Below are 143,735 nucleotides of genomic sequence, written 5' to 3' on the forward strand. Positions count from 1 at the left end.
ATTTGATTTTAATTTTTATTATGTGGAAGAAATAATTTATTAAAGAGAATTAAAATTAAAATATCTCTCTTGTAAAAGATCTATAAAAGATTAAAGAAAGAGATTAGATCTCTTTCCTTATTTGTAGATTGGTGAGATATTTTATTTTCTCTTTAGAATTATCCACATGTTGATAAAATTAAAATTATAGAATTTTTTTTTATCAACCATGAAGAGATTTTTAAAGAGAAATTTTAATTTTTAAAATTTCCGGAAACAAATTAGGAAGTTTTAATTGTTGATTAAAACTTGTCTAATTTACCTCTTTTGATGTGGCCGGCCATTAGAGATTAATTGGGGAAATTTTATTTTATTTTTCTCAATTAAATCATGTCAAGGGAATTAAGGAAATTTTATTGTAATTAAATTTCCTAATTTGCCTAGGCCAAGGAATATAAAAGAAGGGGTGAGGGTGCCTTCATGAGAGACAACCTCTATTATTTCTCTCCCTCTTTTATTCCTTGGAGTGGCCGGCCATCCTCTTCCTCTCTCCCTCTTTGTGGTGGCCGAAACTCTCAAAGGCTTGGAGCTCTTGTGGCGGCCGGATACTACTTGGAGAAGAAGAAGAAGAAGAAGGAGAGAAAGCTAGCATCTCTTGGAGCTTGGTTAGTATTTTGTTCTTCATCCTTGGTTAAGCTTTTTGTGGCCGAACCTAGCTAGGAGGAGAAGAAGGTGGTTGGTGGTTTCTCATCTCGGAAGATCGTTGCCCACACAACGTCCGAGGTTAGAAGAGGAATACGGTAGAAGATCAAGAGGTCTTTCTAAAAGGTATAACTAGTAATTTTTCTTTCCGCATCATACTAGTTATTTTTGGAAATAATACCAAATACAAGAGGCTTACGATTCTAGAATTTCGAATATGTTTTTCAATGTTGTGTTCTTTTGTTTTTTCTTTTCCTTGTGATTTGATTGTTCTTTTCGGTTAACCTAAAGTTATTTTAGGAAATTAAATATTAGCTTTCTATAAAAGGTTTTGTCTAGTCGGTGGTGGTTGCTCCCATATCCAAGAAGGTCATGTGCCTCGCCACGTCAGTACTGGAACCGATTATGGAAATTAATATTTAATAGAATTAATAACTTAAGGTGATTTGGGTCGAACGTGTTAAGTTCCGTAGGAGACCCAAGTCAAAACCTAAAAGAACGAATAGATTAAGTTTTGGATCAAACGTGTTAAGTTCCGCATGCGATCCAAAATTTAATTTAAAAGAACACATGGTAGCTAGGAAAGGGTTCAGACCTTTGTACAAAATTTTTGTACAGTGGAACCTCTAGGTTTTCTGAGTAGCAACCAACATTTGGTATCAGAGTTAGGGTTTTGCCTCTGTGTATTTGGTATTAGTTTAATTATGCACATGTCATACATAATTTAGGCAGGATAATAGTAGGATGTGCTAACTTTGTGGATGCAGGATCCAACTATTATGGCTTTTAGTTATTATGTGTGTGATTGGACCCTTGGACATGTCAAGGGCATTTATATGTGTGTGCATGATTGTATTATAAAATACAGCAGGAGCTGTATTTAGTTTTATTAGGATTTTATTTTTGATCTAGATACATGTACATTCCTTTTATGGAATATAGGATCAAAAATGTAAAATTCTATTTATGTCGCGGATCGAATCTTGCAAAGCGTGGAACCTTCTAAGGACCAGAGGCGCAGCGGAACTAGGAGCAAGATGGATGCGACAGCTAAACCCGGTGGCGGTGGCCAAATATGGCAGCAGCTTGGGATGACAACACACGGAGGACAACTAGAGATAAAAGCCATAATAGTTGAAAATTAGATTTTCTATTTATTGCTTTTATATTGTGCTGTGCTTAGTAGGCTAGCATAGTTAAAATTCCTCATTTATAAATAACTAAGTGGGAGAGGGATTTTTAATTAAATCCCATGGTCTCCATTACTGGTTTGTAAGTGATGCAAACAAGCTTGCGCGTTGGCTCTGAGTGCCTTCCTCCATAACGGATGAGCTTGTTTGTGGATCACTAGAACAGACTTCCATTTTTTGGATGACTATAGGAAGTTAATTAAGAGCGTGTGATCTTCCCCAACGGAAGGGGCATAATCTTATTAATGGACTTAGTGTCAAGTAATGGTATACACTTAGACACATTTAATAGTATCCTCCCAAACGGAGTCACTACTATCACTTGTGTGACCAAAGGGAAACCAACTATTGATTTGTCATAAAACTAGATTGGCAATATAATAAAATTAATAAACCCCTCTTACAAATGTTTGAATTTGTATACGTCCACACTAACGTGGCATACAAGATTCATGGTGTTTGAGGTAATTTTATTTGTCAAAAGTTATATTGACAAGATAGTCAATGGGTAAAACCCTCCTCTTACAAATGATGAATTTGTATACGTCCACACTAACGTGGCATGCAAAATTCACGGTGTTTGAGGTGTTGGTGAATTTAAATAATATTGTTTGAGGAATCAATGTTATTTTAAATTCAAAGAGTTTTGACCAACTATTTGATCAAAGACAGATCAACTATTAATTTTATTCGTCATAAAGTAAAGTTGACGAGATAATAAAATTAATGAATAAAATCTCCTCTTCGATTTTGTATACACAAAATTCATGGAGATTTTAAGGAGTTGATCTTGACCAAATATTTTTGTGATTCTTAGGATTTAAAATGTTTGTCAATCCCCTAGTAGTCATACTATAAGAAAGACTTAGTAATCCCAATTGTAATGATTGGAAATAAGGCTTGGACATTAAGGTAGACTGTTTTCTTAGAACTAAGAACAATATAGGTGTATTTAATTCATTAGTTGAAACATGTTTAGTGGTGTTATCTACCAGAACCTAGAGTGTAGATACAGATGTCATTAATCATGTCCGCAATTCATTGCAGGGTTCCAGGAAACCCGGCAACTAAATGAAAATTAAAACACCGTCTACATGGGCACTACTGTAAAAATGGTAGCTCTTGCAGTGGGAGATGTTTATCTTTTGATAAGAATAAAATATGGATTTTTGAGTAATTGTCTTTACGCACCAAGTTTAGAAAGAACTAGTTTTCAGTTTCTAAACTATTCAAAGAACTTGATATTCTGCCTCTTTTAAATAACAAAGTTGTTATTAAGGAAAAGAGGGAAGTTATCTGTTCTGGTACGTTGGTTGGCAATTTATAAATCCAATAACTCTCACGATGCAACAAATGAAAATTAGTAACACATCTTCTAACTTTAAGAGAAAGTAACCTTCGAAAATGAACCAATTATATCTTTGGCTTCTAAGGCTAGGTTATATTAACTTGAGTAGGATTCATTGGTAGCTGATGAACTTTTGGGTTCATTAGTAGTGGAAATCTTTCCAACCTACGAGTCTTACTTGGAAGGAAAAATAACCAAGAAGCTTTTAAGTCTAAGGGGTAAGGAATCAAAGATATATTGGAATTGGTTCATTCTAATTTGTGTGGTCCTATGAGCATCCATGCAAGAGGTTGTTTCAAATATTTCATCTATTTTATAGACAACTATTTGAGATACGGATATATTTACTTGATGTGCCGCAAGTCTAAGTGCTTTGATTAGTTCAAAGAATACGAGGCTGATGTGGAGAAACGACAAAGTAAAAGTATCAAGACATTACGGTAAGATCGTAGTGGCAAGTACCTCTTGGGAGAATTTAGGAGTCATTTATCAGAAGTAGGGATTCAATCCCAACTAACTGCACCTGGTACACCCCAACAGAATGATGTAGGAAAAGGAAGGTATAGGACTCTTATGGAAAAAAGTAGATTGATGAGTTATTAAGAATATTATCAAAATCATTTTAAGGATATACTCTGGAAACAGGAGTGAATATAGTACCTTCTAAAGTCAGAACTCTCTACTCATATAGAATTGCTGAATAGGCGTAAGCCTATTTCGAAGCATATTCGGATTCGGGTAGTCCAGCACATATGCAGAAGAGAGACAATGATAAGTTGGACAGGAATTCACTTGTTTGTGGGTTATCCTAGTGAAATGAAAGTAGGTTTATAGTCTTAAAAATCAGAAGGTCATTGTTAGCATCAATGCCCGATTTTTAGAAAAGGACTATGTAATAAACCATGTGCCCATAAGAAAATTTGTTCTTAAGGAAGTAATAAAAGGCATGTCTAATCTAGTACCAACTGTACAAGATGAGATATCACAAGGAAACTGCAACACATATCACAAATGATACACAATTGAAAAAAAATGCCTTGTCATAGTGGGAGGGTTGTTAGGCAACCTAAAAAGATTCATGTTTTGAGAGAGTTTTTGGACTCGATCCCTGGAGGACATTGTAGGTCCCTTTGGAGGCCGGCAAGAGGGGAGGGGTGAATTGCCCTACAAAATAAAACAAAAAACCCTTCTCGGATATTCAACTAACTTAAAAGAACTTGTAATTAAAAAAGGCAGAGACTAAGTAAAGAAAAACAGACACCAGAGTTTTACTTGGTTTGCAATCAGGGGATTGCTAATCCAAGGAATGTAAGCGCACTATCTGATTCTCCTCTGGGCGGAGTAGCCTCTTACAGCGTTGAACGTACAAGAAGAAAAGTAAAGCACACAGAAGTTGATTACAAGTTCGTCGTTCTGATTAATTGATTTGCTTCTGGACCAAGGCTATATTTATAGCCTTGGTCGGGGCGCCTGGAAGGGTTCCGGGCGCCCTGGGGGGATAAAACTTTATCCCCCAACGTTCAGATCGAGTTTGACTCGATCTGGTCAAAATCATTTCGGGTGCCCGGATGGTTCCGGGCGCCCCGGACCCCAAAAGTCAACTCTGGTTGACTTTTTCCGTCTGGTCGCTCCGCTTCGGTTCAGCTCGTCTCGGTCCGGGTCTTCTGTTCCGGCTCCACTAGCTTGGGTGATCTCGGCCATCCGGAATAGGGCTCACCCGAACCCATGTTCCGGCCTTCTCCTCGAGCAGCCTTCCTTCCCGGTTTCTCGTCCCTCGAACGCCGCGCACATTCTTCTCGTCCACCGGTGTACTCTTCCGCGGACACCTCGTCCCTCGGACGCACCGAGCCCATCGGCTCTCTCCCATGCCGTCCTTCTCGCTAGCCGCGTCTTCCGCTCGACTTCCTGTGTTCCTAAGTTCCTGCACACTTAGACAAAAGGGTTAAACAACGCAGGACCTAACTTAACTTGTTTGATCACATCAAAACACCTCGGGGTTCCAACAATCTCCCCCTTTTTGATGTGAGCAACCCAAGTTAAGCTAGGGAAAAACAGATGCAAGAAAAACAATTTATTTGTAATTAAGTCCAAAGATATTTCATAAAAAAAGTTTATATACCTCCCCCTAGACTTAACATACCTCCCCCTAGACTTAACATTCTTCTCCCCCTTTGATCACATTAAAAATAGGGGTTCTTTAAACAAGTCTAAAGTAAAAAAAAATTTAAGTGAATTTTCATAAAAACTTTCTAAGGCAATTAATATTAATTTCTAAGGCAATGTTTCAAAGGAAAATGTCTAAGACAGTATTCATAGAAAAATTCCTAAAAAATATCTAAGTTAATTTAAGTCGATTTCCAAAAAGAATTTCTAAGTCAATTTTCAGAAAATTTCTAAGTCAATAATTTTCAGAAATTTTCTAAGTCAATTAAAAAAATTTAATTTAAAAAAAATTATTATAAATTATATAAATTGAATAACTCTTTTACAGCATTAGGTAAATTAAATTAATGCTTTTTCAGTTAGTCAATTAAACTTTTCATTTCGATACTTGGCTTCCAGGTCGTGGCGAGGCACTAGGCCTTCTTGGTTATTGGAGCAACAACCACTTCCTTAGACAAAGCCTCATAATGAAATTAGTCGTTTAATTTCCTTGCTGAAAATGCTAAGTTAAATTAAACAGGTTTTTGGAACCCAGTAGAGGTTCCTACCTACAGGGTTAACCAAGTATTTCCTAGGTACATAGATTTTTGATATATTTCTAATTTGACTTTGATGAAATCTATAATACCAATTTAAACCTCTATAATTTCTAAAAGTAGAAATATTTGAACTTTTATATTTTTTCAATCTTTCTATTTCTTCTTTTAGTTTTTCATTGTGAATTTTCAATTTATCAAAATCCTCTATTAGACATGATTTTGCTAAAATTCCTTTTGTTTCCAAAATTTCATTTTTTAATTTGGCATTTTCTTTTTCTAATTTATACATGGATTTAGTCATTGCCTTAATGCCGGAGTAAAGTTGATCGGGGTAAGAGGCATACCTCACTTACCATGTCGACTTAAAGCCTGAATCTCCCCCGCTCGCTGCCTTCATCCGAGGTTGCTCCCTCTTCATCGTTGCTCGATTCTGATATACTTTGTCCATCGTAGCTTGCCATCAGTGCTACCCGCGTATTCTTGAGCTTGATTCAGATGAAGAAGTGTCATCCCAAGTTGCTTTTAGGTTGTGTTTCTTGGGAGACTTCCTTTTGTCCTTTTGAGTTCTGGGCCTTCTTATGTGTCCCTCCTTCCGACACTGGTAGCATCGCACCTTTCTTCCTCCTTTTGATTCTTTTATTCTGCATTTTAAATTTATTAGACCTAAAGAATTTTTAAAATTTCTTACCATGTGCGCTTCTTGATCGCCTCTTGAGTCGACTCGAGTTCATCCTTCGAGTTGTGTTCAGCTATAGTCCGGGTTGTATCCTTTGTCGCTCCCACATCTAGTTTCGTGTAATTCAAGAGTAGAAAACATTCCTCTAATGTACTTACCTCCGTGTCCTTTGAGATGTAGTAGGCGTCGATGATTGGCGCCCACTCTGGAGTTCTGGGAAAGGCGTTGAGTGCGTAGCGTAAGGCGTCCCGATTTGTTACCTTTTCACCGAGGTTCTCGAGACCAGTAACTAGTTCTTTTACCTTTGCATGTAGACCGGCTACTTTCTCACCTTTCTCCAAGCGGATGTTCATTAGTTTGTTTCGGAGGATGTCCCTTCTAGCGAGCTTCGCTTCGGATGTGCCTTCGTGGAGTTCTAGAAACTTCTTCCAAAGATCTTTAGCTGATGAGTAGCTTCCAATGCGGTTTACTTCCTGAGGCGGTAATACGCTTAGCAGGTGATGTTCCGCACGGCTGTTTGCTACGAACTCATTCTGCTCTTTTTTTGTCCAATTGCTTTCTTCTTTTTCTTCACCGTTCTGATTTGTTGGAGCTACAAAACCGTATTTCATAATAAAATAAATTTCAATCTCGGTTTTTAGAAATACCTCCATACGACGCTTCCAGTCTGTGAAGTTCCCCTCGAATTTTGGTGGAACGATGCTTGGTCCGGCCATCTTTCTTGCTTCGATCGGCGGTTAGTCCTCCTGAAGCGTCCTCGCTCTGATACCACTTGTAGGTCCCTTTAGAGGCCGGCAAGAGGGGAGGGGTGAATTGCCCTACAAAATAAAACAAAAAACCCTTCTCGGATATTCAACTAACTTAAAAGAACTTGTAATTAAAAAAGGCAGAGACTAAGTAAAGAAAAACAGACACCAGAGTTTTACTTGGTTTGCAATCAGGGGATTGCTAATCCAAGGAATGTAAGCGCACTATCTGATTCTCCTCTGGGCGGAGTAGCCTCTTACAGCGTTGAACGTACAAGAAGAAAAGTAAAGCACACAGAAGTTGATTACAAGTTCTTGTCGATTATTGAGTTTCTCGGACCAAGGCTATATTTATAGCCTTGGTGGGGCGCCTGGAAGGCCCAGGTGGGATAAAACTTTATCCCTCAACGTTCAGATCGAGTTTGACTCGATCTGGTCAAAATCATCCGGGCGCCTTGGGCTGCGGTCCGGGCGCGCCGGACCCCAAAAGTCAACTCGGTTGACTTTTTCGTCTGGGCTCCGCTCGGTTCAGCTCGTCTCGGTCCGGGTCTTCTGTTCCGGCTCCACTAGCTTGGGTGATCTCGGCCATCCGGAATAGGGCTCACCCGAACCCATGTTCCGGCCTTCTCCTCGAGCAGCCTTCCTTCCCGGTTTCTCGTCCCTCGAACGCCGCGCACGTTCTTCTCGTCCACCGGTGTACTCTTCCGCGGACACCTCGTCCCTCGGACGCACCGAGCCCGTCGGCTCTCTCCCGTGTCGTCCTTCTCGCTAGCCGCGTCTTCCGCTCGACTTCCTGTGTTCCTAAGTTCCTGCACACTTAGACATAAGGGTTAAACAACGCATGACCTAACTTAACTTGTTTGATCACATCAAAACACCTCGGGGTTCCAACAGACATGAACCTGATCTCCGGACATATGACGAAACACTCCAAGATAAAGATGCAACATCTTGGCAAAGAGTAATGAATAACAGAATTAGAATATATGTATTCTAATAAAATTTAGAAGCTTGTAGAACCACCAAATGGTGTAAAAGCCTTTGGGTGTAAAAAGGTCAATAATAGGAAAAGAGGGATAGAAAGGAAGGTAATAACTTTCAAAGCAAGGCTTGATGAAAAAGGAAACTTTTTCACTGGTAGCCATGCTTAAGTCTATCCGGATTCTTTTATCTATTTGGCAAGTGGATGTCAAGACAGCATTCTTTAATGGAAGTCTTGATGAAAGCATCCATATAAAGCAACTAGAAGGGTTCATTGCAAAGGGCTAAGAGCATCTTGTGTGCAAGCACAATCAGTCTATGGACTGAGGTAAAGCTTCAAGGTCTTGGAACATCCGGTTTATCAAAGTAATCCAGACCTATGGATTTATTGAGTAAACGGATAAGTCTTGTGTATACAAAAGGTGTGATGGAAACGTGGTGGTATTTCTTGTACTATACGTAGATAACATTTTTGGTAGTTAGAAACAATATCAAAATGTTGTCAGAAGTAAGGGTATGGTTGTCCAAATAATTCGATATAAAGGACTTGGGAGAATGTATATATTTTTGAGATCAAAGTAATAAGGGATCGAAAGAAAAATTATATTTTACTTATCCCAAGCTTGATACATCGGAAAATCCTTGCTCGTTTTAAGCATGCAAAACTCCTCGACAGGTTTCTTACCTTTTAAGCATGGAGTGTCTTTATCTAAAGAGATGTCTTCGATGACATCAAAGGAGATTGAGGACATGTAGGCAGTTCTTTATGCTTCGGCAGTTAGACAACCTAATGTATGTTATGCACGAGATCAGAAATCTGTTTTGCCAAGGGCATAGTTAGCAGATATCAAAGTAACCCTAGACAAGGACATTAGACTGCAGTAAAGCATATAGAGGCGCTAGAGATTATATGCTAGCTTACAAGGCAATTAATTTGGTCCCTGTGGGTTACACGGATTTTGACTTCCAATCGGATAAGGACAATAATAAGTCAACCTCGGGGTTTTGTGTTTACTTTAGGAGGTAAAGTCATAACTATGGAAAAGTGATAAGTATAGGTGTTTTTCTGGACTCCACCATAGAAGCTTAGTATATGGCAAGCCTCTGAGGTAGCCATAAAAGCTGAATGACTCAATAACCTCAAGATAGACTTAGATATGATTTCTGGTTTGTCCAAAGATTATTACAATTTATTGTAATAATGTTGGTGCAGTAGCAAACTCAAAGAAACCTTAAGTCTATAAGGCAAGTAAACACAATAGAGCGCAAGTACCACCCAATACGAGAAATCGTATAAATAAGGAGAAGTTGTTGCCGCCTAGATTGCATCAGGTAATGACCTATAGATCCTTTCACTAAGGTCCTTAAGGCAAGAGCTTTTGATGGGCATGTTGAAGGGTTGAGAATCAGATATATGGCAGCTTAGTCTTTTAGTATAAGTGGGAGATTGTTGGAGTGTATACTGAAAGCCTAAGCTTTGTAAACATTCATTATGAATAAAGAATCACATTTGGTCAAATTGTCTACATTTAGTTGTAGTTGTTCAATTAATTTATACTGTAGATAACATAGTATGTGGTGCCACATGCAGAAGATGATGTTATCAGTACCTTATAAATTATAAACAGTAGCTCACGACCAAAATGGAAAGGAACAAACCATTAGAAGGTCGTAGTGTAATTAGGTATCAGTTTATCTTGACTGTATAATTACACTAGTACACTTAGAGTGTATTGAGTAAGACCATTTGAGGTTGTTTCTTTTATACTGATTTTATAAAGAAACAAAGACCTCGGTTATTATGGAAGTGTGTGCTCTTAATCCTGATATAATAACAAGCACATATATTTGATATTTATTTCTTTAATTTATCAATGGGTGAGATTTAGTTCGATGAATCAATAAGCCCGATAAGTTGGGAAATGGTATCACTTATAGTGTGTGTTGTTGATTATAGAAGAAAACTGTGTCCTAAAGATACTAGGTTGATAATGTCCCCAAGAGGAGCTCATAAGTATTGTCATGTTAAACCCTGCAGGTGGACTTAGTCCGACATGACGATAAGGTTGAGTGGTACTACTCTTGGACTAAGATATTAATTAAATGAGTTGTCAGTAACTCACTTAATTAGTGGACATTCGATATCTTAAACACAGGGAGACTAACACACTCATAATAAGAAGGAGCCCAAAAATATAATTTGGGATTGGTGCGGTAGTTCAATAATAGTTCTCTAGTGGAATGAATTATTATTGATAAAATTAAGTTGTGTGTTGGGGGCGAACACGGGATGCTTAATTTTATCGGGAGACTAAAACCAATTCCTCCTCTCGGTCCCTATCGTAGCCTCTTATTTATAGAGTACTATACCCACCTATACCCACCTTCTATACCCACCAATAGGGGGCCGGCCAAGCTAGCTTGGGAACCAAGCTAGGGCCGGCCTAGGTATAAGATTGGGTGGCCGGCCCTAGCTTGAACCCAAGCTAGTGGGGGCCGGCCAAATTAAATTAAAAAAGAAATTTAATTTTAATTTTTATTATGTGGAAGAAATAATTTATTAAAGAGAATTAAAATTAAAATATCTCTCTTGTAAAAGATCTATAAAAGATTAAAGAAAGAGATTAGATCTCTTTCCTTATTTGTAAATTGGTGAGATATTTTATTTTCTCTTTAGAATTATCCACATGTTGATAAAATTAAAATTATAGAAATTTTTTTTATCAACCATGAAGAGATTTTTAAAGAGAAATTTTAATTTTTAAAATTTCCGGAAACAAATTAGGAAGTTTTAATTGTTGATTAAAACTTGTCTAATTTACCTCTTTTGATGTGGCCGGCCATTAGAGATTAATTGGGGAAATTTTATTTTATTTTTCTCAATTAAATCATGTCAAGGGAATTAAGGAAATTTTATTGTAATTAAATTTCCTAATTTGCCTAGGCCAAGGAATATAAAAGAAGGGGTGAGGGTGCCTTCATGAGAGACAACCTCTATTATTTCTCTCCCTCTTTTATTCCTTGGAGTGGCAGGCCATCCTCTTCCTCTCTCCCTCTTTGTGGTGGCCGAAACTCTCAAAGGCTTGGAGCTCTTGTGGCGGCCGGATACTACTTGGAGAAGAAGAAGAAGAAGAAGAAAGAGAGAAAGCTAGCATCTCTTGGAGCTTGGTTGGTATTTTGTTCTTCATCCTTGGTTAAGCTTTTTGTGGCCGAACCTAGCTAGGAGGAGAAGAAGGTGGTTGGTGGTTTCTCATCTCGGAAGATTGTTGCCCACACAACGTCCGAGGTTAGAATAGGAATACGGTAGAAGATCAAGAGGTCTTTCTAAAAAGTATAACTAGTAATTTTTCTTTCCGCATCATACTAGTTATTTTTGGAAATAATACCAAATACAAGAGGCTTACGATTCTAGAATTTCGAATATGTTTTTCGATGTTGTGTTCTTTTGTTTTTTCTTTTCCTTGTGATTTGATTGTTCTTTTCGGTTAACCTAAAGTTATTTTAGGAAATTAAATATTAGCTTTCTATAAAAGGTTTTGTCTAGTCGGTGGTGGTTGCTCCCATATCCAAGAAGGTCATGTGCCTCGCCACGTCAGTACTGGGAACCGAGTATGGAAATTAATATTTAATGGAATTAATAACTTAAGGTGATTTGGGTCGAACGTGTTAAGTTCCGCAGGAGACCCAAGTCAAAACCTAAAAGAACGAATAGATTAAGTTTTGGATCAAACGTGTTAAGTTCCGCAGGCGATCCAAAATTTAATTTAAAAGAACACATGGTAGCTAGGAAAGGGTTCAGACCTTTGTACAAAATTTTTGTACAGTGGAACCTCTAGGTTTTCTGAGTAGCAACCAACAACAATGCTGATGGAGGAGGCTAGGTCTAGGTTGGTCGGGGCGAGGACGAGTGCTGAGTGAATATACTCGGGAGTTAAATCCTAGGATTAGGATTTTACTGTAGCAATACTGTAGCGTTACTGTAGCAGTCGACTGATATTTTCATCAATCGACTGGTGCGGTCGACTGGGCAATCGACTGGGAGCGAACAGAATGCTTCTGTTCATTCAGTTAGTGTGGAGCAGTCGACTGATGAAAGTATCAGTCGACTGGTATTGAGTCGTTGGATAGTAACGGTCGAATCTCCACAAAGGACAGTCGACTGATGGTTTTGGCAGTCGATTGGTTGGCGGGATTTTTCAACTTGCAGCCTATATAACCATGCATTGGAAGCTTGGTTAAGGTTGACGAAAATAGAGGTGGTTAACCCCTATTAGAGTCTCCAAGTGTCTTTTTGAGTGATCAAGAGTTTGTGCGAGTCTGTGGTGAGGTTTCTCCACCCACAAGGAACTATCGAGCTAGTCGGAGATTTTCCAAGGGGTCATCCACCGGCGGATTGGGATCGCCCACCTTACGGACAACCATGGAGTAGGAGTAAATGATCTCCGAACCACGTTACATAAACATGTTAGAGGTTTGATTGTCTTGATTATTGCCTCTAGGTTTAACTTTCTATTTGTTAGATTTGTTTTGTATTTTCGCTATGCACTAACAAGCGTAGGAAGTGACGATTTGGGTGAGATGCTATTCACCCCCCTCTAGCGGCGTCAAGGCCCCAACACCGGCATCCAATATCTTTCCATTGAATGTTTTACACATATTATTTAATAACATGTCACATTTTGAGTGTGTGCGAAAATGTGATCTACTCCACTCCCTTGGTGGCTTATCATCCAACCATTTAGCTACATAAACATCAATATCTACAATTTGTTGCAATTTTGCTTCAAATTATGAATGAGTTGTTGACTTGGTTCCAGCCCATAACATCTTTCTGACAGTAAAACCCCGAAAACCTGCACTAGACCAATTAGCATGTAAATGCTTCACGTAAAACCTATGTTTTGCACTCGGGAATGTCATGTTACAAGCCGAAATTAATCCATTTTGCTTATCGGACATGATGGTCTAGTTGTGGTCATCCACAATTCTGAGGTCTTGCTTTAAGTGAGATAAAAACTAGCACTATGAATTTGTATTCTCACTCTCTGTCACAGCATATGCTATTGGATATATTCCATTATTTGGATCTATCCCAATAGCTATTAGGAATAACCCTGCATATTGTCCCTTTAAAAAGGTTCCATCCAATCCAAACCATGACCTACAGGCTCTTATATAACCCTCTTTAACCCCACTGAAACATATGTACATTCGTTGAAACCTACCTTGGCCAGTCTTTAGATAGCAAAAGTCATCCTTCAATTTAATAACAACAGTGCTTCTTGGGTTGCTTTTTTGAATTTCAATTACATAATCATGCAATTGACCATACTAACTTGAATTTGACCCTCTTACTATTGCCAATGCTTTCTTTTTTGCCCGGTAGCCTTGGCTTTGGGATAGGACAAATCTATTTTCATGCATCACTTAATTTCTAAAATTTTTAGCATCTAGTTTAGGGTTTATCGTAAATCTTTTTGAATACTTTGAAGCAATCCAACCTGACTTCACAGAGCTATTTCTATAAGCATAAGGGCACTTGTGTCGAAATTTGAACGTTCTAGATATGTACATATCCATCCTCATCATCAATTTTAGACGTGTAGATCTCCCAATCACATGGTTGTTTAGCATTATTGACTTGGGCACATTTGGCCCTAGCCTGTGTTCTATCACTTTTTATGAAACTGAAAGTTTGACTCCTCTTAATGTTCCACACCTGAACTGCTTCTTTGAATTCCTTAATGGAGTTGAAAATCATCTCACTCTCTAATGGTGGATCAGTTGAGTGCAATTGAATGATATATGTGACATGTCTTTATCGTTTCTCATTATCAGACCCTTGGAGACTCTCCAATTCTGATCCACTATCTAAACCCCCATCTTCATCGCAATTGCCATCCATTTGCCCCACTAGAACCTCCTGCCCTCTCTACACCTACTACCTTCCTTCTCTCAATAGTTTTACCTATAGCTGTCTCTTCATCCTCATCATCATCGTAGCCAGAATCACATTCAGACCAATTTTTATCAAAACTATCACTCTCCTTTCCATCTAGCTCATTTGGGTCATATGTTGGATCAAGTGTCTCATCACATAGTTCATTAAACAACTTATCAATGTTTGTGACCTCTACATACAGTTCTAGTTCCCCCCCTAAATTACACACATCCAAATATATTTGTCTCAATTCATTATCACTCCCAACCATATAGAAGTCATGTTTTTCTACTACCATATGATATTTTATCCCTAAATACTCCGACAGTCTCAACTACAAAATCTAACTCACCAATCCTAAGGTTTTTTTATTGATATATCTGTGAAATTACTTACTTGCCCCCCTTTATAATGTGAGATAGGATCATTTTCAAATGTTCCATAATGATGAAACTTGATGCTTACCAAATTATGACCATCAACCTATAAACAATTAAACACATGAAAAAAAACAAACATAAACCACATTAGACTCAAATTATGCAAATTTACAAATCAGTAATTATGAGTTATTAAAATAATAGAGACATAGCAAAATCAATTTTAATTCTTTCATTTCTTATTATGAAAATTTAACCTTCAATACAAAATGTTTGCCCACAACTACTATTTCTAGTCAAACTATATGCAATGTAGGACAAGGATCACATGAGAGCAATCATGGAACCCAATGAATCACACAAATTCATTATACCTCACATAGAAAAAAATAATCAATAGGACCGCATATTATGGTGAGCCACCAATCCTACAATAGTCGAGTTATGTAAAGAAAAAATAAGACCATAGTAGAGTCAACAATAACAATACAACAATATCTTAATAGTTAATATACACTCAAATAGGAAAAAAAAACCTTAAAGTTTGTTTTTTAAACTCGAGAAGACAACCCACAAATAGCAACTAACCGTATATATCACACAAATCAAAATCATTTTTAAAACATCTAGAAATGTGAGCTTACCTTGTTCTTGATGTTCTACTATATTGTCTTTTTTTTTCTTTCGTGTTTCATCCTGCCGACATTCCATCGCGAAGACAGCTTTGATTTCAATATATGTGAGTTTCAAGCTTTGCTTTTGGATTGATTTTCCCCATCTTTGGACTGCTTCAGTGGTGTCCATCGTAAGTTTGTTCTTCTCTTTCGAAAGAGTTTGGATATAAATTTAGTTTTTTTTTATTTAAGGTTATTTCATGCATATATAAAGTTTTATTTATCTCAGAAATTTCACTCATATTTATCTTTTTTTCAACAAAAAAAAACTAAAAAACCGTTGCTTGTCAATCAGTCAATAAACATGGGTTGCTACCGCTGAAAAGGACCAAAAGTGCCAAAAACAACAAACGCGCAGGGCAAAAGTGCCAAACGCAAAAGAAAAAAGGACCAAAAGGTTACAGCCCAAACATAAGGGACCAAAATCGCAATTTTTCCAAAACTCAATCCACCCTAGGTATAACTAAACCTAACGGCGTTCTCGTTCCCCACTTGCGCGAAATCCCCACTCGCGGTGAACCGTAGCAGCGTTCCCCACTCGCGAAGAACCCCAGCGGCGTTCCCCACTCGCGAAGGCGTTCTCGTTCCCCACTCGTCTTCTTCGAAATCCCTGAGCCGGGAGGGATTCTTCTGCTTCGATTCCTTCCTCCGGTAAGTTTCTTCTACTACGTGGCTATGTAATTCCTCGAATCTCGTACCGTTGTTTGTTTCTCCCCTCCTTTCTTGTCTTCGGATCTTGCTTCATCAAGCATGACCTCGTACCTTTCTTCAGTGCTTTTGATTTCTGAATTTAATCGCTCAGTCTGAAACTTATGATCTTCAATTTCAGATTGATGTGACAAAATCTTTTCTTGATTTTCTCTGGATTCAGTAGACATTTCATGCAATGCTGCAGCTAAACCATCCATTGGTTTTGTGATGTTTTCTCTTAGATCTTTGCTGGCATTAAGCTCGTCGACAGTCTCTCAATTTATGAAGTAGAAACATTGTAATTGTCAAGTGCTTGGGACCTCTGTCCTTCAAGTTTTGTAAGCTCAGTTTTTAATAGCTCAACTGTCTTCCCCAAGCTGATTGTTTTTTGCTGTGATAAACCAAGCTTCTTATCTGATTCTTTGAGATCCATTTTGTAGCTTGCCACCTCAATCTCCGTATTCCATCTTTCCTTTAAGAACAGCAATTTCAGTTTCAGCATCTTGCAACAATGTTGTTCCCTCTTCCATTTTTTTCTTTGTGATCACAAGAGGTTCAATTGCATATTTCTCCCCTGCTTTCTTTTCTTTGGAGAATTTTATCAGAAGTGAACCCTCTCATTTTTGTCTTCTTCTAACTAATTTGCAAGTGATAAAATTTTAGTTTCTGTTAATTAATGAGTAATGACTTATTCAAATACATCCGTGTCACATTCCCTATGAAGAATGGTATAACCCAAGTTTCTGTTATGAGTTGATTAGGATTAATTCTTACTAAGCTTGCAAAAGTCACTATGATTCCTTATCACGTTCACCATGATGAATGATATAACCCAAGTTTTTGTTATGAGTTAATTTGGATTTATCTTATCAATGCAAAATGAATTAGATATTTGAATTAGGTTGTTGATACTAATATTTTGATCTACTTTTGGACTGTCATGACATTATTTTGAACAAAACTTATTGGATGAATGCCATTTTGGATTGAGCTTGGATGATATATTATATTATGTTTATCAAAATTGTTAGTTGAATTAATCCAAAAATGTGATTTAGTCTGTCATGTTTTGTCTATTTGCATGAAATATGTATTTTGTCAATAAAAACACATGCTCAAACAAGTATGAGCTGCTCAAACTTTATCAAAATAATAACAAATTCTAAAAATTAAATACATAAATTATATTATAAAGGAAGAATCCGCTAAGGATCTGATCAAATTATATCGATCTCTTTCAAAAAATGACAGGGGAACGGGGCAGAGAGATAAGACGAGAGTAGAGATAGACATTAAAAATTTCACCTTAGTAAGGACGACGAGATCGACGATAGGAGAACCGCCCGAAACTGTACAGATGATAGACCAGGCTGCTTCGCTAACGGGGAGGAGGGTTTCACGCGATCGCTAGCGATGAAAAGCAAGACAGAGTTTAGCCAATATTATCCTAATCTTCAGTTGAATCGAACATATTTAAACTAGTTAGATCCGTTTAAACCAGGCTTAAACCGGATCTAACTAGTTTAAAGCGGTTTGATTCAACTGAAGATTAGGGTTTTTTTTGGCTAATCCCCTTCTTACTTTTCATCGCTAGTGATCGCGTGAAACCCTCCTCCCCGTTAGCGAAGCAGCCCGATCTCTCGTTCTGTATGGTTTCGGATGGTTCTCCTGTCGCCAATCTCATCGTCCTTACAAAGGTGAAATTTTTAATGTTTATCTCTACTTTCGTCCTATCATCTATCCACCCCGTTTCCCGGTCATTTTTTTGAAAGAGATCGATATAGTTCGATCAGATCCTAGCAGTTCTTCCTTTATAATGTAATTTTATATTTCGATCGTTTCATGCTTGTTTGAGCATGTCTCTTTTTATTCCTGTAAATCATCAGAAAAAGAATCTATCTAGGTTTACCAGAAGGTGAATAGTAGCTGATCCGCAGACGATGAGGGTGAAGAAGCAAAAGCGCCATCGCAAAGTGGTGCGCTTCTACTCCGCGTGCTTCGGTTTCCGAGAGCCTTATAAGGTTCTATGTGATGGCACCTTCATCCATCACCTCCTTCTCCACCGCCTCACCCCTATCAATGATGCTCTTGCTCGTCTTCTTGGAACTCGCATTATCCCCTTCACTACTAGGTTCGAGATGAGTTCCCTCTTTTTTATATTTCTTCTTTTTGTCCTTCCTGGCAAAAAAACACAACTTTGTTCATGTACATATATTTTCTCTTGCAGATGCATTATTGGAGAGCTAAGAAGCCTCGGTGAATCCCATTGTGAAGCCCTCGAGGCTGCTCAGAAGCTCATGATAGCTAGGTTTGCCCTTTTGATATTCTTGCAAACATACTACATTAATAGAATAGGTTTCTTGTCTTTTGAGAATTCTACATATCGTTATATCAGGTGCGACCATGAAAAGAGGATTAATGCCATGGACTGTATCGAGTCGGTTGTTGGAGAGGCGAACTCTGAGCATTTCTTTGTTGCCACTCAAGATGCAGATATGAGGAAAAAATTCCAGAAGGTGGTTCTATATCTCTTTTTGCCACTTATTTAAGAACTTGCATAATGATTTTTGGACCTATGAAGTTACATGATGATGATAATTGATAGATTTCTTTGTTCTACGTTGATGCTAAAGAACACACTGATTAATATAAGGGTTGAACACCTGTATAAAAGTTGTCATATCCAGCTTGACTTGTAAATTGTAATTCATATTTTTATGACTAGTTTGCGTTTTGATAAAGCTTAGAAAACTAATTTTGAGGTCCGAAACATGCTTTTAAAAGGTAGCCTGGTGCACGAAGCTTCTGCCAATGCGGGGTCTCACAGAAGGGTTTATTGTATGCAGGATAATTGCAAGAGGCTGTTTTTGAGATTCGAACTTGTGGGTAGCAATTTTACCGTTGCGTTAAAGCTCCCCTTCTTGGAAACATGCTTTTCTATGATTAAACTTTATTTCCATATGAAGGTGCATCCTTCGTATATGAGTTTGTACAAGGTTCTTATATACAATTTCCAGACAAGCTTGACAAGAGAATAAATTTAAGCTTGCTAATATACTCAAAGTTGACCATGCTAACCCAGGCTTGTTAGAAGATCACTTCTATTCACCTCTACGGAGGTACATTCAATTACTTATAATTGTCTGCAATTGTCATATTAGTTCCTTTATACTATGAGAGAGTGTCATTATTTTTTTTTTTAAAAAAATGTTTCTTCAAGTAAGATTTCCAATTATTCTGCTAATTGTTCATTTTAATATCTTTTTGCTTTACTGCTGGCATACAGATTCCTGGAGTTCCTGTGATGTATGGTCTTAGAAACTCTTTGTTCATCGAGCAACCTTCTTCGATGCAAAAACAATTTGTCAAATCTAGTGAGGAAAGGCGTCTGCATTTGCCTGAATCAGAAGATCTGAAACTGCGTGATATGAATCCCAGGGATACAATATCAAACAATCCTGACCATGGTGATGCAGATGAAACACTCCTCAGAACTGCTAGTGATAAAAGAAATTTGCTAGGCGTGTCACGGACTAGTCAATTAAAACGAAAGCGAGCAAAGGTTAGCTTTCTTATCATAAATGTTCTCATGAAACCAGTATCTAGGCAATTTTATCAGATGTTATTTCCATCCAGCAAATGACAATAGTGCAGTTTCTCTTTGTTTGATAAAATTTCAATCAGGTTCCATGAGAACTCCCAATCTAAGAATAAGGTAGATGTTTAACATTATATTAGTAAATGGCCAAGCTACTACAGGTGCCTATTCGTGCATGCTTGGTTACTGCTGTTAATGATAAATAAAGTTGATCGTTTCAAGGAGTGTATTGATGCTAATGTAACTAGATAGATTGAACTGGCTTTGTAGGATTATCATTTACTTGTAACTACAACTAATTTAATGACTGTTTATATGGCAGGATTGGCTATAGGATGAACAAAGTGGCAATTCCATTTTTGTATTCCTTGTATGAATCTACGAGAAATGTTATTCATTAGTTAATATTATGTAACATATTCTAAATGTAAACAATTTGAAGTTGTTAAGATATGCCCTTTCATATGCACTATAGTTCCTTACCTAGAAGAGCTATATATCAAGATAAGAATCTCAATTGCCTTTATTTGCAAATGAGGAGTGTACCCAATCCGAACTTTGACCACAGATGGGATATCAAATAAAATTAATTGCTAATACCAGTAGAACAATCAAATTTATTCAAAAATGATTATTCTAAAGGAAAGATGACTATAAAACATCATATGACACTTAAAATTTTGATTATATGATTTTTTTTGAACTTTTTTCTCAATTTAAATTTATCATATTTAGGCTTCTTTATACAACTAATCATGTGGTTGTACTAATTATTTTCAACAGGGCCCAAATCCACTCTCATGTAAGAAGAAAAAACAAAGCAATGATGCTTCTATTGCGAAGAAGCAGGTGAATATGGAGATACCTTTCTTTCATCTTTGCAACTCTTCAATTTTATCTTCTTTCTTCGCCTTTTCCGACTTATCTTTTTTGGGTAGGTGGGTAAACAGAAGCAATAGCTCTTAGATAGAGAAATGATTTTTTTTTTCCTCTATGCTTGATAGTATACTTGAAGTTGCAAAAACCTAAAATAGTGAAGTGTAAGTTATTCCTTTGTATCTTTCTCGTCTCAACCCAATAAGAACTATGATATCACCCCAAACATGCTTTCGGCGTCCCCATGTATCAAACATAGATTATATTCAATAAGTGCAATGCATTATCTGTCAGCTCTCCAGTTGGACAGTAAGAGTTGGAGAAGCAGTCTCTTCTACAAAAATACTTAGGCTATCAGAATCGGGTAGCTGGAAGTTGCATGGGGTAAACATCATAGTGATAGAAATAATTGGATGATTGCATCACTATATCCTAATTTAACTTATTACCTATAGGGCGTGTTTGGTTCAGAGTTATCGCTGATAACCTTGTTTGGTTTAAGTAATTGGTGACACCTGGTAATGCAACATTCCCGCCACATCAGCAATTAGGGAATAGAACCAGGAATCAGAAAACCTTGGAAATCTTAGGGTGCGTTTGGTTTGCACCGTTTTCTCAAACCAAACACCGTTTTTCAGAAAACGCGCGTTTTCCAGAAAATGAAAATGGAAAACGCGCGTACCAAACGCCCCCTTAGGTTTTCTACGATTCCAGGGTTATTAATATTTTTTTTCAAAAATACCCTTTGAAGAGCAGGAGATAAGCCTATGCCTTCTCTTCCCTCCGAGCTTGAAGAAGGCGTCGGTGCAGTCCATGGCGTCACGGACGAATACCCTTCGAAGAGCAGGATATAAGCCTATGCCTTCTCTTCCCTTCGAGCTTGAAGAAGGCGTCGGTGCAGTCCATGGCGTCACAGACACGCTGCTCCGCGACGCCGTGGTTGGTCACCTGGAAGAAGCCATGGCGCTCGCAGGCGAGCTGGACGAGCTCTGCCACCCGCCGCATGGACGCCTCGTCGTCGTGGAGGAAGCCATGTAGGTCCACCACCGGGGCGTCGAGCTCCTCGATGGCGACCTGTCGGTCGCTCCGAGGCCATACGAAAGCCTTGGGAATCCTGGTCTGCTTCCGGAGGCTGGAGGATTCGAAGTACACGCCACCGCCGGCGACGGCGACGTTCTCATTGTTGATGCCTCCCACCGGAGGACACCGGAAAATCGTGCTCGGTCTTGAATCCATGGAGACAAATCAATTTTATTATATAAAATCAATTTTATTTATTTATTATATATATTATCAACTTATTCATTAATATAATAATAATAATTATTATTATTATTAATTTAATTTAATTTAATTTATTCTACAAAATTAATCATATAATTAAACAAGGGGTAATATAGTAAATGTCAAGTTAGATTATACCATTACCTAGTTGAATCAAACAAGATTAAGATTATGTTTTATTCACTCATAATCTTGGTAATCACATAACCAAGGTTATATACGATAACTTGAACCAAACGCACCCATAAGGTATAATCTGATGTTGAATGATACCTTTTATTTCCTCTTTTTTACTTAGTAAATTAAATGTTCTTCAACTTAGAGTGTCTCAAAGCTAAACATGGGATAAATATGGTGGTTTTATGATTTTACACTATAAAATGATTTGCAAATCAGCTTATCTTGCGAAAAATGACAAAAAAAAATAAAAAAATGCTATAAGTTGATTAGCAACTCAATTTGTTATAAGATTTACAGGTGAAAACATACATTTTAGGATAACTAGAGACATGAAATGATCAATCTATGGTGGCATTAAACATCGAATAATTTTTTTATTTTCACAGTGCAAATTGATTTGCAAATCAACTTGCACTGTGGAAAATGACTGATATTGACACTAAGGTGCAGCAAGGTAACTAGATTTTGGTTAAAAATATTTTTTTGATATTTAAAAGCCTAAAATGTTCAACTTGGGAGCTTTTTCGGGAGGATGGTGGCAGTCGATCCACCATTAAACTGCGACTGTTCTAATTACTATTTGTATGGATGTATTTACATGCACAATTTATAAAGTTGATCCACAGAGTTTAAATTATTTTTTCTGCCATTCCTGCAGAATGGTGGCAATTCTGTTGGTGCTACGAAGAAGAAAAGAATCAGAAAAAGAAAGAGAACTAAAGAGCCAAAAAATGTAGATGCGTCTTGAAGCTAAATTACGGCTGTAACAAAATAGTTTCTGGCCATGAGGAAGAATAACAGAAGCCGAGAGCAACTGGACTTCACACATAGCTGCTACCTAAACTACAGTTTCAAGTCTCCCATCTATCTCACTTGTTTACTAATATATTCGTGGAAGCTCATTAGCTCAATTTTTAAGTTAGTAGAATATTTTGTTGGTCATTTGTTTTCTTGAACTTTTCTCGACTTCATGCTTAGCGTTTTATATTGAATTGGGTTGATATGGCTAATGCTTAAATGAGCGAACTTCTTTCAAGTTTATTTTTATGGTTTGTCGCCATGTCCTGCGTGAGAAGATATTGATTAGCGATATCTGTTGAAACCAAAAGAAAGAGTACATGACTAGAGTATATCGCACGGTGAGAGAGAAAGGGAGAGAGATGTCGGGGGAGATTTAGTGATCTGCAGTCTGTTTGTGGTTGAATGGTTATGGAAGTGGGGTGAAGTTCTTTTGCTTATCATGCAATATGGTCACTATGGTAGGTCAGCATGGTTGGAACAAGTAAAAATAATTAATCAGGTTGGGTAATATGAAAATTTTCTACTAATTATCAGAGTAAATCGGGAAACGTTCGCAGCGGGTAGCCCAGGAGTCCAGCATCCTTTAGTTACGTGCTTCATTTGGAGGAAATTTTTTTATAAATTTGTCATAATTGAAACTCAAACCGTGAATATCTGGATGACAATCTGAATATCTTACTGTTGCATTATAACCCCGGGAGCTATGGTTGGAACAAGTAAGCTGTGTAGGGAGAAAGACATTGAGGTTTCATATCTCATGGAACGGTGTCGATCGCGAGGGAAGGCATTAGAATCACAAAAGAGGTATGAATTTTGAATCTTGCAATATCTTATATGGAGTTTTACATGCTTGTGTATAACTTAAAATTTTAGTTTTTTTACACAATTGTTGTTATTAACTTAACAAGTATAATAAAATTGAAGGTACAAGTAAATTTAATTAATGAATAAAACATAATAAAGAGTCTTTATCAGATTTTTTTATAATGAATAATAGATATTCAATTTTAAAGAAAAGTAGCCCATTGGAAAGTGATTTGTTCAGACATTTGCAGCCTTCTCAATTGATCCTGCATCCGCTTCGGAATTTTCAGCAGCTGCCTTGGCTTTCTTTGCTTGGTAGTCTTCCACAGCCGCTTTGATTGCGTCCTCTGACAACACGCTGCACTGGAACTTCACCGGGGGAAGAAAAAGGTACTCAGCAATTTCTCTATAATGCATCACCGTCAGCAGAAGAATTGTAGAATTGTGAAAATACTAGATGAATAGAAGCAAGGGAACACAAAAAATTAAATGGATGATAACTAATTAAAAAGGCATTCCAGCCCATAAAATTTCTGCCAATCTGAAATCCCAGAGAAGGATCGGACTGTATTGGATCTATTGTATGTAATCTTACTTTGTAATGTGAGAGGTTGCGCTAAGGCCCCCCTTCTTGTTGAAGGGTCATTCTAAAAGGGTACTTGGGAAAATGATGGGGATTTCACAGAAACAGTTGAGGCACTGCGTTACCATAGATTATTGTGATACTATTGAATGAAACACCATGACACTTAGGGTGCGTTTGGTTCGGAGTTATTCTTGATAACCTTGGTTATCCATCCAAGGTTATCAACAAAAACCTTGTTTGGTTTAGGTATTCGATGATTCCCAAGTAATGTTCCATGCCCGACACGTCAGTAAAAGGGTCAGCCCGGAATCGGAAATCTCAGAAAACTAAGGTTTTTGTTGATTCCGGGGTTAACGAATTTTTTTTACCAAAAATATCCTCCGATAAGAAAAAACATGAAAAAAAAGAGAAAAAATGTAAAAAAAAATTTAAAAATGTAAAAAAATAAAAAAAAATTAAAAATTTATTTTTTTTTTAAATAAATAATTTTAAAAAATAAAAATAAAAAATAAAAATTTTAAAAATAAAAAATAAAATTTTTAAAAATGTTAAAAAATTTTAAAAAATTTAAAAAAAAAATTTAAAAAAATTAAAAAAAAATTTAAAAAATTTAAAAATTTTTAAAAAATTATAAAACTTTTAAAAATTTTAAAAAAATAAATAAATAAAATAAATAAATAAAAATTAAAATTTAAAAATGTAAAAAAAAAATAATATAAAAATATAAATAATATAAAAATATAAAAACATTAAAAAATAAAAAAACACATAAAAAAGTAAAAAAATATATAGGAAAAAGAAAAGTAAAAAAATATTAAAAAATAAATAATAATAATAATAATAATAATATTATTATTATTATGTATAGTTGGTTTTGTAACTGAGGGTAATACGGTAAAATATTAAACTAGGGTATTCATTAAAACCTTCAAACAAACAAGTTTTTGTTGCATTACCTAAGTTGAACCAAACAACATTTGGTTATGTTTTATTCCCTATAACCTTGGTTATGTGATTACTTGATAATCACATAACCAAGGTTATACATGATAACTTGAACCAAACACACCCTTATATCTATCTCATCAAGTATCAACATGCTAATTTTAATAAGCAATGCATTATGATCGATCATTTAGTGAATCGACTTCCATATTAAGTCTCGTTGTTCAAAATCCTCTTCGTTCATAGTATCAAATCCACCACAACTATTGAAATCAAGAAAAGACTTATACACAGGTCGCTTAGCTAGCTAAAATTCAATAGGAATGCCAAGTTCAACACAAGGTTCTAAAATTCGCTAGGCGCTAGTCGAGCGGCAGACCAGTGCCTAGCGCCTAGGCCTCCTAGGCGGGGACTAGGCGCCGCTAGGCGGATTCCTCGGTATCCCTTGTTTCATGTGGACTGTGGACAATGCTATATGTAAATCTAAATATTGTCTTAAACAATTTTATAGCAATGAAGATCTAACTATGTATGCTGAAATAAATACATACTTTCCGATACCAAAAAATGAACATGCAGTAAATATCATAATCATATAGTAAACAGTAGAACATTGGAAAATAGTAGCAATAGTTCAATTCAAGATTACAATGCATTGTGAACTAGTAACCACTAAGCAAAATATAATTGTTAAATAACATAAATCATGTCTTAACAAAATGAGTTCAAAATTGGGAAAACTAATAATACCTCATAGACTCATATTTATTCTGCTTCTTCTTCTCCATAATTTTCAATAACTTGTTCTTCATCGGACACAAACTCAATATCATTATTGTGATCCTCGTCTTCTTCTTCGGATTCAAAATCATCTTCATGGAGTTCTCTCACTCTGGAGCTTCTTCGGGGTTGTAGATTTTCATCTGCTCCACTTGCTTCATCAACCATTTGCCAAGTGAGCCCGGAACCTAGTTCAACTTCATCATCTTCCCCACCATCCACAATCCAACCTTGTGCATTTGAAGCATCTTTTGCAAGAAGGACATCAACATTTCTTTCTTTTTCTCTTTTTTGTTTGTTCAACAATCTAGCATTAAATTGGATAAATACTAGATTGTTCAACCTGTTGGCATCCAACCTATTTCTTTTCTTTGTGTGAATCTAAAAAAACAGAGAAAGTAAATACTATAGTTAGTACCTGAATATAGAGTATAGACGTTAAAAATTATAACTAATTTAATTAAAGAGTAGACTGAAAGTTTAAAACTTACTCCTTCAAATGTACTCCAATTTCTTTCACACCCAGATGAACTTGTAGTTAATGAAAGTATCCTCAATGCCACCCTTAGCAAGTTAAGTGTGTGAGCACCGTATGTACTCCACCATGCACATGGATCAAATGTATCATCATTTTTTTCACATGCTTTTGCTGCCAATGTTTTTCCAAATAACCCAGTCTTATTTCTATACTTTGGAAATTCCTTGTTAATAATTGTATCTTGTAAATCTAACTCATTGGCATGCAAAGTTTCCATGCATTCAAAAATCCCCATCGCGACCTCCTCATAAAGAGCAATCGAACTATCTTTGTAGTAAAAATAAGGATTCAACAAAAATGCAGTGGTATGCAATGATGTATCAAGTCTATCCTTCATTTTTGACTCAATAATGACTATGATAGGCTGATAATTTGATTCCACTTATTCAGAGCTACCTTGATATCTTCTTTAGCTTGAAGAAGCTCCCCATATAGAAACCCCATCGATGGCTTTCTATCTCCATCTACCAATCGAAGAACTCTTACCAAAGGAGCAAATATTTTCAAACAAAGTGTTACACCATTCCAAAAACTCATGCTCATCACTGTAGAGTAAGCCATTTTTCCTTTGTTTGTTTTTGACCATTTACATTTCTCTCACATATCACTTGTAAACATGGCCCTTAAACTAGCTTTTTTTTCAATCAAACTTTGCAATGTGAGGAAATTTGATGCAAACCTGATAACTCCTGGTCGAACTATGTCTCTCTTCTTCGTAAAACTTCTCATCAATGATAAAGTCTTATGGTGAGCATAGATGAAAATGGTAAAAGCCTTGGACTGCTGAATCACCTTTTTATATCGTGGAAGTTTGCCAATACTTTCAAGCATGAGATTAATAGTGTGAATTGCACATGAACTCCAAAAGATCGCGGATCGTTTTTCTCTTATCAATTTAGCTGCAGCCATATTGTTGGTGGCATTGTCTGTAACAATCTGAACAATATTCTGAGCTCCTACTTGTTCAACACACTTGTCAACATACTCAAAAATAAGTTCAGCTGTATGTGCCTCCTCTTAAGACTCCTTAGACTCTAAAAATATAGTACCCTCCTTGCAATTAACACACAAATTTAAGATGCTTCTTTTTCTATCACTCCATGCATCTGTCATGATCGAGCATCCATTCTTTGCCCATTCTTCTTCATGTTTCTTCAGCAATTGTTTTGTTCTTTCAACTTCGGCTTTCAATAGTGGCTCCCTAAGTTGATATTGAGTTGGAGGCTTGAATCCTGGTCCAAATTGACCCACTGCCTCCATTAGTTGCTTGAAGCTATCATTATCAACAGCATTGAATGAGATTCCATTTTCATAAACCCATCTCCCAACATATTGTTGAACTTGTTGAGTTCTCTCTTTGAAAAGAGCCTCATTTATATTTTTTTGCCGAAGTACTTTACTTCCACTGGAGCCTGCATTTTCTGGAGCAATTGCCGATGCATATCTATCCATGGGGCCAAGTGGAAGAGGTTTTTTAACTCCATCCATCCCTTCAATTTCAAGACCTTCTTCTTCATCTACGGAAATAATCACCTCTGCTCTACAACTTTGTTCTTCCATTATTTTGTTCTTCTTTCTGTTCCTCCCTTCTAAAATAGCCTGTTTGCACTTATTTTTGTCTTCTTGAGATGCTTTTCGACAACCAGATATATTTCCAGGTATATTTCCAATGTGCTCCTTTATCCTATACACTCCTCCTGACATTGCTTTTCCACATATATAACTTACATTTAATTTTGTCGAGATTCTTAGGATCAATCAATATCCCAAACTCTCATCCGATGTTATTTGACTTTCTTCTAAGAATCCCGGATTCGGGTTGAGTGACAGATGCTGTCGAAGATGGATTGCTTGCCATTGATAACAGATTAACAGTCTAATAGATAATCTGAAAAAATAATATATAACAAGACATAATCACATAACATATTAACATGATAATAAAATTTAATTATACCATACAGACATACAATATAAAATATTTCAATAACATTAAGTCATTAACAAGTTATTTTTTTATATATCTTAATCTAATTAATAAAATTTATTTGATATTTGTTTAAATAAATTAAATTTTAAATATATTTTTTATATTTTTAAATCTATTTTATACTTTTATAAATTAATAATATTTATTGGAATCTTTTAAATTTTAATTTATTTTTCATATTTTTAAAACTGATTTATATAAATTAATAATATTTATTAGAATTTTTAAAATTTTACTTTATTTTTCATATTTTTAAAACTGATTTATATAAATTAATAATATTTATTAGAATTTTTAAAATTTTAATATTTATAAATCCGATTAATATAAATTAATAATATATAAAATTTATAAATATGATTTATATAAAACATAAATTAATAATATGTATTATATTTATTAAATTTAAAATATTTTTTATATTTTTTATTTTTTAAATCTGATAAATGATAATATTTATTATAATTTTTAAATCTGTTAATATATAAATTAATATTTAATATTATTTATTTAAAAAAATTAAGTATATTATTTATATATTTAAATCTGATTATATAAGTTATAAAATTAATAATGGAATCTTAATTTTATATATAATTTTATATATTCAAAATTCTTTTATTAAAATTAATACAATTTATTATAAAAAAATAAATTTAAAATATATTTAATTGGGATGATAATTTTATTAGGTTTTACGAACCAACCTATTATTGAATTTGAAATTATCCCCGTTAGGAATTGTTTTAATTTAATAAATCTAAAAAAAAGAAAAAACAAAAACAAAAAACGCCGTCCCCCTCTCGCGACTCGCACGACAGTGTGGACGCCACCGGCCGCTACCGACGCCTCACGGGAGACCTCCGACGCCGCCGGAAGCTCCGCCGGACATGTCCAGCGCGTCCGGCGAAGTCCGACATTGCTTCCAGCGGCGCCGGAAGCGTCGCGGAAAGCTTCCAGTGCCGCTGGAAGCTTCACGAGATGCTGCCGGACGCGTCCTACGACGCTTCCGGCGGCTGCGGACGCGTCCAGCGTCGCCGAAGACTGCGCGACGATGACTCAACAGTTAACAACTTAACGAAACAAGTCAAACAACTTACCGGAGCCCGGAGCGACGAAGCCTTCGAAGCGGCGCACCGCGAAACAGCGACGATGACGACGCAGCGACGATGAGGACGAAACAACAAATTTGGAAGATGAATCGGCGCACGGCGAAGATGTAAACAGCAAATTTGGAACAAAATATTAAACGTTTAAAACTTAAATAATTCGGTCAAGGCCCGCCGAGGCCTGATGAGTCTCGCCGAGGGCCGCCTAGGGCCGCCGAGAGCTGCCTAGGTGGCCCAGCCTCCTAGGGCACCCGCCTAGGAGGTTTCCGGCGCGGCAGCATGCCGCGCAACGCCTAGGCGGCCGCCTAACCCGAGATTTCGAACACTGGTTCAACATGCTTAAAATGCTAGCAAATTGTTCTTGAACGTTCGACAACTTAACTATATTGTAAAGATCTTATATATTAACAACTGTTTGAATAATACACTTACTTGTTTTTGATGGATATCACTTCCTCTAGATTTTTCCCCTTCACCCATGCTGTAGCTGCAATTGATAATGGAAAATTGTCAAAAAGCGGATGAGATAAAGTAGTTATTACATACAAAATTGATGTTTTAAACATTTTACACCCAAAATGAAAAGTATCATTTGATTGGAGAATAGTATCTATAGTTTTCCTTCTTATTCAATGCCTGCTAAATCCAACTTTCAGAATCCAGCCACAAATGCATTTTTTTACATTATAAATTCAAGCAAGAATCTAAATAGAGTTTGTTTATAAAGATTGTTCACCAATCAGATGATTCAAGAACCCATCACAATCGCAGGTAACAATTTGTTCAAATTAGATTTAAATTGTGACATTGAGCGCTGCAAAGGAGGAAAAGCATATAGAATGAGAATAGAGGAATGAGGATGTGCGGTTATAAACCCTAAATCCTAAAACCGTAGATCCTAAACCCTAATGGTCTGTTTGAGAGGAGGTGAGGGAAGGGGAAGGAAGGAGAAATAAGGGGAAGGGAAATTTTGAACCTTGTTTGGGAATGAGTGAGGGAAGGAAAGGAAAAGTAAGGAAGGGTAAGCTTTAACCTTCGTTACCCATGGAAAGAACCCCGAATTGGGGTGTAAGGAAGGGGAAGGTAAAATAAAAGATTTTTTATTCCAATTTTATCCTTGTTCTTAATAGTTTAAGAAATTTTCTAATTTCTAATTTTGCTATGTCGCCGGAGTCCAATTTCCTCGCCTTCTTCACAGCTCGCCTACTGCCAGATCATAAGAGGAGGGGATTCGACACGTCTTCTAACTGAATTGAAAGGAGAAACCAATTTTGCCATCAAAATTTAAGAGGATATCTACTATTTTTTAATTTTACCATCAAAATTTAATAAATTTTTAAAGAATAGGAATTCTCGTTATCAGCGTTATCTTTTAAATTTTTTTATTTAAGATTTATAAAATCATTATTTTCATTATTTCTCATTTAATTACTTAATTATCGATAATTCATTATTTTGTTATGAATAGTATAAAAATATTAATTTTTTATTAAAAAAATAACTAATCTAAATGATACTATAAAAATTAATTTTATCATTAAAAATATCTAATTTATATTTATAAAATAAATATTAATATTATGAAAAATGTCTAATTTAAAAAATAAAAATATTTTTATAACTTTATCTATTTAATCTTTATTCTCTTTCCTTTACTCCCAAACAACTTCCCTCCCTCCCAAACAAGAAGAGGTTAAATCGTGCCATTGAGAGCTGCAATGGAGGAAAAGCATATAGAATGCGAATATAGGAATGAGGATTAGTGGTCATACCGACAGAAGATGATGCAATGGCGGCGACGCAACCAAAGGTCTGGTAGCGGGCGTCCACGATCTTCCCGGTGGCATCGTCAACCTTGATCTGGAGCTGCATCACATGGCCGCATGCTGGCGAGCCGACGAGCCCCGTCCCAACCGAGGGATCGTTCTTCTCAAACGATCCGAAGTTCCGAGGGTTCTCGAAGTGATCCACCACCCTCTCGTGGTACCTTCGCTCCCCTGCCGCCGCCGGAGCCGGTCGCTCCCATCCGAACCCGAGTGTTCGCCTTCCCGCAGCTCTCAACATGCTGTTCTCGAAGCGATCCGCCATCCTCTCGTGGTACCGTCGCTCCACCCCACCTCCCGCCGCCGCCGCCGCAGCAGCCGCCGCCGCTGCCGCAGCCGCCGCCGCCTCCGCAGCTCCCATCCGAACCCGAGTGTTGACCTTCCTGCAGCTCTCAGGCGTCGGGCAGGATCCTCTGCGTCCTTTCGTCGCCTCTCTTCTTCCCTTCGGTTGCGATATTAGATATTAAATAAGAGATTGAAAAAAAAGGAAACACTAAAATTTACTAAAATAAAATTATTCGGTCTAGATAATAATTAAATAATTACCTTATTTATCTTTATTTTAATAATAACAGACATATTCGACCGAGATAATAATTACCTAATTACATTATCAACCTTAATTTGGTAATAATAAACATCTTTAGTCAAAATTTTACTAAAAAAAATATTACCTTAATATTATTGTATCACTTCAATGAATATCTTATTATTATTATTATTATACATTTAATAATTATTTTTTAAGTTAAAAATTAAATTAGGTTAATATCATTTTTTTATACTGAAAATAATTTTAAAACTTATTAATAATTTTTCATTTTATATAAAAATATGCAATGTAATGATTCTCTTTAGTCTCGAGTCTTAGGATTATCAACACCGAGAAGTTTTTATAAATATCTTGGACCGACAATATTAGAAAGTATACTTTTCTCAATTTTTTGGTTAAAATTAAATTAAATTTTTACGAAAGAAAATTCATTACAGTAGCTTGTTGTTAGGGTTCTTGAGCGTCGCCCTTATGTTACACTGCTGCATAGGTTTAGCATCCTCTTACCAAGTCCAATTTATGAATATTTTGGCTAAGATCAAATATAGTATATGTACTTAAATTAATTTTTGTTATAAGAGATAGTGTGTGACAATAACTTCCTACTTGGGTTCTCGAGCGTCAAGGAAGAACTCAAATAGTTCGGATTCTCATTCTATTATATTACACATGTAATATGTATACACGTTCGCTAATATATAAAAGACAAGGTCTACAATCCGTTAAGGCTTTAGTACAAATGATGACCAATTGATTAAGATTTACCCCATCATGTACCTCATGTCTATGCACGTATATTTACCTCTCTCTATATCCGTAGGATTTTTGGTGTAACATGTAAGGAAATATGTTGTTAAACACGCAGCGGAAAAACATATTTCCTTCAGAAAATCCATGCGAAGGGAAACAAAATTATATATACTAAGTTTATATCTAAGAACATGATATAGTATATCTTTGTTGCATGCTCACGGACTCCCGACAGCTCGGATCTCAGTACGAACATATGCTCGCGCCTCTATGATATCCACACAAACAAGGGTTTGTTTGTCTCACAAACTCACTAAGTGGAGATGCCTACCCCCTAAGGTTGTGCTAGCAACCTATGAAGGAGGATTCGGCCAAGAGGAGAAGAAAGGGAGGAGATGATGAAGTGAGAAAAATGAGAGTAAAATTAGCTTAAGTATTTTCATCTAATGAAAATACTTAATACTCATTAACTCCATTAATGAGGCTTAATGAGTATTCACTCTTCATTAAGGGTCATTTTGAAACTCCTCTCTTTCATATTCAATTTCGAAAAATTGAATCCAATGATTCATTGAATTCAAAATTCAATGAATGTTACCATTTATCATTGAATTCAAAATTCAATGAATATCATCATTAAACTCACTCGAGTCTAACTCAAGTTTAACTCACTCGAGTCTAACTCATGTCTAATTCAATCGACTCTTAATTAATCCTCATGCAATTCAAATTCAATGAATCATTATTTCATTAATTTGAATTGACTTTCTCTAGTCTAGTTTGAGTTGGACTTAATCCAATAATTAGATCCAATTAAGTCTAAGAGGGTGTTTGGCTAAACTTATTAAAAACAGCTTATAAGCTTGTACAACTTATAAGTTGTTTTAGAAGCTTATAAGTTGTTAGGTCTTATTTTAAAAATAAGTTGTTAAAGTGTTTGAATGAACTTATTACAATCAACTTAAAGGTATTGATATGTTTGGTATTATAAGATATTTTTATTAATAAAATTACCAAAAAGGGTATAATACTATTAATAGAGGATTTTGGGCTTTTTATTAATAAAGGATTTTGGACGAATTTCTGCACTGGGGGAGAGAAAATTGGAAAGAGGCGTTGGTGGAGAAGATGACATGCGTTGGAAGAGAAGTCGACGGAGATAGAAAGATATTAGGTTTATAAAAATTTATGGAGGATAAGATGAGGATTTATGAAATTATATAAGGATATTTTAGAGAAAAAAATTATTAAAATAAGATATTTTTTAAAAAAGTAGGGTCTTCCATACTTTTTTAAAAATAACTTATAAGTTCCAAAACAGTTTATTTTGACAGCTTATAAGATGTTTGAAAAAAATTTTACCAAACAAATTTAAAGAGCTTATAAGCTCCAAAACATCTTATAAGCTATTTTAGAGAGCTTATAAGCTTAGCCAAACACTCTCTAACTCAATAAGTCCAATTCGAATTAGACTTAATCCAATTATTCATCATATGAATACATCTCCAAATCTACTTGTTCTTTATGTGTGACCCAATAGGTTCTCGTAACGTTGGCAATGTACCCAAATCAATATTTAGATACATAAGAAATGAGTGGCATCTAGCAATACATCATTGCTACCTAAGTGACGAGAAGGTCAAGATCCGACCTAACCTGTCTATGGTTATTTTCTTGTATGACTTGGTCTCTCTATCCTTGATATTTAGTTGATCAACGAGGCATAGATCGTGTCATCCTCTTATCAACCTTTGTGTTTCTTGATCTCTAAGTAGACACACTCAATCAAATAAGCTCAATATCTCATATTGACTCATTTGCGCATGACCATGCTTTCTTGTGTCCTACTAATCAAGGGGTCCACAGATATCGTTTCCGTCATATGGAAGGGATAGATCCCATCTACATCACTCATATCCCTCCGCATAATTCATTGCATACCTAGTGATTGACTTTATTGCCCACCTTATTACAGGTGACGTTTGTCGATACCAAAGTACACAACTTCTTATGTAGGGAATCGTAGTGACTTCAGGTCAAAGGACTATTCATACCAATAGTCACATGAGAATGTTTATGACACTCATATAACGATCCATGAAACATTCTCATGGCGGATCATTCAATATATATTCTCTAATATATACCCATGTGTCAACCTGATATCTCATATTCATGACTTGTGAGATCAAGTCATCCGTTGACCTATATGCTAGTCTCAACGCATTAATATTGTCCTTGTATATTAATGTTCGACTAGGAACAGTTAAAAGTAGTGTTCTCTATAATATCTCACTATCAATTCTCATGGACATATGATACCCTAAACCCTAAATCTATTACCCAAGGACATTATTATACTTATTCAATTGACACTAAACTGAAATAAATATAATAACCAACTTTGTCTTTTATTAATAATGACATATGATACAAATTGAGTCATTTACAATCATCTCATAATTGGTACTATGACTAATATTAACATAACAATCAGGGGTTGAATCTCGTAGGAATTCACAATCTAGAATTCACCTTACTATGTACCTGCCGCTTGTATACCTGAATTTACTTTCTTCCATATCGATGATACTAACTCTAGGAGTCGTTAAAGTGACGGATCTACCTTTTAGTTCCACAATGAGGTCTCTCCCCCTCTCCAAACCTATAATCACATGCATTTTCTAATTTATTAGGTGGAAAAAATGTGAAGATGGATCTTAATTTATTAGGTGGACAAATAAATTTTATTTCTTTAAAAAATGTGAATAAATCCTTGTGCAGTTTTAAAATCTGTTTAAACTTTTGAAAATATAAAAATATTATTATTTTAGATAAATAAATAAAAATTCTTTTGTATTTTTTTTCTTTTCTAAAAAGGTCTTTTGAATTTCTTGATTTCTATTGCTGCTTAATGATCATGAATTTCTTTATTGGGCCACTTTGAGCCAATGGGCCGCCCATTTATCTATTGATATAAGCCCAATTCGTCAAATACCGTCGCTCTCCTTCTCTGGTCGTTTTCAGTTCTCGAAGGTAGCGTTAGGGCTTCGGTAGATTTCTTCCGTTCGCCTTCCACATGGCCGCCACCGCCGCTGTTCCTCGAGCTTCTTCGAAGACAGAGAGCTACGTGGACACGAAGCGGCGCGACGATGTCCGTCAGGCTAACATCATCGCCGCCCGCGCGGTCGCCGACGCCGTGCGCACTAGCCTGGGTCCCAAGGGAATGGACAAGATGATCGCATCCGCCAACGGCGAGGTAATCATCACCAACGACGGCGCCACCATCCTCAACAAGATGGAGGTTATTCAGCCTGCCGCCAAGATGCTCGTCGATCTATCCCGTTCCCAGGACGCCGCAGCCGGTGACGGCACGACGACCGTGGTCGTACTGGCGGGATCCCTTCTAAAATGCTCCCTTTCTCTCCTCTCCGCCGGCGTCCACCCCACTGCGGTCTCCGATGCCCTTCACCGCTTGTCCATTCGTGCTGTCGACGTCCTCCATGGTATGGCCATTCCACTTGATCTCTCCAATCGTGACGCCCTTGTAAAGTCTGCCGCCACCTCCCTCAACAGCAAGGTCGTCAGTCAGTATTCCTCCCTTCTGGCCCCCTTGGCAGTTGACGCTGTCCTCTCCGTCGTCGACCCTGCACAACCGGACATTGTTGACCTCCGCGATGTGAAGATAGTGAAAAAGCTGGGAGGCACTGTCGATGACACCGAGCTGGTTAAAGGCCTCGTCTTTGATAAGAAGGTCAGCCATTCAGCTGGCGGCCCAACTCGGGTTGAGAATGCTAAGATCGCCGTCATACAGTTTCAAATTTCACCGCCAAAGACCGACATTGAGCAGAGCATCGTGGTCTCCGACTACACCCAGATGGACCGGATCCTACGAGAAGAACGGAATTATATTCTAGGGATGGTCAAGAAGATCAAGGCAACAGGTTGCAATGTGCTTCTTATTCAAAAAAGCATTCTGAGAGATGCTGTGACTGATCTCTCACTGCACTACCTGGCCAAGGTGAAAATTCTGGTGGTAAAGGATGTTGAAAGAGATGAGATTGAATTTATCACAAAAACTTTGAACTGCCTGCCAATTGCCAATATTGAGCACTTCCGAGAGGACAAGCTAGGGTTCGCAAGCTGCGTGGAGGAAGCCTCGGTCGGGGATGGGAAGATTGTGAAGATCACAGGGATCAAAGATATGGGAAGGACAACAACTGTTCTTGTTCGGGGATCAAACCAGCTGGTTCTTGACGAAGCAGAGCGCAGTCTCCATGATGCACTTTGTGTTGTCAGGTCAATCCATCCCTGTGTTATATTTTCTATACCTCTGTGCAAATAGAATTCCATATTTACCTGCAATTTTAGAGTCAAAACCATTTGTAGCTGAAGGAGAATTTTTATTGTCAGATTTTTTTTTTCTGTTTGGTTTTTGTTTTTGGTTATACATGGTGAAAGCATTGTATGTTTGGGTTGGGTAGAAAGGGCCTGAATCTCGATATTGTGTTATAGAACAATTTTTGGGCTGTTAGTGAGTTATCGGGTAGGGATTAACATGGCTTCACTTTTATGTTTGGAACATGTTCAGGTTTTTAATGAGCCCGGTTAGAAAAGTGTGAAGTTTATTGAGGATGTTAGGGGCTGTTGTGATTGTAGTTGGTGCATAATTTGTCAATAGTTCGATCATAGACATTTGATAAGTTATGTATGTCATTTAGAGGGTCTTTGTTAGGGTAAGAAGTCGGAAACGAATGGTAATGATACTAATAAAACGAATGGTAATGATACTAATCAGTGACTTCCATTTTGTTTCGTAGATAATGGTACACTGGTATTGATCATTCTCATTTTAAAGCGGTAATAATTATTTGAAGTCCATTTCTCATCCGTTGGTCAGGAATCAATTTAGAAATGTTGTGAAGTTGTCGGCTTAAAATTTACACATTTTCATAAGATACCACATATTGATTTATGGCTATATTATCAATAAGCACAATAGCACTGCAAATGCTCCTTTCCATTGAATCTGTAGCTTTCCTCAATTCAATAGGAGATTCTATGTAAACACAAAAAAATCAAGTCAGCTTGGATCGAGCATAAATTAAACCGCTCCTAAAAATGGTGATTAGATGACAATACGGGTCTGATTTTGTTTTTTTTGTTGAAGCTAATCGGAAAATTTAGTAGCTTTTTATGTAATGATGCTTAGTTGTTGGTCATTCTTAACAGATGTTTATAACAACTAATGTAATTTACATTTTCTTACAGATGCTTGGTAAATAAGAAGTTTCTAATTGCTGGTGGGGGTGCACCGGAGATCGAAATGTCCAGGCAGCTTGGAGCGTGGGCTAAAGAGCTTCAAGGCATGGACAGCTACTGCATCAAGGAGTTTGCAGAAGCTCTCGAGGTCATTCCCTACACTTTGGCGGAGAACGCCGGTCTAAACTCGATAGTCATTGTCACAGAGCTCAGGAACCGGCATGCCCAGGGCGAGATCAATGCTGGGATCAATGTGAGGAAGGGGCAAATCACAAACATCCTGGAGGAGAATATCGTGCAACCGCTATTGGTTAGCACCAGCGCAATCACATTGGCAGCCGAGTGTGTGAGAATGATTTTGAAGATAGATGACATTGTCACTGTGAGGTAAAGCTCTGGAGGAGGGAAATATGCGTTTTTTGTTTCGAGTTTGGAACTAGTACTAGTTTTCTTCTTGGGGTTTAAGTTGTGGCTTGATGATCGTTTACTATTTTGAGACACTCATGGTTTTTGTCTTGCAAGTTATTGGTTGACTGTTAGTATGATTAAATTGTTGTGCTTTTTTCATGTTTGATATTAATCAGTTTTCGTTGCTATCTTTACTTTGTTAAATTTCTTTAAATATTGCACTTTGATGATCTTTTATTATTGCCAATAAATTACACAAAAACTCTTTATTTAGAGGTTGTTTTAAAAACTTATCACAGTCACTGCTTCCCTAAAACATATAAATATTTACATATATTTACATTAAAAATTATTTTAAAAAATATATTTATATGTACTTACAAATCCTTTAGAATGAGAGCTTCAAGTTTTTATCCTTTTAACCACTCGAAGTTGCAATTTGTATTTGAAACATTACACTGATGCAAAAATACCTCAAGATTTAATGCTTATAGAAATATGATTTACAATATAGATTTGATTTAATATTTTTTATATTGTTTATAAGAATCCTAGTGTTTTTTTTTTCCGGTAAGAAATGGCTCAGAAACTCTTTTGTCGGGAGGCAGGTAAAAATTATTTTTAATAATTTTAAAAATAATTCTTTTTCTTCCAATATCTCATCCTAATAAAATTTAACTTTTGAATTATAAAAGTTAATTTAATTAAAAATACAAACATTAATCTGTAACAATTTACTGTGTATCTTATTTTGTTCCTTGTCTTCTACCATAAATATACGAATCAACAGAAATTTTTCATTCCATAAATATGAAAGCAAAAAAAAAAAAAAAACAGCATGATAATTTTTTTCATTCCATAAATATGATAGGAAAAAAGCATGATAGATTATCTCATATGAATATAATATGTCATGACAAGACAATGAAAATTGAAAAAAAAAAGGTGAAATTTCTTTAAAAATTTGAAAAAACTATAATAGTAACTTTTAATGAATAGAATGCGCATTTATTTTAATTAACTAATATTTTACATCTACGTATGGCAAAGGTTGATTTTTTTAAAAAAATTAAAATATACATTTAAAATACTTTATCTTCAAATTCTTTGAATAATTTATCCCTATTGGTTTACTTGACGGAAAATAATAATGACAAAAAAGAGAAAAAATAATTCAAAGAAATCTGGTCTACTTTTGTTCGACATCAACCATTACTTTGCCGAGCTGGTTGACATAAGAAGAGGACCAACGGCCAAATTGCAAGTTTGCAACAAGTAACATCAAAATCAACACTCAACCTCGTCAAGTGCTCTTCTTAACTCGTCCTGACACCGAATTATTTATCAGGTTTATGTCCTTTCCATACAATGATGACGGTTAATAAGATTAAAAAAAAAAAAATCAATCATCTTAACATCTGGTCGATGCGATTTACCACATAAAATCTTTTATTCAAATCTTAATTTATTCCAACATGTCTTTTTCTATATCTTAGCCGCTTGTATTAATGGTTAGTAGTCATCCGTGATTTACCTTCTCCGTGTTAACTTAAAAATAAATTAATGGGAGTACTGAAAGTAAGTAAATCACCTTTTACCACATGGAATCACTACGATCTTTTGCCACTAAGTGCTCAACAATTAGACATCATTTGGTTAGAAATATAATATGAATGAGAATTAAATTCAAATCGTTGGATGAGGATCGAGAAATCTGGATCTTCGATTTGAATAAGTGCCCTTTGGATGACTCAATCGTAACTATTGATTGACATCCAAATAAAGAGACTTTGTATCTCTTAGGAAGAGATACAATCTAAACCATCCAATTCAAGTTGGATGGTTGAAATTTAATTGAACCACGAGGTTCTTATACCTTTTCACTTAGTATAAATAAGACCTCTCACCTTATAATTTCACTCACTTAATTCATTTTAATTCAAAGCAAACATTGCATTCCATACTTGCATTTGGAGAGTTTGAAAAGCTTTTTTGATTCAAAGGTCTTACAATTTAGTGCTGTCATCATAAATAAAGTTGTTATATCTTGGGAGATGATTATCGTATTCCATGACCACCGTGTGCGAGCCAAATCCGTCTTAAACAGATAAAATCTAACTCTAGTCTCGACTTCGCCAAAGCGATATTATACCGTCATTTTTTACACCACAACCAGAGATAAAGTCTAACTCTGCCCGCGCTTAGATTGCAACACAACCAGATACCAACATATTTTTTGCCCTAAATAACGAACAATGTATCATCTCGAGCAAGGGCATAGTTACATGGGGGGGGGGGATTAATACATTAAAATATTTTAAAAAAAGAATTTAGTTATAACTGTTAGTTAGAGCCCTAGAGCCAATCATTTGATGATTGTTGTATGGACTCATTGTATCATATTCTTGTATATTAATAAAGGCATTTGTTTTGGTTATTATGCTTACTTGTATTGGTGCCAAATAAACTAAGTATAATAACGTCCTTGAGTAGAGGGTTCTTACATATATCAATCGGTTAGTTGAACCGATAGTGAGATGATATAGGGAACACTACTCTTAATCATTCCTAGTCGAGTATTAACATTCAGGGACAATGTTAATGCGACGAGACTAGCATGTAGGTCAACTCGATGACTTGATCTCAAAAGTCATGGATATAGAGATATCAAGTTGACACATGGGTATGCATTGGAGAATGTATACTGAATGACCCGCCATGAGAAAGTATCATAGATCGTTATATGAGTATCATATACTTTCTCATGTGGCTATTAGTATGACTACTAGTCCTTGAACCTGAAGTCACCATGGATCCTTACATAAGGAGTTACGTACTTTGGCTTCATCAAACGTCACCCGTAACTGGGTGAACTATAAAGGTGATTACTGGGTATGTAACGAATTATGCAGAGGGATGTAAGTGATGTAGATGAGATCTATCCCTCCTATATAACGGGAGCAACATCGATATTCTTGATAGAGTGAGACCACGAAGTGCATGGCCATGCCCAAATGAGTCAATATAAGATATTGAGCTCATTTGATTGAGTGAGTCTACTTGGAGTTCAAGATTTAGATTGATTAGAGGATGACACGGTCTATGCCTCACATTGATCAATCTAGATGTCTAGGATAGAAGGACAATGTCATATTTTGTGAGGAGTCACAATTAGTAGTCACAAGGTGATATTGGATCTCAACATTCTTGTAACTTGGGTAGTAATGATGTGTTGCTAGATACCGCTCATTACTTATGCTTTTAAATGAGTTTAGAAGCATTACCAACGTTACAAAAACCTATAGGGTCACACACAAAGGATAATTAGATGGAGATTAGGTTCATATGATGAACCAAGAGTATTAGATTCATGTGATGAATCAAATTGGATTAAGAGTAATCCTAATTAAGCTAATTGAGTTGGACTTAAGTTGATTCATGTGTTCAATGAGTCTAATTTAAATTATGACTCATTGAATCAATTTAATTAAATGAATTAGATTCATTATATTAAGTTGGTTTGAATCAAATGGTTAGATTAGATCAACCATGAGAGAGATTTAGTCAAGTTTGACTTGACTTGAGAAGAAAGATAAAAGGTCAAGTTTGACTTGGCCATTTGCCACCTCATTTGTGAGTTGACATTAGGAGAACAAATGATGATGTGCCACATCATCAAGGCTAGCACATGTGTGTGCCACCTCATGGAGGTTACAAATCCCCTTTCAATTTAATGTGGTCGGCCACATTAAATGAGAAGGAGTTACACATGTGGCCGGCCACTTTTGTGAGTGAATGAGATTGATTTTTCATTTAAGCCAATTGATTCCATCATCTTCCTCCTTGCATCTTCTTGCTCTCCCTCTCCTCCTCCTTGGCCGAAACCCTCTAGGAGTGCTAGCACACTCTAAGGCTCTCCCTCCATTGATTTGTTCGTGTGGATACTTCTAGAGGAGTGTCTACTTTGACACTCTCGAGATCCAGCACCCTTTGGACGAGCAAGATTGCGAAGGGCAACGCATCAAGGGTAAAAGGCTCTTCCTAGTGTAGATCTAGGCTTTAGTAAACTCGTACTCGAATTTTGTTTTATTTTACTTCGCACGTATCCGGTGGCATGGGAATCGGGGTTTCCGCAACGCGAAAAAACGATTTTTGCGGCCCGAAATTCTCAACAATAACTTCTAAAAATATCATAATTTTTTTACAAAATATTCAATTAAAACAAGAAACTAAATCTTTTTTCCTCTCTCCCAAACCATTGTTTCTCTCTCGATATTTTTTCCCTCTCCCCTCCCGTGTTTTCTTCTTCCTCCTAATCCCCTTTCTTTTTTTCTCCTCCGTAGTTTTCTTCCTCTCATAATCCCCTTATTATTCTTTCTCTGATCCTAATTTTACTCTCAAAATCCTCCGCTGCTCATTGATACTGCTGCTGTCCATGTTGCTATTACCACACCCCGCGATCATCAGCATCGTTATTGTTTGCTGCCAGCGCTAACGTCGTCGCTTCACTGATGCTCCATAACAAATGCTTTTTTATTGAGGTAAAGTTTTTTACATTATCTCTTTCAATTACAAATTTAAGTGGTGAAAAAATGTATAGTGTTAATTTGTCGTACATTTATATTTTTGTTTGCAAATATGTCAAATATTTATAGATATTGAAATCTTCCATACATTTGATGTTTGATTTGTTATATGAAGGTGATCAATTTCATTGACGACCGTTCAAAAATTTGATCAATTAAATTATATCATTTATTGCAACGCATCATATAATTCAATATAAGAAAACCCGCAATTAGCGATAAAATTTAATTTCTATCGCTAATTAATGACCGAAATAAATTATTATTGCTAATTTAGCGATAAAATTTTGGGTCAATTCCATCTCTATACTTATTTAACCTATTCAATTAGCTATGAAAACTTAATTCTATCACTATTTTAGTAGCATAATACGTTTTCGTCACTATTTTAGCAACTGGATTAAGTTTCCGTTACTAATTAACTTTCAATTAAGGTTTTCATTCTCGATTTTTTCTTTCCAGCACCCCAAAATCTTTCTCTTTGATCAACCTCCTGCACAGGCATGCATCCTATTAGTATGCTTGATCTTCTCCCCTTCCCTCTCCTCTCTTAGCGATGGCTTGGTGGCGACCTCACGGCGAGGTCTCGCTTTGGCCGCGGCCTCGTGGTGAGGTCTTGCCTTGGTTGAGGCCTTGTAGCGAGGTAGTGAGGTCGGGCGCGACCTCAAGAATGTACCATGGTTAATTTGAATTCACTTCTTGATTGCAAATTTTGACTACACCACTAATCCCGAACCCAATTAACTTCTTTGGCTTTTGATAATTTTGCACTAACCTTCCCCATAGAGTCATGACGGATGACGAGGATAGAATAGAGAATTAATAGCAAAAGTTAAAATCGATACCTGGCGAGGATCCCACTACTTGAAAAGGAGATAAATCACAAGACTTCACCTAACAGTAACGATACATGCCGCACCCACTTAGAATTGACCACATATCTAACAACAACATCCATACATGAACTAACTATGCTAGCTCGTAGGGCAAGACTATAGAATAGAGAATTGATTGCATCGAAAGCTGAAGCCAACTGCTTTTGCCCTATTTCGTGGGAAGGGAAAGTCAAAAATGCTTCTACGAAAGAGATTTGTAGCCCTTTAGATGAGTGATTCTGTCCAAATAAAGAATAAATGAATCTTCACTCGGGACCCTTTACAGAGCCTTAGCAATAATAAAGGTGTATCACCGTTAATACTGCATTATCAATGATCCGGATATGTGAGAGGGTCAAAGGCAATTAAGAGAAAGAAGAAGGGCATTTTTGTAATTGGACATTTAGGGTTTTCTTTTGGTGGTTAAGGCAAGTACGGGGAGAAAAAGAGGGGGGGGGGATCCGCCGCCAGCGACAGAGGAGAAGGGGTTTTTGGTGGTTCTGCCGCCGCCACATAAAGGAGAAAAAAGAGCTTCTTCTTGATCCATCTTCAACGACGTCGGAGGAGGCCGCCGACGATGATCATCTTCGAGGCACCTCCTCCCTTCTCTCTCGACATCGTGGCCTCTCGCCGTTGTTGCCGGCGCATCTCGCGTCTCCGCCGCCACCGAGCCGTGGCTCCATGCCATCGCGCCCTAACCGACAGCATCGTCTGTTCCTTCTTCGCCGGAACCGGTCGCGGGCCGCCATCTCCTCTTCTTTTATTCGCGCAAGCAGCGTTCCGCCGACAAGCATCACAGTGAGTTCTCCATGCCTCCACCCCCAGCGACGGGTGCCGCTGCTGCCGGCTAGCACCGCCTCCTCCAGTTGCAGCCGGCTTCCCCCGCCGTCACTACTACTTCCGGCGACTATCATAGACACCGTCGGCGTCTCCAGTAGCCCCAGACACCTCCTCCACCGCTGCCGGCACTTCTAGTGGCCGTTGCCGACGACTACAGCGGGTACTGCCTCCTGGCAGCAGTCCACCGCCATCATCCGTGCGGTAGTTCGCCGCCACCCTCCGAGCAGCCGTCGTTCAGGTATCGTACTATGTCTGTATGCCGGCCTGCGAGCTTAGAGTGTATTCAGCCTTCGTGCCGCTGTTGTATTCCAGCCTGCGAGCCGAGATTGTAGTCGGACAGTGCGCCATTCTACGGATCCATATCGCATCAGGCTCCAAGCCACTGGAGCCAACTACTCACTGGGCGGACATATATCTACTATTCAGAGCCGTGACGACTCGGTCAGTATCCCAATCAGTTCATCCATCCATCCGAGGGCGCCCCCCTGGGCCAGGGTAAGTTCTCGTACTCGGTATCTGTTCATTTTATTGCTATACTATTATGCGGTTACTTATACGTCTGTGGGATTCGCCTCAAGCACCGAGGTACCAGAGACCGGGGAAACCCGGTCGCTGGATACAGGTACAGTTGACCGGAGGAGGACTTCTGACGATCTGGTCAACGTAGAGGACAGCTCACCACCGGGTCAAGAGGATGCGGTCAACCCTCCAGACACGTCATACCGACAGATTCGTCTTCTCAGCTTTCAGACAGGAACAATCGATATAAAGGATTTAACCATACAAGATGGAATGAAGCAACCACAACCAATTAAGGAATTGTGAGCATAAGTTTAACTAAGAGAGCAACTTCACTAAGGGAAATAAGCAGAATTGTTGGGGAAAAACTAGCTAGTTGCTGATGTTCTCACAAAGGAAGCCTTTAGAAGATATTGCTTTCATGTACTTTTAGAAGACATGCTGAGTTTCAGTTGGAATAGTTTGTAACATCGCTCTTAAGGCGAAAAAAAGATCTGATTTAAATAGAAAATTCCAAAATACTGTTGCATATAAACAACTAGTCAATGTTACTGAAATACTAAAAAATATACATTTTTTCACTGAAGTTAAAGAAGTAAATCCAAGAAAAAGAAGTTTGGCTACAATTACACATAATACTAATTTGACCAATATGAAATTGTAAAGTATGAAAACAAATAATGAAATAAGTTCAAATGATAGGAGAAACATTTGGAAACTAAAATTGCATTTTGTCAATGCTTTTTAATATGTGTAACCCTTCTGGAACATCCCCTTTTTAGCCTCCTCAGTCTCCCCCTCTTCCGAATACCGACCTAGTTGAGCTAGTGAATTTGCATTTGCACGAATCAAGAGAGCCTTTTGAGCAGCTCCGATATTCTCTGGCCGTCCTTGCCAAGTTTTCAAGACAGTATTTTGAAGAGCACGGGCATACGAGAACGAGACATGCCATGGGTTAGGGCCTTGATTCATAGCATTCAAGTTCAAAGTCGCTTCGACCTCGGATTGACCTCCAGAAAGAAACTGATCAAAAAACAGGTTGTCACAATCATTTTAAATCATATCATTGTCTAGACCACTAAACTAGATGGGAAGAGTAGCGAATGATGTAATGATAGATACGTAAGCATACCATGATTCCAGGAACTGCAGGAGGCACCCTCCTATTTAGCATTTTCAGTGTATATTTTGCGATGGTCTCTGGGGATGCTTTCTCCTTATGCTCAGCACCTGGGGTCACCATGCTAGGTTTGAGCAAAATGCCCTCAAACACCACATTGTTCTTGGCCAAATAGAAGAAGACTTCTGCCCAAACTTTCTCGGCAACTTGAAGAGTTCTTTCAATTGAGTGATCTCCATCAAGGAGAATCTCAGGCTCCACGATCGGGACAAGTCCATTGTCCTATAATGTGGTAAGAATTAAAGATAACTCAAATCCGGTAAAACTAAATAATTACCAAAACAATATTAAATTAAGTGATTACCAAAATAAAAAGTAGACCATAGAATAGACTAAGTGGCATTAATTGTGAAAGGCATGGAGAAGAGCATGGTATATTAACTTCATCTGCTCAAATTTTATATGCAAAGGAAACTTCATGCTTGACTTAATGCACTATCACCTTTAAGATTATACACATCAATGATCTACTACAAAGGGTAACATTCCTACAATACTTTTGTCAATTTTAAAAAAATAATAAAGGAAAAAAACTTGAAATTTCAATAAAAAAATAACATAGGTTGTCTCATTTACCTGGGCAATAGCAGCATAACGAGCAAGTCCCCATGCAGCCTCCTTGACAGCCAGAGCGGAAGGTCCAGAAGGAATGCTGACAACTGTTCCCCTGCAAGTTTTTTATAGAGTAATTAAAAGATACATATCGACATATTGGATCGAGTACAATATCGATAAAGCCAACAAGTAAGATGTAAAAAAAACTACACAAACCATTTGGCAAAACGTGCGCCTTGTTTGTAATACTCAGCACATCTCGAGGCCAATCCATCCAACCCTTGGCACCAAGATTCATTGTTTGATCCAGGTAATGGAACCAAACCCTTGACAATGGAACAAAGAAAAACAAACTTCAACATTTCATGCAAGTAAAACCGAAATTTTCATAACTCTGATATATAATAATTACCTTATCAACCTTAATACCGGGCATGATTTTCTCATGGAGTAAGCAATCCACAAACTTCTTTCCATCCGTGCTGGATTGGTATAGCGTTTCCTCAAAAAGAATAGCCCCAGAAACATATGCACCTAGACCCGGAGTGGTCAACAAAAGCTGCCTATAAGCTTGGCGGTTTTCTTCTGTATTCTCCATACCAATTGAAGCAAGCCTCTTTCCACATGTAGCATTTGATTCATCGACAGCAAGAATTCCACGCCCAGGCGAAGCAATAGATTTCTAGAGTAGTAAATGAGCAAGCAATTGGCTAAGCAAAGAAAAAGAGGCAGACAAACACGGACAATGTTTATTTTGCTTCAAAATAAAAGTGATGAATCATTCACCAATCTACATTGCTTGATAATGATCTTCCCTTTCTTTCTTATAGAGATAAATCTACACTGCTTTACAAATGGCTATCCTTCTATAGTATCCTTTTGAGCCATCTTCTTTTTGAATTTTTTGTACAAAAATTGTCATATGGTCATCTCACAAATAAATAATAAAGAAAAGGATCCAAATAATGATATATCATCGAACTGTATATCGACAATACTAGTGAAAAAGTATCAGATCCAACGTCCAATTACATGTTTAGTGAGAACTACAACATTGATACAGCTTTACCTAGGCGGATCAAGCATATTATCTACTATAAGAGCTTTGAGTTCCTATGTCCATGTACGGACACATTCCCATAAATCCCATCAATGCCTTCAGGGCGAGTCAGAAGGATAAACCTAGAAATCAGGAAGGTAAAGAAGTTTAGGTCGACTCACAGCAGTCTGTACGAGCTCGTCGGTGTACGATCCGGCCCTGATCGGGCGCACGGCGACGCGTCGGGGCACCGCCGTCCGAGGGGAGTTTCTCCAGGCGAAAGGCCCCTTTCCGGCGATCCATTGGCTCGACGAAGCGGTCAGTTGCAACGACGCCATCGCTCTTTCTTCGTTGCGAAAATCAAACTGCTTTGATGAATCGATTAATTGCATATGTCTATTTATAGAGACTTTAATATGCCTTTCCAAATTAATAATAAATTTAATAATCTATTTTTTAAATAAATTAATAATAAGTCTAATAGAAAAAGAAAAAGTCTTTTCGACAGAAAATTAATAATAAATTTAATAATCTATTCTAACAGATAAAAGAAAAAAAAATCAATAATGTTTTTTAAATAAATTAATAATAAATCTAATAGAAGAAGAAAAAGCCTTTTCAACAGAAAATTAATAATAAATTTAATAATATATTCTAATATACAAAAGAATATGTCTAATAACTGTTTTTTTAATAACTAATAAGTCTAATAATTTGTTTAAAAAATATATATAATACGTCACCTTCCAAAAATTATATTTCATATGTTTATTTATTTATTATTTAATTTCTATTCATTCATCTTTATTCATTATACTTGTCTTGACTGAATTAGCCATCATATAACATGATAGATTGTCAAAGCAAAGCAAAATAAAGTCGACCAAACCTAAAGAAATAACTCATAGGGTGATTTATTTTTTTTTATCAGAAATGGCCGATTGTCCGAGATCAGCCTATAACTTTTTATCAAATATTATACTGAAAATTTATGTTTTATTTTTTTTATATATAATATACTCGTGTTTAACAATTAAATCAATACTCATCCATATGCACTGTAACATCATTTACACAATAACATCAAGCTAGCCGCCATCGCCGTCGTCTATGGAAGCAGACATATAAAATGAATTGTCAAATACCTTGATAAATTGATATAGACGCGAACTCTCATGCGCTTTAATTGGGCTGGGCCTCGGTTGGACAAGTCTACGATAAGAAAACTGACCGATCGGACCTAGACCCACATGGCTCATATTAGATTAAAAAAAATACCTTGATAAATTATATATTTGCAGTGGAATATTATTAAATTTATTATTTTAATTCGGCCATAATTTCAAATAAACATCAATAATTTTAACAAAAGCCCAATTTTTATTGGGTTGTCAGTTTCAGCCTACTGAGTTTAGATAAGATTTGCGTTGAATTTAAATTTTAAATATAGAGTGTAATTTTGATTTTGTTAGTGAATATTTAAAGGGGAAGTTGTCTTTAAATCTCCATTGACAATTTCAACTTCCTTGTTAGTCACCGAGTAAGAATTTATTTTATTACCTTCGGTTTTAATTAAACTCTCTAATATCTTTTCCCTCATGATTCTCAATATCTGCTTTTACCCTAAATCATCGACAACCATGCTCATCAATTGGAGTCGGTGGTTAAAATCAGAGAGACGACAGGACCTTTGAAGTGAAGCAGCACCTTCCTTTATTCAAACTAAGGGAAAAATCAATGAACAAGAGAAAAATGTAAGATTTTTTACTAGACGTTATAATTTTTTTCATTGAAATTGTAGCTTTATGAATGGATTTGTGTTTGATCATTTTCAATTAAATGATTCTATGAGGGGTTAGTTTTCTGATTAGGTTAACGTAATTTACTGTCAATTAAAGAGAAGCAACGTCTTATTTTTTGTTTATCTATTTCATGCCCAATATTAGTGTTTAGTTTTTTTTATTATATTTATATTTCATCTATATCCATTGTGGAGTGATTATCTGGAAATTCTTTAGAGTACTTAATTTTATGCTTAAATTTTTATTGTTTAAGTCTTAAATTGAAATATTGTTCAATTTTTAGAAATTCTCTAGAAAAATTAGTTTTTGTCTTGAATTTTATATGAATGAAGTTTTGATTTATAGTTTTTACATTATGAATTGAATGTTATGTTTTTGTAGATTAGGTCGAAAATAGATTCTGGAAATGGGCCTTACAACCTTACGTTTTTTGGGTAGTTGTAAGTGCAAGAAATAATTATTTGTGATTTCAATTTTCAGTGGTTATAGTTGATATATTTGTGGGTCTTGCCAAAAAATATGGAGAAATTACTCCCGAATTATGATTTACAATACGTAGCTCTGCAATATAAGATGTACGTGACTTTGAATGATGATTATGATGTCTTTAATATGATGCATCTTCATATGTGTATGAAACTCAACATGATCCATTTGAAGGTAGAGAGTATAAATGAATGTGTCGGCAACCTACATTTTGTGAGGTAAATTATTATATCCTTTTTCTTATTGTCGTTGTGATAATATTTTATATTACATTTGGCATAAGTGTATATGATATCGTTTATTTGACACTACTAATCGTATTTACATTCAATACTTTCATTATATATGTATAATATATATCTATTTTATACTTGTTTGTATATGATGCATCTTAATAATTTTGTATCAAACTGGTAAGGGTTGAGGAGGAACACACACAATCAAGGAGTGATGAGGAGATCAAACATGCTCCATTGTCGAATACTCTAGATGCTTGGATTAATTGCATCCATGGCGAAGAGAAAAAATTCGGAGATGTTGTTGATTTTAGAAGATGAATTAAAAACTATGTTGTTGCTACATGACGTTCATTTTTATGCTATTTGTAGTGAAAGGAGTTATGGATGGAGAATTTATGCTTCAAAATATAAAAAAATAGTATATTTGGAATCTAAAAATGCAACTTGCATCATACATGTGGTGAGAATAATCTACATAGTAGAAGACATCCTAAAGCAAATGCAACTTGGATCGCTAATGTAGTGAAAGATAAATTAAGAGCAGAACCCTCGTATCACCCTTTTACAGTTCAGAAAGACCTGCAAAGAGATTATGGGATAGAGTTAAACTACCACAAAGTGTGGAAAGGTAAGGAATTAGCGATGCATGATATTCATGGTACATAAAAGGTATGCTATGACAAGCTAAGATGGTATTGTCATGTTATTTGAAAAACAAATTCTATCAGTATTGCTGAGAGTTAGATTGATCCTGTAACTAATAAATTTAAATAGTTATTCATTTGTTTCCATGCATATGCAGTTGGTTTTATTATTGGTTGTAGGCCGTTGATTTTTTTGGATGAGATTCATATAAATAATAAGTATAAAGGTAGTATCGTAGTTACTATGTCGAAGGACGCCAACAATGATCTTTTTACAATTGCTTATTCTGTAGTGGATGCGGAGAATGATACTAATTGGGAATGATTTTGTTATCAGTTGAGAAGTATCATACTTTCATTTTAAAGCTTTTCGTTCAATGAGTTCATATTTTTCTTTGACAAATGCCCTGGGATTATGAAGGCAGTTAAGCAACTATTTGTGGATAGTCACCATTCGTATTGTTTGAAGCATTTAGTGGATAATTTTGTCAAGTAAGTAAGTTAATTACTTACTTTCGTTTAGAAAAATTTTACTTTAATTTTTATATTAATACATATTTTGAGGGCAATTTACGAATGTTTTGAATTTGAAATGTTTTTTGTTTTTGTTATTCTAAGTGTTGTAAAGTTATCCAAAACATAACAAAACGCACTGGTTTTCAGTATTCAATAAAGCTGAGTATGTTACATCTTTACAACAGCATAAACAACATATAAACAATATCATATACTCTATATCACTTACCATAGGGTTTATTGCACATTCCCAACCACAAAGTTGGACAAATGTTTTATTTTTTGGTGATAGATGGAGTATTATGAATAATAACATAGCCAAATGTTAGAATAATTGGGTTAAACTAGCTCATTATCTCCCTATTGTGACTATGGTGGACACATACACATGCAAATCATGAACATGATGCACTTGCGACATGAATCGACCTTGACAATGGTTAAGGAATTAAGTCCAAGAAAGAAGAAGATTGTTGCTAGTGTTTATCTTTAATCCCAAAATTTAAGAGTGCATTGGTCATGTAATTGAAAGTTTGAGATAGTTGATGGTGAAAAATCCTTTGCTGTTGATTTAATGGATAAGAGTTGTTCATGCAGAGCTTGGCAGAACAATAAGCTTCCATACAAGCATGCTTGCACTGCTATTAAGTTGAAGTCATTTTCGTTATATGATTTTTGTGACAAATATTTCAAGACTAGAATGTAACATCAAATATACAAAGAAATTATTAATCTAATCCTAACTTTTGGCATTAACAAATCAAATCTTGATAAGGAAATGTAATCAATGCTCTAATGTGCGCAGTCAGACAGGTCGTAGTAGGACTAAGAGAATATCATCGCAAGTTGAAACACGTGTATCAAAGTGTAATCGTTGCCATATAAAAGACCACAATAGACGTAGCTTCAAAGAAGCTATAAACTAGCTGTATTTATTTGTTTCATTAAAATGTTGTTTCAATGTTTCAACATGCTTATTTGTTAATGCATGTTGTAAAAAGTAACTTTAATTTCCAAAATTAGCTTCCAGGACTGCATGGCGAGGCACATGACCTTCTTGGATATGGGAGCATCCACCACCGCCTAGACAAAGTCTTTTAAGGAAAGCTAATATTTAATTTCCTTATATAACTCTAGGTTTAACCAAAAAGAACAATCGAATTACAAATTCGATAAACTAGCTGTATTTATTTGTTTCATTAAAATGTTGTTTCAATGTTTCAACATGCTTATTTGTTAATGCATATATCACACTTAGTTTTATGCAATTTTACTATGTATTTTTTGTGGGTAGCCTAATAATTCTTTTTACACTTCCACAGGAAAAAGAGATTACTAGAAAGGGAATCAAGCATGGTCTTACGTTCAAGATGGCATACACGTTCAAGTGGCAACATTGGTGATTTACATATTGTTTGATGATTTTTTTTCTGGAAATGTTGTGCAAAACTTGGTTTGTCTCAATATGTAGTCATTGTAGTATACTATGATTATTTTGTTTTTATATGTGGTTGTATGGTGGGAACTTATGGTTGTGTTTAGGGTTTATGTTAACTTTGTATCATGCATGTATGGTGGGAACTTATGGTTGTGTTTGGGGTTTAGGTTAACTTTGTATCATGTATTAGTTATTGTTGTGTTTGTGGATGATGTTAGACACTTGAATAATATGTGTTTCTGTTTTGATATTTGATATGTGCTTTAGTTGAAGTAGAGGGTTTATGGATGACCAATTTGTATCCAATTTCGATCAGAAATTTGAGTACAAATTTTGATAAATTGGGTATATGAAATGCAAGGATGAGCATTTAATTAACTGAAATATGGTACCATGAGCATGTTAATAATCACTAATTAACCCTTCCTCATATATGATATATAATGATATTTTCTCAATAAGCATGTGTTATACAATGTATCATCCATTTTGTCATAAAGTTTAGATCTTGGTATCATTTTCAATTTTAGGTACCATTTAATGAAACATGATGCCATCTTAATGTAAGATGGGATCATTTGTTAACATTTATGTATAAATTATGCAAATTCTTCAACCACAAATCCAACTCTCTCGTCGGTCCTTGAGTCAAAAAACATAAGTTTCCTATTAATATGGTACAATTTGTTAACATTTAGGTATAAATTATGCAAATTCTCCATACGTAAATGTTGTTCAATTATACCCAATTAAATTATATACATACTTGAATTTGAATATAGTGTATGGAATCAGTTAGTGTTGTTTAGTGGGGACCACAACATTCTAATTAGTTCCTAATTTGCATTCAAATGTACTTGATAATTTACAAATAGTATTGTAATTATGTACATATATACCTGAATTGGAGTCAATTATACTTGATTTCTTGAGGCAACGTGACCTATAGAGAGAGTCTTACTTGGATACTCAAATTTTGTACAATTATACTTAATTAAATTATACACAAACTTGAGTTTGAATATTTAGTACCTAATAAAGTAGATTATGTACTTTGATTAAGAGTGTGAAGCAATAAATCGAGCAATAGTATCATTGACCTTAATCCCCCTAGAAATAATCATCCATAGTGGTTCTATTGACAACAACATTATATTGATTAGTGGGGACCACAATATTTCAATTAGCGTCTAAGTTACATCCAAATGTACTCGATAATTTATAAATAATACTGCATTTGTGTATATATATACCTGAATTGGAGTCAATTGTATCCGATTTCTTGAGACAATGAGACCTATCGATGAGTCTCATACCTGGATACTCAAATTTTCTACAATTATACTCAATTAAATTACATACATGAATTTGAATATTTAGTACCTAATAAAGTGAATTTTATATCTTGATTAGGGCTGTAAACAAGCCGAGCTGAGCCGAGCCGAGCTTTGGGATATTCAAGCTTGTTTAGGGGTGTCAATTCGGATGGGTCGAGTCGGGTTGGGTTGGGTTGGGTTGAGTTTTTTTTTAACCCAATCCGAACCCGACCCGAACCCGAGTTCAACCCAAAACACCTCAACCCAAACCCGAACCCGACCAACCCGATCAACTCGAACCCGACCCACATAACCCGAAAATCCGATTAAAATGACTTTTTTTTAGCTATTTTCCCTGTAATTCTTCACTTTTATCTCAATACTCCATCATTATCATACAAACATGATATTAATATACATAAAAATATCTAAATTTTTAAAATAAAATTTGATTTAACCCCAAAAAACCCTATATTTAAGTCACCCCGGGTCAACCCGGGTCAACCCGAACCCGACCCGATCCAACCTGAAATTTTTTTACCCTCCAACCTGAACCCGACCCGAACCCGAAAATGCCCAACCCGAACCTGATTTTTTTCGGGTCGATTCGGGTTGGGTCGTCAGGTCGGGTTCATTTTTGACACCCCTAAGCTTGTTTGATAAGCTAACCAAACCGAGCCGAGCTTAAAATGAACCAACCTTTTGAAATGAGTGTTCAAGCTTGACTTGGTTTATTTTTTATGAGTTTGAGCTTGTTTGAAACTTGGCTTGAGTTTGATTCATTTAGATGTTATCAAGCTCTTAATTCAAGCTTGGCTTGAGCTTGGCTCGAGCTTGACTTGAGCTTGTTTCGAGCTTTGTTCGTTTAGATGTTATCAAACTCTCTTAATTCAAGCTTGTTTGAAACTTTTAGTTGTTTGATTGATTGTTAAGTTTGATAATTTAAATTTATTTATTTATTTATCATATTGAAAAGAGTATTATTAATGAATATAGTTCGTGGACATTATTCATGAACGTTGTTCACGAATGTTAACGAGCTGAACACATATGTGTTCAAGCTTGTTTGTTTATCTTAACAGGCTGTTCAAGCTTGTTTGTTTAATTAATCTTATGTATATTGAACGAACACAAACAAGGTCTTACTAAACTAAACACCAAGCTTGTTCACGAACGTTTAGTTCATTTACAGCCCTATTCATGATCAAGAATGTGAAACAATAAGTCAAGTAATAGTATCATTGACCTTAATCCACGTTATATGATCAATGAAACTAGGTCATATGACCAAAAAACTCACCAACATTAATCGCTTCTAGGATTTGGTTATGGGTGTATATCATATCATGTGATGCCAAACATATATGATATACATTTTCCTCTTTTACTTATGAAGTATTGAATCTCATATTGATTCACCTATATTGATGTTATTGTGTCAATGCTTTCTCGATGGAAATAATCAATCATAGCAGTTCTATTGACAACAACATTATGTTGAATAGTGTGAACCACAACATTTCAATTAGCATCTAAATGTACCTGATAATTTACAAATCATACTGCATTTGTGTACATATATACCTGAATTGTAGTCAATTGTATCCAATTTTTTGAGGCAATAAGACCTATAGAGGGAGTCTCGTACCTAGATACTTAAATTTTCTACAATTATACTCAATTAAATTACATACATACTTGAATTTGGATATTTAGTACCTAATAAAGTGAATTATCGTGGCAAAAGGTGAATACGCTCGTCCCCAGCACCCCCGCCAACCCGTCCCAATGCCAACACGGAGGAGGTAAATCACGGGCGACTACTAGCCTTTGGAATAGTGACTAGCACATAAGGGAGACATTTATCTCGGCTTTGCCGAGATTCGAACCTCATACCTCATTGTGGCAACACCTCATGTGCTAGTCATTAGACCCATCCGAGGGGACCCTAATAAAGTGAATTATGTACCTTGATCAGGAATATGAAATAATAAGTTGATTGTACCTGATTGTAACGGATTTCTTGAGGCAACTAGACCTATCGAGGAAGTCTCGTCCATAGTGGTTTTATTGACTATAACATTCTCAATTAATGTCTAACTTGTGTCCAAATATACCTCATAATTTATAAATTATATTGATATTGCGTACATATATCTTAATTAGAGTCAAGTATGCTCTAATTTTTTAGGCATTAAGACTAATTGAACTACATATATACTCAAATTAAACTACATATATACTCAAACTTTATATAATTATACCCAATTAAACTACATATATACCTGGTTTTAGATATTTTGTACCTAATTTTACCAACAAAATAAAAAATCAAAAAAAATTTCTATAACAATTTCTTGATCACTAAGTCATATGTCTGTCATCAGTACTACATCTGTTGACATCAATAACATCTGTTTTACCATAAAAATCAACAGCACAAAACTTCATACAAAAGCAAAATTTAAACTCTTATCATACTATACTGTTTTACCATAAGAAGCAAAAGGTGAGATAAATTAGTCAAATATTTTTTTTTTCAACAATCCAATATCATCTAATAATATAATATAGTTGATGCAACACGGGCTCGATAAGTGCTTATCTTCATATCATTTGCAAACCTCCATTTATCATTTGTGTCACTAGATAGACACTCCACCCACATACATGCATATATAACACAATCCAGAGTTGCACCTTGATAACGCCACTATTCTCTCAATACCTCATGACTGCCTATGTCTAATCCTGAAAGATGAAGTATGCAACTAACAAAAAAATGTGCCTACAAAAAAGGGTTTTGTTTAATACTACTATCTTAAAACTTGTTGGAATAGAATATCGTCAAACTTATGTAAACTTTAGTCATCCCAACTGTAAATGAATCATGATTTGAATTCCACACTATGAAATTACCTTTGGATGTTTTAAAAACCAACAAATACTAATACCACCTACCATTAATTAGGAAAATGATATATCTGCACCTTCTAAATAGATCTTCATTCAGTTCCTACAATTGACCCTTTGTCGTGGATGTCAACTTCGCAAGAAAAGTTCTGTAATCCATGCTATGTATTTGCCTGCGTTTACCGTATAGCTCCAAGTGCTAAACACTTCTTGCTACACATTCAAAACAAGATATAATAATGTATCTTAATCTAATAAGAAGTAAAATTAAATATCAAAGGTCGAATATTTAAATTGGCTACGAACCTACATGGTTGTATCCATACAATAAATCTCAAATCCATAAGTTGCATTATGTTTTTGCATAATCCTCATGAAAACATTTATGATTTGTCTTCCAACATACTCACAAAAAAAAACACAGAATATAGGTCCAATTAAAGCTTAGGAACTCATCTAACCAAATGACAACACTATAGGAAGAGAAAAAAAATCATTATAAAATTTGAGAAAGAAGTGTTACAAAAAAAAAATTAAAATAAAAAAAATAAACGTACTCCAATTCCTCGCTAGAGAGAAAGTCTGTCAACAACTTTCTCTCTTCTTAAGATGCTTCTTCATGCGCACAAAATCAATTCTCCCTTTATATCATTTTAGCCTTGGCATATTGTCGTCCTCCTCAACATCTACCATAAAATTTACCTATATGGCGACATGATTAGCAACAATATAAAACCATTAGACTTCAAAATATTGAATCAGAAATTTATGCTCCATCTAACTTTTTCCCCCTCCTCTTGCATCTTGGTGTTGAACTAGGCGGAGTTACAAACATGGTCGCCTTTCTTTTTGACACATGATCAACCCTAGTCCTTATAGTATCCACAATAGAAAATTGAAAATGTTTGAAGTAGCAATGCCACTATGTGCTTTTCTTCCAATCCATTTTTAAAAATAAAATATCAATAATTTTTAAAAATAAATTAATAATAAGTCTAAAAGAAAAAGAAGGAGTCTTTTCAATAGAAAATTAATAATAAATTTAGTAATCTATTGTAACAGATAAAAGAAAATGTGTACTAAGTTTTTTTTAAAAAATAGTAATAAGTCTAATAATTTACTCTAATAAAGAGAAAGAAATAAATTTAACTATTTATTATAAAAGATAATGCAAAAGGATTATTTGAATATATCAATTAAGGAATCTTGTGACGACTCTTATGCACTTTAATTGGGCCTTGGTTGGGCCGGTCTTCGCCTTAAGAAAACAAGCCGAATGGACCTATGCCACATGGTCCGTGTTAGAAAAAAAATACTTTAATAAATTATATTATATTTGCAGTGAAATATTATGTCCGTGTTAGAAAAAAAAATACTTTAATAAATTATATTATATTTGCAGTGAAATATTATTAAATTTGTTGTTTAAATTGGGCCTTGCAGTGATTTTAACAAAAGCCCAATTTTTACGGGCCTTCCATACTCGGTTTATGTCTAATAATGTTAAGAGTTAAGATAAGATTTGAAAACTATAATTATAATTTATTAGTGAATATTTAAATGACAAAAAGTAATAGATCGTTGTTTATTTAGTTACCATTTTAGTTTATAATGATAGTTTGTACATCCGTTAGATGTACATTTTCAGGTGACTCTTATAATTTTGGACATCTGATTCGGATCCGAATATAGACGTCAGATTCAAAGTACTCGAGATGTGCCTAGTCGTCCGAAGTTGTGATTCGAAAATATACATGAACCGATATACAAACTAACATTCCTCTCGTTTTAGTTATCCTTTATATATAGCACACTTTAATTTAAAAAATATATCAAAATGATATCTTATTCTATTTTTTATTTTAAAAAATAATTTTTCTAGCTTTATTAGGATGGTTAAATTAAATAATTGATCAAACTAAAATAATTTAAAATTTTCATTCGGTTAATTTGAAAGTTTTTTAAATATTGATTATTTCAATTAAATCCATTATATTTCTATCATAAATTTTTAAAATTAGTTAAATTGATTAAGTTTTTTTTATTGAAAATAATTATTAGGTCATATCACCACCAAATTGGACATAGTCGACAATTACACCATCAACAAATCCATTTTGTCGATGAAGCTCTCAACTATAGCAGAGATATATGATTTAATAATTATTTTCAATAAAAAACTTAATCAATTTAATTAATTTTAAAATTTTACAATAGAAATATAATGGATTTAATTGAAATAATCAATATTAAAAAACCTTTGACTTATGTTTAAAATTGCTAAGATGCTATAAATCTAAAGCATTACAATATTTTTTAATTAAATGATTCAGTTTCATATCAAATTTATTAAAATAATACCATAATAAGATTATTTTATTAGGGTAAAAAATCAGATATGGTCATGTTTTATTATTATTATTTTTTAAAAGAGGATAATTTTATTGATTAAATGAATTATAGTACCAACTCCACGATAGAGATCATTTTTAAATTTTTTATTAATGTTAAAATATTTTTTAATATCTGCATTTGTTGTAAAAACATCTATGTAATAAATGAATTATATTGGAGATAATTAATATGAAAATTAAATAAATAGACTAGTCAATTTGAATTGAATTTGGACCGACCCAATGGCGAGCCTAAGTGGATTCGAGCAGGTCCAAGCGGCTGGTCCTTAGTGGCCTCGAATTGATTTATGGGAGATTTTTTTTTAAATTTAAAACTCAATGGAAAAGTCAACTCGTGAGTTTGACTCATCAAATTCAAAATCCAAATTTAAAAATTTCAATATCTTTTATATATTATTTATTTAATTTATTTTTTTAATATATATATATATATATATATATATTGATTTTATATTATTTAATACCATTTCATTTATTTTTTTTCCAATCTCGTGTCGTTTCTTACTCAAATCCATTTCCGTACTCCAACAAGCAATCGCCGCCTGCTGCACGCTGATGCAGACCATCGCCATGCGAATCGAAGCTGTCGCCCTCACCGTCGCTGCTGCCCATGCACAAGGCCGTGGCATTAATTGGACGTGCTGGCTCAGGGGTGAGTGTTGAGCGACAGCGTGGGGTTTTGCGAGGGACGGACCATGGATTCGGGTCGGCCATGGACACCATCCGGACAACTGTGAAGTCGCTCGACTCCACGGCAACCCACACGCTTGGATTGATGCAGCAGCTGGAGTGGACCTCGCGGTGGCGACGGTGGTGGGGTTGATGAAGCCGACGCTGGCGGAGAAGGAAGCTTCAAGTGAGGTATAACTGTATACTGTGAGTTGTGGTAGTTTATGACATTAATTCAGGTTGAACTGCATTAACATTTTGGACGCACGTAAGGTGTTCGATGTAATTAGTCTACCACGCATATAATGACCTGTGGTGGTCTATGGTGTTAGATTTAACTTGAACTTAAGGTTTTCGGTGTAGTGCTTCTACCATGGAAAGGCAAAGATTTCGCTGTTGATTTTACGGTGGAGGTAATTGCAGTGTTTTGAATGACTTTTTCCAGTGTCTATCTTATTGGAGACTTTTGATATATAGTGTTGATGTTATAGTGGCCTTCAATCTCAATATACAGTATTAGTTCGAGGTCTTATGATCCTAAAAATGGGAGCTGAGAGGTGGTTTGTGGAGGGGTTTTGAAAGGATCTGAAAGAAGATCCTTGGTGTTAATTCACTTCTATAGCTCTTGTTAACTCAATAAGGAGTAATCTTCTCTTGAGCAACGACATTGTCAATTTTATTGTATTTACTTGTTATTGTGTGCACATCTGAATCACATTATTTTGTCTTTATCAAATTTTTTTATGTGTTTGTATTTTTCAACTTAGTGCGTTGGCGGAGTTGCTCTTGAGTGTACATATGATCCATATAATGTTAAGTATAGTGTTTCTTCCATGGGAGACGAGGATTCCATTGTTCAGCTTCACTCCCAGTGCATGAAGGTGAATCCATAGAAAGTGGTTTGATCAAAGGATTCAAATATCACTTGTTACTGTTATGGATCTTATTGGTAAACTTTTGATAGTTTTGATATCCATGAGTGATACTAGGGCAGCCTTCGATGTATCTCAATACATAGTCAGAGAGTAACTGTGATATGTAAAAAGTAAGAGTTTGATCTACAATAATTGCAGTTCTCATATTAAATGTGAAAGCACCAAATTGCATTACTTGTCATCAATAATATTAATGAGGTCTACACCATACCGATAACAGTTGACTTTTCAAAATACAAGAAATGGAATGTCAGATTTGGGTAAGACAATTTCCTAATTTGAGAGTTTTCTTGTCAATTTCTCAAGTGTTTCATATTGAATTGTTCAAATCATAGCTCTAAATTTCAGATCAGCATCAGCCCTGGCTTTTAATAGCTGAAAATAATGCATAATGAATTGTGACCTTGTGAAGTTGGAAGCATTTCATGATTACAACATGACATTTAAGGGCTTGTTGCTCCCTTGCTTTAAGCATTCACATTTTACTCCATCAATTGTCATTTTAAACCACACCACCATTGATATTTTTATGTTACCATTTTTACATTATTCTCACAAATCACAACTCCCATTGCCATGTACAAGGTGGACAAGACTTTGATGTCGAAGAGCTTGTTAATTAATTAAGCTTAAACAGGATTTTGGAATCTCATGGAATACCAGAGACTGCACCAATTTCTTTATATGAAGTCTCTCGGTCAAGGAGATGCCTTCTTAGATCCTTTTCCTCTACAACTTGTGCTGCTTTCTCTTCACTCTTCCCCCAGAGAACAAAGTAGAGTCCAAGAACAATAAGGATGGATCCAATTATCCTATAGAAAATAAAAAAGTGAATCCATCAAATTAATTAGTATGTTATATATGAAATTGAAAATTTTGCCTTACCCTCCTAAGTATAACTCATCACCAAGTATCGCAGTTGCCATGATGGCCACCACCACAGTCTGCACTGGTTGGAAGACTGCAACAAATAGAGGACCTCCTCTATCGATGCACCAAATCTGGAGGGAGAAAGAAATTCCTGATGCCACAAGACCCTGTAAAAAAATATATCAATCACAAGAACCATATTTAAGCAATTTGATCACTAAAAATAATATATCATCTACATCAACTTTTTGAATTATGAAAACCGTCACAAAAGCATAATAATGATTATGGTCATCTGCGATGGCTTCTCATTGCAGCAGAAGGTCTTCTACGACAGGTTATGCCATCTCAGAAGCCATATTTTTTTTCTTTCGTTTTGCAATGAGGTCAATTTGTTTTGATCATGTGATGGATGAATGGTGAATTTACAGCATAGAGGATTGTGAGCAGCTCTCCTCCTGAGTGGACTTTCCACCTCTCAATGTCCTTCTCTGCAAAGGCTGCTATGATGAGGAACTGGATTAGACCGAAGAAGCAGGTGATTGTGGTGACTGAGAGCCTTGCAGGGTACTTCTTGAGCACTGGAACCTGTGTATAATTGAGGTAGGGTTTACTCCATGATGGATTGTGATTCTTAATAGAAAATAGTCAAATATATAATGAGAGAGATGAGAACCTGAAGCACCATCCACCCAGACCATGCAATGCAATTGCCAAGGATGTAGACACAACCAAGGGTCCAGTTCAGGATTGTGTTGGCAGAGGAAACGAGGAGAAGCTTGCCATCCAGCAAGGGAGGACCCTTGTAGAGGGTAATAACCGTGGCACCTCCGATGCTGGCTATTGTTCCTACCACCTTTGCCACACCATACCTGCACTTGATATTGATCTGTTCAAGCCCGAGAGCTGCTGCCATGGCAAATGTTATGGCCGGGACAGAGTTTTGAATTGCTGAAGCATAGGTTGGAGATAGGTAGTACAAGCCCAAGAGGTAAAACCCTTGGTTAGCAGTTATTCTGGTAATTAGAGAACAAAATAAAATTTTACTTGCAGTTCTTGCACCAAAATCAGTGAAATATATTAATACTTACCCACATAATGCTAGAAGAAAGAGTTGAAAGAGGAAGGATAAGGTAAGAGGTGGTCTATCTTTTCTGAAACAGGAACAAAAAAAAATTAAGAAGAGTTTCATCAAGCTAATGAAATGCACTATTGTATCATACTTCTCTAGAAAATATGCAAAGGGAGCCAGCAAAGCCAAAGCAATGATGTTCCTGTAAACCGGGAAGACAATTTTGCTGATACCCATGTTGAGTGCAGTCCTAGAAACTATGTGAAATCCTGCATAGCAGACTTGGAGTGCAAGCACAGCTACAAGAAGCTTCACTTTCTCAGATACCTGTGAACCCATTTTCTTGTTACTTAAGCTGGTGCTTGCATCAAGAGGGGATGAGGCATTATATAGAGTTTTTGGCTTATCTGGTAGCTGATGTGTGTCGAGTGGAACTAAAATTAGTATTGATTGAGGGTGGTGTTTTGTCAGTAATAATCTTGGTGGGCTCTCTGTGTCTTTTTTTGAATTGACACTAGGAAGACCTCTCTCCTTCATAGTTTTTCTGATCAATGAGTAGTCCTGTTGTCAATACTTTTAATAGGTTGTTGGTTTCTGTAACATGGTTCTTGAAATTGGTCAAGGAGACAACAAGAAGTTACAGCATGTTAGCCAGGCTGCTAAATTATAGAATGAATTGTGGAAAAGGGCATTGTCATTTTCTTATCTATTAGTCCATACTACCTCCACTAAATTGTTCTCGGTTATCACTGGTTAGCATGCCTAGTTTATGTTATTCTTGGATGATCTTTAGCTCATTTTTGTTATTGTGTATACACATCTTCTCATATTTATCCAACCTCAGGTCATCTCCCCAAATATGATAAGTAATTATTCTTTCTTCTTGCTACACAGCTCTTAGAAGGTATCAAGCAAACATGGATATTAGTATTTAAGAGTTAGAAAAAGAATAAAAAATGAATTAATTATTGGTTTACCACTTTGATTAGACCTTGTTTATGTAGTCATATAGATATAAGCAAATTCTTCTTAGTGTCACATAAAAGTCATCTTCTTCTTCTATATTTCTTCTCGATTTACAAAGGAAAAAACTGAATTTCAGGTTCTAACTTTTGAGAATTCACAGTGTAGTATTTTTTTCAGTTCCTATGATACAATTCATTTTTTCACCGTCATACATGCATCGGAGAGTAATTAGCGCCTGTAGTAAACTATAGCAACCCCTAATATTATTCATGTAGTACAAAAAATAGCTTTTATTTCCAAAGTATAATGATGAATGAATAAATAACCATATCAGTGGTGTTCTATAGTCAACAATAGTCCTTAGATGGAGGGGTCATATGTAGCAGCATTAAACTAACAAGTGCATTAATTATCAAGCTAATGACAGAGTGTGATTGGTTTGCAAGAGAAGGTTAAAGGAATCAAATATCATGTGGAACTTTCAGTAGATGTTTAACAAAGTGTGTCACATGAAGTGGTTGATTGCATAATCTCCAAAAAGTATTCAAACTCTTTTCATGGCCTTGAGAACTCAAGATTTGGTTATCTTACTTGCAATCAGATATTTTTTTCTTAAAAGTCAAAATGGGGCCAGCGCATGCTTGATTAGGTTAACATTCTTATTGTTACCTGATTTATACTAACGAAAGAAGGATGCTTAATAATATTTCCAAGGAAGAATCTTTCTCTCTTTGTTGATTCTCCTGAAGAACTCTCTCTTTAGCAATTATTTAGCTGAAAGCTTTCTACAGAATTGAACCAAGTAATTACAGATGAATTGCTATGCAGGCAAGTAGGAAAAGTGTAAGATCAAGTTACTGAAACAAGAACCATCCTCTTCTGCTGGAAACTGTAAGATCTATCTGCTCTTCTCATTGATGACAAATGCAACTTGCACAGATTAAATAATGAAATTTCTGATCAACTCAGAGATATGCCTTCAGTAAGATGACTATGAAATCTGTGGTTATATTGCTTGTCTAGATGTGCCCAGAAACACAAACAAGGTGAGCAGGTGACAGTGGCTAGCCTGCGACAAGGTCCATGAGTGGAAGGTTGATGGAAGAGCCCCACTCGGTTCATGTGGTTAGTAGGTCTGCAAGAACAAGTTGAGAGTAAGCAGATTTTTAAACAGTGCTTCAGAAGTGTTTTTATAAATTATATTTTAAATAAACATTTATTTTTTCTTCTATAGATTGAGGCCATGATATGTGATTTTCACTTTTCAGACAAGTCTCTTCACAATTATTAGGAGTTGCTGCACGTGTTGATCAATTATTGGCTCTGCCATTTGTGTTTTCTGCAAACTGAGAGAAAAAAATGTTTTTGTATTGGAGAATAAATTTAAAAAATATTTATTTGATTTTTGGTGCCTAATGCGAGACAAAGGCCCATTGGGCCCATTGATATGGACTGTGCTTATTAACAAGCCTTTACTTTAATTGTCCTAAAGTGTATTTAGTTATTTAATTTTAATTTTCCCGTGTATTTTCAAATAATAATATCCTTAATGGCAATAGAAACTAGAAAGACCAAGGGTGTGTTTTTAATTCATGAAGCAAATAAAAAAATAATAAAAATAAAAAATAGAAGAAAAATAATATATACAATTTCTTTGCAATGTTAAAATGTCCATCTGCCTTTTTAATATGCCTAACTAGTTCGACTTTTACCATACATGTGTGGGCTCAAACGCTTTACTATCCAAAATAGTTTAACTCTCTCAACTCCCTATTTTTACTTGGCTAGCCTAATCCACTTTATTTTGATGCTAATTAAACTCTTTTAACTCATTATATCCATCTCACGTACCTAATGTGGCTTTTTTATATTATTTTTAATGATTTTTTCAAACAATTTATTGGCACTTTTAACCATAAATTATGTTTTAGAATAGTTAGGTTGCATGTAGATTAACCAAGGTGATTATTAAATTGCTAAAGCATTAAATAAATATGAGGTGCTTATTTGTTAACTATGTTTTTTTATCATACATCTTACAAATTTTAACTTATGGTTAAGAATTATTACATATTGAAAAATATTTATTTTCTATTATTTTTTAGTTTCAAAATTTACAATTAATATTAATTTGGTCAATAATATAAATTATACATTTATGTATTATCTAAATATCAAAAAAATTAAACTTTCCATCCCTAATATGAAATCATAAATAAAATAAATAAGAAGTCTCTATTTTTAACTCTTGAAAAACTATTTTGGACGGAAGTAAAAAAAAATCTGATTTTTCCAAATCATTATTACGATGTTTTAAGTTTTTTTTTTTATAAAAGAGAGCTCATCCCAAGTGTAATTATCTAATTATTATTTACTATACCGTAGTAGTTTATTTTCATTAGTATATCTTTTATTTTTTTCCGATTTAAATCAGATATGTTGTAGTAATTATAATTTTATAATTATTACCGTATGAATTTTTTTAAGACAAATTATTTGGAGTCTCTAAAAATATTTTAAATTATATTTTTAAATTAAAAAACCAGTGTATTACGGGTTTAATCTAGTAATCAATTGTAAATATTTAAAAAAGATTCGATTTGATATGTTGAATATTAAATCTTAAATCTTAAATTTTAAAAAATTATAACTTCTGACCTGGATTAAATTACGGAAGGTATAATATAAGAAATCAAATTTATATTACGGTTTTATAATGAAAGATATACGTGAGATAATAAGGAACCGTAGTCATTTTAGCGAAACGTTTTTATAAAAAAAAATTAAAAATAGGGTGCCTTTTGACAATTAAAAAAAACGCTCTTGTAATGGTTGCCCAACTATTTTTCTGTTTTAAGAAACGTACCAACCAAAAGCAATTCTGAACCATTGTCTCACACTATTGTCTTCGGAATCCAGACTCCCATTCATCACGTCGCTGCTGAATCACCCATGAAATATTTTCGAGAAATCTTCCCTATGGGGAAACAACAGGATCCATGGTCGTACACGAATGAAATTTGCACACGTCATCCGGATCCTTTCACGGCTGAGGCGGCCAGGATCGCAGTTTACTCGTTTAGTCGCGTAGAAGCACAAGCGAGTTGACAAACGTCACCTTGTCTGCCCACTGGGGCGACCCACCTCCCCCTTCTCTCACTCTCTCGTTCTCTCTCTCAGCGTCCGCGCGATTTCGAGGGTTTTCTCGAAGGGAAGAGAAAAAATCTCTCGGGGTTCGCCGTCATCTCGCTCCGATTCCGCCCCCGGCGCCTCCGTCGAGGAGAATCTCGCTTGCAGGAGCCAACGGTACGGTCTTCCCCCCTGTTTCCGCGTTTCATATTCGCCTACCTAACCCCGCTGCCTCATTTAGGGTTTCCTCTGCAGATCGAGGCTCCTCTTGTACTTCCAGGTTCTGGGAGCTCGATCTCGGATCTTTTTTACTCGGTCGGCTCCCGTGCGTTCTTTTCTCTCTGCTGTTTTTTTTGGAAAATTTTCCTTGTTAAATTGTCGACTTCCGGTCATTTCGGAGCCATTGTTCTGGAAAATTTCGGATCTCGAGAAGGATCGAAATGGGGAAAGTGTTGTATTTGCCTCTTCTATGTAGCTCTGTCGGATTAGGGTCCTTTTCTTGCATTTGCATGATTCTATTTGGTTAATTTCGACGCGGATATTGAATTGTTAGTTTTCTTTTGCTATAGGTAGCTACTCCTGTTTCCATGGTTTGACTGGAAACTGGGCGGCGGGAGAAGAAGGCATGGAGGGAGATGAGCAGCATCAGGTTGCTCTTGTATGCGCTATCTGCGGTGCTTTCTTCTGTGTCTTAAGTCCGCTTAGTTTTTGGATTCTCTGGGCTGTAAATTGGAGGCCGTGGCGGATATACAGGTTCAGTTTAAATTATTTCTGCGGTGCTTATCAGTAGGACTTAGCTTCCATGTTGTGTTTGGACTTATTTCTGCGGTGCTTGTATTTTTCTGATTTCTAGACATTGATTGTGGATAATTATTGCTATTCTGCAATAATATTTCTCAGTTCCTTGATTCAGTTATAACCTGTCCGTTTAACAGTTGTAGTCAGTCTAGTTCATCTCACACCATAGTCTGAAGTTGTATTTTCATGTGGTTAATAGTCAATTGTGATGTGACTAGCACATTTGCTAGTCATTAATTCACATGGTTTATCTTTTGTTTAATATTGTCCTAGTTAGTTTCCATTCAGTATTTTGTGTTGCTATTTACAATGTTGCCTCTCTCTCATTTGATGATGAATCTGAATATTATTGTTTAAAGCTCAAGTGCGACAAAGATAATTAATGGATCACAAAAATGGCAATGTATTATTCTCTTGCTTACTTGATTTGAAGACAAATTTTTAAAAATAGGTTTAATGCGGTGCCAATTGCCAATTCATCATACTCATCAAATATTACCTTGACCCCCTTTTAAATCTAGACTTATTCTTGGCTAGCATAGTTATTGAATCATTTTCTTTTGTGTGCCTATATAAATTTAAATTCTCTGTTGCAAGACTGACTTATTTTCGTTCACCCTGGTAGGCATTTTAAAATGAACAAGGGGGTACTATTTATTCTATTACTTCTTACCATTATCTTTTTGTTTGTTGTTAGAATTTAAATTGTAGTTACACATAAACGTGTCAACCAAAGAGCTTATTCTGTTAGATATACTTCAGCGTATTCAAAGCTCTCAGTTCTTGCCTTGGGATATCCGTACGCCTTAACTCTTTGTGGAGTAGGGATAGATATGTTCAATTTGTTTAAGTAGATTGGCTATCTTGTTTTGAGATGTTTCTAGGAATTACAGTGTGCATCAGTAACATGAGATTGTATTGTGTGACAGTAGCATGTGTAGGTGAGATTTCCGAAAGCAAGAGAAACAGAGAAACTGCTTCTAAACCTAGTTTGGAGATGTGGTCGTCTGACTTGACTAGTTAATTTTGAGCCATCAAACCTAGCAATAAGTTTTTGGATGATGAATTGCTAGCATATGACTGCTAACTTTTAATAAAATATTTATTTTTTAAATCTTGTTGAATGAATGAATACTCTTTTTTTGTTCTTGTTGATTAGTTTACTTAATATTTCTGACTTAAACATATGTGGCTTTTGTAATAATTTGTTCGGAACCTTTTTTTTCTAATCTTAATAAGTCTATCATACTTTTTGTATTGTCATGGTTTTCCTACCTCGCGACGTGTAGTTTCTTACACTGCCATCTTATTCTGCTATATTGTATTATCCACAGCTGTTTGATGTTTATCAATTGTTAAACACCATTTCTACTTTCATTGAATAATTTTTTCCTTCTGAATTGGAAATGTCAGTTGGATATATGCAAGAAAATGGCCTGATATTATACAAGGACCTCACTTAGGTGTGGTTGCTGGTGCTCTATCACTAATTGCATGGGTTATTGTTCTTTCCCCCATTGTTCTGCTAATAACATGGGGAGCCATAATTATTGGACTTCTGAGACGCAATATAATTGGTTTAGCTTTAATAATTGCTGGCACGGCTCTTTTACTGGCATTCTATTCTATAATGCTTTGGTGGCGGACACAATGGCAAAGCTCAAGTATGTACTCTCTCGTGTCAGCATACTATGATTTGTCAATCTCCGGTACTTGTATATGTTATCTGTGATCATCAGCATTGCTTGAATGTGTAAAATTATATGTTGAGATTGCTCTTTGGATTGCTAATTTTTTAGATTGGATTACCCCTTATATATAGTTTTTGTAAAGATCAATTATGGTATAAAATTTAAATATCTTGCCTGCTTTATGTTGTTTTCTTTTCGTTTTAGTTTGTTTGATTGTTCATATATTTTTTTATTACTGTGTTTGGATTAGTCAAATTTGATTATTTAGTTCATGTAGTTGATTAATTTTTAATTGTAATCAGTACAAGCACTCATGAATTTGTGATAGTCATATAAAATATATCACATATGGTATTGTAGCAAAGAGAATGATGGATGTGCTGGAAAAACTATTAATGCTACAAGAGCAATTAGGTATAGCTTTAATAGATGATAAAACAAGAAAAAATAGTTTGAGATGCGATGGATATGTTCAAAGGTGTTTCTATAGTTAGAAGAGTAGAATCTATTAGATTGGAAGGATTAAGGGGAAGAGACAAAAGAAAATATTAAAACACTGTAATGAAATATGATATAGTTGATTTGAATGTTACAAATGATAAAGCATTACATAGAGCTCACTTTTTTGATTCATGCACTAATCCTATATAGTTTGGACAAGCAGGAGTCACAGAGGATGAAGATGAGAGGATGAGGACAAATTGCCCATATTATTTTTGATTAAATTCCTCGTCTGGTTATTCAATATTATGCGCTATATATGTTGCCTATACTAATGCTAATGATCACTGAGACATTAATGATTTTACTTGATAAAAAAGGATGGATGGGCTTGATAATAAGTGTGTTCAACTGTCAATGGTACCCAATGGCAAACATTTTTGTAAGCTGTGATGTTTGATCCCATATATGCTAATATTTTAAGATAACTCTATTTCACTCCATAAATGATGGTTGATAGATGGTCTCTGTTTGGTTCGCTACCCCTGAATTCTTCCTTGCAGGGGGAGTTGCTTATCTTCTTCTCCTGGCTGTGGCATTACTTTGTGCCTATGAGTTCTGCGCTGTCTATGTAACTGCTGGTGCGAGTGCTTCTGAGCAATATTCACCATCTGGATTCTTCTTTGGTGTATCTGTAATTGCACTAGCCATCAATGTTCTTTTCATTTGCAGAATTGTCTTTAATGGTAATATTTGCTGCTTCCCTTCTATTTTGGTCTCTCTTGGTTATACTGAATAATATTAACTTTATTTTCCTATATTTATCTAATTGCTTTATGTGCTTTAAGCCTGTGATCACAATTGATCTCATGCATTCTAACAAATACATCTTCTGTTAAGGAAATGGATTTGATGTTGATGAATATGTACGGAGATCATACAAATTTGCATATTCTGATTGTGTTGAAGTTGGAGCTGTTGCTTGCTTAACTGAACCACCAGATCCAAATGAGTTGTACATGCGTAAATCTAGCAGGCAAGTTTTATTCGTTTTTTGTTGAAATTCATTTGTTAGCATATAATTGACCTGTCGGATATGTACCTTGATTTTCACATTCTATTCTTTTCATTGAATGTTTTTGTGCAGGGCTTTACACCTAGGACTTCTGTATCTTGGTTCTGTGACTGTTCTTGTAGTGTATGCAGTTTTGTATTGGCTGACAGCAAAAGAAGCTCGTTGGCTGGGGGCAGTAACTTCAGTTGCTGTTCTTGTTCTCGGTAAATGTTTGTTAGTGTTTGTCTTTGTCGTCATGGTCTCTTTCCCTTTGTTTTCTTAACATAATAATTGAGGTTCACAATTTATCTCTTTCTGTGGTAGATTGGAATATGGGTGTTTGTTTGTTTGCATTCGAGATAGTCAGAAGTCGCATAGTAGCACTATCTGTTGCTGGAATATCCAGAATATTCCTCATCTGCTTTGGAGTGCATTACTGGTATTTTTTGTTTCCACGGTTTCTTTTTCCTGATATACAATGGTATTTTTTTCCATCCTGTTTATGGGCAATCCATCCTGCAGGTATCTGGGTCATTGCATAAGTTATGCTTTTGTAGCATCTGTCCTTTTAGGTGCAATTGTTTCTCGTCGATTATTTGTCTCCAACCCATTGTTTGAAAGGAGAGTTGCTTTAAGAAGTACTGTATTACGTCTTAGAGAAGGATTCCGGCGCAATGGGCAAAATAGTTCCTCAAGTTCTTCTGAAGGTTGTGGATCGAGTGTGAAACGTAGTAGTAGTAGTGTTGAAGCAGGTCATCAAGCAAGTTCTGTGGATGATATTTATGGAAATAACCATATTTCTATGAGTGCCAATAACAGGAAAAATATGCTTTTTGGTCGTTCTCGCAGTTGTCAAGAAGATGCTAATTGTGACAAGAATGTAGATAGCGGAAGGGAAAGTTTAGCATTACGAAGCAATTCATGCCGCTCTGTTCATGATTCTGAAGTGGTCAGAACTACTGATAGACATCTTGATCACAATACTTCCCTTGTTACTTGTTCTAGCAGTGGTCTAGAAAGCCAAGGCTGTGAGTCGAGTGGATCCGGCGCACCATCCATAAATCATTCTGGTTTAGACATGAATATTGCTCTAATTTTACAGGACAGGCTGAATGATCCAAGGATTACATCTATTTTGAAAAGAAAAACTGGGCTTTCAGACCATGAATTAGCTAGTCTTCTTCAAGATAAGGGCCTTGATCCAAATTTCACTTTCATGTTGAAGGAGAGAGGGCTTGATCCTAGACTTTTATCTTTGCTGCAGAGAAGTAGTTTAGATGCAGACAGAGAGCATCAAGATGCTACAGATGCTCCTGTCCCTGATTCTGGTAGATTGGACAGTACTGTCCCGAATCAAATATCTTTATCGGAAGAACTTAGACAGAGGGGACTGGAAAAGTGGCTCAGGTTTTCTAGGCTTATGCTACATCAAATAGCTGGTACTGCTGAACGTGCTTGGATCTTTCTTACTTTGGTTTTCATAGCAGAGACAGTGCTTGTGTCAATTTTCAGACCTAAGCCTGTTAAAGTAATTAATGCTACTCATGAACAGGTGATTTTGTGTATGCCAAGCCTAGAATTGTGGCTTAAATATGTGATTGTTAATTCATATTTTGTTGTTTTTAAAATTATTCATTTTCCTTTATCTGCAGTTTGAATTTGGTTTCTCTGTTCTGCTTCTCTCACCAGCTGTCTGTTCAATCATGGCATTCCTATGGTCTCTGCACGCAGAAGGAATGTCAATGACGTCTAGGCCTCGCAAGGTATGATGGAAAATGATTCTTGGGAGAATATCTGGTGTAACTTTTTTTTCTATGTAATATATATTTTAGTGGCTATTGATTAATATAATTGGCTCCATATTTTTGGTTAGGGCTATTAGCATTACAAATAACAAGACTCTGGAATATATCTGAAGGCATTATATGTTTTACTTTTTTTTCTTTTCACTTTACTGGTCTTGATTCTTATGTTTTTTATAATTTTCTCTTGTACGACATGTTATTTGTCCATTCATTATCTATTGCTACTTTAATTTGTAAGTCGCAATTGATGCAATTGATCCTCTTAAACATGCTTCTCTGAACTTATAGTGCAAAAAATTATGCTGTTTATTCACTCTAAGGTAGTGCACCTTTTATTTTCCTAATTATGAAGTAAGCAAGCAAGTTTGACAAGGTTATTTTCCTTCTAGTTTTTTATTGTTTTGTTAGCTCCTCGCTGACATATTCTTTCCCTTCTTCAGTATGGTTTCATCGCGTGGCTCTTGACTACATGTGTAGGTTTACTTCTCTCATTCCTAAGGTATCTAAGTTTATTTTTGCAATGAATTCTTACATTTGTTAGCCTTGCCATTTTCTGCTAGTTATTTGAATCTTTTAATCCATGTGTAAGTGATAGTTGTATTTGAAATATGAAACCTCTGCTAGGCGTGGTGTCTAACTATTATCCATGCTGGGCTTTTGTAGATTTTCTACTTTTTGTTTAGTGGATAACATTTGGAAAGTAAATTTATGGCGAAGGTGGTGATAAGGGAAGGCTAGATTAGTTGTGCAATAAAGGTTTATGCATATAACCACTTGTATGACGATGCCAACCAATTTTATGCCAACATACCTAGTGAGGTTTTGGACAAACCAGGGATCAAAATTTAAAATTGCGCTGGAGTTCAATTTTGATCGAACAAAACTGCTTCGATAGTGTTGGAAATACAACCGAAGTCCTAAGACATGGAAAAGATCATGAGTTTAAAAGGGATGAAGATATCTCCATTGGTATGAGGCATTTTGGATAGAGCCCAAAACAAAACCATGAGGGTTTAGGTTTAAAGTGGACAATATCATATAATTGTGGAGATGTGAATTCTTTTGGATCCAATAAATAGTATCAGAGCCATATGCCATGTGGGATAGCCTTGAACGAAGTTGAGGTAGACCCGGAGTAAATCATGAGTGATCGGATGCTTGTGGGGAGGCCTGGAGCAAGTCAAGAGTGACCTGATGCTTGCGGGGAGACTCAAACTATGAGAGTAATGGTGGTCCTTCGTTTGAAGGGAGGATTGTTGGAAATACGATCAAAATCTCACATTGAAAATACATGAAAAAGATCATGGGTTTAACAAGGATGAAGATATCTCCATTTGTATGAGACATTTTGGGTAGAGTTCAAAAATAAAACTATGAGAGTTTAGGTCGAAAGTGGACAATATCATACCATTGTGGAAATATGTGAATTCTTTTGAACACAACAAAAAACATGCTTGTGTACTGACGGTGGCAAATTGGAGGGGGGAAAAATGAAGGAGATGATGAAAATAATTAAGAGAACGCAACTATATAGCTAAATTTGGACTTTGCGCCCCCATGTAGAATGATACACTTTTGACGTGTGTTATACAAACACAAGCTGAAATTTTTTAATAACCATGTTCAATTTGTAGCATGTTAAGTGGCGTCGAACGTCGACATGATATGAAATTCATCGACATGATTGACACAATGACACATGATAGAGTAGTATCAAGTTTCATGAATTTATTGAAACGATATGTTTTGACTATATTGCTCAGCACATACGAGATTTTTAACTATGGGACAAACAATGTCCAAATTCTTTTGTACACAATTTCCAAATTCTTCATGATATACATCAAAGTATTTTTATAAAAAAATTGGAATGAAATAATGTTTGACTAGACAAACTATCCAAACTGTTTTTTTTCTCGGAAATATTGTGCTTGTGTCGTGCCAAATAGAGCTTCCACTTTGATCACTTTCTTTTTTGCACAGAAGTGTTTGTATGAAACAACTTTTTCCTGACTATTATTAATGGTTCTGTTATGGACAATATACTTGAATTTAGAGCAATAATCATTGTATTTTGTATGTCCTAGTCTTGTTGATTTGGATTACTATTCTAAGTTGCTTATTATTGTTTTCATTTCTACTTTTCTTTGAAAATTTCTTTTCCTTGCTTTTTCTTTAACTTATTGCTTTTACATGTATGCATTTATGTGCTTTACTTTTCTGAAATGAATGTCATCCTTGTCTTGCTTATTGCTGATTTTATATCCACTTTTCCTAATTTTTGTACAACATTGCAGCAAATCATCTCTAATATTGGGATTAGCTCTGACATTTCCACTTATGGTGGCAAGTCTTTCGGTTGCCCTCCCAATTTGGATGCACAATGGTTACTGTTTCTGGATATCAGGAGGGCTTGAAAGTCATGGAAACAGACATCAGTCCTCTAGGAAGGAGGTCAGAATTGTTCCTTGTACTTGAACTTTGAATCTATCATGTACCATTGGCACTATGCGTCATCAGTTTTTATAATGGCACATGAGTGTGAGGTTATCCTTACAATCTCCTTTTATCCTCAATTAATTGATTAACATGAATCAAATTTAGGTATAACACTTGTTTGGTTTAGCGTCTTGATGACTGATCCATCTGATTCCAACTTGATTCCTCAATGCAATTAAATACTAAGATTTCATGGATTAAGATCCGCTGATAGTGTTCTTTGCAGACCAACCTTAGCTGTTTTGTGATGCTGTGATATCTGTCCATAGTGGTGTATTTTCTGCATCATCTCACTTCCATTTTTAACTCCACTCCTGGTGCTTCACAATCCTAAACTCTGCAGGCATACTTATTTAGTCTTTTCACCAGTTAAGGTTGCTTGCAATGTGTTTAAACTGATTATTTTGCATGTAAAGGGAAATGTGCACTTCGAATGTGCCAATGTAAGACAGAGCAAAAAATCTTAAATTACTATGCGATACATGTGAACACTGCACACTGTTTAGTGTACTAGTATTAAATAATATGGTAAGTTGGTTGTTCAAAAGCTCTCGTATAGATCTATTTTAGAAGTTAACTGAACCACTGGTGGTTCTCATAATAAATAAATGTGGTTACAATTATGCAAATACATAAGTGTCAATCTGATTTTGGCTAATACCTCGGATACATTCTCCGGCATCGTTGAGAATATGAAGATACTATTGAAATTTACACAGATGCAGTTGTATATCAATTGAATTGGATGAGATTTGAGAGTAATCAGTGTTCTGATTCAATGCCTTGAGAAATTTGAAAAATAGGAGAACCTAAGGTGAGGAACAAGTTTCCAGTCAGTTTCAGTCGACAGGATTCACTACTAGGACATCCTCTCCTGATCTTGTCACAGCCACTAGACTGTTGATAGAAGCTGCTGTTGGATTGCATCTCAGAGGAGGATGAGGAGATCCAGATTATCAAATGAAGCTATTTGATTGTTCTGATTTGCGAAAAGGGAGCAATGAGGTCAATAAGGAAGATATTCTGCTTCTTTCAGTAATTAGGATTTTGGTAGGCTTTGAGAAAACTTCAATGATAAATTAATAATTTCTTATGGCAATGTCTCCTTTTGTTTCATCTCTTCCTCCTTCAACCTCTTATTTGCCATTGACATTATGCATTGGAACGTCGAAACGATACTAATAGTGTTGTTCCAATCAAAGGAAGAAACTCCTGCAGAGTTCAAGATTTTGAATCTTGGTTCATGCTAATAATTAATAGTATGTTGCAGTAATTTATTTGGTAATATGGTACAGAAGGTAAATTATATTAGCTATCACATATTAGTTTCAAGATTAGTGGCTAACAATGTGTGCCTATGTAGTGAGCTTTCATTAATCATATTAGGTCGTAAATAGTATGTATTAACGATTAATTAATATTTAATAAATTATCACTTCTGTTATATTACTAAACAAATTCATTACTAGTAGGGGCAAACTTGAACAGTTAGGGAATAAAATATTCCATTGATACTACTGATAATTAATCAATGTTAATGTTATTATTATTATTATTCATATTTGATGATTATTCCAAGTAATAATCAACATAATGATATTGAAATAATTATAAATAATAATAAAATTAATTTAATATTAATTGTAAAAATATATAATTGATCATTACTTCTATTCTTGATTAATGTTGCAAGTCATAACATCATCAATTATTTATAAACTAATATTTGATAATGATTAATAAAAAACAATAAAAATTATAAATTATTTATTGTCGGAAGTAATGATGTCATTAATTATCATATTTTTTTCATAATTTAACTTATCATTAGTATATTAGAACTATTTTATTTATACTGATACAGCCTATATTTAAATTTTTAGAAATCTCGCTGATTTCGACAACTATGATGCTGACTGTATCAGAAGGATTAGTAAAAATTCAAACCAACCTTTTCTTAGTTAGACAACCATAATGTTTATCTTTCAGTTATTGACACCAAGTATCACTCCTTGTCACTGTCAAATTATTCTTTACAGTTCAGGTATATGAAAGTTAATTTTTTTATTAAGACCATAAGCTTGGCTCTTGTCTTATGTCTGTTTTGTTTTTAGGCCATTATGCTTGCAGGCAGTCTATGCATATTTATGGGATCGGTTGCAGCTCTTGGTGCAATCATATCTGCAAAGCCCTTAGATGATTTAGGTTACAAAGGTTGGAACACAAACCAAAACAGCATCTACTCTCCTTACACAACATCTATGTACTTGGGTTGGGCTCTAGCTTCAGCAATTGCTTTAGTATTTACTGCTGGAATGCCCATTGTGGCATGGTTTGCAACATATCGTTTCTCATTCTCATCTGCTATATGTCTTGGTTTTTTCACTGGTGAGTTTTGATCACATGACGCTTGTATACTTCTGTGGAATATCTAGTATGCTATAGACAATGAAAATTGCATCATTTTTAGTGAAATTTTGCAATTAAAATTGCTGCTTTTCTTGTAGTTGTTCTTGTTGCTTTTTGTGGCACATCATATTGGGGCGTGTTGAGTTCTCGAGATGATAGAATTCCAATGAAGGCTGATTTTCTTGCTGCCCTACTTCCATTGGTTTGCATCCCTGCCTTTTTGTGTCTGTTCACGGGTTTGTATAAATGGTAAGAAAAATATCAACTGTAATTTTGTAGCTCAGCCTTCAGATGTACTGGAGACTGAAATTTTGAACACCTGTTTGCAGGAAAGATGATGATTGGAAACTCTCTCGAGGAGTTTATGCCTTCATTGGCATTGGCTTTACATTATTGCTTGGTGCTTTATCAGCTCTGACAGTTATGGTAGCACCTTGGACGGTGAGTGTTGTTTCATTGTTTCCTGTATAGAGATTTTACTTTGTTTTGGGGTGGCATTACCGTTGAATATTCTTATGCACTTCTTTATTCATTTGACAGGTTGGAGTAGCTTTCCTTTTAGTTATACTTCTTATCCTTCTAGCGATTGGTGTGATTCACTATTGGGCCTCAAATAATTTCTATCTTACAAGGACTCAAATGTTATTTGTTTGTTTTCTTGCTTTTCTTCTGGCTCTTTCTGCATTTCTTTTGGGGCTTTTCGAAGGTGTGTCCCATCAGTATTACTATCCTTTTTTCTTAATTTTTTATTTCGAATCAATTTCTTCATTTTGTCTAACAATTTGAAAAACTTCATTTAGGCAAACCTTTTGTTGGTGCATCTGTTGGCTACTTTTCTTTTCTATTTCTGCTTGGAGGGAGGGCATTGACTGTAAGTGTATCCTCTTAAACTGCAATTTTTTTTGTTGAAGTTTGTTTTGTCAAATATCTTCTGCTGAGTTCCTGTTTTAGTTTCTTTAAGGTGATTTAGTTCTTATGATTAATGACACTAATTGTTCCTTTTTCATTTTTTTTTCAGGTACTTCTTTCACCACCAATTGTCGTGTATTCACCTAGGGTTTTACCTGTTTATGTTTATGATGCTCATGCTGATTGTGCTAAAAATGTTAGGTTGGTCCAGAACCCTTCTTAATGTTAATCATTTTCATTCTGTGGAAACTGTTTTTTGTTTTGGAGGTTTTCTCCTTTTCTGCCCTTATGGAATTAGTTTATATTGTTCATGGTTGACTTACTAATTCCTGTATTGCTTTTCAAATTCATTATGCTCCAGTCATGCCATTCTTGTTCTGTATGGTATTGTTTTGGCAATCGAGGGATGGGGTGTTATTGCTAGCCTGAAAGTATATCCTCCTTTCGCTGGTGCTGCCACATCAGCTATTACTCTTGTCATTGCCTTTGCTTTTGCTGTATCTCGCTCTTGCCTGACATGTAAGGTTGGTATACTTCCGCTCCAGGCAACATTAACATGAACATCTGCCCAAGAATTTCTTGTCTTTTTTACTATTTGTCTTAATTTAAATGCCCTGAGTTTGTCTTGCTAATGATTGCATTTGTGCCCAGATGATGGAAGATGCTGTGCATTGTCTTAGCAAAGACACTATTGTGCAAGCAATAGCACGTGCTTCCACCAAGGTAGGCTTATAATCTTAACTTATAAACTGTTTTGCAATGCCTTGTAGTTTCTTGAATTACCAAATTTCTCTCTCTCATTTTTTTTAAAATTTTTTTGGCTTCATTCAGTTTTTTTATGTGCTTGTGTGTTTTTATTCAATCCCTTATTCATCCATGGCTGTTTTTCTGGTATTTTTAGCCATAAATCATGAAATTGGGCCTATATCTAACCAATTGTCTTTTGTGGCATAATATTACTATCATATCTTTAAGAGAAGTCATATCAAGAAGGGTCTTTGGGATTTGGTTTGTCTGTTTTAAGTATATGTAAGCATCTTTGCTTACTTTTTGGGCTAAAACCAGTTTTTTTTTTCTTATCCTGATTTGCATTATAAAATTTACCGATAATGCACTTTAACTCGTGTACACAAAAGTCCAAACCCCACTGTAAATGTATGTAACAATGGCTGCACGGTTAGACAGTTAAGTTTCCTATGTTCCACTGCATTTATAGCTCTTTGCATGAAAGTAAGTGCTTAGATACCTCCATTTTCTGTATTGTACCTGTCATTTAGTAATTTCCTATGGATTTCTTTTGTTCCTAGACTAGTTTTGCATATTGTAGTATGTCGAATGTGTTGTCAAGTTAATCTATTTTGATATTATTATCCACATCTAACCATGACTGCTAAAGTAGTTAAAAACTTTGGGCATATATTCTGTGGGATCTTTTTTCCCTCGATATATGCAATTTGATTCACATTCTCTCTTAGCATTCTGTAGGAAATGCTTAACACTCGGTACATTATCTCTGCTTGATTAATGCTAATTAAAAAAATATATTAAAAGCTATGTGCACAGCTTGGCTTCCTACTTTGTTGCCAAGTATGCATTTCTGCTTCCAAATCAATGGCCAACTGAAAACATCCATGTGTTGAAATTATCTAATTAATTCACCCCGTGTCTTACCATTCAATTAACAAATGTCACGTGCACAGATGATGGCCAGTTATTGAATGGGTAAAATTCTTTCGTAACCTATAGCAATTTTTTTTTCACCTTCAGTTATTCATGTAACTCTATCCTTTTATTTGTTTAATTCTGCTATTTATCCATGTGTAAATATGTTCAGACCATACATTTAATATTTTTTAATTTTATTTCAATTAAAATATATTTATATTTATGTTATTGTGATTTAATTGCACATGTGTTTATTTTTTATTTACATTTTGAATTTATTACAAATAAGTCAATTGCTATCAATATTAAAAATAACATCGTTTATAGAGAAAATCTTATTTTTGAACTTTTTAAAGTCTTTAGTGAAATTTTCTAGAATGTTAATATAATTAACTAACTTTATATACTTATATTTTAGTCATTATATTTATAAAAAACGATTTCTCAGAATTAGTAATCTTACTTAATTTTTCACATTAATGATTTTTGGGAGTGGAAGAATACAACAACAATATCCAAGCCTTTTCCCACTAGGTGGGTCGGCTGTATGAATCTTTTTACGCCATTGAATTCTATCTCCGACTATATCATCATTTATATTTAAATAAATTTTATTTTGTTTTATTATTGTTAACCAAGCCTTTTTTGATCTTCCTCTTCCTCGTTTGATATGCATGTTTATCATAGTTTCATATAGCTATTCTATAAATGTCTCTTTCCCCTTCTTTTGTATCCAATTTTTGATATAATCATTCAAAAGTTTTATTTTTTTTGCTTCACTCACTACTTTCTTAGCTTCTTTCTTAGCTATTGTATAATTTTTTAAGTTTTCCTCGTTTTTACAAATATATAATTCCTTATAAGCTATTCGTAAACATAGGGTAGTTTATATAAATTCAATGTTCTTTTTGATAATATTAGAATTATATAAATAATTCAAATCTCAAATGCTGCCTTTTCATTTAATCTGGTTGGTATACAGACTCGAAATGCATTAGCTGGCACGTATTCAGCACCACAAAGATCTGCTAGTTCAGCTGCTCTTTTAATCGGTGACCCGACAGTTATGCGAGACAGAGCTGGAAACTTCGTGCTCCCACGAGCTGATGTCATGAAGCTGAGAGATCGTCTCAGAAATGAAGAAGTTGCTGCTGGTTTATTTCTTTGTGGAGCAAAAAATGGTTTAGCATATCGTCGTGAATCTCTGAGTGATGCAGACTATAAGAGAAAAATGTGTGCACATGCACGCATTTTAGCACTGGAAGAAGCAATTGATACTGAGTGGGTGTATATGTGGGACAAATTTGGTGGTTATTTGATTCTCTTGATGGGTTTGACTGCCAAGGCTGAACAAGTACAAGTAAGTAAAAATCTCAATGTAATTTTCTAGTGATGTCATTTAAAATTTACCTTATATTTTGAATCTTGTGCCAGGATGAAGTACGTCTTAGGCTGTTCCTTGATAGCATAGGCTTATCGGATTTGAGTGCCAAAGAGATCAAGAAATGGATGCCTGAAGACCGTAGGCAATTTGAAAACCTTCAGGAGAGGTAAGACTCTGTTTCTTTAATTATTATTTCAAGTTTCAGTTGAATAGCCCCAACTGTTGTGCTTATGAAATGGATAACGATTTTACAGTTACATAAAGGAAAAAGAGATGGAAGAGGAAATCTTGATGCAGAGAAGGGAAGAAGAGGGGAAGGGAAAAGAAAGGAGGAAAGCATTGTTGGAGAGGGAAGAACGAAAGTGGAAAGAAATTGAAGCCTCTCTTTTGGCTTCTATGCCTAATGTTGGAAACAGGGAGGCTGCAGCTATGGCTGCTGCTGTACGAGCTGTTGGAGGAGATTCTGTTCTGGAAGACTCCTTTGCTAGGGAGCGAATCTCGAGTGTTGCTTGTCACATTCGGACAGCAGAGTTGGCTCGCCGAGCAGAACAGGTTTCTTTTTAATTTTTAATTTTTTTTTTACTTTTGATGTGAAATAAAACTACAACCTCTTAGTCTCACATCTCCAGATGAGAACTCTATGTTCATATGCCAAGAGTCCCACATCTAAGTGTCTTGGCAATTTGGGTTCGATTGGGCTCCTTAAACTTTAGCATGGCATTTGAGTCAGTCCTTACCTTTATGAATTATGGGTCTGAGGAGGCATGTGAAGATAGTAGTAAGTGAGAAGGAGAGGATAAAATTCCACCTCTTAGACCCACATCAAATGGGGATCTTTAAAGTATGCATAAATGTCTAAAGGTCTCTACCAAAGTGCCTTGGCATTTTTTATTGGATTTGGGTCCTCTAGGGCTTTAATGGCTTGGAAAGTGAAAGTCAAGGATCTAGTTTTGGCCATTTATTCATATGTTTAGTGTCAATGTGCTCCTACAAACAAATTTTCTTGGCTAGTATAATTTGTATATAAGGGTCATGAAGCACACCATAAATTCGTTCTCTAACAGTAGCTGAGAAACTTACTGGATTTGTATCACAGGGTCTTGAAGCAATCATGTGCAATCCCATCGTTGAGGAAAAGTGTGTGTTTAATGATCAATGTATATACACATTATGTTGGTTAGTGGTCATATCTGATTGCCACATTATGTTGGTTAGTGAATGCTTACTTGACACATTTCTACTTAGAACTATAATGTTAAAATATACCACAAAGGATAAATTCATGGAATTTCTGTGAACCTCTTAGAAGGAACAATGGTCTTGTTACCTATACAGGTTCAGAACATGAAAAAAAGGAGAAAAAAAAAACTGATAAGCTTTTCAAGGGCATAGTAATTCGTTTTACATTATACAATAATCTTAATTCTTATCCTTCTCAATTCCTAGAAAATTTCAACTCCTACAGATTGGTTAGGTCCTCATGCATTTATGATTTGATTATGAGTTCTTTTAGATGTTTTACCATTTTTTGACAACCATGTTAACCTATTGGCAAAAACTCTTACATGAAAGTGGCTAGTAATTTTAATCCACACGGATTGTTTAGTGCATACAAGCTACTACAAACCATGCTAATGAGGAAGTTCCGTTGACAGATTCTTCCCCTTTCTATTAACTTCTAATGTTCAAGACTTAGACTACTGTAATTCTTGCTTCTCGACGACCTAGTAGCAATATGAGGAAATTATAGTAACATAATTCTATTGAGCATGCTTAGTAACTCTTTGGCCTCTACTAAACTATGTTCTTAACCTAGCAGACCTTGTTTGATGCAATATAGGCAGTTTCCTATATGCTAAGTGCATTCTGTGGGATTTGGAAATATCTACTAAAATTTCATTGTTATTATGTTCTAACTGTGCTATTACAATTCTGTAAACATGATTTTCTCAGACTGGGATCTCTGGTGCTGTATGCATTCTCGATGATGAGCCTAGAAGTTCAGGTAGACATTGTGGAATGATCCATCCAAGCCTTCATAACAGTCAAAAAGTTACCTTTTCTATAACAGTCATGATTCAGCCTGAGTCTGGTCCAGTCTGTCTACTGGGGACTGAATTTGAAAAGAAGTACTGTTGGGAAATTCTTGTTGCTGGTTCTGAGCAAGGTATTGAGGCTGGACAGGTTGGTCTTAGATTGGTTAGCAAGGGTGATAGGTTGACAATTGTTGCCAAAGAATGGAGTATAGGTTCTGCCTGCATCACAGATGGAAGGTATACACTATCAGTAAAGAAGGGCAGTACATTTTTGAATCTTAATTCTTGATATTATGATAAATTAACCTTTGATGCATCTGTAACTTTAATTCTTTGTTATTGATTATTGACATACAATCAAATACATGGTCAGATGCTAACTTATAATTTTCTACAGGTGGCATATTGTGACAGTGACTTTAGATGCTGAGTTAGGCGAGGCTACCTGCTATATTGATGGTGGTTATGATGGATATCAAAGTGGCTTACCACTCCATGGGACTAATTGCATATGGGAAGAGGGAACAAGTGTTTGGGCTGGCATTAGGCCACCTATAGATTTGGATGCTTTTGGAAGGTCTGATAGTGAAGGTGGAGATTCTAAGATGCAAATAATGGATGCTTTCTTATGGGGAAGGTGCTTGACTGAAGATGAGATTGCAGCACTTCACTCTGCCACAAGTACTGCTGCATATGATTTGATCAATCTCCCTGAGGATGGCTGGAATTTGGGTGATTCACCTTCAAGGGTATGTGAAGATTTTAATTCTTTAACTGAACTTTCTACGAATTTCAAATACATGTTGTTTGGTAATGTTAAAACAATATCATGTATCTAATAAACTTTATAATTGGCTTCTTATGGGTCGTGTTTTCATGATTGATCTGGGCTCCGCTTATCATTTGAGCCTTTTCTAGACACAATGGGTTATGGGATGATTTCTTCTTTCCCATCCCTGCCCTATCCTGCTTTTTCCAAGGAGCAGGTTGGTGGAGCAATAAAATACATAAAATAACTCATAAAATATACGTAACTTATATTAAAATGCAGGACCAAACAGAGTGGGCATAATAATCTTGCTCCATCCCTGCCCCATTTGCATATTACAATTTTTGCATCCCATCCCTGCCCCATCTTCATTATACGGTGGGCTTAATGTGGGTTTTGACTGGGATATGTTAAATTGCCTTTCTGAAATTTATTTTTGAGGCTTAACATGGCCTGGAGTGTAAATAGAGGTTCATTGATGTAATTCTTCAAAGGTTTCTGGTTATTTTTTATCAGTGAAGGGTCATGCATCTTTAGAGTATAATTTCTATATCTATTTTGAAGACTGGATCTGATTTTTTCCTGCTTGAATGGAAAGTGGCAGACAATCCTATCCTTTCATCACCACTAATATATTTTTGTAACCTGGTAAAATAAATGCTTTTTGTCAAGGATTTATGACTCTTTCACATTCTGTATCATAGTCTTGCTGTTCAGCATTTTTTGTAACCTCAGATTGCTAGCCATGCTTTTACATGCGAATTTGTCATATGATTGAAGGCACTTGATAGAGTGACACCAATTTGATTGCATGTATAATGGACTTTTACTTGCAACTCATCTTACATTAAGAGAATTAATTACCCTTTATTCTCTCCACTTGTTTTTTTTTTGTTTCTCTTTTTTTTTTTTTTTTCTCTTTCCATTTTCACTCATTCATCTTACATATCTTGAGATTTATATTGCCTTAGGCACCAGCTGCTTCTAAGGATTTATGTGAAATGGTATTTTAAATTTAGGAGATGCATTCTGTCAAAAGTTTGCTACATATATAAGTAACAAATTAATTGGAAATATATATCTCATATGAAGCCATGGTAATTATAAATCATGTAAGAGTTGACTCAACTTTATAGCGTCCAATTGGTGGATACTGCAGTCTGGTTTATGATGCTGGCTGTGAGTGGATGGCTTTTTATTTTTCTGGAATTGGGAGTAACCTGATGTTGCTAGCCATGAAGAGATGGAGAATGTGATGAGTTGTATTATCCCAGTCTGGAGCATATCCAAAGATCATCAGCATTTTATGAATGGAGAGTATCTGAAGCATGATACTGAATTTTCTATTTGATGTATCAAAATTAAATTTGTGCGACAGGCAAAAACTTAGAGTTGGAGGGGCAAGTGTATACTTTTACCTAAATTATTAATGAAAGCAATAATACCTCAACATTTAATGCTTGTTTGAATATAATTTATGAAATTTTAGTTGGAACTACAATCTGAATTTCTTATACTTTTCGTCCATGTATCTAGGTAGATGATTGGGAAAGTGAAGAAGCAGAAGTAGAACTATATGATAGGGAAGATGTAGATTGGGATGGCCAATATTCAAGTGGTAGGAGAAGAAGGTCAGGATATGAAGCTGTGACAATTGATATGGACATTCTTATGAGAAAACTGAGGAAACCTCGGTTTGAAACCCAAGAGGAAATAAATCAACGTATGCTATCTGTTGAAATGGCTGTGAAGGAGGCTCTTCTGGCTAAAGGGGAGAAACATTTTACTGATCAGGATTTTCCTCCTGATGATCGCTCTTTGTATGTTGATCCAGTAAATCCTCCTCCGAAGTTGCAGGCAAGTATACACAGTTGGTTTTTTTTATTTTTTATTTTTTAATTTTTGAATCAATTTAGGATATTTGAACAAATAAAATATGCTCTTGATCTCAGGTTGTTTCTGAATGGATGAGACCGATTGATATTGTGGAATTAAGCTGTGTTAGTTCTCGGCCCTGTTTATTTTCTGGTTCTGTGAATTCCTCAGATGTTTGTCAGGTATTGGCCATCAGCTGTTATTATTAACTTTGGTTTTGACTATTACTTATTTTTCTTCATAAATTGCAAAACGAATGTCATGTGATCTATTTTAGAAAATAATCTATTTGAGAAACTATTTTAAAATTTTTGGAAATTGCTCTTGCAGGGTAGATTAGGTGACTGCTGGTTTTTAAGTGCTGTTGCTGTTCTGACAGAGACATCACGTTTATCTGAAGTAATAATTACACCAGAGTATAATGAGGCGGGGATTTATACAGTTCGGTTTTGTATTCAGGTACATGCCCTGGACCTTCGCTCAACTATAATGCAGAATGCAGAAACCAACTTCCGATACTATGTCCTCATGAACAGTCACAATGATACATCCCGCACTCGTTCTGTTGATTAAAAATGTTCTTAATGTTTAGCCTTCCACTGTTTGTAGTATCAGTTGTCAACAACTAATCTTTTCATATAGATACAAGTTAACCATTAAATTTTAATTACACCTAAGTTCTCTTATTTTTTTTTTATTTGCTCGAATGGCATTTTAAATTTTGATTTTTAGTTATCATTTCTTTTTAATTCAAGATGATGTTGCCACAACCATAGTCACATGAGTATAAATTATCAAGCTCCACTGACATTCTGAATTGGTTGTATTTCAAAGTTTAGTAAGTTAATCCATTATTTTTTTAAAAAAAATGTTTTTTAATATTAACTTATAGGATGACTGTAAAACTAGTTAAGATTCTATCAAGGATGTCTTTAGTCAATGAAATCTAGCTATATTGTACCAAATTATTGATCTTCCTAGGTTAAAGCCAAATTGATTTTTAGAAATAGTTGTCCAGTTGTCCTATTAGTTTTTGTTTGAGTATTGTCTTCCAATTTCTGTCTTATGTCTCTGATTAACTAAGTTCCCTTGAGCAAATCTCAGTTAATAGTGAAATAAGTTTCCCTTTAGATAATTAATGACTTCTGAATTATGCGAGAGTTGCACATCAATTCTATGTTTTACTGTATTTTTTATTATTTTCTTAGAGGATCAAGTGGAATTAGTTTGTGGCTTATGGTGTACTATTTTTCTATATTATTATAACAATATATCCAATCTTCACAAGGATAGGTTCAGACTTTAGCATACATGTTAAGTGGGTAATCTTTTTGGGTTTGATCATTGTTAAACATCCAAATCTGTACTACCTCCTGTAGGGTGAGTGGGTCCCTGTTGTGGTGGATGATTGGATTCCATGTGAGTCTCCTGGGAAGCCTGCATTTGCAACCAGTAGGAAACGGAATGAACTATGGGTTTCTGTTTTGGAGAAAGCGTATGCTAAGCTTCATGGTTCTTATGAGGCATTAGAAGGTGGGCTAGTCCAAGATGCTCTGGTTGATCTCACAGGAGGGGCTGGTGAAGAGATAGACATGAGAAGTTCTCAGGCGCATATTGATCTTGCAAGTGGACGTCTATGGTCTCAGTTGTTACATTTTAAAAGGGAAGGTTTTCTACTGGGTGCTGGTAGCCCATCAGGGTCAGACGTACATGTTTCATCAAGTGGAATTGTCCAGGGTCATGCTTACTCAATATTGCAGGTATGCTGATTGATCAACATTACCTCCTTTTTGTGTGTTAGACTTGCTGTAATCGTACACTTTCCTACAATGGAAATGCAGGTGAAAGAAGTGGATGGTCATAAGCTTGTTCAGGTTCGGAATCCATGGGCCAATGAAGTTGAGTGGAATGGTCCTTGGTCTGACACATCACCTGAGTGGACAGAGCGGATGAAACATAAGCTCAAGCATGTGCCGCAGGTGCTTATCTGTCGATTGCTTTACTTTATGCTTCTGTTATCAGTTTATAACCCTGTGCTGCATGATGATTTGTTTCTTTAAGGTTGTCCATAAGTGGCTAGATTATGTTGATAGGACAATGCTTATGGTACAAAAGTAATTTCCTACTTTTTCCTTGCTCGACAGTCAAAGAATGGGATATTTTGGATGTCTTGGCAAGACTTTCAGATTCATTTTCGGTCTATATATGTTTGCCGAATATATCCAATAGAGATGCGCTACTCTGTGCATGGCCAGTGGCGTGGTTATAGTGCAGGGGGCTGCCAAGATTACGAATCATGGCATCAGAACCCTCAATTCAGGCTTAAAGCAACTGGACCAGAGGCGTCTTTTCCAATTCATGTGTTTATCACCCTCACCCAGGTATTCAATTAACCCAATTGAGTGTGAACCTTAAATAGAATGCAGGCCTGTTCTTATCATTATGGTCACATTTATGTTAGGGTGTCAGCTTCTCCAGAAAGAGCAATGCTTTCAGGAACTTTCAGTCTAGTCATGATTCGTCATTGTTTTATATTGGACTGAGGATTCTCAAGACTCGCGGACGTCGTGCTGCATACAATATCTACTTGCACGAGTCAGTTGGTGGTACTGATTATGTCAACTCGAGAGAAGTTTCATGTGAATTGGTCTTGGAACCTTATTCTAAAGGATATACCATTGTTCCCACAACTATACAACCTGGAGAAGAAGCACCATTCATACTATCTGTCTTTACTAAAGCAGCAATAACCCTAGAAGCTCTATCTTACAAGGACTCAAATGTTATTTGTTTGTTTTCTTGCTTTTCTTCTGGCTCTTTCTGCATTTCTTTTGGGGCTTTTCGAAGGTGTGTCCCATCAGTATTACTATCCTTTTTTCTTAATTTTTCATTTTGAATCAATTTCTTCATTTTGTCTAACAATTTGGAGTAACTTCATTTAGGCAAACCTTTTGTTGGTGCATCTGTTGGCTACTTTTCTTTTCTATTTCTGCTTGGAGGGAGGGCATTGACTGTAAGTGTATCCTCTTAAACTGCAATTTTTTTTTGTTGAAGTTTGTTTTGTCAAATATCTTCTGCTGAGTTCCTGTTTTAGTTTCTTTAAGGTGATTTAGTTCTTATGATTAATGACACTAATTGTTCCTTTTTTATTTTTTTTTCAGGTACTTCTTTCACCACCAATTGTCGTGTATTCACCTAGGGTTTTACCTGTTTATGTTTATGATGCTCATGCTGATTGTGCTAAAAATGTTAGGTTGGTCCAGAACCCTTCTTAATGTTAATCATTTTCATTCTGTGGAAACTGTTTTTTGTTTTGGAGGTTTTCTCCTTTTCTTCCCTTATGGAATTAGTTTATATTGTTCATGGTTGACTTACTAATTCCTGTATTGCTTTTCAAATTCATTATGCTCCAGTCATGCCATTCTTGTTCTGTATGGTATTGTTTTGGCAATTGAGGGATGGGGTGTTATTGCAAGCCTGAAAGTATATCCTCCTTTCGCTGGTGCGGCCACATCAGCTATTACTCTTGTCATTGCCTTTGCTTTTGCTGTATCTCGCTCTTGCCTGACATGTAAGGTTGGTATACTTCCGCTCCAGGCAACATTAACATGAACATCTGCCCAAGAATTATTGTCTTTTTTACTATTTGTCTTAATTTAAATGCCCTGAGTTTGTCTTGCTAATGATTGCATTTGTGCCCAGATGATGGAAGATGCTGTGCATTGTCTTAGCAAAGACACTATTGTGCAAGCAATAGCACGTGCTTCCACCAAGGTAGGCTTATAATCTTAACTTGTAAACTGTTTTGCAATGCCTTGTAGTTTCTTGAATTACCAAATTTCTCTCTCTCTTTTTTTTAAATTTTTTTGGCTTCATTCAGTTTTTTTATGTGCTTGTGTGTTTTTATTCAATCCCTTATTCATCTACGGTTGTTTTTCAGGGATTTTTAGCCATAAATCATGAAATTGGGCCTATATCTAACCAATTGTCTTTTGTGGCATAATATTACTATCATATCTTTAAGAGAAGTCATATCAAGAAGGGTCTTTGGGATTTGGTTTGTCTGTTTTAAGTATATGTAAGCATCTTTGCTTACTTTTTGGGCTAAAACCAGTTTTTTTTTTCTTATCCTGATTTGCATTATAAAATTTACCGATAATGCACTTTAACTCGTGTACACAAAAGTCCAAACCCCACTGTAAATGTATGTAACAATGGCTGCACGGTTAGACAGTTAAGTTTCCTATGTTCCACTGCATTTATAGCTCTTTGCATGAAAGTAAGTGCTTAAATACCTCCATTTTCTTTATTGTACCTGTCATTTAGTAATTTCCTATGGATTTCTTTTGTTCCTAGACTAGTTTTGCATATTGTAGTACGTCGAATGCGTTGTCAAGTTAATCTATTTTGATATTATTATCCACATCTAACCATGACTGCTAAAGTAGTTAAAAACTTTGGGCATATATTCTGTGGGATCTTTTTTCCCTCGATATATGCAATTTGATTCACATTCTCTCTTAGCATTCTGTAGGAAATGCTTAACACTCGGTACATTATCTCTGCTTGATTAATGCTAATTAAAAAAATATATTAAAAGCTATGTGCACAGCTTGGCTTCCTACTTTGTTGCCAAGTATGCATTTCTGCTTCCAAATCAATGGCCAACTGAAAACATCCATGTGTTGAAATTATCTAATTAATTCACCCCGTGTCTTACCATTCAATTAACAAATGTCACGTGCCAAGATGATGGCCAGTTATTGAATGGGTAAAATACTTTCGTAACCTATAGCAATTTTTTTTTCACCTTCAGTTATTCATGTAACTCTATCCTTTTGTTTGTTTAATTCTGCTATTTATCCATGTGTAAATATGTTCAGACCATACATTTCATATTTTTTAATTTTATTTCAATTAAAATATATTTATATTTATGTTATTGTGATTTAATTGCACATGTGTTTATTTTTTATTTACATTTTGAATTTATTACAAATAAGTCAATTGCTATTAATATTAAAAATAACATCGTTTATAGAGAAAATCTTATTTTTGAACTTTTTAAAGTCTTTAGTGAAATTTTCTAGAATGTTAATATAATTAACTAACTCTATATACTTATATTTTAGTCATTATATTTATAAAAAACGATTTCTCAGAATTAGTAATCTTACTTAATTTTCCACATTAATGATTTTTGGGAGTGGAAGAATACAACAACAACAACCAAGCCTTTTCTCACTAGGTGGGGTCGGCTGTATGAATCTTTTTACGCCATTGAGTTCTATCTCCGACTATATCATCATTTATATTTAAATAAATTTTATTTTATTTTATTATTGTTAACCAAATCTTTTTTGATCTTCCTCGTTTGATATGCATGTTTATCATAGTTTCATATAGCTATTCTATAAATGTCTCTTTCCCCTTCTTTTGTATCCAATTTTTGATATAATCATTCAAAAGTTTTATTTTTTTTGTTTCACTCACTACTTTCTTAACTTCTTTCTTGGCTATTGTATATTTTTTTAAGTTTTCCTCGTTTTTACAAATATATAATTCCTTATAAGCTATTCGTAAACATAGGGTAGTTTATATAAATTCAATGTTCTTTTTGATAATATTAGAATTATATAAATAATTCAAATCTCAAATGCTGCCTCTTCATTTAATCTGGTTGGTATACAGACTCGAAATGCATTAGCTGGCACGTATTCAGCACCACAAAGATCTGCTAGTTCAGCTGCTCTTTTAATTGGTGACCCGACAGTTATGCGAGACAGAGCTGGAAACTTCGTGCTCCCACGAGCTGATGTCATGAAGCTGAGAGATCGTCTCAGAAATGAAGAAGTTGCTGCTGGTTTATTTCTTTGTGGAGCAAAAAATGGTTTAGCATATCGCCGTGAATCTTTGAGTGATGCAGACTATAAGAGAAAAATGTGTGCACATGCACGCATTTTAGCACTGGAAGAAGCAATTGATACTGAGTGGGTGTATATGTGGGACAAATTTGGTGGTTATTTGATTCTCTTGATGGGTTTGACTGCCAAGGCTGAACAAGTACAAGTAAGTAAAAATCTCAATGTAATTTTCTAGTGATGTCATTTAAAATTTACCTTATATTTTGAATCTTGTGCCAGGATGAAGTACGTCTTAGGCTGTTCCTTGATAGCATAGGCTTATCGGATTTGAGTGCCAAAGAGATCAAGAAATGGATGCCTGAAGACCGTAGGCAGTTTGAAAACCTTCAGGAGAGGTAAGACTCTGTTTCTTTAATTATTATTTCAAGTTTCAGTTGAATAGCCGCAACTGTTGTGCTTATGAAATGGATAACGATTTTACAGTTATATAAAGGAAAAAGAGATGGAAGAGGAAATCTTGATGCAGAGAAGGGAAGAAGAGGGGAAGGGAAAAGAAAGGAGGAAAGCATTGTTGGAGAGGGAAGAACGAAAGTGGAAAGAAATTGAAGCCTCTCTTTTGGCTTCTATGCCTAATGTTGGAAACAGGGAGGCTGCAGCTATGGCTGCTGCTGTACGAGCTGTTGGAGGAGATTCTGTTCTGGAAGACTCCTTTGCTAGGGAGCGAATCTCGAGTGTTGCTTGCCACATTCGGACAGCAGAGTTGGCTCGCCGAGCAGAACAGGTTTCTTTTTAATTTTTCATTTTTTTTTTTACTTTTGATGTGAAATAAAACTACAACCTCTTAGTCTCACATCTCCAGATGAGAACTCTATGTTCATTTGCCAAGAGTCCCACATCTAAGTGTCTTGGCAATTTGGGTTGGATTGGGCTCCTTAAACTTTAGCATGGCATTTGAGTCAGTCCTTACCTTTATGAATTATGGGTCTGAGGAGGCATGTGAAGATAGTAGTAAGTGAGAAGGAGAGGATAAAATTCCACCTCTTAGACCCACATCAAATGGGGATCTTTAAAGTATGCATAAATGTCTAAAGGTCTCTACCAAAGTGCCTTGGCATTTTTTATTGGATTTGGGTCCTCTAGGGCTTTATGGGTTGGAAAGTGAAAGTCAAGGATCTAGTTTTGGCCATTTATTCATATGATTTCTGTTTAGTGTCAATGTGCTCCTACAAACAAATTTTCTTGGATAGTATAATTTGTATATAAGGGTCATGAAGCACACCATAAATTCGTTCTCTAACAGTAGCTGAGAAACTTACTGGATTTGTATCACAGGGTCTTGAAGCAATAATGTGCAATCCCATCGTTGAGGAAAAGTGTGTGTTTAATGATCAATGCATATACACATTATGTTGGTTAGTGGTCATATCTGATTGCCACATTATGTTGGTTAGTGAATGCTTACTTGACACATTTCTACTTAGAACTATAATGTTAAAATATACCACAAAGGATAAATTCATGGAATTTCTGTGAACCTCTTAGAAGGAACATGGTCTTGTTACCTTTACAGGTTCAGAACATGAAAAAAAGGAAAAAAAGAAAAACTGATAAGCTTTTCAAGGGCATAGTAATTCGTTTTACATTATACAATAATCTTAATTCTTATCCTTCTCAATTCCTAGAAATTTTCAACTCCTACAGATTGGTTAGGTCCTCATGCATTTATGATTTGATTATGAGTTCTTTTAGATGTTTTACCATTTTTTGACAACCATGTTAACGTATTGGCAAAAACTCTTACATGAAAGTGGCTAGTAATTTTAATCCACACGGATTGTTTAGTGCATACAAGCTACTACAAACCATGCTAATGAGGAAGTTCCATTGACAGATTCTTCCCCTTTCTATTAACTTCTAGTGTTCAAGACTTAGACTACTGTAATTCTTGCTTCTCGACGACCTAGTAGCAATATGAGGAAATTATAGTAACATAATTCTATTGAGCATGCTTAGTAACTCTTTGGCCTCTACTAAACTATGTTCTTAACCTAGCAGACCTTGTTTGATGCAATATAGGCAGTTTCCTATATGCCAAGTGCATTCTGTGGGATTTGGAAATATCTGCTAAAATTTCATTGTTATTATGTTTTAACTGTGCTATTACAATTCTGTAAACATGATTTTCTCAGACTGGCATCTCTGGTGCTGTATGCATTCTCGATGATGAGCCTAGAAGTTCAGGTAGACATTGTGGAATGATCCATCCAAGCCTTCATAACAGTCAAAAAGTTACCTTTTCTATAACAGTCATGATTCAGCCTGAGTCTGGTCCAGTCTGTCTACTGGGGACTGAATTTGAAAAGAAGTACTGTTGGGAAATTCTTGTTGCTGGTTCTGAGCAAGGTATTGAGGCTGGACAGGTTGGTCTTAGATTGGTTAGCAAGGGTGATAGGTTGACAATTGTTGCCAAAGAATGGAGTATAGGTTCTGCCTGCATCACAGATGGAAGGTATACACTATCAGTAAAGAAGGGCAGTACATTTTTGAATCTTAATTCTTGATATTATGATAAATTAACCTTTGATGCATCTGTAACTTTAATTCTTTGTTATTGATTATGGACATACAATCAAATACATGGTCAGATGCTAACTTATAATTTTCTACAGGTGGCATATTGTGACAGTGACTTTAGATGCTGAGTTAGGCGAGGCTACCTGCTATATTGATGGTGGTTATGATGGATATCAAAGTGGCTTACCACTCCATGGGACTAATTGCATATGGGAAGAGGGAACAAGTGTTTGGGCTGGCATTAGGCCACCTATAGATTTGGATGCTTTTGGAAGGTCTGATAGTGAAGGCGGAGATTCTAAGATGCAAATAATGGATGCTTTCTTATGGGGAAGGTGCTTGACTGAAGATGAGATTGCAGCACTTCACTCTGCCACAAGTACTGCTGCATATGATTTGATCAATCTCCCTGAGGATGGCTGGAATTTGGGTGATTCACCTTCAAGGGTATGTGAAGATTTTAATTCTTTAACTGAACTTTCTACGAATTTCAAATACATGTTGTTTGGTAATGTTAAAACAATATCATGTATCTAATAAACTTTATAATTGGCTTCTTATGGGTCGTGTTTTCATGATTGATCTGGGCTCCGCTTATCATTTGAGCCTTTTCTAGACACAATGGGTTATGGGATGATTTCTTCTTTCCCATCCCTGCCCTATCCTGCTTTTTCCAAGGAGCAGGTTGGTGGAGCAATAATATACATAAAATAACTCATAAAATATACGTAACTTATATTAAAATGCAGGACCAAACAGAGTGGGCATAATAATCTTGCTCCATCCCTGCCCCACTTGCATATTACAATTTTTGCATCCCATCCCTGCCCCATCTTCATTATACGGTGGGGTTAATGTGGGTTTTGACTGGGATATGTTAAATTGCCTTTCTGAAATTTATTTTTGAGGCTTAACATGGCCTGGAGTGTAAATAGAGGTTCATTGATGTAATTCTTCAAAGGTTTCTGGTTATTTTTTATCAGTGAAGGGTCATGCATCTTTAGAGTATAATTTCTATATCTATTTTGAAGACTGGATCTGATTTTTTCCTGCTTGAATGGAAAGTGGCAGACAATCCTATCCTTTCATCACCACTAATATATTTTTGTAACCTGGTAAAATAAATGCTTTTTGTCAAGGATTTATGACTCTTTCACATTCTGTATCATAGTCTTGCTGTTCAGCATTTTTTGTAACTTCAGATTGCTAGCCATGCTTTTACATGCGAATTTGTCATATGATTGAAGGCACTTGATAGAGTGACACCAATTTGATTGCATGTATAATGGACTTTTGCTTGCAACTCATCTTACATTAAGAGAATTAGTTACCCTTTATTCTCTCCACTTGTTTTTTTTTGGCTTCTCTTTTTTTATTTTCTCTTTCCATTTTCACTCATTCATCTTACATATCTTGAGATTTATATTGCCTTAGGCACCAGCTGCTTCTAAGGATTTATGTGAAATGGTATTTTAAATTTAGGAGATGCATTCTGTCAAAAGTTTGCTACATATATAAGTAACAAATTAATTGGAAATATATATCTCATATGAAGCCATGGTAATTATAAATCATGTAAGAGTTGACTCAACTTTATAGCGTCCAATTGGTGGATACTGCAGTCTGGTTTATGATGCTGGCTGTGAGTGGATGGCTTTTTATTTTTCTGGAATTGGGAGTAACCTGATATTGCTAGCCATGAAGAGATGGAGAATGTGATGAGTTGTATTATCCCAGTCTGGAGCATATCCAAAGATCATCAGCATTTTATGAATGGAGAGTATCTGAAACATGATACTGAGTTTTCTATTTGATGTATCAAAATTAAATTTGTGCGACAGGCAAAAACTAAGAGTTGGAGGGGCAAGTGTATACTTTTACCTAAATTATTAATGAAAGCAATAATACCTCAACATTTAATGCTTGTTTGAATATAATTTATGAAATTTTAGTTGGAACTACAATCTGAATTTCTTATACTTTTCGTCCATGTATCTAGGTAGATGATTGGGAAAGTGAAGAAGCAGAAGTAGAACTATATGATAGGGAAGATGTAGATTGGGATGGCCAATATTCAAGTGGTAGGAGAAGAAGGTCAGGATATGAAGCTGTGACAATTGATATGGACATCCTTATGAGAAAACTGAGGAAACCTCGGTTTGAAACCCAAGAGGAAATAAATCAACGTATGCTATCTGTTGAAATGGCTGTGAAGGAGGCTCTTCTGGCTAAAGGGGAGAAACATTTTACTGATCAGGATTTTCCTCCTGATGATCGCTCTTTGTATGTTGATCCAGTAAATCCTCCTCCGAAGTTGCAGGCAAGTATACACAGTTGGTTTTTTTTTTTTAATTTTTTTTTTTTATTTTTGAATCAATTTAGGATATTTGAACAAATAAAATATGCTCTTGATCTCAGGTTGTTTCTGAATGGATGAGACCGATTGATATTGTGGAATTAAGCTGTGTTAGTTCTCGGCCCTGTTTATTTTCTGGTTCTGTAAATTCCTCAGATGTTTGTCAGGTATTGGCCATCAGCTGTTATTATTAACTTTGGTTTTGACTATTACTTATTTTTCTTCATAAATTGCAAAACGAATGCCATGTGATCTATTTTAGAAAATAATCTACTTGAGAAACTATTTTAAAATTTTTGGAAATTGCTCTTGCAGGGTAGATTAGGTGACTGCTGGTTTTTAAGTGCTGTTGCTGTTCTGACAGAGACATCACGTTTATCTGAAGTAATAATTACACCAGAGTATAATGAGGCGGGGATTTATACAGTTCGGTTTTGTATTCAGGTACATGCCCTGGACCTTCGCTCAACTATAATGCAGAATGCAGAAACCAACTTCCGATACTATGTCCTCATGAACAGTCACAATGATACATCCCGCACTCGTTCTGTTGATTAAAAATGTTCTTAATGTTTAGCCTTCCACTGTTTGTAGTATCAGTTGTCAACAACTAATCTTTTCATATAGAAACAACTTAACCATTAAATTTTAATTACACCTAAGTTCTCTTATTCTTTTTTATTTGCTCGAATGGCATTTTAAATTTTGATTTTTAGTTATCATTTCTTTTTAATTCAAGATGATGTTGCCACAACCATAGTCACATGAGTATAAATTATCAAGCTCCACTGACATTCTGAATTGGTTGTATTTCAAAGGTTAGTAAGTTAATCCATTATTTTTTTTAAAAAAAAATGTTTTTTAATATTAACTTATAGGATGACTGTCAAACTAGTTAAGATTCTATCAAGGATGTCTTTAGTCAATGAAATCTAGCTATATTGTACCAAATTATTGATCTTCCTAGGTTAAAACCAAATTGATTTTTAGAAATAGTTGTCGAGTTGTCCTATTAGTTTTTGTTTGAGTATTGTCTTCCAATTTCTGTCTTATGTCTCTGATTAACTAAGTTCCCTTGAGCAAATCTCAGTTAATAGTGAAATAAGTTACCCTTTAGATAATTAATGACTTCTGAATTATGCGAGAGTTGCACATCAATTCTATGTTTTACTGTATTTTTTATTATTTCTTAGAGGATCAAGTGGAATTAGTTTGTGGCTTATGGTGTACTATTTTTCTATATTGTTTTGTCCAATCTTCACAAGGATAGGTTCAGACTTTAGCATACATGTTAAGTGGGTAATCTTTTTTGGTTTGATCATTGTTAAACATCCAAATCTGTACTACCTCCTGTAGGGTGAGTGGGTCCCTGTTGTGGTGGATGATTGGATTCCATGTGAGTCTCCTGGGAAGCCTGCATTTGCAACCAGTAGGAAACGGAATGAACTATGGGTTTCTGTTTTGGAGAAAGCGTATGCTAAGCTTCATGGTTCTTATGAGGCATTAGAAGGTGGGCTAGTCCAAGATGCTCTGGTTGATCTCACAGGAGGGGCTGGTGAAGAGATAGACATGAGAAGTTCTCAGGCGCATATTGATCTTGCAAGTGGACGTCTATGGTCTCAGTTGTTACATTTTAAAAGGGAAGGTTTTCTACTGGGTGCTGGTAGCCCATCAGGGTCAGACGTACATGTTTCATCGAGTGGAATTGTCCAGGGTCATGCTTACTCAATATTGCAGGTATGCTGATTGATCAACATTACCTCCTTTTTGTGTGTTAGACTTGCTGTAATCGTACACTTTCCTACAATGGAAATGCAGGTGAAAGAAGTGGATGGTCATAAGCTTGTTCAGGTTCGGAATCCATGGGCCAATGAAGTTGAGTGGAATGGTCCTTGGTCTGACACATCACCTGAGTGGACAGAGCGGATGAAACATAAGCTCAAGCATGTGCCGCAGGTGCTTATCTGTCGATTGCTTTACTTTATGCTTCTGTTATCAGTTTATAACCCTGTGCTGCATGATGATTTGTTTCTTTAAGGTTGTCCATAAGTGGCTAGATTATGTTGATAGGACAATGCTTATGGTACAAAAGTAATTTCCTACTTTTTCCTTGCTCGACAGTCAAAGAATGGGATATTTTGGATGTCTTGGCAAGACTTTCAGATTCATTTTCGGTCTATATATGTTTGCCGAATATATCCAATAGAGATGCGCTACTCTGTGCATGGCCAGTGGCGTGGTTATAGTGCAGGGGGCTGCCAAGATTACGAATCATGGCATCAGAACCCTCAATTCAGGCTTAAAGCAACTGGACCAGAGGCATCTTTTCCAATTCATGTGTTTATCACCCTCACCCAGGTATTCATTTAACCCAATTGAGTGTGAACCTTATATCGAATGCAGGCCTGTTCTTATCATTATGGTCACATTTATGTTAGGGTGTCAGCTTCTCCAGAAAGAGCAATGCTTTCAGGAACTTTCAGTCTAGTCATGATTCGTCATTGTTTTATATTGGACTGAGGATTCTCAAGACTCGCGGGCGTCGTGCTGCATACAATATCTACTTGCACGAGTCAGTTGGTGGTACTGATTATGTCAACTCGAGAGAAGTTTCATGTGAATTGGTCTTGGAACCTTATTCTAAAGGATATACCATTGTGCCCACAACTATACAACCTGGAGAAGAAGCACCATTCATACTATCTGTCTTTACTAAAGCAGCAATAACCCTAGAAGCTCTATGATGCTTAATTTTAGCACTTTCCGGCAGTTACTTTCGTGGATAGAGGGTCAGGGCTTCAGTATGGCTTGACTAGCTTTGATGCCATTCGGACTCAAGCTTACCAGAAGGTCAAGTGTGCCGCAAAGTAGCTCGGATGTGGATCAATGGTAAGAGTTTCTTTCTACGTGTTTTTTCTATGCTCGTTTTGTTTGATTTACTTGACAAACAGCAATTGCTATTTTTTGTGAAGGCAGGTTTAAACCTTTGTTTTTTTTTTTTGATATCTGTCTCAACAGGTTGAATCACGATCGAAACTATTTTCTCAAAACCACATCTGTATCCAAATTTAGAACATGCAAAATGGAAGCACAAAGTGGAAGCACAAGAAATTGCTTGTTTTGATCGAGAGACTTCTCGTTAAGCTTGTTGCTTCCTGCAGCTCCATTGGCACCCCTCGACCTAGCTTGGACTCCTGAGTCTGTATATAGCACGGCGGCCTGGTTTGAAGAAACAATGCCTGATTGGTTAGGTATGTCGATGAAGTATAGGAAATAGGAAACACTAATGGACAATAGCGAAAAACGTGGACATTGTGTCAATAGAAGGGATGCAGCTGAAACTCTTTAAGAGGATTGCGTTGCAGCTGCAGTTTTGTAGTTACCCCCGTAATTTTTTTCTTCATTATCATAGGCTTAGCATTATTTTTTTTTACGATGTAATCTATTCTCATCTCTTTGTAATGTTCGATTAAGCTTTGTATTCTTGCCCCAGTCTCAACTCACAACTCATGGAATATAGTTTCTATTTCTTCCGATATATCTACCAACGGACCCGCGGCCACCTTGTGCTCATTACCAATGATACGAAATTGGACCGAATTGATCGGTTAATCCTTGTTCTTTCTCAAAATGCCCTTCAAAGCTTTGAATCTGTAAAAATGGCTTGTTAATATTACAATTTTGTTTATTTCGTGTCTAAATTTAATAATCAAATTATTGTGTTTTTTGAAATTGGATGAACTCCAGGAAAAAATGGCACTGAGAAAGGAGACAAGTGCTCTCTATTTTAATTATTTCTTGGAATCCAATGCGGTGCAAAGTGCTGGGCCCAAAGCACGATGAGCAAAAACTTCAACGCTCCCCTTTTTTTAATTCCCATCACGCGTGTCAAGTGACACTTGCATTTATTTCCCAATTAATTCACATTTTTCTCCAAAGGAAATCCAAATATTTTCATTAAAAAAATCTATAATTATTTATCTTTCTCATTTGAAAAAAGATAAATAAAAAAGAAATACAACCTAAATGGTTTACTGAGAGTAGAGGGAGCTTTTAATTGATGCCCCCTCACTAAAGTTCTCCTTGTCTTTTGCTTCCCTTCTTTTCAGGTAGTAGAGTAAAACACCGGTCTTATAATAAAGTTGGATAGCACTAGTGACATAATTTAATGACATTTTATAAATATAAATACTGCCTTAAAATTATACACAAATTCACTTTAGATTAATATAATTATAAGAGGTTATTTTTGTGAACAATATGCTGGTGGCAATTAGGTGAGGAAAATAGATGAGTTAAAAAATAAAATGAAGGAAAGAATGGACAAAGTATAAGAATGAAGATGAAAAAAGGACATGGAAAAGTCCAATTGACCCTGATTTTATTGTCTCTCTCCCCTCGGTCCTTATCATGATGACAATCCTTCCCTTGCCTTTTCACCTTAATAAAAGTTGATATAGCCCATTTACACAACATAGATGTAACATAAGGTTTGATCATAAATCGATGGATCCATTTATGACCCACAATTAATGAGTTCGGTCAACTTATAAATAAATGAATTCACTTAAGATAATCATATGAATTTGTATATATATGCGGAAAGAAAGTAGGGCTTAATATTTAGGTTAAAGAAAGGTGATTTTTTTTTTTAAAAAAATTAACACCAAGTGCCTATAATTGTCCATATATATATATATAAAAGTTTTTTTTTATTTTATATATTTTTTTTAAACTTTCAGCTATGCCACTTATATTTTGCCTTTAAAATTTGGGGATTGAGTTATCATTATGCGCGTATAGTCGCGCTGTGTGACGAGCTAAATATTAGATTTATATATACAGACATATAGAAAAATGATACCATAAGGACTTTACTATACACACTCCATGGTTACCTATTTTTTTTATTTGATAATTTTTGTATGCTTAATATTATAACCTAACTCCTAAATCCTAAAGTCAAAATCCTAAATGACATACCCGCAAGCTAAAAAAATAATTAAAAAAATTACACAAGACAGTTCACAGGGATAATCTTACAATTTGATTAATACTGAGGTGATGATCACATTCCACCCATCAAGTAAATTCAAAAAATACGTTGACTCCTGATATAAGAAATGCACTCGGACCACTACACCAAGTCCGAGGGGGCAAATTAATTTGTATAATTGAAAATAGTGGGTGTGTTATTTGCATTTGAATTTATTTGAGTTTGTTAAGTTGTGCCATCAAATATTTAGTGTGTTACATTTCAGTTATTCATCTCTATTCAATAATGGAGCTAAGTATGGATGTCCTGAAGTCTCTCTCAATAAATTCTTTGCTACTTTGGAAGGTACCACAAATATCAACCATTCAAAATTATCTAGAATAGCAACTATCTACAACTACAAGCATTTTGCTCCCTATTTTCCTCATTTTTATCCATCACCATTCTAGTTATCAAGTATCTTAGAATGTGTATAAATGTGTATATTCTATTGTAATGATAATATACAAGCCATCAACTTCTCCAATCATGCATACCATCAAACCCCATCGATCTACTCTTACCATACCAAATTTGTCTCTTCCTCTTCTTTTACCTTTCTCTTTATTTTTTTCCTATAAAAATATTTTTTCCGGACAATTTACACTAACCAAACATCAAAAAACAAATAGTAAAAAATAATAATAATCATAATAAAAGCAACACGAGACACGAGTAAATAAAGCAAAAGCATTGCTCCACAATTATTCCCTCAAAACCAAGCAACAAGACCATCATCACCTCCATCCACTCTCACCTCTCTCTCTGTTTCTTTCCACAGAAAAGAAAAGGAAAGGAAGAAGAGAGTGGAACGGCGACAATGGCGAACCTCCTCTTTCTCCTCTTCTTGTTCTTCCTTCAAGTTTCTAACCTCTCCGCGGAGACTTTCTTCACCGACCCTGAGCCTGCCTCCATCCAGATCATCCCCTCCACCGCCGCCGCCGTCGCCGCCGCATCTTCTCCTCCGGCCACCATTCCTGCGTTCCCAGAGCAGTCGGACGTTTCGGCCACCGGTTGCCCGCTCGACCCGCCCGCGGACCTACTTCCCGTCGTGTCCGCCTCGTGCTCGGTCTCCGAAGATGACGGCGGCGGCGGCCCCTCGCGTTCCCGGTGCTGTCCCGTGCTAGAGGCCTGGTTCCTCGCGGCCTACTCTGCGTCCGCGCTCGCCGCCCGCGCGCCGCTCCCTGCCGCCGCCGCCGCCGGTCTCGACATGCCCGCGCTGCCCGACGACTCCGAGTCCTGCATCGGCGGCGTCGAGCGCGCGCTCCGCGACCGCGGGGTCGACCTCCCGCGCGCCAACGAGACCTGCGACGCCGCCTACTGCTTCTGCGGCGTCCGCCTCCGGCGGATGGCCTGCCCGGGGGCGTTCGTGGCCGAGGCCGGGCGGTGGGTCCCCGCCGGCGGCGCCGCGCGGCGGCTGGAGAAGGACTGCGCCCGCCCAGGCTTCGCCGCCTGCAACCGCTGCCTCCGCTCTCTCAACCAGGTGAGCCAACCTCCCCATCCGATTTCTTCTCAAAACCCCCAAATCCCTCATCAAAATCTCATTTTGACCAAGAAAACCCCCCAACTCCCTGCTCATTCCGGCAGCTGAAGGCCAAATCGAAGCGATCCGGGAGGAGCAACGCCCCCAAATCCGCCGCCAAGCCAGCGCCGGCGCCGACTCACGGTCGGGAATGCCAACTGATGGGAGTGACGTGGCTGCTCTCCAAGAACCGGACCCACTTCCTCCCCGCCGCCACCTCCGTCCTCCGTGTCCTCATGGCGGCGGACGCCGCCAGCGCTTCCGACCCCGCCTCGTGCTCTCTCTCCCTCGACGACATGCCGCTCGCCGTCGGATCCCACCAGATCAGCAACCACGGTGGCTCCTCCGCCGTCCGATCCCTGCCCTTCCTCCTCCTGTGGCTCCTCCCACTGGCGGCGTTTTACGGCTAGTTAATCCCCCCTACTATGTCCTTTCCTATATATGTGATAGCAAAAATGATAGATATTCGTTAAATTATGGGTTAGATTTAGGCATGTAATGAGGTTATTTTTGGCCAATTATGAATTCCGTCGTGTGCTTCCAAGATTGCAATCTGTCATGGTGGGCCTCTCCTAACATGGCCTGTAGGGTTTACCTCCCTCTTTGATGTTGATGCCATTTGTTCTATTAGTCATATGCCCATGATTATCGCATAGCTTATATCGATTAACACTTAGCTGCTACAATTGTATATTTTAAAATGCTCATATTTCTGATGGGCCATATAAATGTCTTCATTCACCACCATTTTATATGGCACCAAATATTGAAAAAAAATCTAAAAGAAAAAATATACATGTATATTTTTCACTCCAAGTAAAGAGATCCTATAGTCTATATAACAAAGATCATCCTATTCGACAATAGATTAAGAACCAAACAATGATGATGACAAGATGAAGTAGGAGTCCTGAAAAACCTTTCATAATTCTGATTGATTGCTCAAACTTGACTGGCTGTAATCAGGACTGGAAACTTGGGTACCGAATGCCATTCGCTGAAATAATCGAATATCGCCGGACTCTAAGGCATTGAAGATTCCGCTTTGGCCAGGTTTGACACCGTTGTTCAAATCCAAATCGGCCAACGCATCGAGAACTCGTACAACCTGAATCGAAAATTTTCGTCTGTCAATGTTCAATGTGATCAAAATCGGCTAGGTGATGAATCAGTATGTTTACCTTTCCCATTGAAGGCCTCATTGTCGCTGAGTGTCGAATGCATGCTGCCGCTGCTTCAATCAAACGAAACATTTCGGTTTCGTTATAGTTGTTTCCGAGTTTTGTATCAGCTATTACTCCAAAGTCTCTAGTTTCAAGCGCTTCGGTTAGCCGTGGGCGTGCCTACCAAATTCAAAGCTTAAACTGATTAGCCTTTTTTTCTTCTTCTGAGAAGAACAGCTCAATCAACTACCATTTCAAGAATGAGAAGCTTTTTTAGATCGAGGCGAGGTTAGAAGTTCCTTAATATCGTCTCGAAGATTAGATTGTTAACTTATAGAAGATGATGAAACATGTAGCAGAAATGTGTTGGGTATAAGTTGTAGAAAATGACTAGGGACTTGGATTCAAACATCATTTCAATCTCGTTCAATGTTTGCAAGACATGTTGTTCCAAGGCAGGACTAGGACACAGAACAAGAGGGCATAGTGGTGGAAGCTCTTTTGGGTATGCTTGGTGTGCAGAAACCACGGATGAGGCACATGAGCAAATCTTCACTAATCGTATCACACTTGACTCGTGCCGACCTGTGCTGCTTATCAGCACATGTTGGAACCAATTAGATCCAACTCAATTAGCAATGATAGCGATATTTTAAACCTTGATCGAGACTGCTAAATTGACAAGGCTCTGAACATTAGCTAGCACCTTTAACCCAACTATTTCTTGTCAAAACCTATTCTTCGGATAATTTGGTTGAAATGCAGCTACCTCAGGGGAACTCTAGACCAATATTTGAACTAAACCTAAGTCCAGTTGATAATAAAAATAAAAGCTATGTTTTATAACATCGCAAGACGATCTATGCATGTGGATTGAAAAGATATGTAAAGAAAGAAATGCTAAATCTTACCCACTCGACAAGGCTCTCCTCGCCCATAGGTTGAGTGTCGTCCACTGGCTTTCGTCCAGTAATAAGTTCCAAAAGAACAACCCCAAAAGAATAAACATCAGATCGCTCGGTCAATTTGCCACTTGACGCATATTCTGGTGCCATATATCTAAATGGAAGAGACCAACATCGTCGTCAAGCTCAAGTAACATCGCATATCAAGTAAGAAATGCACAACTAATTCGTTCACTTACCCGAAAGTTCCTATCACACGGGTTGTGACATGCGTCTTAGCATCCATAGCTAACCTTGCCAGCCCAAAATCCGAAACCTATACCGTGTATAAACATTAGCAAGTGAGGCAAAGGAATCTGAAAAATAGTAACTTCAGAAATCATGTTCAAAGTATTTGTATATAGATGATAACCTGAGCTTCAAAGTTGTTATCCAACAATATATTGGAGGACTTGATATCTCTGTGAATTATCCTTGGATGGCCTATCAAAAACCCCAAGGTCAGTCAGTAGTAATCGAAAAATACCAACCAGTAGAGTTTCAAAACAGATCACTAGTAACTAGTCGAGGCATTACAATCCTCATGTAGGTAGGCTATGCCTCGAGCTGCCCCAGCTGCAATCTTAACCCTGGTTGGCCAATCAAGTACCGTCGTTTCGTTCCCTGAGCAAGACAGCTGATGAACAGTCAATCAATAATAATCTGAGTTTCGTCACCAATACATGAATGAACAAGTCAGCCATACCATGAAGATGAGAGTCAAGTGTACCATTGGGCACGAAGTCGTAAACGAGCAATCTTTGGTTATCAGAAATGCAGTACCCTACGAGGGAAACTAAATGCCGATGGTGGACACGGCTGATAATCTCAACTTCAGCTTTGAATTCCCTCTCGCCCTGTCCACTGCCGACTTTCAGTTGTTTTGCGGCGATCTCTTTACCGTCGGGTAACTGCCCTTTGTAGACGCAACCGAAGCCTCCTTCGCCTAAAATGTTCTGCGGCGAGAAGCCATTTGTCATGTTGTATAGTTCATTGTAAGAGAAGCTTATCGGAGTATTGCCAATCCCTGCCTCTGATGCAAAACTTCCAGACTTATGGTGGTACATAAGGGGAGCTGTTGGGGACCTCAACTGTGGTGATTCTGGTGAGGAAAGAAGCAAATGGTGAGTCTGATAAATTGAAAGAAGCAACTGTTGCATAGTATATCGAAAGGGTGTGCCGAGAATTTAAAGCGCAGGCATCTCCAGTTATCAAGATAGATAGACTGCCGCATTACCTGACATTGCCGACGAGGTATATGGAGAATGCATAAGAAACCCTGCAACATATCCATCGCCGGACTTCCTCCGCCGTCTTACAAACCACACGGCTAACACCAGAGAACACAGTACAAAGAGCACCACCACCACAGCAACGGGCACTATGGTGTTTGTTTTAGAGGTGCCGGCGCCGCTGCCACCTTGAGAATTGCTGTTTCGTGCATCTGAAGGAGGAACTAAGGCAGTGCTGGAGATAGGGCCGGTTGGGTTCATCGAATTGCCGGGTGGAATGACGGGAGGGGGCAAGGAAGGGGAAACTCGATCGAGGGAAGGAGTTGAAGGAGTTGTGGGAGCGGGTGGTGATGCAGATGGAAGAGAAGGAGAGCTGGGAGGCCTCGGCACATGTGGAGGAGAAGGTGAAGCCTTTGGTGGCCGAACGACTGGTGATGGTGGAGCAATGTTGGTCGGCGGTGGAGGTGGAGTCGGAGTTTGGCGGGTGGAGGGTACCGATGGCGGCGGAAGAGAATCTGCAACGGGAGGAGGAGGAGGAATCGGAGGAGGAGGAGAGGCCGGAATCGGAGGAGGAGGAGAATGACTTGTCGGCGTGGGAGGGGGGATGGAGATCGAGACCGGTGGCGGAGGAGAAGGTGTTACAGGCGGCGGAGGAAAGGCTACAGAAGTGGGTGGAGGAGACAATAGCGTAGGCGGGGGAGTAGCCGAGGGTGGATTTGCAACTGGCGGCGGTGCTGATGGTGGTGACGGCGGCGGAGAATCCGGAAGAGGCGGAGAGACCGGCGGTGGCGAAGAGGAAGGAGGGGAGGTTGGTGTAGGGGGAGGGGAACTGGGCACCGGTGGAGGAGGAGAAGGTGGCGGTGGGTTAGAGATTGGAGGCGGCGAAAGCAAATCCGGTGGCGGAGGTGAAGCAGATGCAGAAGAAGAAGGCGACGGCGGAGTCAAGGAAGAAGAAGAAGAAGGCGGAGGGGAGGTCGACATACTCGTCTCCTTCCTCTCTCGCAACTACAGAATATCTCAAAAGGTCGATGAACAAAACTGCGGAGCCCAAATCACCATGAATCCACAAGCTTCTTCCTCTCTCGACGAACGATCTCGGCATCAATCTTCAGCAACACCATTTCAGATCGTTCAATCCAAACTCGCACAGCTCTGGGGAACAACAAATCTACCTGTTCCTATCACAATCTCCTGAACAAAAACTCCCCAATGAATCGTCAATGGCGGAACTCGATTCCTCATCGCCACATACAACAAGAAGACCAACCCCCAGTGAATCACACCTCTTCTGACGGGAAGGAACCCGTACCCTACCAAATCCGAGCAACCGCCGCCACGGACCGAATGGTGGCCCAAAATCTCAACTTCAGCAAAGAAAACACCGCAAGATCCAAAATTTTCCCGAGATTGAGCAAATGGCGACCAAATCCAAGGAAGAAAGCCGATCGCAGAAATCTAGAAGAAGGTTAGGGCAGAAGCAGATCCTCTCACCCTCTCCTCCCCTCCATCTGCACCAAGCAAGACACCAGCCGGCGACGACTCAAACTTCTTCCCATGTTACTGAGAAGCGACCACTGAGCAGGAAGTGGAATGGAGTGGACAATCGATTCCATTGGAAATAAATAAATAAACTAAAATTATTACTCTAAAGTTTTAGATCGAACATAATGAATAATTTGACAGCTTTTGAGGTTCGTTGACTTTAGAATTTCCGCTATTAATTTCATTAATTATTTTCCCATTTGACTGAAGAAGTATGGTTGACCTGATAGGCTGGCCAAGCAATTAATTTGGGATAATTTAGTTAATTTTGGGCAATAATTCTTATTTTATTAGATTAATGACGTCATTAATGGATGATGAAGATGACAAGCAATACTAGTGAGGAGATGTGTATGGCTTTAGGGGAATCCTATCAAGTTATATACTTACAAGTAGATGGAATTTTGAGCCTCTACTTTATTCCCCTTTAACCGTCTATTTGCGGCTATACGAACAATAAAGGGGTGTATTATACTTCGAGATAGAAGGGAAAGGGAGCGGGAAAGGGAAAGAAAAAGAAGATTATTTAAATATACTTATCTTATTTAGGAAGCTAAAGAAAGAAAAGGATTGAGAATAAATTGTATTTTTGTGTTCTTTATCTTTCTTTGACGCATCTAGTTGTACATGGAGTGCAATGGCAAGCCATCAGGGTTGGTTGGTCAAGGGACGGGGCTCTAATCCAATCATATTTAAGATGCTCAATTATACTTCAATTAAAGAAATATAATTATTTATATATATATTTTTTATTTAATCGACTAAGGTCCATCCGTTACACACCCAATATCAAGTAAAACGGATAAGCCTTTCCTATTCTACTGTAAAACATTATGATTGTATTTGGTAGGGTGTAATTTGTCTTGTAATTTAATTCACATTACAAAGTTGATTATTTTATTTCGTTTCATTTTTAACTTGTAATGTAATGTAATCTGGATTACAAAATGTAATGAAGTTTTATAATCTGAATTACAAAACAAATACATTGTAATCCGATTACATTACAAGGTCATCTTTTAACAAAAATTTAAATGTCAAATATACCCCTAGTCTGTCGTCTCCCATCTTCGCTCGTCGCCACTGCCACCGCCCACCACCGCCCCTCGGCGGTTGACGATGGCCGGCGACCGATGGCCAGCGACCGACAGCAGCCGTCATCGTAAGCTCCGACATAGATGTAGCGCCCGCCGGTAGAAGTCGTAAGATATTTTTATCATTTTATAATAATATGAATTATATTCCTTATAAAAATAATAGACATCAAACAAAAGAATATAATCATCTTTGTAATCAAAGATTATATACATTTTATTATCAAACGTAGTAATATAATCAAAATTACATTACATTACATTACAAATTTAATTATATTATAAGCTAAATTACATTACGCTCAACTAAACGTAGCCACATAAATATTCTGTTAGTTTAGAAAAATAAAATAAATTTATTAATAATAGAGAAAACAAATCACTTCTTCAATGGCAAAACTAACATAATTAAACCTTAATATACTTTCTTTTTCTTTAATTTTGGAAATTGCCACGTAGCAATGTTCACCATGTATAAATTTACATTTTTATCTTATAATATTATTTGATTCAAAAATTGAAAATTTCCCTCTAATTACTGTATTTTCCCGTCATTAAATTTTAATTAATTTTTTTTTTCAAAAAATAAATTTACAGCCGAATAAATATCTAGTTGTCGCGATTACCTTTTCACTATTCACTAAATAAATGTTTTTTCCCCTTTTTATTTGAAATCATCTTTTTATATTGCTATAATTACTCGGCACAGTTTGTTAACCGATCGGGCAGCCCGGCCCATTTTCACCTTTTAAATAAGAATGTCAATATCGTAAATAATTGGAACTCAAGGGTGGAGTTATTTATTTCTGCAAATTGCTGCAATGACCTATAAAAGGCGGTAGAGATAGAAGAGTAGCGAAGGGGAAGGAGACGCACGAAGTGACGCATCGTTGTTCTCTTCTGCTTCTTCTTCTTCAAGAATTAGGTATGTGCGCCTTAGATGTGATCGATTTGTATTTTTTGTTTTCTTATGATCTATTATTGTTTCGATGATTCGCTCGTCGATGGTGTGTTTGTTTAATCTCTGTTTGATCTAATCTCGTTTCCTTGTCGTTTTCAAGGGTTTGAGTTAGCGAGTGGGAAATATCATGGTGAATAAGAATACCTTCCGCAACATCGTCAGAATGACAGGTATGGGTTCATTGCGTTTGATCTTAAATAATCGAGTCTATCGGTTTTACTAATTCCTAAGCCTTCCATCTATAGTTCTTCGAAGAAGAACTCAGTGACTGGGTTCGCTTGCCTAAATTGTTAGCTAATTTTCTTATTTGACATAAAAAAAGGGATTTTAAGGAATATATTTAAATTTTGAGAAATTTAAGGAACATAAAAAAAGGGATTTTAAGGAATATATTTAAATTTTGAGAAATTTAAGGAACATAAAAAAAGGGATTTTAGTCTCATCAATGCTTCCGTTTTGATTCAGAAACAAAATATTAAAGTATAAATATTTGGGGAAAAAGAAAAAGAAAAAGAAAAACCGGAAATGAGATTGAAATGTTTCTAAAGGGATGTGTCCATTGCACTTAATGTTAATTTATAGGCTGTATCAGCTTTATCTAATTCTTGTATCTTCCATACGTAGAGTTGAAAGATACGGCTTGCTTGTTTAAATTTCTAACTAATTTCCAATGTTTACCACAATTAACCTTGTGTTGATTCCAATATTTGGTACTAATTTTTCTTATCTGTTTGGGCTAATTTGTCTTGATTATTTTCTCTCCTTTTTGAAAGATTCTGCAAAACACAGTGTTGCAGACTCAGAAGATGATGAGAGTGATCATTTTTCTGACATTGATGATGCTGAGGTATGTCATCCTTGATAGTAATTTTGGGTGTTAATTGCTTAAATTTTGCTTAAAAGATCTCCATGTTGTGCCCATTCATCTTCTGTGCGAAGAATATTTATATTATCTACATGCCAAGAACTTTTGTTCCTTCTGAAAGAAAAATGTTTTCCCTAGGTAAATAGATGCCTACATACTGAGAAAGAGAAGGACCTTAAAAAGATTATATGGGAAGCAATGAACAGAGAGTACCTTGAGGTGATAAAAGTAAATTTCATGAATGTTCATGTAATATTTCATTTGGATATTAGATTTGATTTCAAAAAGTAAATGTTGAGCAGGAACAAGCAGCAAAGGAAGCTGTTGTTGCAGATGCCAAGGAGGCATATGAAGCTAAGTGCACAAATATTTCAGAAGATTTGTTAGCTGCAAAGGAGCTTGCGAATGCAACTGCTGCAGCTCTAGCAAAATCCAGAAAGGTGCTAATTAATATGATTTGACTTTCTCACTGTTTGTGAACCTTTTTAATTGATGCAAAACTAGGATTTGTTAATTTCACAGTATATAATACATGCTTGTGACATTTGTTCCACTTTGTTACTTTGTGCATATCGTGCAATTATCTATCTAAATTTAGAATATTGGTTTGGGGTTTTGGGGATGTTCATTCTTAACTCCAACCTTTACTAAAAGATTTAAATGACAATCCTTCCACAGTTCCATTTCTTGCCCTGACTATGGCATGGTCTCGGTGCTAAGCCATGCAGATACACAGTATAGGTCAGCACCCAATGCAATTTGGTCATATGAACAAGGACCTAAAATGTATTGAGCTGCTTTGTGCTCTCACTGCAAATTTCTTTTCCCTACCCATACTTTTCCACCATGCACTTTTCAATCTACCTAACCTTATACCTTCTTCGTTCAAAAGCATGTTGTTCATATTCATTTGTATGGTGTGTATTTCGGAAATACTTAAACAATAAAAAATCCTGAAAATACTTTACCTAATTTACTTTCAGAATATATTTAATGTCGTATTGTTGTTTTTCTCTTTGTGAAATATATTTGTCCTGCTACCATACTATATCAATTGCAGGAAAAGAAACAAAGGCGTGCAAAAGAAGCTAAAAATAGGACTCCTCTTTCAGCAGCAGGTCAAATGCTTAAGAGAAAGGTATGGATAATTTTGCTATTTCATGCACTACCATAATTAATGTCCATTGAGAGACAAATTAATCATTCATGTTAATATTTTCCATATTTTGATTATCAATATGGTTTTATTACAGACTTTCAGCTCAGAAGTCATCAGCTCAAAAGTTAACTACGAAGCATTGGAAGCTCTCTTCAATGTACTTCCTACCTGTTATTTCTTTATATTCTAATGCAAATCATACTTTTATCCATATACCACAATCAGTAAAGCAACTCAACCAATAAACCTTTTCAATAGAAATTTCTTTCATGCTATGTTTTTTGTTCAATCTAGGCATTGAAGTTATTTTGCATATTCTTAACCGCTTCTGTTATACTTTGATCTTGTTTTGCATATTTTAAGTATTTGTTCCTAAAAATGCATATTGCCAAGTGTTTCATTTTCATGCCAAGTTCTACATGGTGAATATGTTACTTTTATGCGGCTAGGTTCTACAAAAATTCAAGAGAATATGATTGACTCTGGTCAACAATCATAGTGCACATACATTTAGCTAAATCTGGTTGTTGTGTAGGTGAGTTTATTCCCACAGCCAGTAGTTCATCTATAGAGATCTTGCCAACTTGATCTTTCTAGAATTCGAGTGAGAACTTCAGGACTTCTATAGATAATTTCGTATTAGCAGTGAAAGTAATATATAAAAACTCTCTCCTTTAAACATTGTTGTTAAATAAGCTCTACATCTTCATTTTCTTTTAGTTTTGTATTCAAATCATATTGATCATGCCTTTTAACAGTCTGGACAGGACAACGCAAAGAAGAGAAAAGTCGAATCAGATGCTGGTGATCCTTGTGATCCCCCCAGCAAGACTGATCATTATGCAGATGATCTAGATGTCGAGGATGGTGATGAGCAAAGAGCATCCGAAGATAACAATTATGATGCAAGTTACGATGATTACAGGGGAGATGAAGATAAAGGCTATGACTATGGAGATAAAGACTATGGCTATGAGGATGATTTTGATTTTGCATGATGGAAGCCTAGGAATCATTATTTTTGCACACTGTGAAAATTACAATCAATGAACAAAATCATTGATTTTGATTTCAATTTTTTAAAAAATAGTTTATAAATAGGTTGAAGGGAGTCTTGACACACTAAAATTGTTGTAGTGTGATTTTGATTAACGCCCCCTATGCCGACCCACTTAAATTATAGAAACAATCTCTTATAATGTACGGTAAAATTGTGTTCTTCGGATTCCTGAGAGCTTCGCATTTGTTTTTTTTTTTTTAAACAAGTGTTTTTATTTTACATCATATTGTGAAGATATTTATGTCATTATAAAAATGTTTAAATAATATAAAATTTAGTGTAGATTTTAAAGAGAATATATTTTAGATTTTAATCAAACCTTTTAATAATATATTTTTTAAAAAATGTTTAAAATTAATTGAAGTTTCAATTTTAGATGTCTTCGTAATTTTATAAATAGTAGTATATTAATAAAATTTAATTCATACGAATTTACACTGATTAGAAAATATATCAGACAAATAAAATTTAAAAATAAATTTGCTAGCACATATCTACCAAATTAAAAATAAAATTTATTTTTAAAATATGTGTCATTGGAGTAGATAACAAAACGAAAACGTTATTTTTCATTTTAAATTTAATTATTTAAAATTTCGAAGTATTTTTGACATTTTAATCATCATTCAACTGATTTTCTAAAAAATCATTAAATCAATTTAGCATACCAGTCCAATCATTTTATAGAAGCATATTTTATCCCTATACCAAATTAACCATATTTTATCGATAATATAAACTATTTATCCGTCTTAATTTTTTATAAATAATCATTACTATAAATACAACATCAAATAATTTTGAAAGCAAAATTGTACATAATGATGTGACAGCTACTTGCTCGATATGTTTTAACTGAAAAAAAAGAATTGTTTTCATTTCTTAATAAATATAGTTGAAAAACAAAAATAAAGTAAATACATAAAAAGAAAAATAATATAAATACTCAATTAGCTTTCCTACCCCTTCAGCTCTAAGTCCCTATCTTTTTATATTAATTATGGACGGACTCACTATACATATTCAAGACACAGTATCGTGGTACATATTGTTTGCAGATAATATTATTTTGGTAGATGAAACACGTGAAAGAGTAAATCCTAAACTAGAATTTTGGGGGAAAACATTAGAAGATAAAGGTTTTAAGCTTAGTAGATTAAAGACATAATATATGAAATTTATGTTTAGCAATATTAAAAGTAATGAAACAATTGTTAAGATAGAAGAGAATGAGTTGTCTGGAACTGAGAGATTTAAATATTTAGGATCATTTTTGCAAAATGATGGAGGGATTGAGAGAGATGTCTTACAAAGAATACAAGCAGGATGAGTGAAATGGAGGGGAGCATCGAATGTTTTGTATGACCGTAAAATACTTCTTAAACTTAAAAATAAGTTCTATAAAATCGTAGTAAGACCTACTATGTTATATAGAGTTGAATGTTGGGCTATGACTCGAGCACATGAGCAGAAGTTGAGAGTTGCAGAGATGAGGATGTTAAGGTGGATGTGTGGACATACGAGGATGGATAAATAAAAAATGAGAGCATTAGAGAGAAAGTCGAGTTGCATCTATTGAGGAAAAACTCCGAGAGACACATTTAAGATGGTACGGACATGTAACTTAGACGACTAATAAATGCTCCAGTTAGCCGATGTGAAACTATGATAAACATACATATCAAACGAGGAAAAGAAGATAAAAAAAAGACTTGGTTAGCAACAATAAAATAATTTATTTAAATATAGATGATAATATAATAGGAGATAGAGCTCAATGACGTAAAAAGATTCATACAACTGACCCCATCTAATAGGAAAAGATTTGATTGTTGTTGTTGTTGTATTATTTTTTTTTTACGAAGACTGTCGCTTAATTGTAATAGTAGGATATTTTATTATGATTGAAGGATAAAAACGCAAACATTATACAGCCTACAAGTAAATCTTATTAAGGAACAAAATAAATATAATTGTTAAAAAGATATTATCAGAAAATTTTAATACTGAATAATAAAATACCACCAAAATTCAAATTAAAAAAAAATAAACATCAGGGATGTATATGACATCAATGGAAAATGATTTGTTCGAGCATTTGCAACCTCAGTTGATTCCGATTTAGAATTTCCAACAGTTCAACCTCAGATGATAGGAATTCATAAATACATTAATTAGATATGGTTACAAAAGTTAGAATATATATGTGAAAGTGAAAGTAGTTGAATGTATCATCACTTGTTAATCCACATTTTCTAGAGTCTATTGAAACGTGGTTAGCTAAAAAAAAACAGATAAATCAAAATTATTCCATGTCAAACCATTCTGAAAAAGATAAAGTGAGAAAAATCCTTTTCCTACTAAAAAGCCTTTACCAAAATTATAATTTCCAACCACAACAATTGAAAGCATGATAGACAAATAAATGTATGGTGTTTTTGACCTAGTTTAAACACATATAGAAAAGTTTTAGCCAAAAAGTAATCCACAAGAGAAGACATACACAAGTCATTTAGCTAAAAAATTCAATAGGAATCCCATGTTCAAGGTGCTTAAAATATTAGTGAAGTGTTCTTGACTGTTCAAGATCTTAATTGTGATCGAAAGATATTGTATATTAACAACTATTTGAATGATAATAAATATTTCCTCTATATGTTTCCCCTTCATCCATCACTACAGGAAAATTTGTAGTTAGCGACCCAATTAGCAACGAAATATTATTCTGAGTTGCTTAGGAGTCTCGGACTGTTATAGAGGGAGTTATAAACTCCATCCGATGATGTACTATAAAATATATATTATGATATTATTGGTGGGAGGAAAAAGAACTCTTTCTACGACCTTGACTCCTAGATAAAAGTTATATATGATCGTGTGATGACTCCTAGAGGATCACCCCAATTCTTTTTCATCTACTCGAGTGAAAGCATTAGAACAAAAAAATAAAAAATTAAGGGATTGGGTCATAGCAATAGAGTAGTCGATAAAAGATCGAGTCAAGACATTAGTAGAGCAGTGATGCAGAAGGATCCAAACAACTTTTTACTATTTTTCTTAATCTTTAGATTTTTGAGTATTTAGGGTATTTTTGCTATTGAGGGTGTTTTTGATAATTTTTATTTTTTTAGTATTTTTTGGTATTAAGGTATTTTTGATAATTTCTATCTTTTTTTTTTTGTTTTGAGTAAGTTTAGAGATTTTAGGATTATGAGTTTTTTTTTTTTTTTGGTTAAGATTCCCTTCTTTTCTTTATAAGATAATTGTTAATAATTTTTTCTTTGTTTAAGAATGTATTTTTGTTCTTTACAAGATTGGAATTAAGGTCTATATATTAAGATTTTTTTTTAGTTTTTTTTTAAATCTTAAGTTTTGAGTCTATATAATAGCCTTGTTTAGTTGTTTAAAATTAATTCTATGTTATTATATAAAAATTTCTTTTCTTTGGAAAAACCTAGAGGTCTTCTCGTTAGTGTTGTTCCCCGGGTAGCTTCTGGAGTATGCAAACTGATCGTCGAGGCTAGTGTTCGATACTATCTCCGTAAACGATATTGCTCCGCTACGGTGCTTAACGGATTGTTGTAATTCGTTCTCAAGATACAACGACGACGAACGTCTCGGAATCGTAGCACTCCGACTTCCGAGACCAGCGAACCTTCTAGTAGACTTCTTGGACTCTTGAATGCACAAGATGAGATGAATGCTTGAGGAAGAGAAGAGAGGATTGAGTGAATTAAGTGAATTTTCCATTATCTGGAGGGTTCTATTTATACTGAAAGAAGAGGTTGATTGTCCTTTGGGTGAGTGGATGTGTTCCTTGGGCTGGATCGATCTAGATCATCCATTCTGAAGGGTTGTAACCCTTCACCAAGCCCACTTCAATCTCATCCATCGGATCTAAGGAGTTGTGACCCTCAGATCCCGCCTACGTGCGAAGTGCAAAGTGCGCCTACAAAGCGCCCATTGCACACGTGCGCACGTGGCGGGTGGCGGGCTCACAGGTGCGAGCACCTGCTCGCCCTGGGCTAAGGGGTAACCTATCCTTTTATTTTTGTGTTAACTCCATTAACACATCTTCATTAATAAGTAGAGAATACACATCGAGAATTTCCGATGTGGGACTATTCTTCCATGCACTTTATTAATGAATAATAAATGTTATTTTGGGCTGACTTTAAACATTAATTTCTCATTCACCCTTAATCGGTTTTGAGCAAATTAATAGTCTAAATCTATCTACGCGAATCGTAGATTTCAATTTTGAAGTCAATTACGACTTTCAACAATTGATGGCTTCCTTCCTCTAAATCATTTTGGTCCATTTAAGGCCCCAATATTCAACAATCCCCCACATGAATGGAAATTAATACAATGCGTGTATACATGCTGACATTTTACAAGAGTCCAATCGATAAGTCACTGCATCGGGAGAGGTAGCTTGTGGCTTTGAACCTTCCGTAGTGAAATGCTATCGAGTATACTAGGCTGCGCAGTGAACGTGATGTCTTGAACTGCTCAGCTGTTGGTGTATACTGAGACAATAACACCCACACAGAGATCTATCTCACCTACTTTAGGTTCTCATGGTTGGTTCCGTTTCGGCCATGGATACCATCTTGGATTCATGAGTGTTTCATTGAAGCGGCCTGTCTTCACACTCACATAGGTGACACTTCTATCAAGAGTATCCTACCATACTCCACCTTATCAGGTATAGAAGTCACTAAAAGCATAAGCTTAACCTCACTACATGAGGTAGGACAGCACAAATTCATCCTAGGATTGGGATAGAGATAAACTATCTAAAGTGCTGGACCACAACTTCTGTAACTTCGTTGTCCCATTGAACCAAGATCTTGGGATCTCCAGTCAACAAGGTTGGGTTACCGCTACAGTCATTTAGTTGTAGATTTTTAATCCCATTCCTCTTGATGAGCAGTATACTTGATCTCGACTCAACCCCTTCGTTAGAGGATCTGCCAAATTATCTTTGGACTTAACATAGTTGATTGCAATCACTCCATTCGAGATCAACTGCCTAATGGTATTATGTCTACGACGTATATGTCGTGACTTCCCATTATACATATTACTTTGTGCCATTCCAATCGCCGATTGACTATCATAGTGGATTAGTACGGCAGGCACAGGTTTCACCCAGCTAGGAATATCTTCCAAGAAATTCCGCAGCCATTCAGCTTCCTCAGCTGCTTTGTCTAGTGCTATAAACTCGGATTCCATAGTTGACCGAGCAATGCAAGTCTGCTTAGTGGATTTCCAAGATACTGCTCCCCCACCGATCGTGAATACATATCCACTAGTGGATTTGGAGTCTTTTGTATCTGATATCCAATTAGCATCACAATATCCTTCCAACACAGCGGGATATTTTTCATAATGTAATCCATAGCTCATAGTATATTTCAAATATCTGAGAACTCGCATCAATGCTTTCCAATGGGTGTCGTTTGGATTACTCGTAAAACGACTCAGTTTGTTGATCGTACAGGCAATATCTGGACGTGTGCAGTTTGTGAGATACATCAAACTGCCTATTATCCGAGAATATTCCAACTGCGATATGGTCTCACCATGATTTTTCGCTAAGTGTTGACTTAGATCCATAGGTGTTTTCACTGTAGAGAGATCGTACGCATTGAATTTTTTCAATACAGATTCTACATAATGGGATTGTGTTAAAACTATCCCTTTTGATGTCCTGAGAATTTTAATTCCCAATATAACATCTGCTTGACCCATATCTTTCATATCAAAATTTCTGGTCAACATTTTCTTTGTAGTCATGATTACATCATGATTACTGCCCATTATTAGCATGTCGTCTACGTATAGACAGACAATTACATAGCCTTCAGGTGTGTTTTTGACATAAATGCATTTGTCACATTCATTTATTCTGAATTCGTTTGACAGCATTACTTTGTCAAATTTTTCGTGCCATTGTTCAGGCGCTTGCTTAAGTCCGTACAACGACTTAACAAGTCGACACACATTTTTCTCATTTCCAGGAGCCATGAACCCTTCGGGTTGCTCCATATAAATTTCTTCTTCCAACTTACCATTTAAGAACGCAGTCTTAACATCCATTTGATGTATTTCAAGGTCATACAGTGCTGCAATGGCTATTAGCACTCGTATGGACGTAATCCTTGTCACCGGTGAGTATGTATCGAAGTAATTAAGGCTTTCCTCTTGCTTGTACCCCTTGGCTACAAGTCTGGCCTTATACTTGTCAATTGATCCATCAGCTTTATACTTACGTTTTAGTATCCACTTACAACCTAATGGTTTATTACCAGAAGGAAGGTCTACTAATTCCCAAGTATGATTATTCATGATAGACTCAATTTCACTATTGACAGCTTCTTTCCACATTGGAGCATCGGGTCTAGAGAGAGCTTCACTTAATGTTCTTGGTTCCATTTCTGACATGAAAGTCATGAAATCTGGCCCGAACGATTTCTCAACTCTAGCCCGTTTGCTACGACGTGGCTCTTCACTTTGATCGTCAATAGTCTTTTTATAACAGCTAAGTTCGGTAACGTCATTTTTGTTTGAACTTCCGTTGTTATCACTTTCAACGTTTCCCTTTTTATTTGGGAATACGTTTTCAAAGAATATCACATTCCGAGATTCTATGGTTGTTCCCACATGTATATCAGGAATGTCTGATTTGTGAACTAGGAAGCGATATGCACTACTATTATGGGCATATCCGACAAATACCGCATCGAACGTTTTAGGTCCGATCTTTACTTGCTTTGGTTTAGGTACTTCGACCTTTGCCAAGCACCCCCACACTTTCAGGTATTTGTACGATGGCTCGCGGCCTTTCCATAGTTCATATGGAGTTTTATCATTTTTCTTATGAGGGATTCTGTTGAGAATGTGATTTGCCGATAATATTGCTTCCCCCCACAAGTTTTGAGGTAAGCCTGAATTTATCAACAAGGCATTCATCATTTCTTTTAGTGTCCGATTTTTACGTTCGGCAACACCGTTTGATTGAGGTGAGTAAGGCGTCGTTGTTTGATGGATAATGCCAGATTCTGTACAAAATTCATCAAACGGTGCACCATATTCTCCACCTCTATCGCTTCGAATTATTTTAATTCGTTTGTCAAGTTGGTTTTCAACTTCTGTTTTATAGGTTCTGAACGCCTCTAGGGCTTCGTCTTTACTTCTTAAAAGAAAGACATAACAGAACTTTGTGCAATCATCAATAAAAGTAATAAAATATTTTTTACCTCCTCTAGTTTGCACAAATTTCAAGTCACATAGATCACTATGTATTAACTCTAGAGGAGTTGTTGTCCTTTCCACCGAATGAAAAGGTAGTTTCGTCATTTTCGCTTCCACGCACACTTCACATTTGTGTGTTCCGTCAACATTGACGTTTGGTAATAAATTTAATTTGACGAGACGTTTGAGAGTATTATTATTCACATGTCCGAGTCGATCATGCCATAAATTAAAACACTCAACAACATAGCTGGAAGCATTTATTTTATTACCATCAAAATTTCGGAGTACAGGCATTACAACCATTTTGAATAGACCCTTTTCTAGGTACCCCTTTCCTACGAAGACACCATTCTTCGCAAGTACAAAGTTGTCTGACTGGAACACTAGCCTAAATTCGGCCTTGACCAATGCCGCTCCAGAAACTAGGTTCTTACTGATGTCGGGAACATGGAGTACATCAATGAGTGTTAGCTCCTTTCCGGACGTCATCTTCAGAACAACCTTTTTGAGTCCAACAATTGGCGACGTCGTGGAATTACCCATATAGAGCTTCCTGCCATTTATTGGAGTATACCTGGAGAACATCGCTTTATCGGAACAGATATGACGAGTTGCTCCAGTATCAATGAACCACTGCTTCGGGTTGGTATCCACCAAGTTGGCTTCAAATACAACCGCAGTGAGATCCAAGTCCTCAAGAGAGGTTGCGACATGATTTGCAACATCCTTTGGCCCCTTGGTTGACTTCTTTGGGCGTTTGCAGTCCTTGGATAGGTGTCCTGCCTTTCCACAGTTGTAGCAGGAGCCTTTGAACTTCTTTGCTTGAGCCTTCTTTTTGAACTGCTTCGGCTTTTTGGCGTTCGGCTCAACCAGGTTGGACATTTCGTCTATAGTCCGCTTGGTTCCTCTGGAGTCGGATAACTTTCGATTATCCTCCTCTATTCGTAGCCTCAGGATCAGGTTTTGCAGCCCTATTTCCTTTTGCTTGTGCTTTAGGTAATTCTTGAAATCCTTCCATGACGGAGGGAGCTTCTCAATTACCGCAGCAACTGCGAATGTCTCGTTTAGCTTCATGCCTTCGACGTCCAGATCATGCAGTATTAATTGCATACCTTGGGCTTGAGATGAGACGCTTTTTGAGTCCACCATCTTGAAATCCAGAAACCGACCGACGATGAATTTCTTCAATCCAGTATTTTCGGTCTTGTATTTCTTCTCAAGGGATTCCCACAAAGATTTTGCCGTCTCTAGAGAACAGTATACGTTATATAACGTGTTGTCCAAGGCGTTGAGTATATAATTGCGGCACAGAAAATCTCCATGAGACCACGCATCGCTAGCAGCCTTACTTCCTTCCGTAGTGGCTGGCGTGTCTTCGTGCAAAAACCGTACAAGGTTTAGCGTTGTTAGATAAAACAACATCTTCTGCTGCCATCTTTTGAAGTCGGTTCCGGTGAATTTCTCCGGCTTTTCTCCGTACGGAATGGTTGCCGGAATGGCGGTCGAAACTGTTAGGATCCTTCGTACGGCTAGAGAGGGGGGGGGGGGTGTGAATAGCCGACCCCAATCTTTCTCGTTTCTTCCTACGATTAGGTTAGCGCAGCGGAAATACAAAGTAGAAAGAAAACAGGAGAAGAAAATCAAACCTTAACACAGCGATGTACGAGGTTCGGAGATGATACTCCTACTCCTCGGCGTGTCCGTAAGGTGGACGAGCCCTATCAATCCGTCGGTGGATGAGTCCCCGGAGAACCGGCTAATATCAACTCCTTGTGGGTGGAGAAACCTCGCCACAATCACTTGCAACAGCAAGCTAAGAGTACAAGAGAATAGCAAGAACAAAATGAATGTAAAACAAACAAGCTTGCCTTCTCGTCGACTGAGGTCCCGGATGAAGTAGCAACTCCACGGACAGATGCAACAGCAAGCCAGTCGAGAAAACGCCGGAAGCTCACGAAGCTTCAGTTGAGCTCAGAAAGCTCGGAGCACCGAAGCGAAGCTTGTGAAGAGAACTTCCGGAGGAAGAAGGAGCGCGCACGCAGATGCCCCGATCCTTTATACTGCGAAGAAGAAAGCGGTGAAGAAACTAGCCGTTGCGTCACAGCTGCTCCCGATCGGTCCACGACCGATCGAAGATGATCGGTTCCACGACCGATCCCTTCCTTCCTTCTCGCGATGCTCGTCTCGATCGGTCCACGACCGATCAGACATCTTTGATCGATGCGTGGACCGATCGCCTCTGTTTTCTTCGATCGGTCACCGATCGACAAGAAAACAGAGCTTGATCGATCGGTCACCGGACCGATCGAGAAAAAAAGGCATTGGATCGGTCTGGTGACCGATCCAGAGCTTGGTTTTTGCCCAAACCAAGTCCCAAGACTTCCAAACCAATATCCGGTCAACCTTGACCTATTGGTACTTCATCCCTAGCATCTGGTCACTCCCTTGACCTGCTAGAACTCCCTGCCAAGTGTCCGGTCAATCCCTTTGACCTACTTGGACTTTCCAACACCAGAAGTCCGATCATCCCTGATCCATCTGGATTTTCCCTTGCCTGGATTCACTCACCAGGACTTTCCACACTGCCTAACATCCCAGTTAGGACTTTCTCATTGCCTAACATCCCAGTTAGGACTTTTCCACTGCCTGGCTTCACTCACCAGGACTTTCCAACTGCCTAACATCCCAGTTAGGACTTTCCCACTGCCTGGCTTCACTCACCAGGACTTTCCAACTGCCTAACATCCCAGTTAGGACTTTCTCACTGCCCGGCTTCACTCACCAGGATTTTTCCCGTGCCAAGTCTCCATACTTGGACTTTTCGCGTGCCAAGCTCCCTGCTTGGACTTTTCCAGAATCAGGTCAACCAGGTCAACCTTGACCTAAGGTTGCACCTACAATCTCCCGAACACCTATTCTTGTCAAACATCAAGAATACAACTCTCTTCTCGTCAAACATCGTCAAACATCAAAACACAACTCGAGTCAGGTCAACTCGAGTCAGGTCAACCAAGTCAACCTTGACCTAAGGTTGCACCAACAATCTCCCCCTTTTTGATGTTTGACAAAATTCAAAATCAAGTTAGGTTAACCCGATAACCTAACTTAGGTTTTCCAACCATCTTCCAATGTCCAATGTTCTTTTCTTGAACATTCTCCGGACATTCTCCCCTTAGGTTAACCCGATAACCTAACTTGGGTTTTCCAACCATCTTCCAATGTCCAATGTTCTTTTCTTGAACATTCTCCGGACATTCTCCCCTTAGGTTAACCCGATAACCTAACTTGGGTTCTCCAATAATTCTCCCCCTTTTTGACACACATCAAAAAGTATTCCAATGTTCTTCCTCGAACATTCCTTGACATTCTTCCCCTAGCTTAGGTTAACCCGATAACCTAACTTGGGTTCTCCAATAATTCTCCAATGAACGCTCTCCCCTTTGACAATTAGGTAAAACTTCCCCTAAAGGTCAACTCCCCCTTGACCATTGCACCAACAATGTCTCGGCGAGTTTCAAACCTTTAGAAATCCACAAAACCCAACTTCCAGCTGAAATTTCAGACCAACAGCTGAAAATCAGAAACTGGCACGCACTGATCGGTCCCCAGACCGATCAGAATCCCCCTGGATCGGTCCCCAGACCGATCCACGCTTCACTGATCGGTCACCAGACCGATCAGAACTTCCCTGGATCGGTCCGGTGACCGATCCACACTCTGAAATCAGAGATTTCTGATTTCCCTTCCCGGAAATTCAGAAACTCCTAATAAATTCCAAAAAATTCCAAAAATCGTAAAATTTTGAGGATACACTCCTCATACCATATACTATCACGGAAAAATAATTTTCTATGAAAATAGTTTCCATTTTTCAATCTTGATACAAAGTTCAAAAACTTTGAAATAGTTCAAATTTAAGTCATCTTTGTATCATCTTGCTCAATGAAGAATGCTATCACTAGGAAAGCTTCATCAAGGTTTTTCAAATCAATTTTAAAATGTTTTTTAAAACTATTTGAATTTAGGACCATAATCTTAGGGCTAGATGTACATGACTTGTACACAAGCTTTCCCTATGATCCTTAATTTCTTGAATTAGGGTCATCTAGGTACAATGACTATGCACCTTGATCCTAACTCATGATCCTAATATCTCACACACATCTAAGGTGCATCAAACCACATTCAAGTCAATTTGATGTGAGATATGGGTTAAGGTCAACTTAGGCTAAGTTCTCATGCATTTTCTAAACATCAATTTGATCTCAATATCAAATTATATGTTTGTCCTTAAATCAATTTTATTGATTATAATGCAAGAGATGATGACATGGCATATATGATATCATAAATGGAAAACATGTGCCAATGTCATGATGTCATGGCATAAAGTATGAAAACTTAAATAGAGCATGACATATAAACTAGCCTAAGCACTATCATGACATTTCAAATGATGATAAAACTAAATATGATGTCATGGCATGACATATGACAACCAATCATGGGAAGTTAGCACAAATAAAATACCTAAATTCCCTATCTAAGTATCCTTAGCCTTAGCTAACTTAGAATCTAACCCTAGATTGCCCATATATCCCTAAGAGACAACCAAAATCCCAATTATGGTATTTCTCTAGGTTTTCTTAAATTGTGCCAAATGAGATTAAAATCGATATTTTTCAAATATGGCACAATTTACTCTTTAAGGAGTAAATAATAATCCTTTTTCATTTTCAAGGGTTATCAAGACCTTGAAAATGCTCCTTGAGTGTCAATTTCCTCAAAGTTGGGTTAACTACCCTTCTAATTGGAGTTGACACTCTCTAACCCATCTATGGGATAGAGAAGATGCTCCTAGGAACCCAATACCTATTAGAGCTCATTGGGTTCACTAAATATTCACTAGGGATAACTTCCCTAGCAACCCTCCTAATGACCCTCTTAGGCTTTGAAGCCTTGGTCATTTGGGTCTCATCAAGGTCAACTATAGGGGTGACTCCCCTTGTAACCTTGGTAATGGTCTTCCTAGCCCTAGGTTTTGTTCCATAATCAAATGGAACATTGTGGTAAGTGGGCTTGACCATTTGGGACTTAGGTTTGTGACCCAAACCTTTCTTGTCCTTGGACTTGGGTTTTTGACTCTTAAACCCTAGAGATGACTTCTCCAAGTTCTTAAGAGCCTTTTCCAAAGTATCAAGTCTTGACCTCAAGACTTGATTCTCCTTCTCTAATACCTCAATTTTTGATTTGTCATTTTTCTTTGAGGCATTCCTAGGCATGTGTCTAGTTGATTTGGGATTCCTACCTAGGTTCTCCTTAACCTTAGATGAGGTAATTCTAGGGTTGGCTTTCCTAGTGTTATCCTTATCTAGGCTCACATGTTTGGCACCTAAGCATGTGTATCGATTTCTAATGTTATCATGCTTATCATTATTGACTAGTGCAATAAAATTTCTAGCATGCATCTTACTAGTATTGCACGAATGAGACTTAAATGATACCTTAGGGTTTGCCTTAGCTCCCCCTATAGAAGTGCTCGGTCTCTTGCCCTTGTGAGGTTGCCTCCCCCTCGGACAATGACTCCGATAATGTCCCCTTCGCTTGCATTGGAAGCACACCACGTGCTCCTTGCCTTTGCGTATCGGAACTCCGGCTTCCTTGACCTTTGGCGCCGGTGGAGTCTTTCTTACCCTCTTTGGACACTTACTCTTGTAATGTCCATGTTCCCTACACTCAAAGCACATAATGTGTAATTTAATTGAACTTAAATTGCTTGAGTTACCTAGGGTTGAGGGTGGATGCGAGCTCTCTTCTTCATCCCTTTCGGAGGTAGAAGCTTCTTCTTCTTGCTCCGAACTTGAAGAAGAACTCTCCTCCTCTTTGTCCTTAGATGTTGAGTAACCCTCAACTTCTAATTCGCTCCCTCCATGATGTGAGCTACTTGGCTCACTAGGCTCCTCTTCATGGCTTGAAGTGGAGCTCTCCTCATGGTACTTGGCCAAGTTATCCCACAACTCCTTGGCATTGTTGTATTTACCTATCTTACACAAAATATTAGTAGGTAATGAAAATTCAATTGTTTTAGTTACCTCATTGTTGATCGTGGATTGGTGGACTTGTTCCTTCGTCCACTTGTTCTTCTCTAGAGGCTCTCCTTCTTTATCCATTGGAGGAGTAAACCCTTCTTGTACACAAAACCAGTTCCACATATTAGTCCTAAGAAAATACATCATCCTTACCTTCCAATATGCGAAGTTGTCGTTGTAGAAGGGTGGAATGGTGATGTCTTCTCCGAATTGATCCATCTCTAGCTTTTGCTCCCACGGGTGTGAATCCGATGAAGAGCAACCTCGCTCTGATACCACTTGTTAGGATCCTTCGTACGGCTAGAGAGGGGGGGTGTGAATAGCCGACCCCAATCTTTCTCGTTTCTTCCTACGATTAGGTTAGCGCAGCGGAAATACAAAGTAGAAAGAAAACAGGAGAAGAAAATCAAACCTTAACACAGCGATGTACGAGGTTCGGAGATGATACTCCTACTCCTCGGCGTGTCCGTAAGGTGGACGAGCCCTATCAATCCGTCGGTGGATGAGTCCCCGGAGAACCGGCTAATATCAACTCCTTGTGGGTGGAGAAACCTCGCCACAATCACTTGCAACAGCAAGCTAAGAGTACAAGAGAATAGCAAGAACAAAATGAATGTAAAACAAACAAGCTTGCCTTCTCGTCGACTGAGGTCCCTGATGAAGTAGCAACTCCACGGACAGATGCAACAGCAAGCCAGTCGAGAAAACTGTCGGGGAAGCTCACGCGAAGCTTCAGCAGCGGTTGAGCTCAGCAAAGCTCGGAGCACCAGAAGAAGCAGAAGCTTCAGGCAGAAGAGAACTTCCAGGAGGAAGAAGGAGAGCGACGCACAGCAGATGCCCCCGATCCTTTATACCTGCGAAGAAGAAACAGTGAAGAAACTAGCCGTTGCGTCGCAACGGCTAGGACCCTGATCGGTCCACAGACCGATCAGGGAAGAGGTGGATCGGTCCACAGACCGATCCCCTTCCTTTCCTTCTCGCGATGCTCGTCTCTGATCGGTCCACAGACCGATCAGGACATGGCCTGATCGGTCTGTGGACCGATCAGGCTGCCTTTCTTTTCGCCTCTGTTTTCTTACTGATCGGTCACCAGACCGAAGAGCTTTGATTCGATGGCCACGAGGATCTCAAACATTAATTTGAACCGTTCGATCGGTGACCGATCCAGAGCTTGGTTTTTGCCCAAACCAAGTCCCAAGACTTCCAAACCAATATCCGGTCAACCTTGACCTATTGGTACTTCATCCCTAGCATCTGGTCACTCCCTTGACCTGCTAGAACTCCCTGCCAAGTGTCCGGTCAATCCCTTTGACCTACTTGGACTTTCCAACACCAGAAGTCCGATCATCCCTGATCCATCTGGATTTTTCCTTGCCTGGATTCACTCACCAGGACTTTCCACACTGCCTAACATCCCAGTTAGGACTTTCTCATTGCCTAACATCCCAGTTAGGACTTTTCCACTGCCTGGCTTCACTCACCAGGACTTTCCAACTGCCTAACATCCCAGTTAGGACTTTCCCACTGCCTGGCTTCACTCACCAGGACTTTCCAACTGCCTAACATCCCAGTTAGGACTTTCTCATTGCCCGGCTTCACTCACCAGGACTTTTCCCGTGCCAAGTCTCCATACTTGGACTTTTCGCGTGCCAAGCTCCCTGCTTGGACTTTTCCAGAATCAGGTCAACCAGGTCAACCTTGACCTAAGGTTGCACCTACAATCTCCCGAACACCTATTCTTGTCAAACATCAAGAATACAACTCTCTTCTCGTCAAACATCGTCAAACATCAAAACACAACTCGAGTCAGGTCAACTCGAGTCAGGTCAACCAAGTCAACCTTGACCTAAGGTTGCACCAACAGAAACGACCGTCGGAATGTCGTTGGTAGCCATATCAGTTTGCAGGAAATATCGTTTACGACTGTTGTTCCCCAGGTAGCTTCTGGAGTATGCAAACTGATCGTCGAGGCTAGTGTTCGACACTATCTCCGTAAATGATATTGCTCCGCTACGGTGCTTAACGGATTGTTGCAATTCGTTTCCAAGATACAACGACGACGAACGTCTCGGAATCGTAGCACTTCGACTTCCGAGACCAGCGAACCTTCTAGTAGACTTCTTGGACTCTTGAATGCATGCCGCATAGACTTCTCCGACGATGCGTACGTGCGAAGTGCAAAGTGCGCCTACAAAGCGCCCATTGCGCACGTGGCGGGTGGCGGGCTCACAGGTGCGAGCACCTGCTCGCTCTGGGCTAAGGGGTAACCTATCCTTTTATTTTTGTGTTAGCTCCATTAACACATCTTCATTAATAAGTAGAGAATACACATCGAGAATTTCCGATGTGGCACTATTCTCCCATGCACTTTATTAATGAATAATAAATGTTATTTTGGGCTGACTTTAAACATTAATTTCTCATTCACCCTTAATTGGTTTTGAGCAAATTAATAGTCTAAATCTATCTACGCGAATCGTAGATTTCAATTTTGAAGTCAATTACGACTTTCAACAATTGATGGCTTCCTTCCTTTAAATCGTTTTGGTCTATTTAAAGCCCCAATATTCAACAGTTAGTCCGTAGGATAATTGCTATCATATCTGACGTTAAGCGGCAAATACAAGAATTCATAGATAGATGAACTTTAAATTTTCAAACGTCATATCGTTTTGATTTATAAGAGACTCAAGACTCCAACTCTTCTGATAAGTAGCTTTCGAGGTGTGTTGACCATCAACTTAGCATTTTTGTTAATCACTCGTATAAAAAATAAAATAGTTTGTTAATTTTAATATTATATATATCTCTAATTATATTAGATCTTTTCACGAACAATATAATAAAAGATCAACAATCGAAGAACTGAATTTGATACTATATTCTAGAATTAAAGAGCACGTTAAACTTGTGTTGATCCGTTTTTGTATTTTCTGATAAATAGTTTAAATTTTAGATTCACATATGAATAGAATTGTTTTAAAATAGAAAGTATAATATAATTTGAATAATGTGTTTATTTTTTTTAAATAACCAATCGTATTAAACTTGAGATGATGGATATATTAGTTTGTGAGATTTGAGTTGAGATGTAATGGATTTGAATTATATTATTTTTGAATCATGTATAATGTTTTAAATCATGTAGTTTGAATGTTGCTTTAATAGTACTGTGATATGTAATGGATTTGTTGATAGTGTTTTGTGATGGCATGTTGCTTTTTTGTTAACATGAATGTAAATGTTGTATCGTTGAATGTGAATGTTGTCAATATTGAATGTATAGTTGTTGAATTTGAATGTTGTTGTTATTGAAATATTAGTTGTTGTTTAGTGTGAATGTATTAGTTGTTGAAAGTAAATGTATCCTTGTTGTAAATGTATCATTGAATACAAACAAAATGAAATCTCTTATATAGAGGAGTAAATATTAAAATTTTACGAGGAAATAGTGATGGAATTTAATTTTATCACAAAATTATCATAAATTAGTGATAGAATATTTTTTCTATCGCTTATTTCGTTTACTATAGAAAACAAAAAATTATTACTAATTTAGTGAAAGATTTTTATTTCTATCGTTAATATTCATAACAGAGTTAGAATTCCGTAACAGAGATTGGTAATAACATTTATTATGACAACTCACTATGCAAAACAACTTTCTATTTTTGTTTTATATTTTATTTTTACTATAGTGGTACTTGAGTGATTATAAAGAAAGAGGCTGAGATTAAGTAATTATTGCATATAAAATTACTGTTTTAATAAGGGATTTGTCTATGCAGGTGAAAAGTTTTCCTTGTTATTCAATGCTAAATCTAACTTTACAGAATCGAGTAGCAAATACATTTTTCCTTGGCGTTTTAATGCAAGCAATTGATTTCATACATTCACAGTTAAAGCAAGAAATCTAAGTAGATTTGGTTTAATCAATGTTTTTCAATAGCACCTACCTTCTCCATAACCCGCCTCTCTTCTATTCTCTTAGTTCTAAAGCTTGGTTATATATGGTTGGATCTTTTTGGGATGATGTAGTGGTTAGCTCATGAAATATTGTTAACTTGAGTTTTGAGATTTAAATCTCGACATAATCGAGATAAATACCTCTCTCATATATCAATCACTGTTCTAAAACTAATAGTATTTAAAGAATGTCTAAATTACTTGATAAACATATTAAATAATAAGATATTAACAAAAGGGGGAAAAAAATGAAATATTTCTTGGCAGCCCCTTGGCGGTCCCTTGGGCGGCCCAATTGGCGGTTCAACTGACGACCTCTTATGTCGTCGACCGACGACCCTCGGTCGTGTTGTTACTCACTAGGTCTTCCCACCCCTAGCCAGTGGATTTTTGCCTTTCCCAGGATTCGAACTCTAGACCTCCAGGTTAAGTACTAAAGTTTATGAATCCTGGCCGCCCAAGGGGCAAAGAGGCCGGGTCGTTACAATAAAAAGGCGCCTTTTTATTGTAATGTCACGGCCCCTCGACCCCTTGGGAGGCTACACTAGCGACCCCTGATGGTCCCTTGGGCGGCCACAATGGCGGCCCAACTGGCGACCCATTATGTCGTCAACCGACGACCCTCGGCCGTGCCGTTACTCATAAGGTCTTTCCACCCCTGGCTAGTGAATTTTTGTCTTCTCCAGGATTCGAACTCTAAATTTTCAGGTTAAATACTAGAGTTTATGAATCTTGGTAGCCAAGTGAGGCGCTCACTTGGCTACCAAGATTCATAAACTCTAGTATTTAACCTGGAAATTTAGAGTTCGAATCCTGGAGAAGACAAAAATTCACTAGCCAGGGGTGGAAAGACCTTATGTGGGCCGCCATTGTGGCCGCCCAAGGGACCATCAGGGGCGCTAGTGTGGCCGCCCAAGGGGCCGAGGGGTCGTGACGTTACAGAAAGGTGAAATACTTAACTAAAAGAACTACTAGAAAAATTTACAACTAGATTTAAGTACCTTAATATGATACTTGGATCACAAATAGTTGTGTACAACAAATCTGGACTCGGGTATAAGTCCAACTCGTCTAACAAAATGTTTATATCACAAATAAGTCAAAATAAGAAACTAATTAAAGTCTGGATTCTGAAAGCATGCTTAACCATGCAAGTAGGACTCAATCATTTTTATGTACCTAAAATTAAAATTTATTATTTAAAATCAAATCCAAATAAACCTTCCAAACTAAAGAATAAAATAAAATCAAACAATGCAAGCTCAAATAAAATTAAATCAAATAATCACAAGGCTCATCTAAATTATCATCAAGTTTATTATAACTATAAAAAAATCGACATAGACTTAAAACCTAAATAACAAAGGAGTCAATAATTCAGGGGGAGACTCCAAATTAATTGACACCTCCAAAATCAATAAACTTATCTAGATGGGTAATTAGGACTAGTCTAAAAAAGGATAAAAGTTTAACTTGATCAACGATACTGGTGAAGTTTTGGATGATAGTAGGTTAGGGAAACTCTATCTATGCATGTTAATACGGTGTATAAAGGTGGGGCTCGATAAGGCCAAGTAGCTAGAAATTAAGGGGATATGACAATCAGAAGTCAAGGGGACGTGACAGTCAGAAGTCAAGGGGACGTGACAGTCAGAAGTCAAGGGAATATGACAGTCAAAAGTCAAGGGAAGAGGGTGGTTAGACCGCCCTGCCTCACTTGCTGCATAACTCTCGATTGGTCACAGGCAGGTCAGGTACCTAGATCTGAGACATAAGACCAAGTAGTTCCTGGTCTGCCTCCGATCGATCAGTTCTTACCCTCTCGGGCTTTACATGGCTCAACTCACATTGTTTAGCTTATCTTCCTTGTCAAATGCCCCAACACAGTAGCTCAGCTGAGTAGTCTCTTGGGTGGTCCACAACTGAACCTGAGCAAGTACAGATAGCGCTAGATGACAATAGTGTCTGAGAATCGTAACGTCTATCAGAGAATAACTGTCATCAGCTAGGGAATATTCCAGTGGTCGGCCATTCCCTGAGAATGAAATCTTCTATTAGCCAATAAGAGGGCACCACGCGTCCTCTATCACTTAACATGTCCTGACACCTAACATTCTCTGACATCGATCAGGCTCCAAAGGTACGCATTGTCATATAAAAGGGAGGTCCTCTCCCTTGAACAGGTACGCGCACATTCACACTCATCTTCCACAGTTCTTTTTCCTTCGTACACTGTTCTTCTGGGGAAAAAGTACCTGACTTGAGCGTCGGAGGGCCTGCGCTGGGAACTTTTTCCCTGGTTTCTAGTTTCTAATGTTCCGTGTGCTTGTGTTGGTTTCGTCACCATCGTCCCGATGCTCCACGTGGGGGTCTATTTTCCTGTACACATACACAAGGTGTGTCCAAGTGCCTTTGCGTCAACACCGACGACATCTCAGCCGACCTCCGTCTGACCCAGATTTCGGACAGGATCACATGTCTAGGAAGATATGACATCGACCTGGTGCATTTGGCTTAGTGGAACTAACTGAAGTTACCTCTTACGAATCCTAACTGGTTAGACCAGAGTTTTGTTATTAAGTTCAGTAGATCTATTTGGAAAATTTTGAAGGCATAGTTACTTTAATGATGTCTAGGTGACTCACCATAGCTCATAAGTTTATCCAAAAAATGTCTATTCGTTGAACCCAAAGCTAAACTTGAATCTAACACAAAATTAAATCCAACCCTAAAATTCAACCTAATTCATCTTACAACATTAGAGGATTCTCTGATTAAAAATATAGATTGGGTGAAATGCTTAAGAATTTAATTCAAATTCAAATTATAAAATAAAATAAAATAAATTAAAATTAACCTAAAATTAAATTAGATTAAATTAAAATAAATACCAATATTAATTTAATTTAACCCTAAAATCAAAATTGAATTAACCATATTAATCAACATATTACATTACTTTAAAAATATTTTTAAAAATTTATTTTAAAAATCCTTTAAAAATTATTTTAAAAATCTTTTAAAAATCCTTTAAAAATTACTCTTAAAAAAATCTTTTAAAAATTGTTTTAAAAATTATTAAAAAAATTACTTTTAAAAATTCTTTTAAAAATCATTTTAAAATTACTTTTTTTTTTAAATATCTTTTAAAAATTGTTTTAAAAAAAACTTTGAAAAATCATTTTAAAAATCTTTAAAAATTATTTTTAAAATTTATTTTAAAAAAACTTTAATGAAATCATAAACTTAAAGTTTAATTAATTTAATTAACTTAAACATAAATCTTGGTTCAACAAATAATCAAGTAAAACTGAATCAACTTAAAATTAAAACTTAAAAGTTAAAACTTAATTCTTAAACTTAATTTAATAAAACATAAATTAAATTTGAACTTCAATAAGTGTTTATCATAATTAATTATTTCAAATATTATCAACTTATCTAAATTTAAGTAACAATCAATTAACTCAAATTTTAATTAGTTAATCCTAATTTAATAATTAATTTAATAATATGAATTTTAATTATTCTGATCAATTAATCAAACCAATACTAATATAAATTAATCAATTAAATAAAATTAATTACATTCAATAACTAATTCAATATTTACTATTAATTCAAAAATAATTGTAACTTATTTGTTAATTCAAATTAAGATTAAATTATAGTTAATCCTATTTAATAAATTAATTAGAAATAATACATTAACATATGATCTATTCATTAATCAGTTAATATGAAAATAATATTAGACTTACTTAAATACAACTCAAGATTAATCTAAAATTTTATTTCTAAATTCAAAATAACTAAATAACCATGATCAATTAATGATTCAAGACGTTAATTAATCAAATTCATGATTAATTTTTGATTATTTAAGTTAAAAACAAACAAAAAAAAATATCAAATTATGCCTACCTTAGATAATACATATTAAGTATCTCTCTAAACATGTGAGATTACCATGGTTACAAATCTAGAATAGTTGAGATGTAGGACAAGAAAATTGAGTCATGATTACAATTAGTATACACTCTTTAAAATGATTGTTGACCAAAACTTAGTGTCTCGATCCTTTAAAGTCAACCATAACTTGTAGACCCCCAGACATATAGGTGGTTAATAAGGATTTCCTAAGGAAGTGTCAGATTAAGGAGGAGACTTATTTGAAAGATAAATTTAATCACATACTTTTGAAATTTTTTTTGATAATTTATTGTCAAAATTTTATTAAAATAGTTTCAACATGATATTTTTAAATCCTTGTATTTTTTTTAAAAAAATATTACTTTGAAAATTCTTTAACAAAAATATTTGAAAAATATTTTTTTTAAAAAATTTTGAAATTATTCTGAAATACCTTTTTAAAAATATACTAAAGATAGCTTAGGTATTCTTTTAAGTTGGATCTAGCCCCCTAGACACATAGGAAGTTTTCCTTACAGTCAATAAGGATTCCTAAGGGTGTGTCAAGTTGAGGAGGAGTTCTGATTGAAAGATTAAAGATAATTTTTAAAATTCTTTCAAAACTTAGTTTTACAAATCCTTGAAACTCTGCTTTAAAAAAATTTAAATTACTTTAAAAATCTTTTAAGAAATACTTTTTTACAAAACTCTCAGTTCTTAACATTATTTAGAATATTGCTTTGAAAATACTTTGAAAAATATTTTACAAAATTTTTATAAAGTTTTATATTTGAAAATTGTGTGCAACATGTCTTTGAAAACTACTAGAAGAATTTTTTTCAAAAATGTTTTAAAAATTGAATGCCAAAAGTTGCCTTGCAAACCAACCTTAAAATTTAGTCTGCAACACCACCTTAAAAAATTATTTTGAAAATCCCTTTTAACAACTACTCCAGAAAATTACATCTTAATTATGTTTTTGAAACACTTACTTATGTCTTTCAAATATTATTGTTGGTGCAAAATCTATGGAGAGTACCTTTAGGTTATGCCTTTTTGATAAATGTCAAAGGGGGAGAGTTAGGATTTAAGTTAGAAAATAAATAAAAATCAGAATAACTTAGCTCTAAAAATGATCAAGAGAACAAAACTAACTATATATCTCATTTTTGTTGCTTCTCTTAAAATCATTTTTGTTGTTATATATTTTTCTTAACTTAATTCAGGTTGTCATTGCATCAAAAAGGAGAGATTATTGGTGCTGTTTGCACTAATGGTCTAACTCAGGTTTTGATGAATGATAAGTAGTTATGTTAGGTATTTTTGTGATATGATTACTTTACCAAGTATGTAGGAATTGATGGCCTGAAGGACTGGACACCAGGCAGAAATCTAGCTAGGTCCGCGGGAACGGATAGTTAGTGCGAAGTCCAAATAGGTCAACGGGCTGACCAGATATCTGGCAAGAAGACCGGTTGGGTCCGTGGGACCACACAATCGGTAGAAGTCTAGTTAGGTCTGTGGACCAGACAGCTGGCATGAAAACCTGGTGGGTCAAGAGGCTAGTCAACTAACAACAAATTGGTAAGTAAAGGCAAGTCACTTAAGGAGAGTGACTAAGTGAGGACACATCTCGGTTAAGGGACAACAGGTGTTAGTCCAGGTTAGGTCCATTTTGGATCCCTAATCTGAGACTTTGACTAGTTCCTGGTCTTGGGAGGACAGGAGCTAATTACTAATTCTTATTATTGTTGGTGCAATCGACCTCTAGGATTTCGATGTTTGACAATATGACCAAGGGTTGACCCAAATAGGACTTGATGTTTGAGAGAGAAAAGTCTAGTCAGGACTAGATGACTAGCAAAAGTAAGTCCTAACCAAAGGTTAGGCAAAGTGGAAGTCCCGGTGAGTGAAGCTGGGCCCTACTGAGTGAAGCTAGGTGGTGGAAGTCTCGGTGAGTGAAGTCGGACCCTAGTGAGTGAAGTTAGGTGGTGGAAGTCCCGGTGAGTGAAGCCGGGCCCTAGTGAGTGAAGCTAGGTGGAGGAAGTCCTAGTGAGTGAAGCCAGACCCTATTGAGTGAAGCTAAGTGGAGGAAGTCCTGGTGAGTGAAGCTAGGCAATGGAAATCCTAGTGAGTGAAGCTAGGCAACCCTAGGAGGTAACCCTAGGTTATACTTGAATTCTGTTATACTGTGCTAACTCAGTGTTGCAGGGATGCTCAGCTAGGTCGACGAGCTGATCAGGTAGCTGACATGAAGTCCAGAGGGGTCGAAGGGCTGACTGGACGTCTGGCAGGTAAGTTAAGGTAAGTCACTGGAGGGGAGTGACTGTGAGGACGCGTTCCCGGGAAGGGAACATTAGGCGTCGATCCGACTTAGTCCATTTCAGATATCTAAGTCGATTGTGACTAGATTCCGATCTTGAGGAGACGGAATCTAATTACTACTCTATTGTTTAACTGTGCTAACACTTTATTTTGCAGGGTAGTTTGCATTTTACCTCGGACTAACTCTTTTTTGCAGGTTGTTGAAAAGTGGAGGTCCGGGCACCCGGAAGGGATCCGGGCGCCCAGAATGCAAAGTTTATCCCCAACGAGCCTCGCCACATGGAGCATCCTGGTTGGGCCAGCTACGTCATATTCAGGGCGCCCGAAGGGATCCGGGTGTCCCGAACCTCCTATTTAAGGAGGGTAAAGGCTGAAGCTCAACACAACAACAAAACAACTCACAATATGTTCTCTTGTGCTCCTATGACGTTGTGAAAGCTCTCCGACAAGTGCTAGTTTGTTTTGCCTTTCTTTTCTTATTGTCTGGTTTTCTTTGCTAATTAATTATTGTACTTAGTTTGTAATAAACTCTCGAATTATTAGTGATTACCCATCGAAAGCACCCTTGCGTGTGGGCCTTGGAGTAGGAGTTGCCAAAGGCTCCGAACCAAGTAAATCATTGTGTTTGCTTTGGCTTGTCTATTTTTCCGCTGCGTACGTATCTCGATAATTTTTAATCGCTATTCACCCCCCCTCTAGCGAAATTCACGATCCAACATTATCACTATGCTAACTTTTTTTTTGCAGGTTAGATGTTTTAGATTTAGACAAACACAACTTGCAGGGTAAAAGGAGCAAAACGACTTAGGATGAACAGTACCCGAAGGTGCCTTCAAGCATTGGAAGACGCCTTTGCACTGTTCATGGAAGGCTTGAAGGCGCCTTCCAAGGGATAAATTTTGGATCCTGTCATAGATAAGGCACAGTGAAGCCTGGATCATATTTACCACATTGAAGGCACCTTCAATAGCTATAGAAGGCGCCTTTCATGCCCTTTATAAAGCAGTCTTGACCAAGCATCAACTAACAACTACTATACAAGCTACTACGTGTCTATTTGAGGTTCCGACTGCTCCAACTTCTTGCTGCGACTCTACTGCGAAGCTGCTGCACCCGACAACTACTTTGAGGACTTTTGAACGTCGCTGGTAGATTGACACTGACACTTGTGCACTCTCACTTCGATCCCTACATGTCAGTAACAGAGTCATTTTTTTGTACTTAATTTCTGCAAACGGAAAGTGTAGTCTGTTACACTTTTCTGATCTCTTTGTACTTGATCTTCTTTCTGAAGGTACCGAAAGAGCCTTTTTAATGGATTACCCATCGATAGGTCTGTCGGACCTGGGTCTTGGAGTAGGAGTCATCGAAGGCTCCGAACCAAGTAAACCGCTTGTGTTTGTATTGTTTTTCATTTGTCTATTCTCTTATTCTGCTGCGTTCATACTTTGATTTGAAAACTGAAAAGAAACAAGATTTTTAAAACCACATGGTTCATCTCCCTCCCTCTCATGTGCGACTCGATCCAACAGACTGGTCATCGAAGACTCATTTATGAGTCGGATTCAAATGTGGCATTATCTCTACTTGAGCAAGGAGTTCTTAATACTCATCCTCATGCACCAATTATTGATCATATTAGACACTATAAGAACTTTGTTTGGGATCTTTCATTTCAACGTATCTTGAGTGAAGGAAATGTTAGGATACTTTGGGAGCTAGAGGGGATAATTAGCTCCAATCACTTCGTTATTGATGATTTACAGCGAAAAACTTGAAACAATGCTAATACCCTTGATTTTACTTGGTCTCCACCTTTTTGAAGTGACTAATCCAAAGGCTCACTCTTCTCAATCACAGTACACTATGAAAATCTCTTTCTAAGAGGTGGACAAGCCTCGTACAAGTAAATATGAAAAATACAACAAGAAATACAACAAGAATAAGGAAATAAATACAATAATAAAGGACCTTTGCTATTGATCTCTTGTTGTTGTGGATTACCTCTTGATGCTTGAAAATGTAGCAACACTTTGCTCTAAGAATTACCAAGAACCGACGGAGAAGTTTAGAGAGGAAATTTTTTTGATTTGAATCCTTCGAACGCCTTATATCCAACGGATTAGGGTTCCCAATCGATTCACCTTACCCCCAATCGATTACCATGTCAGATTTGAGCAAATCTAGTCGTCTAAATCTCATAATGACTCTTTTCTTCTTCTCTCAATTGATTACCTGATCAATTTACTTTGACTGAATTGATTACCTAATCGATTCACCAAGCCTTATTTTCTAGCGACAAAGCTCCCAATCAACTCACGTGTTCTCATGAGAAGACTAGAATTGATTGGCTAATCGATTGGGGAGCACACTGTGCTCACGAGAATGCCCCGAGATCGATTGGGAGCCTTCCCAATTGATCCAGCACAATGTTTACTGTGCTTTATAAAAATGCCTCTCCAATCGATCAACTGATCTATTGGAGCAACCCAATCAGTCAGCTGATTGATTAGAGTAGTCCAATCGATCAACTGATCGATTGGGTAGCCTTTTACTCTCGTAAAGTTGCCTCAATTGATTATCTGATCGATTAGACTCTGACTCAATTGATTACATGATCAATTAACCAACCCTAACTTGTTTAACTCAAGTCTCGAGTTTCCTTGCCTAATACATGGTTAACCATGACTTGCTGGGACTTCCTCGTCCCTAGCATCTAGTCAACCTTAATATGCTTGGACTTAGTCACCAAGTGTCTGGTCACTCCTTTAACCCACTTGGACTTTTCTTCTCATGTCAAGTGTCCGGTCAACTTTGACCCACTTGGACTTACTGTCTCATGCTAAGTGTCCGGTCAACTTTGACCCACTTGGACTAATCGTCTTGTGCCAAGTGTTGAGTCAACATTTTTGGACTTATCATCTTGTGCCAAGTGTCCGATCCTCTACGACCCACTTTGACTTCTGAACATCAGATGTCTAGTCAATCTTAACCTACCTTGATTTCCATTCTCTGGCTTCACTCACTAGGACTTCCTCACTGCCTAGTTTCACTCACTAGGGCTTTTCATAACTGTCTGACTTCACTTACCAGGACTTCTGAACACCAGATGTCCGGTCAACCTTGATCCACTTGGATTTCCACTATTTGGTTTCACTCAGTAGGACTTCCTCACTGCTTAGTTTCACTCACTAGGGCTTTTCACAACTATCTGGCTTCACTCACCAGAATTTTCCAACTGCTTGACTTGACTCACCAGGACTTTCCTAACTGCTCGGCTTCACTCACCGGGACTTCTCTCTGCTGCCAATCTTCCCATTGGTTTTACCCTTGCCTAACCTCCAATTTAGACTTTCCAATCAAGTATCTAGTCAACCTTGACCTACTTGACTCTTCTAGTTAATCACTCATATAGAAAATTGCATCTACAATATCCATATATTGTCAAACATCAAAACTCAAATATCAAGACTCAAGCTTGAGCCAACTCAAGCTTAGTCGACCAAGTCAACCTTGACCCAGGGGAAATTGCACCAACATCGATTGCTTAATCGATTGGTGTACAATAATCGATTGTTGTATCTGATTTCCTAATTTTCAATTTTAGTCTGAAATTTATAAATCCCTAAATAATTCTACGATTTTCCAAAAATTCCAAAAAGTTACGTAGACATTATTTATGTCAAATACATAAAAATAGTTTTATATAAAAATAACTCCCATTTTCAAAGATTGATACAAAATTAGAAGGCATTAAAAACTTCAATATTTCACTCTATTTTATATCCAACTAATTAATAGTGATTCCTATTAAAAGATAGACTTCACCAAGGTTTTTTAAAATAATTTTGAAATGATTTTCAAAATAAATTTTTAACCATGCTCTTTGAGCTAAATGCACATGACTTGTACATATGTTTTCCCCATTATTGGACTTCACATGATCTATAGTTTTGATGATACTAAAACTCCAAAAAGATGCACTAAATCAACATCTTGAGCTTTGTTCATCTTCTTAACATCTCACTTGTATCAAATGTATCTCAAAAACACACACAAGTCAAACCTATGATATTGTGAGATGTAATAGGTTTTCCTTAAATCTAAGTAGGTATTTAAACTTTGATCATCCAACCTAGGATGTCAATTGATGTCATTGCCCTTAATTTCACTACAACAAAAACCCTCATAGACATCAGTGGAACAACAACGGTTTTAAGCAAAAACCGATGTCTTTGAGTATTTTACACCGGTTTTTCCAAAAATTGGTGTCTATGAGCGCAGATTTTAGCTCATAGACATCGGTTTTTTAGGCGATGTCTATGAGCGCCCTTTTTTTCGTTAATAGATATCGATTTTAACAGCGGTTTTTAAAACCCGGTGTTAATGAACCAAAATAAAATATTTTAATTTTCCCACCAGCCAAAATTTGCAACACACTCCAAACCTAAATCTATATCGCGCCCCTTTCTCCGCGTGATCATCTCTCTCGCCTAAACCTAAACCTAAACCTAAACCTCTGATCATCTCTCTCAACCTCATCTCCCTCTTCCCCCTTCCTAGATCGATGCCCCTTCTTCTCCGTCCAACCACACCGCATCTTCTCCAACTCCTCCCTTTGGTTGAGAAGAGGAGGCCTTTTTTGCATTCCAGTAGTTTTTCCAACTACTGTTATTGTTTGTTGTTTGTGTGTGTAATTTTCGACTTCAGGATCTAAAAGAGATGGCGTCCAATTTCATCGCCAATGGCGACGATTTGAAAGAATCAAAAAGAGAGATGGTCGTCCAATTTCATCGCCAATGGCGACGATTTGAAGGAGGAGGAGCACCACCACCACCACTACAACCACCATCAACAAGGGTCGTTGACGCGGGGCGCAAGGCGGACTTTGTCGACCAACTCCTCCTCTGCTTGCGGCGCCATGACGGCGATCCCCAAGTGCGTGTGTGCTCCGACTACGCACGTCGGTTCCTTCAAGTGCCGCCTTCATAGGGCGAACTTCCACGGCCACGCGCCGCCCTCTCCGACCTCGATCCCTCCCCCTCGGCCTTCCATGAACTCCTCCACCACCCCCCGACCGTGGAGGCGCAGTAACAACAACACGACAAAATGAACCCTAATAAGGTGATTCCTAATGCCTATTTTGCCCCTCCCCTGCTTCGATTTCCCTCTTTTTCATGTTCGATCTGGAGAAAATTTCATCCTTCTTGTAGAAGCTTGCGACCCCGATCATCATCTGATTATACTTGCAAATTCTAAATTAAAAGGGGCAAAAAAATATCTCTCTTTGCGATCTGAATTACCTTAGCAATTAATCGCTGAAGAAAAAGACATTCAACACGAATAACTTTTTCGTCGATTTGTCTTTGCAGGTTCTAAAGTAAAGCTGATTGATGATTGTCTTCCAGTTAATTACATCTTTTGAGAATTTGGCTGCCGGTAAATACGATTTCCTCTTTCCCAAGATCTGAAATTGATGACTACTTGTGGATCAGGCTGTGATTGAAGTTCGAAAATCTATGAAATCATTACACTTTTTTTTTATTTCTATTTTATTTTTTCAACTACTGTTTGTTTGTGTAGTTGACATACCAACTGGACCCAAAATGGAGGAATGAGTGTTTGATCTCTGCAAACACCAAGTGGCGTCAGTTTAAAACTCACCTCACCAGGACATTCATCCAGTCAAATAGAAATAATCCGAAGCTTCTCAATAAGGTACCTCAAGGGCATTGCATTTTACGTGAAGATTGGAGTAGTTTTGTGATTAATCGGATGTCTGAAGACTTTATAGTAAGTTGTTTAAGGTGGTATTTTTAAATTCTAGTTGATATATGTGGTTATAATTCATCTATCACTATGTAGAGGAAAAGTGAACTACAAAGTCAAAGAAGCAAGGCAAACTTATACCCTCATCGTCTTTCTCGAAAAGGATATACGGGTTTGTCTGAAGAAATAGTAAGTATTTAGTTAACATTAAATTCCTACTTATGGTTGTTGTAGTTGGTGTTGAGTACGTTGACTTCATGTGGTTTTTTACTTACAGTCCAGTGTTTTATATCACTCTCACTTGCATATTTTGAGAACTTGCAAGATGCATATATACACTAATTATATTTCTTTGTGTAGTTTTCACTGGATTTTGACTATCATCAATGTTGAGAAGGAGATT

The 143,735-nt window shown here is 36.5% G+C and overlaps 9 protein-coding genes and 1 long non-coding RNA gene across 13 annotated transcripts; 6 read left to right on the forward strand and 4 right to left on the reverse strand.

Moving 5' to 3' along the window:
• Positions 1-15,799: 15,799 nt before the first annotated feature.
• On the forward strand, positions 15,800-22,965 carry LOC122041345 (rRNA-processing protein UTP23 homolog). Its single transcript, XM_042600991.1, has 7 exons — positions 15,800-15,970; positions 17,913-18,140; positions 18,237-18,317; positions 18,405-18,525; positions 19,296-19,571; positions 20,391-20,456; positions 22,606-22,965. The coding sequence occupies exons 2-7, from the start codon at positions 17,950-17,952 to the stop codon at positions 22,693-22,695; spliced, it is 825 nt and encodes a 274-aa protein (XP_042456925.1). The 5' UTR covers positions 15,800-15,970; positions 17,913-17,949; the 3' UTR covers positions 22,696-22,965.
• Positions 22,966-23,532: 567 nt separating this feature from the next.
• Positions 23,533-31,684, reverse strand: LOC122043737 (iron-sulfur cluster assembly scaffold protein IscU-like). The gene is made up of 3 exons (XM_042604328.1): positions 31,273-31,684; positions 29,933-29,987; positions 23,533-23,958 (listed from the first exon to the last, which is right to left on the reverse strand). The coding sequence occupies exons 1-3, from the start codon at positions 31,682-31,684 to the stop codon at positions 23,790-23,792; spliced, it is 636 nt and encodes a 211-aa protein (XP_042460262.1). The 3' UTR covers positions 23,533-23,789.
• A 3,953-nt stretch (positions 31,685-35,637) lies between these two features.
• On the forward strand, positions 35,638-38,438 carry LOC122041347 (T-complex protein 1 subunit delta-like). The gene is made up of 2 exons (XM_042600992.1): positions 35,638-36,925; positions 37,898-38,438. Exons 1-2 carry the CDS (start codon positions 35,706-35,708, stop codon positions 38,277-38,279), a joined length of 1,602 nt encoding a protein of 533 aa, XP_042456926.1. The 5' UTR covers positions 35,638-35,705; the 3' UTR covers positions 38,280-38,438.
• A 7,240-nt stretch (positions 38,439-45,678) lies between these two features.
• Positions 45,679-48,256, reverse strand: LOC122041348 (fructose-bisphosphate aldolase 1, chloroplastic-like). Its single transcript, XM_042600993.1, has 6 exons — positions 48,073-48,256; positions 47,264-47,533; positions 47,068-47,177; positions 46,873-46,963; positions 46,249-46,518; positions 45,679-46,139 (listed from the first exon to the last, which is right to left on the reverse strand). Exons 1-6 carry the CDS (start codon positions 48,226-48,228, stop codon positions 45,861-45,863), a joined length of 1,176 nt encoding a protein of 391 aa, XP_042456927.1. The 5' UTR covers positions 48,229-48,256; the 3' UTR covers positions 45,679-45,860.
• An 11,896-nt stretch (positions 48,257-60,152) lies between these two features.
• Positions 60,153-65,586, forward strand: LOC122041350. The gene is made up of 4 exons (XR_006128964.1): positions 60,153-60,519; positions 64,999-65,061; positions 65,194-65,324; positions 65,439-65,586. It is a non-coding gene; the product is annotated as an uncharacterized LOC122041350 (long non-coding RNA).
• LOC122041349 (auxin-induced protein 5NG4-like) lies at positions 61,705-65,397 on the reverse strand. Of its 4 annotated transcripts, none has more exons than XM_042600996.1 (7): positions 65,041-65,397; positions 63,356-64,955; positions 63,224-63,286; positions 62,809-63,148; positions 62,562-62,720; positions 62,148-62,299; positions 61,705-62,074 (listed from the first exon to the last, which is right to left on the reverse strand). In XM_042600996.1, exons 2-7 carry the CDS (start codon positions 63,739-63,741, stop codon positions 61,912-61,914), a joined length of 1,263 nt encoding a protein of 420 aa, XP_042456930.1. In that variant the 5' UTR covers positions 63,742-64,955; positions 65,041-65,397; the 3' UTR covers positions 61,705-61,911. The 4 variants fall into 4 exon arrangements, with proteins under 4 accessions (XP_042456930.1, XP_042456931.1, XP_042456932.1 ...); XM_042600997.1 differs by having other exon boundaries at positions 63,356-63,531; positions 65,029-65,393; XM_042600998.1 differs by having other exon boundaries at positions 63,356-63,531; positions 64,840-65,388.
• Positions 65,587-67,297: 1,711 nt separating the features above from the next.
• LOC122041351 (calpain-type cysteine protease ADL1-like) lies at positions 67,298-100,966 on the forward strand. Its single transcript, XM_042600999.1, has 34 exons — positions 67,298-67,476; positions 67,541-67,624; positions 67,869-68,052; positions 69,511-69,761; positions 70,793-70,975; positions 71,130-71,265; positions 71,377-71,507; positions 71,608-71,722; positions 71,806-72,835; positions 72,936-73,046; positions 73,529-73,587; positions 75,386-75,542; positions 77,702-77,975; positions 78,095-78,245; positions 78,326-78,437; positions 78,537-78,702; positions 78,797-78,867; positions 79,015-79,106; positions 79,267-79,429; positions 79,557-79,628; positions 81,553-81,930; positions 82,005-82,120; positions 82,209-82,506; positions 83,908-84,227; positions 84,388-84,739; positions 86,296-86,616; positions 86,712-86,816; positions 86,965-87,093; positions 88,014-88,394; positions 88,476-88,613; positions 88,779-89,015; positions 89,096-89,348; positions 100,120-100,317; positions 100,447-100,966. The coding sequence occupies exons 3-33, from the start codon at positions 67,925-67,927 to the stop codon at positions 100,170-100,172; spliced, it is 6,483 nt and encodes a 2,160-aa protein (XP_042456933.1). The 5' UTR covers positions 67,298-67,476; positions 67,541-67,624; positions 67,869-67,924; the 3' UTR covers positions 100,173-100,317; positions 100,447-100,966.
• A 2,183-nt stretch (positions 100,967-103,149) lies between these two features.
• On the forward strand, positions 103,150-104,531 carry LOC122041353 (uncharacterized GPI-anchored protein At4g28100-like). The gene is made up of 2 exons (XM_042601001.1): positions 103,150-103,946; positions 104,051-104,531. The coding sequence occupies exons 1-2, from the start codon at positions 103,284-103,286 to the stop codon at positions 104,393-104,395; spliced, it is 1,008 nt and encodes a 335-aa protein (XP_042456935.1). The 5' UTR covers positions 103,150-103,283; the 3' UTR covers positions 104,396-104,531.
• Positions 104,532-104,764: 233 nt separating this feature from the next.
• Positions 104,765-108,959, reverse strand: LOC122041352 (proline-rich receptor-like protein kinase PERK9). Its single transcript, XM_042601000.1, has 8 exons — positions 107,330-108,959; positions 106,799-107,194; positions 106,630-106,716; positions 106,466-106,536; positions 106,293-106,369; positions 106,060-106,207; positions 105,167-105,328; positions 104,765-105,093 (listed from the first exon to the last, which is right to left on the reverse strand). Exons 1-8 carry the CDS (start codon positions 108,303-108,305, stop codon positions 104,908-104,910), a joined length of 2,103 nt encoding a protein of 700 aa, XP_042456934.1. The 5' UTR covers positions 108,306-108,959; the 3' UTR covers positions 104,765-104,907.
• A 1,804-nt stretch (positions 108,960-110,763) lies between these two features.
• LOC122039740 (transcription factor IIIB 70 kDa subunit-like) lies at positions 110,764-114,020 on the forward strand. Its single transcript, XM_042599202.1, has 8 exons — positions 110,764-110,885; positions 111,022-111,091; positions 111,695-111,768; positions 111,925-112,005; positions 112,089-112,226; positions 112,847-112,924; positions 113,040-113,102; positions 113,704-114,020. Exons 2-8 carry the CDS (start codon positions 111,049-111,051, stop codon positions 113,941-113,943), a joined length of 717 nt encoding a protein of 238 aa, XP_042455136.1. The 5' UTR covers positions 110,764-110,885; positions 111,022-111,048; the 3' UTR covers positions 113,944-114,020.
• Positions 114,021-143,735: the final 29,715 nt, after the last annotated feature.

The sequence above is a fragment of the Zingiber officinale genome, chromosome 2A (assembly GCF_018446385.1).
Source record: "Zingiber officinale cultivar Zhangliang chromosome 2A, Zo_v1.1, whole genome shotgun sequence".
Lineage (NCBI taxonomy): Eukaryota > Viridiplantae > Streptophyta > Magnoliopsida > Zingiberales > Zingiberaceae > Zingiber > Zingiber officinale.

Excerpts from the sequence above, each read along its gene's own strand:
- LOC122041348 (XM_042600993.1), bottom strand. The coding sequence starts at position 48,228 with ATGGCGTCGTTGCAACTGACCGCTTCGTCGAGCCAATGGATCGCCGGA. Across the intron at positions 47,534-48,072 it reads ACGAGCTCGTACAGACTGCT|AAATCTATTGCTTCGCCTGG; the intron begins GTGAGTCGACCT and ends TTACTACTCTAG. Across the intron at positions 47,178-47,263 it reads CCGGTATTAAGGTTGATAAG|GGTTTGGTTCCATTACCTGG; the intron begins GTAATTATTATA and ends TCCATTGTCAAG.
- LOC122041345 (XM_042600991.1), top strand. The coding sequence starts at position 17,950 with ATGAGGGTGAAGAAGCAAAAGCGCCATCGCAAAGTGGTGCGCTTCTAC. Across the intron at positions 18,141-18,236 it reads ATTATCCCCTTCACTACTAG|ATGCATTATTGGAGAGCTAA; the intron begins GTTCGAGATGAG and ends TTTCTCTTGCAG. Across the intron at positions 19,572-20,390 it reads TAAAACGAAAGCGAGCAAAG|GGCCCAAATCCACTCTCATG; the intron begins GTTAGCTTTCTT and ends TATTTTCAACAG.
- LOC122039740 (XM_042599202.1), top strand. The coding sequence starts at position 111,049 with ATGGTGAATAAGAATACCTTCCGCAACATCGTCAGAATGACAG. Across the intron at positions 112,006-112,088 it reads TGAACAGAGAGTACCTTGAG|GAACAAGCAGCAAAGGAAGC; the intron begins GTGATAAAAGTA and ends AATGTTGAGCAG. Across the intron at positions 113,103-113,703 it reads CATTGGAAGCTCTCTTCAAT|TCTGGACAGGACAACGCAAA; the intron begins GTACTTCCTACC and ends GCCTTTTAACAG.
- LOC122041349 (XM_042600996.1), bottom strand. The coding sequence starts at position 63,741 with ATGAAGGAGAGAGGTCTTCCTAGTGTCAATTCAAAAAAAGACACAGAG. Across the intron at positions 63,149-63,223 it reads TTTCTTCTAGCATTATGTGG|AATAACTGCTAACCAAGGGT; the intron begins GTAAGTATTAAT and ends TCTAATTACCAG. Across the intron at positions 62,721-62,808 it reads CTGGGTGGATGGTGCTTCAG|GTTCCAGTGCTCAAGAAGTA; the intron begins GTTCTCATCTCT and ends AATTATACACAG.
- LOC122041351 (XM_042600999.1), top strand. The coding sequence starts at position 67,925 with ATGGAGGGAGATGAGCAGCATCAGGTTGCTCTTGTATGCGCTATCTGC. Across the intron at positions 68,053-69,510 it reads AGGCCGTGGCGGATATACAG|TTGGATATATGCAAGAAAAT; the intron begins GTTCAGTTTAAA and ends TGGAAATGTCAG. Across the intron at positions 84,228-84,387 it reads GCCTGCATCACAGATGGAAG|GTGGCATATTGTGACAGTGA; the intron begins GTATACACTATC and ends AATTTTCTACAG.
- LOC122041352 (XM_042601000.1), bottom strand. The coding sequence starts at position 108,305 with ATGTCGACCTCCCCTCCGCCTTCTTCTTCTTCTTCCTTGACTCCGCCG. Across the intron at positions 106,208-106,292 it reads CGTGTGATAGGAACTTTCGG|ATATATGGCACCAGAATATG; the intron begins GTAAGTGAACGA and ends TCTTCCATTTAG. Across the intron at positions 105,329-106,059 it reads AGGAGAGCCTTGTCGAGTGG|GCACGCCCACGGCTAACCGA; the intron begins GTAAGATTTAGC and ends TGAATTTGGTAG.
- LOC122041353 (XM_042601001.1), top strand. The coding sequence starts at position 103,284 with ATGGCGAACCTCCTCTTTCTCCTCTTCTTGTTCTTCCTTCAAGTTTCT. Across the intron at positions 103,947-104,050 it reads GCCTCCGCTCTCTCAACCAG|CTGAAGGCCAAATCGAAGCG; the intron begins GTGAGCCAACCT and ends TCATTCCGGCAG.
- LOC122041347 (XM_042600992.1), top strand. The coding sequence starts at position 35,706 with ATGGCCGCCACCGCCGCTGTTCCTCGAGCTTCTTCGAAGACAGAGAGC. Across the intron at positions 36,926-37,897 it reads GATGCACTTTGTGTTGTCAG|ATGCTTGGTAAATAAGAAGT; the intron begins GTCAATCCATCC and ends ATTTTCTTACAG.
- LOC122043737 (XM_042604328.1), bottom strand. The coding sequence starts at position 31,684 with ATGGGAGCTGCGGAGGCGGCGGCGGCTGCGGCAGCGGCGGCGGCTGCT. Across the intron at positions 29,988-31,272 it reads CATTGCATCATCTTCTGTCG|CTACAGCATGGGTGAAGGGG; the intron begins GTATGACCACTA and ends TATCAATTGCAG. Across the intron at positions 23,959-29,932 it reads GTGATATCCATCAAAAACAA|AGAAATTGCTGAGTACCTTT; the intron begins GTAAGTGTATTA and ends GATGCATTATAG.